Source organism: Mizuhopecten yessoensis, unplaced genomic scaffold (genome assembly GCF_002113885.1).
Source record: "Mizuhopecten yessoensis strain PY_sf001 unplaced genomic scaffold, ASM211388v2 scaffold11143, whole genome shotgun sequence".
Classification (NCBI taxonomy): Eukaryota; Metazoa; Mollusca; class Bivalvia; order Pectinida; family Pectinidae; genus Mizuhopecten; species Mizuhopecten yessoensis.
In genome coordinates this window covers 1,737,879-1,875,429 of record NW_018408901.1, presented here as the reverse complement: position 1 = coordinate 1,875,429, position 137,551 = coordinate 1,737,879, and the positions used below count along the sequence as shown (strand labels likewise).

The following is a 137,551-nucleotide window of genomic DNA, read 5'->3' as shown; positions in this document are numbered from 1 at the left end:
GTTTGAAGTTTTTGACATATTTGACCCCTGTGACCTTGAAAACAGGTCAAGGTCATTTTCGTTCTCAAACTTTGTAGGGCTCCTACCAACGAAGCTTTCAGCCAAATATCATGACTCTAGGCCTGTCCGTTCTTCAGAAGAAGTTGTTTAAAGGAAAAGTTGACGGACGGACGGACGGACGCCGCGTCACGGCATAAGCTCACTTGGCACTTCGTGCCAGGTGAGCTAAAAATAAAATAAAAACACTTTTATTACAACGAAAACAAGACCAAGGTCTGATATATCGTACAAAATGCATATTGGTTGAAATCACCAATGCTGGCAATGGAAACAATTTTAACGCTCTTGCAATTTATCAGAAATAATGTCTGTTACACTGCACTGATAACAGGGGTTCGTTACAAACGTCTGAAATACACATATTCTATATACCTACTGATACATTTCAGACATTTGTAACGAACCTGTGCTCCGTTGCAAGATCACTCACTTAAAACGCTATCAGTTTCACGCGTCTTGCATCCACGGTTCCTCAATTTCTGACGACATGTCAAATAATGAGGCTGTTATAGAATCTACCGACTGTTGTCAGGTTCCCATACAATCAACAAATAAATTCACGCCTGGATTCTTCACAAAATGAGCAAAGAGAAAAGTTTGAAATAACTTCCAAAAATAACTCCCTCGTGGAGGGCAAGGTCGGATTTACGGTGTTCACTGTATTTGTCCGTGCGAGAAATTTGTTCCGCAGGAAAATCGAAACAATTTCAATTCTAACTTTCAGCTCAGAGTTTAATTGATAAACTTAAATCACCCTATAGACATATCATACGCAATTGTATTGATACTGAATTGTGGAATAAAATTGAAGAGTTTGTTAAAATTTACTACTTTGTTTGCCAATCAGCACGTAACAATACGCTGTTCAAACTATTGAACGAAATTGTGTGGACTGTCATTAAGGCGGGCAATTTTAATTTGAAATATAAATTATAAGTTAAAAAAGAACATAAGAGGCAGAGAAAAAAATAAATATAAGTATTGAACTGTTTTTGTATGTTATTTATGATCTATTTGAATGACACTGCTTTGCAAGCAAACAAATCATAATGCGCGTTGTTTGCTTGCAAAGCTGTGTCATTCAAATAGATCATAAATACCATACAAAAACAGTTCAATGCTTGAATAAGATCGCAAATATTAATAGAATTTAGAAACACATGCACAGTTAAACACTGATATAATGCCTATCATTTCAATTGCGACCTCGCTTACCGCCAACATATCTTTCCATTAATTTATTGCCAAACCCTTTTGTAATGCCAACATATCTTTCCATCAATCTATTGCCAAACCCTTTTATAATGCCAACATATCTTTCCATCAATTTATTGCCAAACCCTTTTATAATGCCAACATATCTTTCCATCAATTTATTGCCAAACCTTTTTATAATGCCAAAATTTCTTTGCACAAATGATGGAGTGAAAGTGTTCTATATATATATATTGAAGAAGTGTCACCTTGTGCACATATTCAACAAATGACAGGTAATGCACTTTTTATACCCAGCGAGACCAATACTCGATACCAAGCAAGATAGAAAACGATAGTCGGAAGATATGGGGAAGATCTCAAAACCAGAAAAAACTAGAATCATGTCTGAGTGTGCGTAAATTTCCGCGCGTATGGTTTCGTCGATAGTGTAAGGAATGACAACTCTGATAGATAAAACAACAAGAGTACCGCAGGGCGGAACAATATACGCTCGTCAAATGCCATATAGTGTTAAATACTTACTGAAATGAACAAAGGGCAATAACTTTTGGTAAAATTGTTGAATCAAAATTCTTTTAGGGGAAACACAACTTCATATCATGATTATAATGTATACCAGGTTTCAAAGAAATCGGTCAAAAAATGTAGGAGAAGATTGCCGACAAACAAAAGTTTACGCTGTACATTCTTGTACATATGTCTGTATTAGATTTTTCATGCCCAGCAATTTAATATATGGTTATGGGATGGGGATCTCAACTGTTTCCAAGCTGTGACTCAGAAACTAGACCAGCCCAACCATTTGTACAATTTTGAATCCCTGCCTCCCATGAATGCCTCTGACACGATCAATATCCATGGCTAAATTCTATGGAAGAAGTCGTTAATAGCAATATAGCCAAATTGCCCCCTTTTAGACCCTCCCCTCAGCCCTCTTGGGAGTCAGCCCAAACTTTTGTACAATTTTGAATCTCCACTACGAGGGATGCTTCCAGTCAAATATGGTTGATATCTATCTCTTAGTTCCAGAGAAGAAGTCCCTTCAATCAATATAGCACAATTGCCCCGTTTTTCGCCCCGCCCCTCAGGTCCCATGGGGGCTGGACCCACGGTTTAAATGAAATTGGTTCCCCTTCCCCCAAGGATGCTTCAGACCAAATATGGAACAAATCCTTTCATTGCTACAGAAGAAGAAGGATTTTAAAGAATTTGCTATATTTCTCCTATTGGGCCCTGCGTCTCAGGTGACCTAGAAACTTGAATTATTTTGACCAAACATCAATGTAACGCTGATCAATCAACAGTAAACTACAGTTAACATTTCTCCCCAAAGGCAAATGTGTTATCCTCAATAATGAAGAGTATTTGATTCCAACACCTGAACCCAAAGAAAAAAAGAACAAGAGGCCAAAGGGCCTTAGCGGTCACCTGAGTTATATTATAGATACTGGTAGCTTTATTTTATTGCTAAGATGTGATGTGGAAATCAGCATGTAAACTAAGCGAAATACAATACTTGTCAAGGATAAGAATTTGAAAATATTGGTAAATGTTCCCTTTGGGGCCCCGCCCTAGCCCCTGGGGATGGGGCAGCAATCCCAATTTTACAAAGTAATACTCTCATTCACCAAAGATGATTCTGAATAAGTTTGAGTAATTTTCTGCTGAAAATGGATAAAATATATACCCAAAAGTGTTATTTCCCTATATGAACTATAGTAAACTTTACCCCCTCCCCAAGGGAGAACGGATAGCTCGGGGGTCCTGAAATTTACGATTTAATTAGAGCACATGATGATATTTTTTCCATACAGAGGAAATGAATGTATTACCTCAGGAGAAAATTTTGGAAATATTGGTTAATTTTCCCTCTGAGGGCCCGCCCTGCCCCTTAGGGCTGGGGTAGGAATTTCAATTTTACAATTTGGAACCATCTTCCTCCAAGGATAATTCTCACCAAGTAAAAAAAATATCCTACAGAAAGTTGTCGAAATATACCCAAAAGTGTTGTTTCCCTATAAAACTGTAGTAAACTTTACCCCCTCCCCAAGGGAGAAAGAATAGATCCGGGGTCCTGAAATTTACAATTTAAGTAAAGCCCCTGATGATCTTTCTTTCCATGCAGAGAAAACGATTGTAGTACCTCTGAGTCTGGAGAAGAAGATTTTTAAAATATTGTTTAATTTTCCTTTTGGGGCGTCCTGGCCCCAGGGGTTGGGGTAGGAATCCCAAAAATCCATCCACTGGTTCTTGAGAAGAAGTTGAAAATGTAAAAAGTTTACGCACGACAGACGAAGGACGGAAAGCGATTAAAATAGGTCACTTGAGCAAATCTCAGGTGACCTAAAAAATGTTGTTAAATGTAAGAATTTTACACCTACAAGGTATATTATATAAGCCACGCTCTAATTAGCCCTGGTGGAGCACCAGGGTAAAATAGCATCAAACTCTAATCTCATAGAGTTTTAATTCCAATCAAATACTCCCCAGGGGGAAAGGTATAGCTCAAACTCAGCCCATTGGGTATTAAATTTCACAATATTGATAAACCACCTTTAAAGACCCTTTTCTCTAGAAAGAGTATTTCTTTCTAGCATATCAGAGTCTTATAAGAGGACTGTAGAAAGGTAGACAGAAATGTCGGCATATATACTTTATTTTATCCCTGTTAACTAACCCTGCACCCCCTAGGGTGGGCCAGGGTCTAAATATTCGAGGTGTCAAACAGTCAATAGTGTTATAATTGCAGTTGAAAATCAACAAAATGAACCCAAAAGCATTGTTTTCCTATATAGACTATATTAATTTATTTCACCCCCTCCCATGGAGGAATAGGAAGCCATGGGATAACTAGTTCATACTTCTGATAAACCACCTGAAGACCCTTTTATCTATGAAGAGTATGTATTTCTACCCTATCTGGGAACTGAAAAGAAGACTTTTTAAAATTTAAGTCAATTTGACCAAAAAAAAAATCGCCGATCAACCGCTGGGGGTCAGCAAGGGTGAATAACTGTACATGCATACCATTAGTACCAATAATTCTAACAAAGCTTAAATTATTTCTAATGGCAATTAAACAAATGACACTCAAAAATGTGATTTCCCAATATAAACTATGAAGCTCAAACTGTAAACTTAACATACCATCTAATTATTCATATGGTGATGATGAGAAATGAAATAGCACTTTCTGTACCCCTACCCCCTTTTTTTCCAAATGTCATTTTTTTTGCTAAGGTAGGTTGTATATGACCCCACAAAAAATCACCAATGGATTTCTCAGAGGGGTGGCCAGCTGAAATATGTTCTAGAAGGTTCATACTTATGAAAAAATGAGGCCACCCTTTGACAGCAAGGGGGTGCTCACTGAACCCCTCTAGCCCTTGGGGTAATAGTAAAGTTTATCCCCTCCCAGGGGGAAACGCGAGACATCAGGGTCATGAAATTCACAATTTTGGTAAAGCACCTAAAGACCCTTCCATCTTTGAAGAGTATTTGATTCTATCATATCAGGATCTTGACAAGATTTTTGAAATTTTAGTCGATTTGACCGTTTTTTTGCCCCGCCCCTCAGGCCCATAGGGGCTGGGGACCATATAATTCACAATTTTGGTTGACCTTTGGCCATGGAAGATTTCTGCAAAATTTCATTGAAATTAATTCAGGGGTTTTGGTATAGAAGTTGAAAATGTAAATTGTTTATGGACGCACAACGGACAACGTCGGACAAAGGGCGATCGCAATAAGTCACCTGAGAAATCTCAGACAACCTAAATATAAAGCTTAAATTACGATTATGAAAATTTATTTGGTAAAGGAAAATACCAATGCTGTCTTACCTTTTAAGAAATCTACAATGTCCTTTTCAGATGATCTCCAGGGCACACCCAATAATGTCATAAACACTGACTGAAAATTGAAAAAAAAGCAAGAAAATAAGAATGTGAAGAATAGTTATTGACTTGTGTATCCAACTACATAGACTTAATGCAGAAAGCTCTCGTAAACTTATGATTCACTCAAGGTTTCATTTGGTATGCATCGCTTACACCTAGATACGGAAAACGTCTCGTCAGATAACAAAATTAAATATGTACTGTCAATCCTGTTTGAATTGCATAAGATCATAGCCACTGCAAGATTGAACAATCTGAATTTACCCCGACAAAAAGTTGGAACCACTTTAATCTAGCATAAATAATTAGACAACAGGCCCATGAGCCTTCACCGTCACTTTGTATTAGATATAAAAGCAAAGTACTTTGTTGTTGTGATGTATCAAAAAAACAGCAACAGCACCTTATAATTAGGCCCTCCCAGCCATGAAGAGGATTTGATTCTAACATTTTGGTCCTAACACTAATACCCTGGAGACGAACCATGGTATTAATTTTCAAACTATCAAATTGCAATTACATGATGATAATTCGCACCAAATTTGAATTATATCCCACCACTTTGAAATAAACAAATACCCAAAAGTGTTATTACTCTATATAAACTATATAGTAAACTTCACCCCCTCTCCAGGGAGGAATGGGTGACCCGGGGGTAGTGAAAATTACAATTTTCATAAAGCACCTTAGGACCGATCCATCTATGATGAGTATTTGATTTGTGAGCTAAAAATGTACTTTATCATTTGGTGAACCGAAACTTCATCATTTGATGAACAGAAATTCATCCATCCCATCTTTTGATGCACAGAAAGTTATAAAACTACCTACCTCTCTCTCAGTATTTGTTGTACAGAAACTTGCAGCAGGCAGGATATGTGGTTCAAAAGCCGTTTGTTGAAACCCAACTGATGTTCTAAAACATTGTAACGCATCCAAATATGTTATGGTCATTTGCTTTTTGCTTCATTAACATTTAAAAGTTCAAAATCTTTAACTAGAGACCCAGGGGCCTTAATAGCTCACAGAGTATTTGTTTATCTTTAAAACCTGCTGATTAACAAACCAGTTTATCAAAGGAATACAAGAAAACCAAGTTTTGCAAGAAGGACTTTGGGGCCAAACCTGGTAGCATGAACATTTTCTTCTTCTCTTCATGCCTAGCAATTGTATATATGGTTATAGGGTGGGGATAAAATCCCAATTCATACAGAAGGTGAAGGATTTTATTGATTTACCATTATTTCTCTAACCCTGACCCTCTGCCTCAAGGGGAAAGTGAGGGGGGAACACACTGTTTATACAAAATTCAGTCTCAGTTGCCAAATGATGCTCTAGACCAATCAGACACCTCCATTTCGTTACCATTGCAACTGAGCTGTCCGAAACTGTTACCATTGTGTTCTGTATCCCTCAAAATCCCTATGTATCCATCTTGGGCAATAAAAAAAGTCCCGAGAAAAAAATCATACCCTACTCGTAAAATATATCAATTGGTATATTTTATGAGTAAGGTGACAGCTGTACCCGAATCGGATCACCAAACCATCAGTTTGTAAATTCATTTAAAAATCTGAGGAGGAATTATATTCATTGATGGCTGTATTAAAGAAAGAATATTGATGGGTGTTCTTACAAATGAAATTAGCAACCGGGGCTCACGTGAGATATTTATAGAACGCTCTGAAGTCACCAATCAGCATATCCGTTTTTTGCGATCTCTGGACCCAAATCGGATCACGGCTTGAATTTTGCAGTATCTTGCGCTTCAAATGAATATTTCATTGCCAACATCTTAGCCTTTTATGATGACCTTTAGAATTGATATGACAAAAAGTATTTCTACAGTGTTAATTCATTCCTATTGTCCAAAACAGAATGCAGAGTCGTCGCACGGGCCATTTCTTATAAACTTAATCAAAACACTGACATTTGAGTTGGAATTACGTTTTCTTGTGCAATTTGAACTTAAAAACGAATCATCTGTAGAAATAAAATGATGCATTGCTATCTCTTCTTAGAATACATCATTGTTATAACTGATTTTTGGCACATTTATTGATTTATAAGTATTTTTAACAAAGGTGATCCGATTTGGGTACTGCCACCTGAGGTGGCGATTTTTTTTCTCATGACTATTTTAATTGACAGTAACAAATGCCTGTGCCCCAACATACACGCATCTGTCGTTTTATGACTGTATCGTCTGAATTTGAACATGACTTTTAATCGGCTTACAACTCCACACGGCTAACCACTAAACATCCATATACAAATAAAATTCAGAGAGCAGAAGATCCAATGTCAATGTTTGACTGAATGAGAGACAAACGGACATGTGATTTCTGTCACATCATGATGCACCTATTACCTTGCGATTCTCGATACATTCTGTGACTGTAACAGAAGTCGGCAACGTGGAAGAGAAACCGATAGGCCTCGTATGATCTTGCACAAACTCATCTTATGTTGTTGTGTAGGTGACGAAGAAGAACAACGTTTATAATACCAAGTACGAATTCCACGTGTTTGCCTTGACCTTGTACTAGACTGGTTCTCTCCCTTGATCCACTTCACGTCTTGGTGGGAAAGAAGCTTGATACCAATGGTACCCCTGTACGTTTGACAGTTCCCGCCGCCATCTTGGGTCAGAGGTCAAGTGGTTAAACTTGTGTAAACAATACGGCGGTCACTCGTGGCGATTGAGCGCTGTTGAATCTTGACAGTTTAAGGACGTATTTGCCTATAACAATGTTTACCATTATGGGGAACAGATGTAAACAACTAACCTACCTACTATTCCGTCCTTATCACTTGCAATATCATATTTTTACAAGCGTGACCCCTTAGCCTGGCAGTCCAGACCTACGGATGGGCTCGAGAACGAAAATTGCGGAATACAACAATGTATAAATTTTATATAATCAGACTTATTTTTCTCATTTTTCAAAAGCTTACCTATCGATAGTTGCAGCGTTGTTGAACGACTACAACAGATAAAGCCCAAGAGCGAGCAGTTCTACTGCGGATGACAAAATGAGCATTCTAACGACGAGAGATTTTTACTGGACCCGTTTTCAAAATATTTTATTGTCAATACAAACAAAGCTAATTACCAGTATTACAGAAGAAATATAACAGTACATTAACAAACGGATAAGACAACAGGCTAAGCCTTATAAGTTTTTTCCTATAGATAACCAGTATCCAATTATTTTTATTTCGTTAATAAAATATTGAAGTTATGGGTGGTAGATAGTAGGACAATAAAGGAAAAATGATTTATTAACTATAATGACTAATACTACCATTTGTAATTGTTATAGAGTTACGAGGAATATATAGTGATAAATATAATATGCCGTCGCTGTGACTCGTGTCAAACACCAACCCCGGTTTTTGACTCCCGCCTAGGGTTCTCCTACCTTGAACGGGGAGGGTCAACGGCACAATTGTTTAATAGAACGAGGAATAGTGATAAAGATAATGCCGTCGCTGGGGCTCGAACCCGCGACCCTTAGTTCTTCAGCCCGATGCTCTACCGCTGAGCTAAAGGGAAATTCACTACTGGTGACGCTTGTAAGGCAACCTAATTTAGTAATTAATCCACATCTTTTACACCCCTACTAAATATATATATCATTATATAACGACATAAATAAAAAAGACCAACCTGAACCACAGGGACCTGAGAATTTGTTACAGCTATATTTGGAAAATATTAAATGGATTACTAGTAGGCCTAACTGTAACCTAGCTGTTTCCTCGTATCCTCGATATCCAGGGGTTACGCTCAGTTTCGCTCTTTAACTGTTACACCCCTGGAATATGTTCTACAGTAAAAATGAAGGCACGCTGCTAAGCTATTTGATTGGTGTCGGGTAAAAAAAACACCTCACCAATCATGGTGACGATGGAGCCCTGCTCCTTAGTGGATTATATCATTATAGACTCAGGAAAGACTGACCTGGTCAGTGACTGTAAAACCTCAGACGACAGCTTCCTTGACGTGTCTAACCACAGAGCCATATTCTGCGATATACAGTATACCTGATCAATTTCTACAGAACGTTCACAGTTCTGCAAAGACTTTTGAAAGAACATCGTTCAAGTGTATCACCTCTGGCGACAATAGAAACGTTGACGTATATTGCAGAAATGTTGAACGTCTATTGCGACGGTGACTCTGGTTTACTTGAACGTGAAATTTCGACTTGTGGTGAAATTGAAACCTTTACATCTGATCTTGTTGAAGTGATTAAAGAAGCCTCTTTTACTTCTCTGCCTAAAAAGAAACTTCGCTTCTATCTTAAGCCGTATTGGAATGGTCATCTCAAGGATCTCCATAAACGAATGTGGAATCTTCCCTGCAGTTGGGTTAGGCTTGGCCGACCACGGGGCCCCAATGCCGAGTCTTTTCGTTTGTATAAAGAGGCAAAGCGCGACTTTCGTAGAGCTCACCGTCGACTGTCAGAGGAGCATTTACAGAAACTCAATGATGACATTGCAGAAGCAGCTGAGGTAGATCAGCGGACCTTTTGGAAGCTTGTAAAACATCGTTGTCAACGTAACAATGGAACAGCTAGTGCAGAAGTAGCTTTTGAAAACAACGACGCTTGTATGTTCTTCGCATCCTGAAAACCCGGGGATTCCTCCCTTCTGACTTGAGGTGTCGACGTTACTGTTATCCACCATGTAGGCTGTCATGCGCTTGGCAAGTATCGAGAAGAAGATCTTCCCTTCGACACTCAGCAGCGATATGGTCATAAATTGTTCTACCGTCTTGGAGTCTTTCTCTTAAGGAGCAAAGATTCCCTCTACTTTCTTCCAGCACGCCGGTATGGTCCCTTTCTTCCATACTTTACAGATTAGCTGCCACAGTCTCCTTAGCAGTCTTGGACATTTCTTGTAAACTCTGTATGTTATCCCACTTGGACCTGGGGCTGATCCTGATCTTGCCTTCTTCACCACATCTTGAATCTCTTTCCAGGTAGGAAGTTTGGTATCCAATTGTGCACTTGGAACATCTACCTCTAATATTCTTGACAATATCCTAAAGGTTCTGCTCTCCTGTTGTCTGAATTGACACCTTTGAGATGAGCATCCACTTCCTCCTTCAAGCTTTCCAGATGGCCTGATCTCTCTGCGCTTAGCAAAGTTTTACAATACTAGTATTCGAAAGGCAACGATGAAGTTTGACTATCTAAGTCCGTGGTTTGACTGACAAGGGATATTTTGTCCATGGTTAAAACTGTACTTATTAGTACTCTCACTTTACGAAGGTTATCATCAGCTAAGTTTCTCTACTTTCGTATGGAAGAAATAACAATAGTTATAACCGTTTTACTTTTCAAAAGTATGTACTGACGAAACGACCAGGCGAATATTTGTATGGTCGTTAGGCCTACCTTCTTCGTATGAAAGTGTGACAGTCAACATTTTCAATGTTTGTTGTTTTTGTTTTAATGCATCAATATAGAGCTATGTACCTGTATGGAACGCCAAATTAACATATCTTCAATTAATTGTACCTATCTTCAAAGATAAGTACAATCCAATTGAAGATAGTTACAATTAATTGAAGATACGTTCAATTCAATTGCAATGGACAATTATTTGTACCATCTCCAATTAAATTATAATTAAATTTAATCTCCAATTGAATTGAACCTATCTTCAATTAAATTGGACCTTCATAATTGAAGATATAATATATACTATAGGGGAGGCAAGAACCGTGCGACAGTTCCCTGTGGTAGATACATACTACAGTGGAGGCAAGTAACGTGCGAGAGTCCCCTGTGGTAGATACATACTACAGCGGAGGCAAGTAACTTGCGAAGGTCTCCTGTGGTAGATACATACTACAGTGGAGGCAAGTAACGTGCGACAGTCCCCTGTGATAGATACATACTACAGTGGAAGCAAGTAACTTGCAAGGGTCCCCTGTGGTAGATACATACTACAGAAGAGGCAAGTAACGTGCGACAGTCCCCTGTGGTAGATACATACTACAGTGGAAGCAAGTAACTTGCGAGGGTCCCCTGTGGTAGATACATACTACAGCCGAGACAACTAACGTGCGACAGTCCCCTGTGGTAGATACATACTACAGTGGAGGCAAGTAACGTGCGACAGTCCCCTGTGGTAGATACATACTACAGTGGAGGCAAGTAACGTGCGGCAGTCCCCTGTGGTAGCTACATACTACAGTGGAGGCAAGTAACGTGCGAGAGTCCCCTGTGGTAGATACATACTACAGTGGAGGCAAGTAACGTGCGGCAGTCCCCTGTGGTAGCTACATACTACAGTGGAGACAAGTAACGTGCGAGGGTCCCCTGTGGTAGATACATACTACAGTGGAGGCAAGAAACGTGCTACAGTCCCCTGTGGTAGATACATACTACAGTGGAGGCAAGTAACGTGCTACAGTCCCCTGTGGTAGATACATACTACAATGGAGGAAACTAACGTGCGACAGTCCCCTGTGGTAGATACATACTACACCGGAGGCAAGTAATTTCCGAGAGTCCCCTGTGGTAGATACATACTACAGTGGAGGCAACTAACGTGCTACTACACAGTCTATAAAACCATTTTTCATTAATACAAATAATGCGTTTCGGGAGATAGTCAGTAGGCCGTTGACGTGAGCAGTACTAGTACTGGTACCGGTAATTACAGGGATTAGTAGCGGTATCGGGAGGGATTTCACTGTAGTAGGTATACCTGATATAGAATAAAACAGATCAAGAGTTACCTACCACCTTACTCATCTTTGAATCAACCAAAATAAATTAAATTTAGATGTTTTACTTTACTATTTAAAACATAGTTAAAATACAATTGTTCAAAACACAATCGAATATATTCCTGTAAATGGATTAATAGCAGGAATAGTGTTGTAATATGATAATTAATGTTATAAAAACTGTTACCCTGCGTAAATCGATTTTTTTTTATATAAAAGTGTACGTTTTTCTTACAGTTAATGTTTTTTTTGTTTCAAACATAGAAGTGTATAACTATGCGCTGATGTGTAATCAAAGCTCCCCTAATCCCTGATTGGCCTAATACATAGTTTTTTGTAAGAGAGTGTGTAAAAAGTGTGCGGGAGAGAGTGTGAGGAGGGAGAGGGTGAGTGCGAGGGAGAAAGGGTGAGAGCGAGGGAGAAAGGGTGAGGGAGACCGAATCTATATAGTCTCTAAATATCTTGACCGAAAATGGCCATTGCTATGCTTGCAAACATAAACCCTTATTGAAAATACGCTTTTAGGAAAGAAATGAATAGTTAAAATGTATCGATATGGTCAGCCATTGCGATAACCCTTCGCAGGGTTGAAATAGTGGTTGCATCTGTCCCCACTTGTGAAACCAGGGTACACTAGTGGGTGGGGCTACAATAATGGATGTTACATTCCACCGTTAAAATTTGGTAATATATACAGTACGTAAAAAATCCATTACACTGCATCATACAGCTGTTTCGTCCTTAGCACTCGTAGGTAATGATAGGGGCCAACAGTTTAGACATCCAAATAGGTCTGACTATATACTGTTGATACAGAAGGGGAGGTGCGTACAATCCTTTAATTTGTAAAATTCGAATTTAGAGGTGAACTGTTTTATTTCAAATTAAATAACTTGTATAGTGTGTATATTATAACAAGTATCAAATAGTAATACAATACAAGTATTCGAAAAGCAACGATGAGGTTTGACTATCTAAGTCCGTGGTCTGACTGTAAAACCGTACTTATTAGTCGTCTCACTTTACGTAGGTTACGGCAATCTTACCCCTGAAGCGGCAAAACAATGGCGGCCAAAAGTGTGTCCGTGATCTCCGCCTGTGACGTTCAATAGATTGATAGTACGTTTTATTAGTTAGATAAATCTACTTAGTACAATTCATTGTCATACACTGATTTTAAACAGATCTACAGCAGGTTTTGCACATATGTTACTAAGTCCGATCGACGCCAGACCGATATAAAAAAAGTCGATAAAACGTCAGAATAATTCGTACTAATGTTACTGTAAACGGAAAAAGTTACCCAAATGCAGGATTATTACCTCAATGCGGGGTTGTGTCCTACTACAATGGCGTGTGAAGGGCATATATTGTCCAGCCCTTGCAGTACTTTTGTATTGAATAAAGCTACTTTGTGTGGGTGAGATGAACTGACTACTTTTACTGCCGAAGTGAAGAGGTCTCTGATAGCAAAGCAGAAATGTATGTGGATGACACTCCAGCCATATAGAAATGAATGGGTACGCCCTAGTAAAAGTACGAGCATCGTGACAGACCGCACCGGGGCAGATATCAGAGTAAACACAATGCTGTCGAAATCAGTACATCCAAATCTTCACGTTCAAGATGTATATGAAAAATCAATGAAATCAATGGACGGAATTGACCATTGCACGTTTTCTGGATTTTTGTAGGAGCTCTGGTTCTATTGTGTTTTTTTCACTAAAATTGTTTCCCAGCTATTTTACAATTACGGTTCTTGTGATCCACTGTTGATAACATGATACCGTTGTGAAAAAGTCACAACATCCCAACAGCATATACTTCAAAGGCAACCATTTCAATTTGTTGTTTCACAACGCTGCAGGCCGGAACTTAATTATTTCTTAACTCCCAATATTATCCAGTACCTTGAAACTTCGAAAGCATTGAAACAAACCCATCATAAATGCACCGAAGAACAAGCAGGGTGTATGCATCTGTCATGCACTGGGCGTCGTATCCAACGTTGTCACTGGAAATACGCTACGAACAGGGACATGTCATCCTCTATACTCCAAGGGTTACAACCACTTACGTTCACAGCAAAATTGAAGCTCAGTGTGTACCACCTTGTGGACGAGGCAAGACGACAGGTGTGATCCTTTGATGTACATTAAAATAAGTTCGTGGTAGAGTAACAGTAAAATTGACTGGCTCTGAAGTTGGGTGTCCCTCCTCTGTGATGTTCAAAGGACAGGTATCAACCTTTCTAATGGTCAGTTTTTTGTTACCCAAGACCAATCAAATAGAGCTCTAGCAGCGTGCTTTCAATTTTGCTACGACATCTTCAAGGGGTGCAGAGAGCGTAAGTGTCACCTGTGTATGTTAATGTGTGTAGAGCTGCTGTCTGCAGCATCCGAAAAGCTTGTGCAGGCTCTCGGATTCCATCAAGACCACAGGGACCTGAGAATGTGTAACCGCTACATTTGGACCTGAACTAAGGTGTTCACAGTAATTTGACATGTTTTAGGAGTTTGGATCGACTTTCGGTAAAATTGACACCCCCGATGATTATATAAAGATCATGTCCGCGGAAGAAGAATACATTTTACGTGCATATAGAAGGTTTTTAAAAGAAAGAAAAATCCATTTTTCCAACGGTACTTAGCATTTTTCAATTAACTAGAAATGTTGTTTTTTTATGGAGGAAAGTTAGGTGGGATCGACCTTCGACATCGAGAGCTTTTCACCCTTCTTCTATATATCATCATTTGGGGTGTCATTTTTACTGAAAGTCGATCTAAACCCCTAAAGCATGTATAATTACACTGAACATCTTAGTTTAGGTCTAAAGCTGTAACGAATTATTAGGCCCCTGTGATCAAGACGAAGGCAGAACGATTTCCTTGCTGGTGGACAGTTTCATGAGAGCGAAACCTTCACAGAATTGCTGTGTCTAGCCTTAACACAATCACTGTGGAAACACTGAATAGACAGCACAAGTACAACCTACAACACACACACAATCACTATGGAAACACTGAAAAGACAGCACAAGGACAACTTTCAACACACACACAATCACTATGGAAACACTGAATAGAAAGCAAAAGTACAACTTACAACACACACACACTCACTATGGAAACACTGAATAGACAGCACAAGAACAACTTACAACACACACACAATCACTATGGAAACAATAAATAGACAGCAAAAGTATAACTTACAACACACACACAATCACTGTGGAAACACTGAAGAGACAGCACAAGTACAACTTACAACACACACACAATCAATATGGAAACACTGAATAGACAGCACAAGTACCACTTACAACACACACACAATCACTATGGAAACAATAAATAGACAGCAAAAGTATAACTTACAACACACACACAATCACTACGGAAACACTGAATAGACAGCACAAGTACAACCTACAACACACACACAATCACTATGGAAACACTCAATAGACAGCAAAAGTATAACTTACAACACATACACAATCACTATGGAAACACTGAATAGACAGCCCAAGTACAACACACACACAATCACTATGGAAACACGGAATAGACAGCACAAGTACAACTTACAACGCACACACAATCACTGTGGAAACACTGAATGGACAGCACAAGTACAACACACACACAATCACTATGGAAACACGGAATAGACAGCACAAGTACAACTTACAACACAAACACAATCACTATGGAAACACTGAATAGACAGCGCAAGTACAACTTACAACACACACCACACAATCACTATGGAAACACTGAATAGACAGCCCAAGTACAACACACACACAATCACTATGGAAACACGGAATAGACAGCACAAGTACAACTTACAACGCACACACAATCACTATGGAAACACTGAATAGAGAGCACAAGTACAACACACACACAATCACTACTGAAACACTGAATAGACAGCAAAAGTACAACTTACAACACACACACAATCACTACGGAAACACTGAATAGACAGCACAAGTACAACACACACACAATCACTATGGAAACACGGAATAGACAGCACAAGTACAACTTACAACGCACACACAATCACTATGGAAACACTGAATAGAAAGCAAAAGTACAACTTACAACACACACACACTCACTATGGAAACACTGAATAGACAGCACAAGCACAATTTACAACACACACACAATCACTGCGGAAACACTGAATAGACAGCACAAGTACAACTTCCAACACACACACAATCACTATGGAAACACTGAAAAGACAGCACAAGTACAACTTACAACACACACACAATCACTATGGAAACACTAAATAGACAGCAAAAGTATAACTTACAACACACACACAATCACTATGGAAACACTGAATAGACAGCACAAGTACAACTTACAACACACACACAATCACTATGGAAACACTGAATAGACAGCACAAGTACAACTTACAACACACACACAATCACTGTGGAAACACTGAATAGACATCACAAGTACAACACACACACAATCACTGTGGAAACACTGAATAGACAGCACAAGTACAACTTACAACACACACACAATCACTATGGAAACACTGAAAAGACAGCACAAGTACAACTTTCAACACACACACAATCACTATGGAAACACTGAATAGACAGCACAAGTATAACTTACAATACACACACAATCACTATGGAAACACTGAATAGACAGCACAAGTACAACACACACACAATCACTATGGAAACACTGAAAAGACAGCACAAGTACAACTTACAACACACACACAATCACTGTGGAAACACTAAATAGACAGCACAAATACAACTTACAACACACACACAATCACTATGGAAACACTAAATAGACAGCCAAAATACAACTTACAACACACACACAATCACTACGGAAACACTGAATAGACCGCACAAGTACAACTGACAACACACACACAATCACTATGGAAACACTGAATAGACAGCACAAGTACAACTTACAACACACACACAATCACGTACTTCAACAACAACCACACAACATATTGGCTTAAGGACAACGGGGAAACTCAATCAGAAAGTAGTAGGCATACAGAGTACCAACTGAACAACACAAAACTCAGCTCAAGGACAACACTTGATCCTTATAAAGAAACGCCAAGAAATGGTAAGGAAACAGGAAGAGAACACGCAAAGAAGCCTTTGATTGCCGATTTAGAGGACATTTGGTTATTGGAGAATGAGGAAGATATTAATACAGCACAAGACTGCATTTATTAAAAGACAAACATAGACAAAATCAAGACCATCAAAATACATTTTGTTATGTGCAAATAATTATTTGCAATTCAGACTAAGGATAAAGAACTGGTAGCCTTAAGCAGCAAAGGAAAAAACATTCATGCTGGAATCATTAATACACAACCTCTGTCAAATAATCAACATGTACCACACACCTCATCACAATACCACACACACTGAACAGAACATAGTAAAACAGATCATTCACGCTGGAATCACTAATACACAACCTCTGTCAATTCAGCATGGATAGCCACTGGAGTGGGGAAGTCCTGTTATGAAGAGGGAATGTTTAAGGTAGTTCACTCTGGTTTCACACTGCAGCTGCTCATCCCCTTCCATCACATGATTTATGGTGCTAATTTGACAACTGGGTTTTAGTCCAAGTTAATATATAGCCAAAAGTCTTAATCAGAGAGCGTGGGTATTGCTAAAACTGATTACATCATATGCACAGCCCCTTCCATCAGATGATTTGAATATGATGTGGTGCTATTGGAAAGGATATAACTATATATGGATGTGATAGGTATTTTTCCCCAAACACCCAGGTTTTCTTGTTTCTGGCTAGCTGTGATAACGTAGCTTTCTGAGGACGAGAGATTTTTTATATACCAGATTGTAGAGCAGAGGAGGCCAGGTATTATTATTAGTATCTGTTTATGGCATGCTTTCCACTACAAAACATGTTTTATGTTAATCTCAATTGACCCTGAGCCCCAAAGAGACATCTAGCGGATTAAACTTGCACAAAAGAAAATTTATATTAATTTAACAGAGAATAGTGCTGCATTTCGCAGAGAGCATTGTTGTGATGTTCAATTGAAATGATGTCTAAAAGTAAATATAAATGGTCTGTTTCTAAATAAAGTAACATCAAGTTAATATCATAAAATCACTGACCCTATGTGACTATGATCGATTCAAGGAAGATGTAGGAAAAATGTGAGTCATCTAATATTATAAGACTCTTTCATGCCCAAGGGTGTAGGATAGGGAAATTCCGAGGGTGGAATTTCCCTATCATGCACCTTGGGCATAAAAGAGTATTTTTCTCTCATCCCGACTACCAGAATAAGCTCAGAAACCATGAAAATGCGTTTGGACTGGCTACCATTTTGAAAATATCATTATTTCCCCTGAGCTTTTTAGACGAAAACAAATCTCTCGGCTAGATTTAGCATATCCCATATTTGCAAACCATGCTTGCACAGAAAAAATTGATCTCGTCTTTCTAACGTGTACGGTAAATTCACGCTGGAATCACTAATACACAACCTCTGTCAATTCAGCATGGATAGCCACTGGAGTGGGGAAGTCCTGTTATGAAGAGGGAATGTTTAAGGTAGTTCACTCTGGTTTCACACTGCAGCTGCTCATCCCCTTCCATCACATGATTTATGGTGCTAATTTGACAACTGGGTTTTAGTCCAAGTTAATATATATTGCTAAAACTGATTACATCATATGCACAGCCCCTTCCATCAGATGATTTGAATATGATGTGGTGCTATTGGAAAGGATATAACTATATATGGATGTGATAGGTATTTTTCCCCAAACACCCAGGTTTTCTTGTTTCTGGCTAGCTGTGATAACGTAGCTTTCTGAGGACGAGAGATTTTTTATATACCAGATTGTAGAGCAGAGGAGGCCAGGTATTATTATTAGTATCTGTTTATGGCATGCTTTCCACTACAAAACATGTTTTATGTTAATCTCAATTGACCCTGAGCCCCAAAGAGACATCTAGCGGATTAAACTTGCACAAAAGAAAATTTATATTAATTTAACAGAGAATAGTGCTGCATTTCGCAGAGAGCATTGTTGTGATGTTCAATTGAAATGATGTCTAAAAGTAAATATAAATGGTCTGTTTCTAAATAAAGTAACATCAAGTTAATATCATAAAATCACTGACCCTATGTGACTATGATCGATTCAAGGAAGATGTAGGAAAAATGTGAGTCATCTAATATTATAAGACTCTTTCATGCCCAAGGGTGTAGGATAGGGAAATTCCGAGGGTGGAATTTCCCTATCATGCACCTTGGGCATAAAAGAGTATTTTTCTCTCATCCCGACTACCAGAATAAGCTCAGAAACCATGAAAATGCGTTTGGACTGGCTACCATTTTGAAAATATCATTATTTCCCCTGAGCTTTTTAGACGAAAACAAATCTCTCGGCTAGATTTAGCATATCCCATATTTGCAAACCATGCTTGCACAGAAAAAATTGATCTCGTCTTTCTAACGTGTACGGTAAATTCACGCTGGAATCACTAATACACAACCTCTGTCAATTCAGCATGGATAGCCACTGGAGTGGGGAAGTCCTGTTATGAAGAGGGAATGTTTAAGGTAGTTCACTCTGGTTTCACACTGCAGCTGCTCATCCCCTTCCATCACATGATTTATGGTGCTAATTTGACAACTGGGTTTTAGTCCAAGTTAATATATATTGCTAAAACTGATTACATCATATGCACAGCCCCTTCCATCAGATGATTTGAATATGATGTGGTGCTATTGGAAAGGATATAACTATATATGGATGTGATAGGTATTTTTCCCCAAACACCCAGGTTTTCTTGTTTCTGGCTAGCTGTGATAACGTAGCTTTCTGAGGACGAGAGATTTTTTATATACCAGATTGTAGAGCAGAGGAGGCCAGGTATTATTATTAGTATCTGTTTATGGCATGCTTTCCACTACAAAACATGTTTTATGTTAATCTCAATTGACCCTGAGCCCCAAAGAGACATCTAGCGGATTAAACTTGCACAAAAGAAAATTTATATTAATTTAACAGAGAATAGTGCTGCATTTCGCAGAGAGCATTGTTGTGATGTTCAATTGAAATGATGTCTAAAAGTAAATATAAATGGTCTGTTTCTAAATAAAGTAACATCAAGTTAATATCATAAAATCACTGACCCTATGTGACTATGATCGATTCAAGGAAGATGTAGGAAAAATGTGAGTCATCTAATATTATAAGACTCTTTCATGCCCAAGGGTGTAGGATAGGGAAATTCCGAGGGTGGAATTTCCCTATCATGCACCTTGGGCATAAAAGAGTATTTTTCTCTCATCCCGACTACCAGAATAAGCTCAGAAACCATGAAAATGCGTTTGGACTGGCTACCATTTTGAAAATATCATTATTTCCCCTGAGCTTTTTAGACGAAAACAAATCTCTCGGCTAGATTTAGCATATCCCATATTTGCAAACCATGCTTGCACAGAAAAAATTGATCTCGTCTTTCTAACGTGTACGGTAAATATATCGTAATAGGTTGCAATTTCATCACCACTTAATTAACGCATTGTGTCATTGGAGTTTTCTAAATTTGTGACGCCATGTCATTGTTGAGCCATTGTGACATCACGTCAAGTGAAATGGGGTGTAAGATAGAAATTTCCTTCACCCCTTTCTTACCCTGGACAGCTCCATCTTACACACTATCTACACACTTAATTTATACATTATCCTTGATAAGCAGTAATGAAGATCATTTTTGGCAGAATATAATGTTTGTATGAAGTGTGATCAGTTCAATAAGAAAAAACCCAGCCTGAAGTTTGTAAAAGCCGACGTCTACTGTGGATGATGTCACACAGTTCTGTTTCTCATTGGTGGAAAACTTGCATAGCTCTGTCCACATGTATTGTTGCACATCATGGAAACTATTGTCACTTGCTATGATCAGGCTATGAGAGGATAATTCCAGTTTGCGGTGAACAATGGATATTGAGTGAATGTCGTGTACACTGTTGTAATATCCGAATTGTTTGATCAAATTTTACTATATACAACACAAAATCAATTATCTTTTGATTTTTTGTTTTATTACAAATATATTTCACATTCTCCTCTCTCAGCAGAATATCATTGCAAGAAATATTAAGTTATTAAATTTGTTTGTGAAACAAGAAAAGAATTACACATTCAGTACACCGAACTTTTTCAAAGTTCAACATCTCCGTTGGACATTTAAGTGAGACATTTAGAAACAAGGATGACAAATATGACACATACAAAAACACATCATAAAACATTCGACTATAAATGATGGACGAGGACCAGTATATTGAATAAAAACACTATCTTCCCTTCACCTTCATTCTTGCTACAATCCTAAATGATAACTCCTAAATTTTGATTAACACTGATGAAAGGTTAACCCTGGGTCAGGGTATGATTGATTATTCCATAATGTTTTGTGTTAGAAGTTGCACATCATTTTTCCATGTAATTTTTCACATTTCTCATATAGCACTACCATGCACTAACATAAAATATTGCATTCTTAGTTAGAATGAAATTGAAAAATGTTGAAAGATAAAATGTCATTTTGAAAATAAAAGAAATCCTGCTCTACCAAAGTACATTGAAACTGATTCTAGTACTTATATTTTTTTCTTATAATAATTCCTAAATCAATAAAAGTATTTTTGAACTTGTCCTTTATATACTTCTGAACTTTTTGAAATTTCCATGGGGGAGATTCTGCATGCTCAAAATTAAAACATGAATAAAATGTGTGTTCACCCCCTAAAGACAAAATAACCCTTTTGTGAATCCAAGGACATGTTTGATTTAATCACTAATCAAATTTTACCGAAACGTCAACAATATATTTAACCATGACGTCCAATGCAACTGAGTCCAAAATGATATTTATGATCATAGCTTTGCTCTGGACAAATCATACTGATTTATGTAATATCATAATAATATCATGAGTTGATTTTAATTGTCAAAAAACAACGTTCAATCTAAAGTGCATCTTGACTGTTTTGAAATAAGTCATAAAATATGTCAAAATTATTGAAATTGAATTTAATCTCATACAGAATGTAAACCTTTTCTGGTTCTTTTTTGCTGGTATTGAATTTAAACAATGTTATTTTCATCGATCATTGATGAATTTAAAATATATAAAAACGAACTATTCCAAGGTTTCAAAAAAATAAATATAATGGAAGTGGTTCTCTAAATTCATATCAATTGTTCTGATGGCAATTTTAAATTAAGGAATGTGGTAAAATTATTAAAGCTAACTGATTATTTGTGTCTACAGGATAATATCCACGGATTTCTGTCATTACATATAAAACAATATAACTGTTTCTTTCATTCAAACTGCGACATTAAAAAATAGTCTTATTAGATCAAATATTCATCCTACAGTACAGTTTTTCTTATACCAGTCTGTCATCATTTACTACCATTATATTCATACACACTTCAACTCATTCTGAGGTACAAACAAAATACATAGGTACTACAATTGCGAATGCTTCATACCATATTTATGAAATGATGTACTGCAAATAATTTACATTCCACAAATACCTTCAAGTCCAACAACCTCTGTTGTCACAACTTCACTAAGGAAGTTGTTAATACACACATTTAAACAAGTTATCTCCCTTGCTAAAGTAAGTCATTCACAATTTATTGCATTAATAAACATCCACATTAAGAATCAAGTACTTACAGCATTTAAAAAACTCACAGTATTTTCTTAAAAAATGTAAAAAAGGAAAAGTATGAGTTTATATAACATATTTTGGTAACTATTTGGAAGATATTTTTAAATCACTTAATTATGTTAAAAACTGATCTAACTTTTTAAAGACAAAGTACCAAAAAACAGGTGCATGACATGCATGTTCATACAGAAAATAAATATTTTAAAATATTGCATCCACAAATACATGTCCCTGTGAAAAATGGCTTACAATCAAACTAAAAAATAGAAATGTAAGGCTGCTTGACAATTTTGGTATTTAACCTATTCACCCCTGAAGTGACATTTGAACCTTAACAAATCAAAGACTGGGCAAGTCCAGTTTAAAATGGCGGGGTGAAAGTATTTATTAAGAAACTAGGCTGAATAAAACTTATTGCTCCCTAGCATCATGGAAGATTATATAACTTTATAAAAATGATATGATAAAACTAATGATACGACTTTGAGAGATGGCACTACGTGTTGGAATGACATTTACAAATGATAATTTAGTTAAATATTACCTAACGACCTCTCCCAGCCTGTGAAGTGGAACACCTTCTTGGTGTATGCAGACCAGAATNTCATGGATTGACCTGCATATATACTTAGTTGTATTAAGCTAGTACAATTAAGAGAAATTAATTGATTGAGGTAACAGCATAATTAACTTCTTAAAAATTGGATTCCACTTAATTCTGTTAATATCCTGTTTTCTTAAGACTTTATATCTCTCTATACACTGTATAAAACATAATATCCATGCCATCTAGTTTTTAGCATTTGGTCGTTGTTCACCTTTAATGTCATGTGAAGCAAACTTTTTGTATATGATGTTCGGGTTTTGGATGTCCGAACATCTCACACTTTAATTGACTTGTACAGGCTTAATTGTGGGAAAACAGTGAAAAAGAAATGTGATAGTGTTAATCCATCACATTTTGTTTTTGCAGACAGAAGATGCTTTTTTTATATTTATGAATTTAAGATAACTGGGAGGTCTTGTACAAATTGCGAACATTCAACATCTGCGTCCCTTTTGATAACAATTAATGGACCTTCAGTTTTATTCAAATTTTGCAGGTGGCCCACAAAATTTGAATATGTCCAATTCTACAGATAAAACAAAAATCATAGTCTATAAAAATGCATTAAAATCATATCACAGCTGTATTTGTTTGTTGCTAATGCATTTTGAATTACAAAACTGGAGATATTTCATACCTCCATACAAAAAATGTTCTGATAAAAATATCTCCCTGAATAAATGTCTGTCAATCGTTCAGGGTTCTCTCTCCGACTGATTCTTATGGAAGACAACACCACTTGTATCATTGTTCATGTCACATGACCAACTAGAATCACTTAACCTATAAACTCCGACCTACATCAGTATTTATAAACTATTGTGAAGTCTCAATCAAAATTGGCCATCTCCCTAAATCCGTAGCTCCTGTTCACACTCGTGAGGAGGGGAGATAACCAGCTGATGTCCAGCAGGGACACCCATTTGGTGTCTGCTAGGTATATTGTGTCCATTATGACTGGATGTGCCTGGTGCTCCCGTCGCCAGTGGTAACAAAGACGGTGTGAACGATGGCGTGAGAGGAGGGTTAAAGCCCCCGTCATATGTGATGGGTGAACGTGCATTGCTAGGGAGCGAGACATTGTTTTTGATATTGTTACTGTTGGCTAATGTACGCGGAGGTTTATACGAGCTGCTTCCTCCGCTACTCTGACTAGATCTACTATTGGCAGGCTGTGACATTGCCTGCGGGGGAGCGTTCGTAATCATGGGAGGGGGAATCATTTTCACCTGAGGTTTTAATGAGCTGACACTATTAGTCTGTGGCACTGTCTGTATTGGCCTTTTTTTAGGCTGGATTGTGTCGTCCTTGAGACGAGCAATCTCTGAAAACACGTGAGCAAGGGGTTGATATTGTGGCCCCCAGTCCAGCAAATAGTCCCAGTTGTAGGAGCCACTGTATTCCTCCTCACTGTTTATCACACTTGACATAGAGCCCGGCTGAGCGTAGTGCTCCGGCTCGTGGAAGCCGAGGTCATGCGGGTGACTGTGATGGTTACCGCTGATCACACTGATGCCGGGTCCCGCGTCATTTTCCACAGGCCCCAGCCTATTATAGTCTATTTCAAGTGGATCGTCCACTGTATCTAACCCACCGTCTTCCTCAGAAAATGGCGGTAAAGACTCCTCTGAAAACGAGGTATTTTTATTTTTCGTTGGTATCTGCGAAGAGTCTATGCCAAGTCTGGCTAAATAGTCTTTAGAATTTTGAACTGAAGGTTCGGAAGTAGTGTCATCATCCTGTATCCCTGAGTCGGGCATGTTTTTACTTCTGAAGCCGCTTGACTGATTCAGATCAGACTGTAGAGCGTTTATCATACAGATCTCCTCGTCATCTTCCGCTTCAACTGACCCTCGTCCACTGGACACAGAATGATGGGAATGCTCCGAAATCTCCGAGGTGACATTATTAGAATTAGAACGACTGTAGCTTGGAGGCTCACTGTAAGTAATTCCCGTTTGAGCTGAACTTGGTGAGAAATCGAATGCGTTGAAATCTGCAGCATCGTAAACCTGTGCCACTGGTTTCTTACTTTTCTTCTTGTACCGGACAAATATCACCACAACAACAATAACGAGAATGACCAATACAACCGCGAAGACTATCACAATTATCATAGGTGTTCCTCCAAAGCCTTGTGTTTCTACAACAGGTTCAAGTATAATTCTACATCCTGGACATGATTCGTCCACATCTATAGTCACAACCGTACTTTTTGAGCGCGAGTTTGCAACAGCTGATTTTACTTCAACAATGAGCGTTTTATCGGCATCATTTAAGGATCTTTTGTGACGCGAGTGGTTAGCATCTCTGCGACGGCGATTTCCTGGGTTTGAGTTGAATCCCAGTTTAACATAAATCATTCCAGAGGTGATGTTGACATCGAAAAAATCGTTGTGACGATTCAAAAAGTAGTAGAGAATTCCAGCCGAGCCTTGGTCATTATCATTGGTTGACACTTGTCCAACTTCAGTTCCAACGCCTGCGTTACCCTTCACAGTAAAATCATAATCAGTTTTGGAAAACTGCGGAGGGAATTCATCGACATCGCCAATGACGACCCTTGCCCCTACAGAAGCATTTCTTCCATCACTGACAGTAACCATAAAGGAAAAGCTACCACGAACATCATTTAAATTTGAAGGCAGGTTTTCCATGTTGAAGACAATTTTTGGGTACACCCATCCAGTTAGGGGATCAATCCTGAAGAATCTGTCGTCACTGATGGAGTAAGAAAGCTCTCCATATTTACCTGCGTCTCCATCGGTTGCTACGGCTTGGAAGACTTGTGTCTTGACCGCCTGCTCCTCATTAAACACTGTGTAGTAAAATGGAACAGGAAACTCGGGAAAGTGATCGTTGACATCTAAAACATCAACAATCACTACTGTCATTCCAGACAACCTAGGAACATCTACGCTACAGTCCATGCAGTCTGTTGCTTGAACAACTAGTCGGTGACTAGTGTGACGTTCGTAATCCAAACTTTTAGATGCGGCAATTTTCAACTCTCCTGTGGAGCTATTTATTTCAAATATATCGGCGTCATTTCCTGAGATAATGTTGTATTGTAAGCGAGCATGGTTTCCAAGGTCACCATCACTAGCCAGCATCTGTAAGAAGCTGGTGCCTGGCGGGTAGGTCTCAAGCAATGACGACACAGTGTAATTGGTCTGTCCAAATTGAGGCTCCATGTCATTTACATCCTCTATCGTCACATGCAGCAGGATTGATCCTCTCATAACTGGTGTTACGTTGTCCTCCGCCACAATGTCAAGGTCATACTCTGCTTTAACCTCTCTGTCAATCTTTCCATTAACAAAGATCTCACCAGATAAATGGCTTATGTAGAACGCATTGTTGTCGTTGCCCGAGCGTATGGAGTAGCTGATGGTCTGGTAGGCGTCGGTGTCTGTGGCAATGAGTTGGGCAATAGATGTACCAATCTGGGAGTTCTCCATCACATTGATACTGAAACAAAAGAATCAAATGAAATCTTTAAAACCTTGATAAAAGTTTACTGTTAGCAAAATTCTCTAACAAAAGAGTTCTAAAAGTTCTTTAATTTGATTACTGAAAACGTTTTAAGATATGCACATAACTAGAAAAAAAAATATCTGCATCAAAATAAGTTGCACAACCTACTAGTGATATAATTTCAATTATATGAAGATTATCAACCAAAAAAGCTCAAAGATAAACAGATTTTTATTAAGTTTTTAAATGGTGCTCATTCAAATATACTAAGGAGGAAGGTAATTCTCATGTAAATGTACAAAGGGAGATAATTCTCCCACAAATCTCGTGTATCTTTGTGTAAGGTAGATTAAGCAACAAAAGAGTGAATTTGTACTTACGAGCTACTAGAGGAAGAGAATCGAGGAGCGTTGTTGTTTACAGGCTCTATAAGGAGATGGACAAATGTGGCTGTTGAATGAACTGGTTGACCTCTGTCTTTTGCCATCACGGTGAGCTGCATTGTCTGCTGGTCAGGGTCGAACTGGACTTCCCTGGTGGTTGTTATGGCACCTGTCCAAGAAGATAAAATATGTTGAAGACAGGCAGACTTAACAATGTCCCAATATCCAATCTCTTAACGAATTGCAAATTGCACAAACCAAAGGATAAACATGGAGAATGATAGATTTTAATCATTTTTTACTTTTAAAACATATTTCAAAGTGCACGTTTCCCTATAATGATATGTATATTTAAACTTCTTTTGTCAAGGTCTATTACATTTTCTCTCTTTACACCAGTGTTTTGTGTATGTGAGGTATCAATTCTGAGGCCTTAAACACTTGATAATATTTATGTGGCTGAAAAACAAGGGAGATCACTCCGAGATGACTTGATTGGTTAGCTTACCAGTGGATGGGTTAATAGTGAAGCCATTGTCCGTGTCTGTCTCAATGCTGTAGACGATCTCGCCATTCAATCCACTGTCATAATCACTGGCCGTTACACTCAGCACCAGTGTGTTTGCCACGGTTCTCTCCTTTACAGAAGCCTGAAAAAGACATTGATTTAAATATTTGGTAATTAAACAAAACATAACACTAACAAGGCTTGCTTGATAACAAACATGGGGAAGCTGCGGCTCTGTTAAGATGTACAATAATCATGTACTTAAGTGAAAGAAAAAGATAATGTCTTTCTGAGGCTAATTGCTCATAATACAGAGCTCATACCCTTTTTCTGGGGTGTTAACTGACCATGAGTACACAACTCTATTCATAGAATGCCGGTCCATCCCAGGTTTGCTTCCCAGCATATATGATACCAATTTACACAAGTGGGTAAACTGGAGCAATTAAAATAAAGTAACACATCACAGGTTTTAACACAGAGCCACAAAATGTTGACAATTACATCAGATGCCATAGGAAATAGTTCGGATATTTTGTTCATGTTATTCTAATGGGATGATGCCTTACCTGGTAACTTGATTGAACAAACATGGGGGAATTGTCGTTGACATCCATGATGTACAGATCTCGAACAGTTGTAGCTGTTTTATTTCCATCAGTAACCTAAAAAAGGAAGAATACAATGAAACCAAGATTTATAATTGTTTCCATGAGAATATGAATGAAGAAAAAGTAAATTCAGTTTTGTTGGTATCATAAAAATGTCTCAAAAAGGACCATAAAACTACACAGAGTGCTCTGGTAAAAACTTGTGCTAAATTCAAAATTTCACATCTAGAAGAAGAGCTTTATACCAGGAATTAAACAAAGTTACTACAGGAACAAGAGGTGGGCTTTAATCTAATGAAGATCTTCCCCCAGGTTAAAAAGACACTAATCAATACCTACCTTCAGTGCTACTCTGTAATGATTTGTTCCTTCGTGGTCCACCGGTTTGGCGAGGATGATCTCGCCAGTGAATTTGTTTATAGCGAAGCGGCCATCTTGGTTACCATTGTTGTCGAAGTCATAGAGAAGTGGTGGGAAAGTGTCCTGGTCATTGGCAGTCACCTTCATGATCTGAGATCCAACCGGGGTTGCTGAGGATAAAACAGAAATCATTTTTACTTATTTTCATCAAAATGATTGAATTTGTTATCAATATATGCCAAGAATGTATTTTGTGTGCAACAGATAAACCTTCACGGCCAATCATTCAAAGTTTTATGTCTGTAAGTAAATACATTAACGTCCAGTTAATAGACCAAAATTAAAACTTCATAGCAAGTCCTGCGAAATTTTATTTCTCTTGAAAAATTCTGCTGCATTACATTAATATCATTAAGAGCTGCAAATTGGTATTGTTGTTCACACAACGTCTCCAAATTATTTTTGAGCTCTGACAATGAGGATTCCGCCCATTCAAATATGAAATGGTAATTGGTATATTACTAAAGCAGAAAAAAGAATAAGTTTTATGTAATGTTGTAATGTTATGTTTAGAATATTTCTAATTATACAGGACCCATGCAGTGTCTGAAATCTTCAGTCTACTTACTTTCAGTGACATTTTCCTGGCGTGGAGGTGGAAACTTCGGGTATTGGTCGTTAATGTCCACCACATTAATTGTCACAATACATGTTCCTGTCAGTGTGGACTGGCCTTTGTCAACAGCCTCAATTTGCAGGCGATACTGTTGGACGATCTCAAAGTCGAGTGGGAGATGGGTCGTGATGTGTCCACTGTCGTCAATGACAAACACTAGGTCCTGGTCATTTGGCTGTAGGATACTGTAGGATATCATTCCGTTCACCGTGCTGTCCAGATCCGTAGCTATAACCTGTTAACGGAAACATCATAACATGAATTGGTCAAATCCTTCGCAGAAATATTGTATTGTATGAATATATGAAAAAAGTGGAATATTTCTTTGTTAAATCTGTACTTTAACTTATAATCTTGAAAATGAAAATTTCATCACCAGTTATTAAAATAACAAACACTCAAACCGGTTTTTCAGTCATATAGATAAAAATAAATATTCAAGCATCAAGCTAAATTTTGATGGATTAAATATAATTTAAGACATAGAAATTTCAATATCCAATTTTGTATAAGAAAACAACATAATCTCAAAAACTGGGTTTTAATCAGTAATGTTTTTACAAGGGGAGGTAACTTGATGTTAGTACCTGAGACACTGTGGTTCCTATAAGAACATCTTCCCTGATGAAGGTGTAGTAGGGGTCTTGTGCAAACAAAGGAGCGTTGTCGTTGGTGTCCTGGATATTGACCTCCACCAAGGTGTATGCAGGAAGACCGCCATTCTTTGCGGACACAAGCAGCTGGACTTTGTCGTAAGTCTCGTAATCCAATTTCTCATTATTGATGACAGTGATGTCACCTGCTCGACAAATGCAATATTGAGGTTAGTCTCACCTAGTACAAATTGTCCCCTACTGGCCGAAAATCTGATCCATCATTTCATCAAAATAAAGAACTCCTCATACAATTAACACTGTGCAATTGAGACATAAAACAAAAATATCTCAGTGGACGCAATCTGTCGCAATGTAAAACTGAAACAACTGAGCATAATTTTTTTTAAAAAAAAAATCCCGGTTTAAAGAGGATCTGGGCCAAATTGTTGAACAGGTGATTACTCGTAGCTCAATCGCTATTTAACGACAATTTTCAACCTCTAATAATTTGGTCAATATACAATGTAAACACTTGTGACTTTGTATGTGATTTTACTGTACGCAAATATTGCAATACAGGAAGTTTAAACCCAATGAATGGTTGTGTATAAAGATACACAAACTGTAAAATTTGCACTTATCACTGACTAAACTAATCACTTTTTGAATATTTTTTTTGTATTATCTACATGTGAATTAATATACTTTGAAATATAGCACTGACAAAATAACAGAATTTACTCGATTTCAAAATTGAATAATTTAAAAAATAATAAACAAGGAAAGTCAAATTATGACGGTTTCAAGAATAAAGACAGGATTCATACTGGACAGGTTGAAGTAATGTAAGATAAGGAATGCTGTGAGCAAATATTAAAGTTGACAAAGACAGAGATCTAGATTAGACAGGTGTTGGTATATACCTTACTGGTATATGCTTACTTCATTATCATTATCACCGTAACAGCTTACCTGAGCCAGATATGGAGAATATGTTGTCACTGTTTCCTTCCAGAAAGGTATATTGTGTGTTCCCCTGTGCTGTACCCTCCATGACCTGTGCGGTTACCTTGGCTACCTGGGTTCCGGGGTCAGAGTTTTCGGCTACCTGTGCGTAGTAAGTTCGTTCTGTAAACTGGAGATGTTCGTGTATGTCTGTGCCCACCTTGATCTGTACAACAGCTGAAACAGAAAAGCAAAACCTGTTACAAACACACTTACACACAATCATCAGACATCTATAATATTTACATCTTTTAAAGACAAAAAAACAGACTTTCAGTACCTTCTATAGATTCCTAAGAGATTTGAACATTTTTCTTCAGCCTTTCAACAGGTTTTTGCTGATATATTCGAAGTACATAATACAGACAACTTCAATGAGTGAAAAATTTACCCATCACTAATAAAATTCATGTCAGCCCAGCATTAATTTTGCCAGTCACTGCAGAAATACTATGCCTAGTAAAGTGTGTACTAGAGTATGCCAGAGGAAAGTATTATGGTAATAGATTTATATACCATAGATCATTTGACCTATATATACAAGAAAATTATGCTAATGATTGATTTTTGATCCAAAAATGGTATTGACAGGTTCAAATATCATTTCACTAACTTGTTGTCGTTCTAGACGGCGATCCCAAGTCTTTGGCAATCACATGCAGATAGTGATAGCCCTTTGCCTCGGATGTAAATTGACGAGTGTAAATATCACCGTTGTTGTCTTCTATCCTGAAATATCGTAAGGAACGATCTCCGGATGTGTTACTGAGGCTGTAGTTTATCTGATCAAGGTCAAGGTCAACAGCTGTCACTCTGACGATAAATGTGTTTGATGACGCACTATCGTTTACAGTCTCGATGTATGGGACGTTCTGGAAGATTGGCGAGTTGTCGTTGACATTGTCGATGGTGACTTCTACTGTAGCAGTTGTGCTCTTCCTGTTGTACTGGCTGTTGTCCTCGGCCACCAACTTGAAGATGTACTTTGACTTTTTCTCACGATCAAAATGCCTTTTAAGAAAATCATGATATTCTTGTTAAAAGTCTGAAAAGCATATCATACCTGAAACTATCTTTTCAAAAAACAAAATTCCATAGATCAAAATACACTAAAATCTTGATAACACATTTCATTTGCCCACCTTGTTTAAAGCAGACATATTTCAAAGTCCCTTTTTCTTGTTTTCAAAATAATTCCTTAATACATTTCCCTAAATTTATTGCATTGACAAACCCTTAATAATGCGAACATTTTTCTGGACAAATGGTGGCAGTATAACAAGGTTTTACTGTACTACTACAACGCCCGTCAGTACATTATTTGTTTGAAGTATTCAACACAATTCATCAGCATCATGCTGTATATCACATATTTTTTTGCATAAAGTTAATTTTGCAATTTTGAATCAAATTTGTGAGGATATGCATTTGTGAAATAATTTTTTTAAGATGTACATATAAGGAAATGCACTTGAATAAATATTTTCAAGATATTGGAAAGCAATGTCGTAACTGATTTTGACGTTACGCAAAAATATGTACCTTGTGCAATATAGGCGATATACAGCACATTTGGCATCAAATGACACCTGTTTTAATCTAGTACATTGTTATCAAGATTACAAACCAACGTACCTGGTGGTTGTGATGTTTCCTGTCACGCTGTCAACCTTGAACATGCCGTCTGTGTCATTTCCCAATGAGTATGTGATTCGGCCGTTTCCATTCTCATCTCTATCAGTAGCTGACACCAACCTGACCATCGTTCCGATTTGGACATCTTCGCTCATTCGTTTTGTGTACTTGTCCTGGATAAATGTTGGTGCGTTGTCATTCTCGTCCAGTACGATTATGTGGATGACCATGGTCGTGGTTTGGAATCCACCATCCTGAGCCTGGATGGTTAGGTTGTAACTGGGCCTGTCCTCTCTGTCAAGGTAGGTACAGGACAACTGACCAGTGACACGGTCAATGCTGAAGTGATTACCAATGTTACCATCTGAAATACAAGCAAGAAAACGATGATTAGTATGCTGCGATACCTGATAACGGTCGCTGAACAGCGGGACAACCGGATAAATGGAAGTTTGTTTAACCAAGTAACATCTTATAAAAGGCTTAAAAGGATTGAATAGCAGCTGATTGATTCATGGTAAATATGAATGTAACAGACTTGCATTCAAAACGGCATGAACTTGAAAAAATGCCGTTCATTCCTTATATTTACATTCTAAATTTCAAGTAATTATTTACTTAAATACAAATATTCCCTTATATTTTCGATATTGAAGTGTTAATGGCGCCACTGCAAACAAGATTCCAGGCAGGAGGAGAAGCTTCCAAAGGATGCTGACCCCATCACATGCATAGCCCTATGAATGCAATTTCTTATGGTAATGTTTATAGAGGAACTTGCAGTGGAAATGTAAATATATGGTAGTAAATGTAATCAGGGATATAAAGTGGTTCTATAGAAGATACCCACCTGTGATAGAGTAGGAAACCTCTCCGTTGTTGCCCTGGTCCAGATCCTGTGCCCTGACTGTATAAAATGCCATAAGGTCAATGTTCTCTGGTATCCTCAGCTCTATAATGCTCTGTTGGAACACTGGTGCATGATCATTGACGTCCGTCACCTTCACGATCACTTTGGCAGTGTCATACAGCATAGGGTTGCCATTGTCAAAAACAAAAGCTGCAATAGAAAATATAATTGCAATGCAATATGTACAGTTAAGTCATTTTTCTACACTGATCTGATTTTTTTTCCATAATAGCAAAATATTTTTAAAAAGTAATTTCCATTGCATTGCGATGTTCCAACTATACATCTTTTTTTAATATATTTACTTCGGTGTTCGTCAATCCATGAACAAAAACTTTTGTGAGTTATAAATATTTAAAGCAGTGCATAACATTCTTTCATGGTACCTAAAAGTATTCCTAGAGCTTTCACCTTGAGTGCATAAGATTGTGAATCAAGCAAAACTGTACACAGTTTTTGAAGTTGGTATTTAGAGGTTTTTCAATCTGTACCTGTGAATTCATAGGAGCTCTGTTCCTCCCTGTCCAGAACAGCTGTCACAGTGAGGGCACCTGTATTTGAGTCGATAGCAAACTTTCCCCCGGCTGTTCCTGGCGGCAGCATGTATGTTATCTGCTGGTTATCGCCTGAAAAATTAATCCAATTTTTACAATCAGAAGAATAAATGTGATTTAACCTATGACAAGACATACGTGGGTTTCTGAGATTGATGGCTTCCAAATTTAAATTCAAAATTTAATGAATATGAAATTGTCATGATATTTTCTATTTGAAATTGTCCAAAACTTTTGAAATCCTAAAAAGCTAATTGCATTGATTTAGAAATTTTATGTATATAGTACAACAATGTTTCCCCACACATGGACAGAATCTTATCCCTTTATATATTTATCAAAGTACATATATTTTGTCACCATCCCTGGGCCTGTGCAACTTATCCTGATAGACATAGCAAATTTATATAAAACTTCATTACCTATCTGCCAATGTTTTGTTCCCTGTTCCATATAAGTAAGAACTACTTAAGCCAAATAAAAACACAAAAATTCTGCTTCGCTACATACCCTGTTTTTTTCTGCTTAATTTAGTAAATATTTATAGCAAATTTTAGTCAAGCACTTTGGTAAAATTCTTTTGCAAAATACAAAGAATTGCATTCCTATCTATGTATCCTACTTCTTATGTTTGGCCTTTTATGTCTCCCATCCCCCAACTTCACCTTCCCATTACCACATACACACCTTGATCAGAATCGGTGGCGGTCAAGGCCATGAGGAAGTCGCCTTGACTGTTGTTCTCGCTGATCTCGACTGTGTACACACTCTTGGAGAAGAAAGTGGGCGGGTTGTCGTTTACGTTGCCCACCACGATGTTGAGTGTTAGGTAGGTCACATGTTGAGGCATACCCCGGTCTGTTGCACTTACGTTCAGTGTGTAACTCTCCTTAGACTCTCTATCCAGCTCATGACTGACCGACAACATCCCTGAAGAAATGTTTAAAAAAGAATGCATATAAAACCATCTCCTGCAATGAGTTATCTCCCTTCATCCTTTTCTAGTTCTAGTATGACCACTTGAGATAAATTAAATAATTTTGATTGGGAAATAGTTTTGATCAGACAGCTATATTTACACATTACAGTCCAATTGTTTCCCGGGTTTTATCTACTTTTCCATAGATGCAGTTTCCACCCAGACCAAACCACTAATTAAAGAGGAGGTGAGAGGATCAAACTTAACACTACATGGACAATTTTGTTACCATTAGAAATCAGTATTTATGACAGTCATAGGGTATAATTTCTTTGTAATTCAGATATTGATATACTGTTATATAAAAGCACACACTTTCCCTACCTCCCCCCTGGCTGGATCATAAGCATGAGGAGATTGGTATTTTGTGATATTGACTAGGTCTTACTATTTTGAGAAACAGCAGGTGAATATTTACTTAATGAAGACATTGTATGTAATGTCACAATGTTTTCTGCCAAAAGAAGAACTTTCCTCTGAACAATGATTTAACTTTATTAAATAACTTAAATAACGATTAAGGATTTTAATTTCAGTGAAAATGTTGTTATATGGACCTAAAAAATGTGATATTGACCTCAACTTCGTCTCAATCAATATCGCTTTCTGAGGTCCATATAACCACCTATTAACCTCAACAAAAGGCCCTAATTGATGATTATTTTTCGTTACTGATCACTATTTAAAGACCCCTTATCCCCACCAGATATTGAGCAAAACAATCAATTTCTTGCTGGTTCAATATTGACTGAAAAAAAACCCTTCACATATAATTATTTAGGTACTAACCTGTGTGCGAGTCCAGAGCGAATTTGGAGCCATCATTTCCATCTACGATCTTGTATGATACAACACCATTACCGCTGTTATCAACATTGTCATCTAAATCCACAGCGAAAAGCTTAACAATGGCATAACCTATGGGCACATTCTCCAACACATGCAAGGGGGAGTAACTCTTGAACACAGGCCTATTGTCGTTTTCGTCTTCAATGGAGACGAGGACTACAACAGTCGAGTGAAGGCGGTCAGTGGCAAAAGGGGAGTTGTCCTCCGCACGTACTAACAGTGCTATGTTCTTTGTCTGTTCGTAATCAATCACAGATTTAATTCTCAAAGCTCCAGATACAGCATCTAAACTGAAAAAGTCAAATTCTGGTTCTTGCTTCTGTATGGAGTAGGTGATAGAGCCGTTTACACCAGAATCACGATCTGTTGCCGAGAAAATATACACAATCTGTCCGATTTGCTGGTTTTCAGGTTTTTTCAACATGACTGGGTCTTTCTCAAACAATGGCGGATTGTCATTCTCATCTAGAACATTGATATTAACTTTGATTGTGCTTGTTTGTGGGAAAACAAGACTTGCGTCAATGGCATGGACTCCGATTGTGTGCCATGACGATACTTCGTAATCAATATCCCTAATACAATATATATCTCCGTTGGTTTTATTTACTGAAAATAAATCGAAATCATTTCCGGCAAATATAAAGTAGGAAACTTTAGAGTTATCCGTCTGGTGCAGCCTGATTCTGCCGACAATGGAACCAACTGGGGTGTTTTCTACCAGGTCTATGGTCAAGTTTTTGTCCTCGTTGATGTCACCTTCGTTGATATCATCAAGGACACTGACTGTGATGGTGGCTGACGAGGACATTTGCGGTGTTCCGTAGTCCATTGCCACCACAACCAGGTGGTATTCTGTGCTTTTTTCATAGTCCAACACTTCTGCAGTTGTTATCCATCCTGATTTTGGATCCAGTTCAAAATGTGTCAAAGATACAGCATTGGAACCTATAAAGACATAAAAGGACAAATTTTAAGAATTTTCTCTATATTTGTAGAATTGTTTTTTCCTTTGAGTTAGGAAAAAACTGACAGACTATCAAAGCTTTCAGACCATTTTCCACATACATCTCTCAATTTGTTTTAAATTTATTAAACTAACAAGCTTTTGTTCAAAGTAAAGTTACATTTTCAGATTTTAGATTTTTGCATCAATTTAGATAAAAAATGTTTAAATCTCAATGCAAAAGGAAGCTGAATAAGAGCCAAAAATATACAGGATTTTATATAACTAAAGCCAAATAGATCTTCTCTCTTACTTCAAATTGATGAAACTATCAATATGGATATCCAACTTAACTTCACCAACAAATTTAGAATGTATAAAATGTGCAAACATTTACCTTGTTCATTGAAAAAGTAGGAAACCGTGCCATTCTCCTCATTGTCTGGATCAACTGCGTGGACTTGAAGAACGTTGGTGCCCTTGGCCTTGTTCTCCATCACTGTACCCATGTGACCGGACGCAAACTGAGGAGTGTTGTCATTGATGTCTAGTAACACAATCTTAACCATGGTAGTATCACTGAGGGACGGAACTCCGAAATCTCGTACTGTCACGGTTATTGTGTATGTGCTCTTCGCCTCTCGGTCCAGAGCCACGGATGTGCTTATTTCACCATTGTACGTATTGATGATGAAATGGTCTTGGTGATCAACAAAGGCATACTCTAACTTTGCGTTGTCTCCAATGTCCTGATCCGTCGCTGTTACTGATCCAACAACAGTCCTGGCCGCAATATCCTCAGACACGGGGAAAATATATATGTTGTCGGAAAACTCTGGGTTGTTGTCATTAGCATCCGTGACAAGAATTCGCACAGTAGCTGTTGCAGACAGCTGTGTTGGCTTTCCATTGTCTTTGGCAATTACAAACAGCTGGTACAGATGCTGCACCTCCCGATCCAACGGCATTTTCAAATACATGTGTCCATTGTTTGGCCAAATCCCGAAAATGTTGCTCACTTCCTGAAGAGAGTACGAAATCTGATCCATGTCTCGATCACTTGCCTGTACTTCTAAGAAGGTTGCACTCAGTGACAGATTTTCTACGACATTCACCTCGTAGAATGTCTTCAAAAAGGTTGGAGGGTTGTCATTTTTATTTGTTACGTGCACATTCAGAGTCATATTTGTGCTTAGGGGTGGAACACCCATGTCATGTGCCCCGACGACCAAAGTGTAGGATTTGATATCTTCGTAATCCAGTGACTTCTGTAGCCGAATTTCCCCACCGACTTGGTCAATGACAAATGTTGAGTCACGGTTCTCGACAAGACTGTAGCGCACCGTGCCGTTCTGTCCGCTATCCCTGTCTGTGGCGATGACCTTGTAGAGGACCTCAGCCATGTCCTCATCCTCCCAGACGTGGATGTCTACATCTTGGGTGTAGAACTGCGGAGCATTATCGTTAATGTCCTCCACCGATATATTCACCTGTACAAGGCAAACATCAGAGTGAGTAAGACTCCCAACTTGAAATATTTATTCAAAACCAAAGTTATCAGAGAAATATTTTTGTAGGATGATGATGACAATGATGACACTAATGTTTTGTTTGATTTTGCTGCTTTTTATTAAATATATACAAATTCATATAGCAAGCAAAGGGAGAAATCACTTCACAAAATTAACATAGTCAAAGTTAATTCCCTTACTCAATGTTAAAGAAATAGGACAATACTCGGATAAATTGGCATTTAATTGTTAATCATGAAACAACATGGACTGGTACATCTTAGATGATACTACTGTTGTACGAAGAAAATAAACATTAACATTTCTTAAATAAACTTACGCTACAATATGTTTGCAAAATACTAACCTGTGTTTTACCAAATACAGGCGGGCTATCAGTCTCTGCCATTACTATGATGAGGAAGTTTGGAGTTTGTTCGTGGTCCAGTCGGTCGTTGTTGGTGAAGATTTTGCCCGACAGCCGATCGATGTAGAAGTGGTTGTCCACATCACCAGAGGTGATGGAGTAATGGATGGCTACAAAGAGTATCAAGGTTATTCTCAAGGTCAGGGAAATACCGTAGCATCCTTTGTCATAGAACACAAATATTCTCTATTAAAATACCAGACCGTGCATATCAGAAATACAGGTTACCTCCAATTTACTTTGATCTCTCATGTCAAAACTTAAAACTGTATTAATTATTTAGAAATAAATATATTTAATAAACAACAGGTTGATTTCCATAAGGAAAAGTGATTAACGCTAAAATCATTGTCATTTAGTCCAAAATTTTCGGCTTCCTGGACGTCTTCAAGGGTTAAAGTCAGCAATAGACTCAAGTAACACCCATCTTGCTTCTCCTCCTGGCCAGTCGAAGAAGCAAGATAGACATAACTTGAATCAATCGTAACTTTTAAATAAAAACTGTGAACAATTTAAGTAATTGAACCAATCTTTTGAACATTACCAGGAACTTTAACTTTTTGGCCCTATTAATAACCTGTGCGTTTACCTTGTCCACTGTTGGGGGTGACTGTCGCCAACACTTGTCCTACCAATTTTGATTGGGCAGCTTTCTCAGGTACGGAGAAGCTGTAGGTTGCACGTTCAAATGAGGGGCGTGGAGAGCCACTACCCATGACACTGATATGGACTGTAGCAGCGTGGAGCGAGGTGAGACCGCCACCATCGTATGCTTGCACCTCCACCACGTAAACCTTCTCCTCTTGCGGTAGACTGGCCGACAGCGAGATAAGACCTGACACACAAACATAATCTTGTTAATATCCCACGCCAAACAGTATTGAATCACCAGTGTTACATTATGGACTGCAAATTCCTTGGGATATTAATGCAGATTATATATGTATCTAAACATTTCTTAACATTTTTCAATCAATTTTTATTTGTTAAAGCCATCAATCTGTTTATGACAGATATTTACAACCAATTTTTATTTGTAAGAAAACTTGTGATCCACAAAAAGATTTTCAAGTGGTTATTTATACAGTAGCGTGTACGAGATTCTGTCCCGACTTAAAATCTCAACCACAACCATGCATCACATTCAATTACTGTCAAAGCTCTTAATCCTAGTAATGCTAATCTGCATTAATTACACAACATTGCACTTCACCCAAGCTGATGAAACATTACACTGTCATATTTTACATGACAGATACCTTTTTCTCAGTCAGGAGCTAAAATATACTCTGTGAGGACAATTATGTTAGCATGAAGGTAACACCATTCAGAATATCTATATATATTTACCTATTCTCCCCTAATCTTCCATGTTACAGTGACCTTTCTATAACCTTGGGAACATAACTTTCCCTTTTCTATTTATAACTAACTGTGACCTTGACATGAATGACCTTGATGTGACCTTGAAACATTAGCTGTGTTTTCACCATGACAGTACAACTAAGCATGTCAGCCACAACAAAATGTGTGCAACTTAAGTTGACCTGTACTAGACAGCTGTCGAGCATGCATCTACTGTACTCTGCTATGTTTGATATTAATATGCATTCTCATCCCTGCTTCTATGTAACCTTGACCTTTCCATCTACGACCTTGAAAGATAAAAATCTACATGGGAAGCTCGACAGCTTACACGACGGTGTAACGCCAGTTTTTTCCCCATGAAATGTACAACATGCTTGCATAATGGACAGAAAAGATTAACAGTCGTGGCCAGCATCCAAACTTTGTAATCTAGTACAAGAAGATGGACAGATTGGGGGGGAAACTTGGCGGATGATTGACATAATCAAAGATGAAACATGACAGAGAGTTACATGTTAGTTGTATTTCAGCTCCACCCTATAATCAACATATAACATGTCTACCATTGTTTCTGAGAATATTAAGACATTATTCCTGACCAAATCAATAACTGAATTCAAACAACCGGAGTTATTTCCCCTTGTTCATCACCAAACACTTCTTGAATTAATATTGATAACCACTAAGATTAAGAAATCTAAACATGCATGTTCATGGGCTTTCAACTTTTATTGTGGTTTCAAACTACTGTATAAACACATGGAAGCAGACCAACTAATTTGTCTGCAGATTTCACGTACACCTCGACAAACTGGCTGTACATTATAGAAAATGACTTAACATCGCGTACTATGGATCCCCACGTCAAAAACTTTATATATATATAGTCCCTATAGCCTCCTTATCAGTCATCTTCATCTATAAATGGTTTAAATATTAATCTAGAAATCATTCCTTATCTAAAATGGCTGTAACCTTGTACCACGGTAAGCCATACCTTAATCCCTACTTACAAGATTATAAAACACCTGGAGAAGTATATGATATTTAATATGGAGTGCCTGACAACTTCACCTAGGGTATCAGTCAGATGTTTGGAACCTTTCCATCCCTGATCCATTTGAATGGGTCTAATCCTCTGAATGGCGGTTAATCTCATTATGATTATAAGGGGGGAGTGTCCAGTTTTCATGTGTTGGTCAATTTCACATAACCACAGCTGGGTGACAGGTGAATGGCTGTGTTCAACGTTACGCACTAACTGACCGACTCAAGTGGTCCGAGTCTTACATAAATCCAAGTGACACCTCAATACACTACACTTCTCAGTTTACATCAGACAAATCCAAAAGTCAAGGGTGTTTTGCAATTTTGTAATTTCTGTTGCTCAACAGACATGACTTATATATAAAAAAGGTTATTCTGGAGTGGAACAAATAATTTCGGAATCATTTCATTGAGAAAAAACCAACCAACTGTTTATTCAAATAAGAATTTTTGAAAAGTTTCTTTAATATGGTAGGGTTCAAAGAAGACATTATGCTAAATACTGACCACTCTGAGCATTGATGGTGAAAGCTCCGCCCTGAGAGCCGGCAATGATGCGGTAGAACACGCGGCCATAGTTGCCACTGTCGATGTCATGAGCCACCACTGTCACAATGTCCTTGCTTGGATTGGTGGCCTCAATGAAGTCAAGATTCTGACTGTAGTTACGTGGGTAAAACTCGGGACGATTGTCGTTGATGTCAGTAACTGTAATCTGAACCCTTGTGTCTCCCGTCAAACCACCTATGATTAAAAAATCACAAAGTACATCAGAATTGCAAAGCACACATCTCTGATCCACAAACTAAACAACCAGTAGGTTTTCAAAACATAGTACAGGTTTTTTCGATGAATACAATTTTCCTTAATTAAAACTTTTGCAAATTAAATGTTTTACATATATACATTTATATTTCACTCTTTTTAAATGGAAAGAGTTTTTATTGATATCAATTCAAAAACTTTAAATCATAGTACATTGTTGCATATTTTAGGACTGAATGATCTGAATAAACATTTAATTTTCAAGAAAAGTATTTCAACTTGCCTTACATCATCAAAATTAATGAATATTACTAATAACTGCAAATGCATCATCAAAGTTAATCTAAATTTTGATCCCGTTATAAAAACACTGACTACTGTCACGGTTTCCGCACAGGATATCAAATTACAAAATCTTATTCTTTTTCCATTGTATGGCTTCCTGATCTAATTGATTTAATCTATTTAGAGAAAAAAAATCAATCTTTCTGTCAGAGAATTGTCTGAGAAACAAAAGATGGTAATATAATTGAGATAAATATGTACCATTATCAATAGCAAAAACTTGGAAGGTGTAACTGTGTTGGGTTTCGTAGTCCAGGGACCGCTTAACACAGAGTTCACCGGAGGAAACCCCGAGGCTGAATTTGTCATCTGTCTGGACGGAGGAGTTGGAGAGCTGATACGTCAACTGGGTGTTCCCATTACAGTCCGGATCATCTGCTGACACCTGTAACATAGCAACAAAGACGGAACATTAGTTACCATAGCGATGGAAACTTAATTATAGTTAAAGCAATTACAGTTAGAAATACATTTGGACATATTTCATCAAAAAGAACACATAAACTTAATTGGTAACATTAAAATGACATTAGTGATTGCGAACAGATGTTTCTTTTTAGAGACATCAATATTTTGGAGAAAGTTGAAACTGAAAAAAAGTCAGAGTAAAAATATTCAGCAGCACTTCAAGAGGCACAATTGTAAAAACTAGTATCGTTCTCAGTTGAGGTAGTGGTGGGGTATTGATAAATATGGCCAGACATTTAGTTCTCCATCTAAACAGCTGTATATCACTGTTAATATACATAATAATATAAGTCACAGAGATATTTGTGTCACAGTAAGTGATTCAGATAGCACTAATTAGTATGGCCAGGTGAATGCTTTGGGTCCTGGTTTGTGATTAATTACACCCCATTCCTATAGCTAAGTTACACCAGTCAGTGATGTAACCCCCACACACACATACACTAATCCCCACCAACCACTTACACTACAATTCATAACCCACACCACCACATGTGGGTGTCACTAATCATTGGTTCCGTTCCCTAACACACTTAGAGATGTCAGGTATGTATCAATGCAAGGAAGGACCTCAGCAGCTGTACAAGATATAGTTAGCTCTCAGATAATCTCAAGACACATACATCCTATCCAAGTACTTCTGTTTATGAGGTGTGTACAATACTGATCACCTCTAATAATTCATTGTTAACTCATTCACCCCTGAAATTTCAATATGACCTATTCCAACATTTGATTTGGAAGAGTTCAAATGTGTCTTCAGGGGTGAATGAGTTAACATCAATGAATCATGTGTGCATGATTTGTGATCGTTTTCCTTGATTTCCTTTTTCTTCAACATTTGATTAAAGTCATATTAAAAACTAGAAAGATGAAAAACTTGTATGGAAATTATTCTCAGGCATAATATCAGTACCCTAAAATGAGCTTAACAATATTGTAATTATTTTTCTTCTAAAATACCAGTGATTCTCATTTCAACTGCACTTAAAAACAAACAAAAAATAAAGTTGAGGTAATTATCAAAAAAAACGTATCATCATTAGTTTTCAACCCTAAAGTCATCATTATATCCTCATCTTCATCTGTATCTGCAGCGGAAACTGACAAAATTTCCATTAGCTCTTTCATTGGTTATCACTATTAACATCCAGAAAGTGTTGTTCCGGCACCAAGACTCATCACAGATAACGGAAACAATGATCAGCCAACTGATGGTATCTTAAAAGGAACACCTTCAAGAAAGCATATGAGTACCTCAGGTTCCAACATCAACACTAGTGCCCAAAGGGTGTGAACCTTATTGATTTTCAGATATAATCCAATCACTGATCAGTGATTGTGGATTGCAGTAATTTGATTGGCTAATGGTTAAATGGATATTTCTATCACTTATCTTCATCACATATCAAAACAACAGCCTTTTTACAGAGAGTAAATACAATATCATTACAAAGGCAGATCAATTATTTAATAAACTTTCTCGGTGAACAAAAGCATACCTAATTACATTCATGAGCATTTCCCTTTGTATAAAAACATTAAATTTACATATGTAATGAAATAAATCACCAGGTAGAGGTTATGTAATGTATGACAGATCGTAAATGTCTTAAAGATATGTTAGGAATGCAAAATGAATATCTGTCTTCCACATTAAGTTTGATTTATATAGATTTTTGATACATCATTTTGTGGAAATAACCATTTATCATGAAGATGATAATATTTATGTTTATGGAATTTAGATAAATCGCTCAATACAAATTTCTTTGGTGGGGCTTATTATTGGGATAATTACAATTAATGGGAATTTTTTTTCAATTCTGAGGTTGTATCTATAGCAATTATAGTATAATGATTTTTTGGAAATCATTATACTAAGATATAATCAGTAGTTTCTATAATTTGGTTTTAATTTATTTAAAAAATAAACTTTTCAAGTCTTGTTTGAACAACACCTGACTTGTTATTAGATCATGACTGACCAGGATCAAACAAAATGATCCCTTGTTACAATGACTCCAGTGATAGTAGTAATGGCAGGGTAGCGAACCAGGGGGGCCCTTTTAAAAAAGTTAACCTTGTTAATTTCTTAATACATGTAAAATTAAGATCTTCTAATACAGAGGACCTCACAGAAGACACTGGGGGAGGAACTCCTGACATTGAACCCAAGTCGATTATAACAGGGTTTTCTTGACAAATAAGAATTCACTTGGTCCTATATCAAGTGTCATCAACCACATACTCATGAAATATTCCCGTTAGTGATTCAACTTGTAGGGCTAAGGAGAGACAAACACGAGCAAAAACGTTCATTGTCTCCCCTTGAGGAATTCTTTTTAACCAAGTATCCCATAATTGGGCAGACATTTTCGTCACTCTCAGATATATATTACATGCAAAAATGTCATTTGCTATTCATTAGTTTAGAATAGCATGCTAATTAGGTGCTCTCTGAATTGACAAATTGTGCGATAAGATCACGGCTATTCGTCTTTGAGAAGGGCTCACATTTTAAAATGTTACCGTTTATTGTCTCGTTGTCATATAGTCATGCCACATAATTATTTTGCTGTTAACCTCAACAATGTTTAAGTTTACGTGTTGAGCTGGGCTATGTACTTCGGTACCACAGAGTACTGGGATTGTTTCCATTTGGTGACTCAACACTTAATATAAATTACAGGCACGCTCCACAAACCTTCTCCAGGCCTAAAATAGTCTACTAAAACATTGATTATCAGTAACCGGAAAATAATCGAACGTTGAGTGTTTTAAAATAAAATGTAGGGTACATGGTAGGTTGACATTTTATCAGTAAGACCAACGTTTTGCTCTATAGCTTTTAAATTACAAGTACATGTGTATGAGCGCAAGGTGCTTGGCAACAAACAGTTGATACACATGTCGAACTTACAATACATTTTTTTTTTAATTTCCAATTGTTGAGTTTGATATATATATGTACCATACCTGGGCAATAAGAATTTGAATGAAGTGTTGAATCTTTTAATTCCTTTACAATGTTTAACAGGTGTTTGTAGTGCTCCGATACAACCGGAGAGTTTACTACACAATCATATATTTTGTTTGTCCAGACCCACAAACTTTATTTGAAGTGTTTCTTATATATTTTATTTTTTTCTGTGTGTGCAAGCATGCTCTATCATGGAGCTGGTATAAATAGAACAGAGGAAAGTCAATATCTGACATGTTCAACTGAAGTAATTGGAAACTCGGACAACTAGATCCTTTTACTAAAGATAAAAAACAATAAAATTTCTATCCCACACAGGAATGACTTGACATCCAGAGCATATGGCTTTACTTTAATTCTAAAGCAATTTAATTTCCCTGTCTACATGCCATAAATATTGTTAAAGTAATTCCATCCCTGTTACATAGAACTGTCCTGTTTTGTGATATAACAACTTCTGTCATAGAAAATACATTACATAATGTGAAAGGTATCTGTCAAAATCTTGACATGTACCCAGCAAGTCTATGATGATAACAGTTTTAGCTGCCATATATAAAATACAAACATGTCTTATCTCTGTATAATACAATTGAGATTTTTTTTTCATTACAAATGTTCAAATAAACAAATAAAATCAACTCTACTCAAAACACAGCTGTCTTTAATGATAATATTCCTTCCCACCAAGATCCCAGATGTTTTAAAGCAAAACGTATTTGATAATGATCCTGTAATATAATTTATGTCATAAGTAATTCTATCAAACATCAGAACCTTTCTCCCAACATTGTTATACTATTAAGGGTTTAACACAATGATGAGAAACATTAATACCAACTCCTTGGGAATTTTCGTTGGCGTAATAACAAGATAACGCCCGTAGCTTATCTTTCTTAAGGTTTCTTATCTCCCTTTCATGGAACTCTCCTGAGAAAAGTTTGCTCCATGTGCAAAATAATGAACTCTGGAAATGATATTATAATGGATAACACAGTTACATCATAACTTTGATGCCATCAATTCACATTCAACTTATCAATATCAACAATCAGTCTTAGCGGAATATCAAATTGAAATCCGTCATGGCCATTTGTCTCGCACTTACAAACATCATGTGAATTTTTCATTAATGCATAATAAGTGTACTTTGCGGGCATAAGGAACGAACAGCAGGAAAACAGTGCCAAATGCACTTTCTGTAAGTCTGATCTTTCGGAACTAATCATCGTTGTTAATGACCATACATTCAGATCTGTAGCTACTAAAATCCACTTATCTCCAAATACTTCTAAAATGTTTCTGTACTACAAGCAACAGTGACTGTGAAATTTGGCAGAACAACTTAAATGACTTTAACTGTGTAAATTGTTAGATGTTATGTACCAGGATAGTATCAGCATTAAATAATATACCACAGACTCAGGAAGAAACGCTTGTTTGTTAGGGTTCATAATTCTGCTAGCCTCATTTCCTTAATTTGCTGCATGTAGATTTCAAAACAAGACCCTCTCCCTCATTTTGCAGGTTTCCGAATTAAAGAGCGACTGAAATGTGCTTCCTGTAGCCTGGATAATTTGTGTGAAAATGTGCAAACTGGCGTTTAATTTGGTTGATCTGTTGCCCATTCGACAGTAAGAACTCCGATAATCAGTCTACCATTGAAGTTCTATCTGGTGTTAGGTCCCACCCAACGAGGCAGAAAATGTGCTTGTGTTTTTCAAATTTATACATCAATACATAATTAGGCCCAGCTAGGAATAGTATTTGAACCACTTAATGCTAAATCACGAGCCTAAGTCTGGCACCGCCATTCAGATTAGGAGTTCACTCATTGGATTTACATGTCCTAGGCATGAACATTTAGACAGTTCAAGTCAGACCAGGAAACTGCCATACCAGATAAGCAGATTACATCACTCTCCAACTTTGTACCTTGCTGTAAATTTTGACTTGGGTTAACACACCTTGAACAGATAAGTCTAAAGTTCTATGAACTAAGGTAACAGTGGAAAAGGACAAGGGATATATAAAAAAAAAAAAAAAATAAATGTTCAAAGGTTACCTAAAGAGATAAAACATCAGAACTTTTGAACAATTATAGATTGTTAAAAAAATACATTATGGAAATTTGAGTAAATTTCCTGTTGAAAGTTGGCACTTAAAACAATTGGGCCTAGAATAATATTTTCACTGGATAAACAAAATATCGGAAAACAGTTACTGAAGTAAACAAAAAAGGCAAATCTCAATTTTTTTACTCAAACCAAAATTTGAATTTATGCAAGGATATAGTCTTTTCATAAGAGCTATACTCCATCGTTAAACCTCTCTTTGTCTTAAGTATTTTAGTGGCAAAAAACACATTCACTACCAGATATTTAATGGCAGTGTAAAACAGAAACAACGTATAATACATGATCTTGAAAAAAACACAGCAATCTGAACCAATTACATCTCCCTTTTCTTCACTCATCTGAAACTATTTAAGTTTTATCATGGTATTAAATTGACTGGTTAGCTGGAATTAATTTACATCAAGACAAACACCAGAAGTAAATTTGGAAGGCATACTCCACATGTGTTTGGTTGGCATCAGACAATTAAAGATTGGAGGGAGCCTGTTTCAAGAGCACGAAATGTCCACAGTGCTAAAGCCGTTTGCGATGATGGAGGCAGTAGAAACTAGCTCTATAAATTTCCCGTTTCCTAGTATCACATGACATTACAGCGAGTGGGACGGCATTTCTGGTATTTTTCCACCATATTGGCGAGGTGCGAGAAATTGTTTGTGTCGGCCATGACAGTGTGTATGAACGTTTTGTGGAATAGCAGTGGGTTTACTATGTCATGAATGTAACCCTAGAATTTTTGACAAATTGACGCAGAAGTGTGTGAAATTCCAGCCAATAAAACAATACCTAAGTGTAAAGTTGGAATTCGTCCCATTGTAAAAAACATGAATATCTTGCAATATATATACAAGGCACCAACCATCAACTTCCACTCAGTCAGAAAGCTTGAGATTATACTTTAAACCGTGTGATAATAAACATGAATGTTTGTTAATTTTGATACAGAGTTGTTTATTTCCATGATCTTAAAGCTAAAAAGAATTTAAAACATGAGCTTGGAACCCTTTTTAATCTATGTTTTTATCAGATATCATGATTTTAAAACATACACAGCCTGGCCATGCTTATTTATTTAACTTACATTCAAGCTCATGATGTGATTATTCTAGATATAAAAAAAAAAATGTGTTTGTTTTCCTCAAGGACATTTTGACAAACTGTAAGATCATTTTTAATTCAGATATGGATGATAAAGTAATTTTAAAAATTTGCAGCTACACCTTGACTCAGATTGAGATAATCTTACTCATATCCAATGTCATACTATGTGCAGAAACGTGATCGCCATCTCCTCGGTAACAATAATAAACCAATGTCATCGGTCACAATTGTTAGCACCATTTATTACACTGAAGCTTATTTTGTCAAGTCACATATTATGAAATACATACTGTCTTCCTGTCAAGTATCATTTCATTGTAACGTAACTCCGAATCATAAAACAAAAACTGTTCCAAAAGAAAATTGGTACAGGATTCCCTTCTACTTACTCTGAAGCTTCCTTAACCAAAACGTTCCACAAAATGCTTGTCATATCCTAGTAATTTTTATGCATATTTTTCTTTGTTACATCTTTTTTTTGTTTAAAATGAAATCTTAATGACCTGCACATGCAATAAACTACTGGAGAACCTGACCAGCAATAATAAAATAACCTCATTCGCATGGTAAACCCTGTCATGATTGTGCACAAACTGAATCAGATAATACTTGGGACACATGTTGATGTCATTATTTTTTGTCCATGTTGCTTCTGGATTATTACGGATTTATTACTTTTGAAAAGTCAGCGTTACGATGCATTTTTCCAAAACCTTATTTATTGTCTTACGATTTCTTTTCCATACATAAATACGCACTCGCTCTACATCCAACAAATATTTCTGCTGATTTCAGGGTCTGCTGTATAATGCTATCAGATCACAAGAAATTTAAACTTATAAATAGCACAAGTTACGAGCCTAATACAAAGTAGTGACGGAAACTACATCATTAACATTTCAGAAACTTATAATACTGCTTTGTAAGTCGGGGAACATCACAGTTATTAAATCCACATCCATTAATTGACAGGCTGTAAAATTGTACATTTTATCGATTCTTTTTTGCAATGTTTAAATACGATAACGACCTAGTTATTTATTTCATAAACAATATGACCTTGTGAAGGTTTCGTTATTCTTTAAATAATTCCGTTGGTACTTTTATCAAAAGGATCTTGTCATATAATACGCCATAACCTAATTTTTCCGATAAAGCATAAAATCAACATTGCCATTCACATACCACTCGTCAAAACTAGACTATACGCCACAAAGGATACAATTGATCGTGGGTTCGTTTTACTTAAGCACTGTAGTATCAAATCAAGACAGCTTGTTGATGACCCGATACATCAATATTGTAAATAGTTACTGGTCAAGTTTGCAATATTACCAATAGAAGTAAAATCCAGGACATTTTACCTATCTTCTCTTCATATTCCACATCATACTCTTTTCATTTTGTGTTAGAAAACAATCTTCTCTGGAAAATTTTAAATACCCTTTCATAAGGTCTTTATAACCAGAGAGGTACGATTGTCATCAAAATCCTTGACATGACATATTCTTTTTATTCTATATTTAGGGATTAATTTCACAAAGTTCTCAGTAAAATAAAACTATATTCAGGATTTTTTAGTTAGAATTTTAGAGTACCATAGAGACAACAAATTCTAAATCAACCATCCATTCTCTCTGTCAACTAGAATAGAAATTAAAACTCTTTCTGTTTAAATTTTCCCACATAAGTTGAGCATTTTAATTACAGCTGACACAAATAACTGCACAACCCTGTCTTCCCGATTACATTCCCATATAAATTCAACATGATTCTACTCCGAAATAATCAATTTCTGTCACAATTACAGCAACAGATAATTAAGATGCAATGATCGCACTTCCTGATTGACAGGTGAAGCCCTGCCCCTTGTCACATTCAAGACTTTAATTGGCCGATACATTCCAGTGCTCTCTGCAATCATCATATGGATTTATTTCGTTTGTCAACCGATCTCTCCATCCTTGATGAGAGCTTCTCCAGAAAATTAACCTCTTGAGAGATATAACAACCTGTTCTCAAAGTACACCTGTCAACACTAGACTAATTAACTCTGTTTTACAGGTAGGCCGACATACTTGCTCAACACCTTTAATTTTGTTTATCAGACAGTAGACCTAATTGCCTTTTTCAAGTAATTAAATTCTACAAAATTAATGATTGTGTCAGAATATAACTTAGAAAACAAGGACAAGATTGTTTTTCTTCCTTCAGTTCATCCGGGATCCTAAAGGAGAAATAATTGGAACAGAATCTTTTATTCCGGAAAACAAATTTTCATAATGGGACTATTTTTTCCCCCAATGACTTCGCCTACATAACCCCTCTTTAGGGGATCACATGCGGTACAGCTTTTCAGTCGACTATAAATTAAAATTGTACCTGTAGAAAACTACCTGTATTTTCGGGCTTCCACCTGTATAAACCTTACCTGTATTGATCTCTAATCAATACACAGCCCTACAAGTCCAATATACCTATTAATGCATTAACATGCACGTGTTGTTTACAGCGAGAAATGAAAACATTCTCACACAGACAATATGCTATACCCTGAAACTTTAAATCAATATTTGACCACCGGACTACTTCAAGAACCCATTATAACCCAAATTCTTCTAAACAAAAACATTCTTGTTCAAATTTAGAGTATAAATGAACTCAAATTTTTCTGAAGAACAAGTAAATATTATTTAAGGCATTTGGTGGATGTACCATATCTTTGTATACCATAAGAACTGTAAGCTGTCTCACTGTGGGGTAGTTTAGTCACAGCTTGTGTCCACTTTGCCGTATCCCCACCTTTATTTTTCTATCATACAATTAACGAGTACTCAGCGTTCTTTACTCAACAGCCTTCATTATAAGTCAGTGTTGAGTGTACAGCAAGCCTAAGTGTTTTATTATCTTATTTAAAATGTTTAAAACTTTTGCTCTCTTGCCTATGTATTCTCTTATTCTGTATTATCTCCCTTTGTTGAAATCTTAAAAATCTTAAGTATAATATGTTCCAAGATTCCTCAAAAAATACAATTTTCCTTTTTATAAATTTCTATTCAAATATACTTTCTTCATAGGTCTCAATATTTGTGCTTTTGCTACCAGGTATCATGTATTTAATCTATTTCACATACAATATATTTTCCAGATTTTTATGTACAACTTCTTTAAATCAGAAATACCTCATGCTGTCCCTGATATACTGCTGAAAGCAACATTTCACTTTAAAAGTTAATCTGACATACATAATTCATTTTTTGAACTGAAGAGGTCAACCATTTACCATCCATTATCCAACATTTTATTATTTTGTCATTCATAAAACCTTTTTCACAATGAACATCCATCTTCTGCCTACCTTATCCCTGACACACATCTCCATTCACGATACAGTGGGTCAAAAGGAAAACCTGAACCACGTTTTCCCGCTTATGTCGTAAATTGAACAAATTAAAAATGTTAGCAGGACTCCTACATGGTGTATACCTTTGTCATTCATTTTTTTATTGGCACTTTTTCTTTTAGCATCCTAAATATACTAAAATGTGGGTCTCTTAAACGGGACATTTTCTCCAGGGGTCTGGCTTATCCAATCTAAATCATTAGACTGCTCGCCACACGAGATGGATGGCACCAAGTATCTTTTAAACATTACCCTGACCAAAAAACAAAATTCATATTTATTTTTTACCTCTAAAAAAAGGATTGATGGCCACCTACTGGGACCGTCTAAAAAGAGTATAGCAGATTATGTGTGTTCTTGATAATGAAGATAAAATGTTCATTTGTCATCAGCCCACTGAGCTGTCAGATAAACAGTCTACTACATGTGGCACCAACTCACTCAGTCTAATATCATTAAGGACCCCTGTCCCACTGCAAGCAAAACACTAGTGAATTCAAATTCCACTGTAGATTTTTCATCCACACAGTAACCTCCCCTTAATTTCGTTTTGGATAAAACTGTAGGGACACTTGTTTAAGGATCTACCACTGATCAGGTACCTCATTTGGTTCTGGGTCTGGAACAATATATTATAAAGCATCGAGTTCTTACTGGTCATAGTGACTGTATTGTGATCAGAGGTCCTAGGTTTGAAACCCAGTCTGGCCTTGTTGCACTTTTATTCCAAGAACACTAGCATTGATTTCTTTAATGTTTATTTCATTTATTTATTTTTTATGAAAGTTTCACAAGGTATGGGTTCTCTTTTAAGTAAGAACTTTAAAGCTCTTGTCATGAGAGTAAAAACAAGTCTTCAATTTACAGTAAAAGTGGTCGTGGAATCCTCCAAGTCAAAAGATGGTGATGCAATGAAATAATCTTTTAAAATATATCATCCCTCTTAACCCTTTCACCCCTATGTAACTTTAGTAGACTCTACCATGCATCGATATGGATGAGTCCATTATGGTCTACAGTGGTGAAAGGATTAAGTGTAGAACATGTATGACACTAAAGTTATGTAACATACCCGGTAGCTGTTTTGGAGTATTTCAGTAATAAATTAATAAAACTTCATTCTCCTAAAACATAAAGAATGGAAAGCAGTGACGGCCTTCACAGAGAATTTATAGCTACCAATGTTGTTTAATGTTAGGAAACGAATGAAGTTATACAATTTTTGACATGCAAGTGTACATAAAGTAAAGTGGATATGTCTTCATTAGTACAGAGCTCATAGTAGAGTAAATTCTTACATATTACACCTCTGAAATCCTTGACCTTCCACCATACAAATCTACTCCAATACCATAACCAAAACACAGCAAATTAAGCCAATTAATCAAACTCATTTTAATTGAAGTTCTGGAGTACTTGTATATCAAATTTATAATTTTCAATTAGTTCTCATTAACATTATCAAAAAATCTTCAGCATGAAAAATTTCAATTAAATCATTTTGACTCAAAAGTTTGGATTTTAAATTTTTGATCATAGAATTTCAGGGACCATAAACTAATGTTAGTTTTGTTATTACACAGTATGTTTGTATGTGAAAAGACCATTGATATTTCGATAAAATGTTGAAGATACAAAATAAATTAGTAACGCTGAATCTTAATAATAGACACTAATACTAGCAAGTTATACACGTCAAGCCAAAAAGGTTTCTTAGCAAAAGGCAATTACTTGTTGCTAAAGTACACATTTTCTCACAATCTTGTCAAATGATAGATCATGATTTTTCAAAAAGAGAAATATTTGTTTCTTTTACACAACCATATAATGAGGTAAAATAGCTATATTAAGTACCTTGCATACAAACAGATAGTTTCATTTTTTACAAATCAGAATAGCAGCATGACATATTTCGGTAAATTCATACAAGATAGCCATGGGGATGCCGTTTGTAACCGCCCGAATATTGCAACATATTACACCATTAGTACTGATGATGTCAGAATCCCTGTTACCATGGTAACCAAAACAAGATCAAAAAGTCTTGAGAAAGACTAGCTTCCAAGTCTAGGAATCTCTGCCAGAATGCCTAAAGCTTTATGAATCAGATTTCTCAAATGGAAATGTACGTATTAAGTGCCTAATTAAGTGTATATATGTTCATTTAATGAATAATTAGATAATAAGAATTTTGTCATCAATGGAAGCATAAGTGATAATTTCGTCTTTATTCTTATGCCAAAGTGAATTATAAGTCGTTTTATGAATATATTGTACTTGAATAGGTATATTTATGAAATGAAGTACAAATGTGTATTAGGAAAATCGCGTCTGAGAAAACCCATCTGATCATATAGAAAATAGCATTAAATAAGCTATAGAAAACCATAATTAAATATAATACTTTTTCTATATTCTGCTAAATGAACAGCTTTTGCTGCATTTGTCAAACGAAAGTTCACCCGGTCATCCATCCCTAATCCTCACTGCCGGTGATCCCAGTTGCACTTATTGACCAATTAATAATGCCCTCACTGACCCCTGTCACTCCAGCCAATCGATTGACCATAAGGTATATACACACCTCTATTGATTAGCCGTTACTTCTACCCGACTGATTCAGGTTTTTTAACTCGCAAGATTCTGAAGCACTGAGGACCGACAACAGAATCAACCCGCAAGATTCTTAAGCACTGAGGACCGACAACAGAATGTTTAATGTTCAACAGAATCGTCAATTTTTCAATTTTTCCAATTTTACGCAATTTCATCATGTTTCCAATTAAGTTAAGTTGACTTAAGAAAATAAAGTTTAGGAAAAGATATTTCTGATGATGTACATTTCATGAAACCAAGCAAAGTTGGATAAACATATTACAGTCCCTAATTTTCTTTTAAACACAACAGATTAAAACTGATGTGGAAAAGTGTGAAAAGTGTCATCTACAAATGGGTATTTTTTTGTGTTAAATATTAAATCAGACCTATTTGGAATCTAGCTGCAAGTACATACTACCATACTCAAATTATAAGCCAGTACATGCACTTATTATAACATATAATGTTTGTCTGATTAGGGCCTCACACTTGAAAATATGATTAGTTTGATTGTCATTATATAATACCTTTCATAAGATATCTTGTTTTGAACAAAAGATTTTCAAACACAATAACGGATGCCAAAAACACTTTCGCTGAGTGAGGCAAGAAATGTCTCCCAAGCTCCAATATACAAGGATTTTCAATACAGTTCAGTCAATACAAGTGTTGAAGTATACATGTATGTATATGCAGGAAGAATTAAATCATATATATGTCACATATATTCTTTATGTTAAACTTATTTATCATACACTGTGTCTAGTTTTATTTACATTGTATATTGTTCTCAACACCAAAATCTGTCTACAAATTATGGGGGAGAGATACTTACAATATACTATCTGAAAGTGAAATGAACAAACAGGGAATTTTACTCAAAGTAGGTAATTAATTCAATGAAAAACCTGCTTGTTGGGGTACATAAAAACTAAACAAGTCCGGACAATTTCTGAAGCTTCTTGGTTAAACGATATGTCCTGAAGAATTGCTAAAAACTATAAAGCTACTTTAAAAAGATTTTCAGTATATGTGTATACAAAACCTTATTGAAGTTCAGCTAAAGAATTTGTGACATAATTTTCCCAGTTTCCTTGAGAAAAAAAGCCTAAAAGGGGATGAATGCCGACTATAGTCGTTTCAGTACTGATAACATCAAAAATGTGGCGAAAAAACCTGATGATGATGTAACCCTGTTCCCAGCGCTTCTTTTCATGGGAAAACGATAAGTGTATGACAGTAACTAGGGAAGTATTATCTAGGTATACCTGTACAGGTAAGACTTGTTACAGGTAAGTAAAAAGACCAGGTACTGTACAGGTAGTCAGACAAGAGAAAAATCTGGGGAAAAAACTGGCATGTTGACATAAGATCTAAAGGCAATAGGTGCAAAACAGTTCCAAAATCCTTTTTGTATATTCTCCGTACTTCGCTTTGACAACTGTGAAGTGTAGACCATTAATGTCTAAATCCAGTTGTATGTATCTTAAAGAGAAACTCACACCTACCAAAGAAAGAGGTTTACATTTTACTGCAATTACACCCAATAAACACTGACGCATTAAACACCAGTGGTAACATATATCCAGTTCTGCGAAGCAGGTAAAACACAGGTAACTCAGGTGCACAATGCATAATTGATGGCAAGTGTTATCGACAGAAGTGGGGCTTTAAATATGTCAAAATTGATCTGCATGTTCCTAAACACGACACCCACAGGAAAATTCCTTAAAACATTTCTGTACCAAGTTAGTGGTTTCTATGATAAAGCTGTTAACGACCACTCAGGTAAAGTCAATTTACACCTGAAGCTTTCAAATTATGGTCTGATCACTGGAACATGGTGTTAGCCTCCTCATGACAACACCTTATTATGACTTTGAACTAAGAAGCTTATATCTAGTAATTTTAAAAACTTTTCAGCTTTAATGAGTAACTCCAAATTTTAAAGTGACAAACTTAACACTTGGTCCTTTTTGATTTTTTTGTACGGTGGTCCTTTTCCATGTGAATATGATTCAGTTCTCACAATATTTTGTGGATTGTTGAAGTTCTGATTGTGTACAATAAATCTCCTGGTATTTGCGATTAAACGTTTATGATATAGAATCGGACACAAGAACATTTTTTTTTAAAATTTTAACACTCCATTTCACCCATTCAACCCTAATGTCACATTTGAACCTTACCATATCGAAGACTGGGCAAGTTTAGTTTAAATATGTAGGGATGAATGAGTTAATAAAGATACATAGTGTAAAACCAATATCTTGTCTAAATGTTTTTGATTACATGTGTATTGTACATGTGCAGATGACTTCCACAACTAACTAATCACATAAGCTGACATAAATCCTTTCAAACAAAAATTGCACATTTTTCTGGCTTACATCTTCAAATCCACTTACACACAAAATCCTTAGCCTTTCAGACATACAAAACCACAAAATGGCTCTGTGCAGTGACAAATTGAAAATCAACTGCCACCTATTTCATCCCCATGGTCATAACTACGAAGATATCGAACCAATTTATAAAGGTATATGATCGTTCAATATTCCCCGACGACTTTACTAGCATGACGAGGGATTACGACTTTAAATGGACAAAATCTTTGCACAAAGTCTCTGTTCAATAAGGTGGGTATTCTGTGTATGCACCGTGATCCCCTTATCGGCCCAGATAGGGCCGGACTACCTGGATTTGTGAGGGGAAGGCAAATGTTTTAAAGACAAATTCAATAGGTTCACACCTTCTAGTGAATCATATAGTGCCACTGTGGTCAGTCATTCAGTGTTAGGTGTGGGGGTGTGGTCAGCAACATTGTATGTCCTCTGGTCACTACACCTGTGCAGGTGTCAGGCCGACAGTGACCCATGGTGAAAATGATTTTATATCATACAGCTTATAATTATAATTTCTGTAAAAAATAAATTTAACACAGTTTAATTCTTATATTCTTAGTTAACCTTGTTGATTTTGAAATCATACTGGCTCCAGTAATATTAAACACAGCTGCTATAAAAAAAACTTATTTCCAGAACTGCACAAACCTTTTTGAGATATCTTTAGTTGCTCCCAGACTGAACATCAATATTTGTCATGCCTAACAGATATTATTCTTAAGATAAATTTTATTCTGACAATCTTACAGACATCTTTTGGGATCTGTCTTTTGTCTAATATCATATTAATCTTTATACTTCATATATTTTTTATTTTTTTTTAACATTTTTTATAAATTATTGATATGATTTTATGAACAGATTTTATATGGATGAGACATATTTAACAAGAATAAAAAACATTAAAACATTTTCAAAATCACTTTATAAGGGCCAACTACACATTAAAATGATATTAATAACTTGGATATGAAAATGATTCACAAGTTTCATTTTTTCCGGGCAGATTTTAACTTAAAAAGAGGCAAAGGTCCAAGTATATAAATATATTCTTCAATCAAATTTTGCATTCCATTGTAAAGCCCACTAGAATTTTTGCACATGAAGATCGGAAAGTGAGATAATCTTCGAATGCATTGTGACGAGATTTTATCTCGTTTGTAAATGATATATTCGTTCCTCTCATGTAAATTAATTTCACACGAGCCACAGATAAAAGATGGCCATAGAGATTTGTTATCCAAACAATTTACCCATACCTTAAAAACCCTAAAATGTTTCGGCATCTTGAATTTTTTATGCAGATTTTTCAAGTACCTGTGTAGAATTTATTTGAAAGCATAATCCTTCATATTAGCCTTTCTATTAACGGTCTTTCAGAAAACAAGTGATTGGTATTGGATTTTACAGGCCAGCTTTCCCAGACATTGAAAATACCTGCATAAATTTTGCAAAACAGCATTAAATTCAAATAAATACGAGTGCACCTTGAGCCTGACTTTTTAAGTATTCCGAAGATCAAACCAAACGTCTAGAGGATATAGAATTATCAATGAGGACGGGTCTTCATTCAGTTTGCAATTTCTGGTAAACATCTGCAATGTATTTGAATATTCTTAGGTCCTCATGTAAAATCGGTGATGTATTTAAACTCAAATAAATATTTTTCTTTCTACAAGTATAACCTGCCTGCAAAAATCTTATGCATACTCCTGTGAAAATCCTTTTCTGGAAGGTTTTGTTTCTGTCAAATGTAAACAGTCAATTCTCCTGCCGTTGTCTGTGTTTATGGATACAGGATCAGACTGCTTGTCGTAATTGTGAGTTTTGCATTATATGAAAAAAATTGTTTCACCTCGGCAAACAAAGAATTTACTGGGACAGCTCTTACGAATATGTACTTAAAGCAATGAGGCACCAAGAGGGGAATCAACCCAAATGTTTGTCTCCAAATATTTTTATATATGAAAATTTAATAATAAACTTTTTTTTTATCTGGCTATCTTCAAACATAGATGAAAATGTCAGTCTAAATTTACAATATTTTATTGAGCTTTCAAAACAGATTCCATTTAAAACAGACATTTCATACATCGTCTATCCGTATTGATCTATTAAGGTAAAGATCTATTGTGTTTCTAAAGCCTGTAACCTCCACTCTGTAAATATTTCAATACAGTTCAATATAAGCTATCTTAAACACAATCTCAAAATTATTTAATATTGGTCATTTAAAATATTTGTCACGTCAAACAGAGGTAATGTTTATACCTGTTTTGAGAATTCTGTGAAGTGATTTGGGAAGATTTGAATTGTACAAAGCGTTTCCTGTCATTATTTTTCTCCTTAAATTAGCTTAATTTGGTAAAGAGTCAGCCTAATTTCTCTGCTAAGTACTGGTGTCATATTCAACAATTTTCACTGATTGGGAGCCGAGTTAGCCTAATAATGGCTCCTAAGGGGTTGTGACAGGCCTGCGTGGTCTATTTACCCAGTATAGATACCTGTGCAAGGTGTCTCAAGCTTATAACTCCCCAGGTATACACCTATATCGGAATTCAATAAGGTTGACCTTAAATTAACCTTCAAAGAGAAAATTCTATGGTATCCATGTCGGTGAATTTTCTAGTGAGTGAGTGTGGGGGCCGAGAACACACAACAAAGACAAACTCAACCCAACCAACAGTGTTTTATCTTCTAAACATGAAGTTGCTTCGCTATTGACATTAAAATCTGACAAAAGCATGTGAGGAAGAAAGTCAATATCTTTTGAATATTAGATCACTTCTATGTAAAAGATATCCTTCATTGCCGTTTTATTTTCACCAAATAATTGTGCATTAAGTTTAACAAGTGTTCCTGTTACCAGTATGTCGCCGGTTTACGATACTTCACAGAGCATGGGAACTCCAGGCCTTCTGCTGTATAAAACCCTCACAAGATGATTCCATGTCAACTTGTCATTCAAAACATTATAATTGGCTCTTAAAAAGAGTTGCGAAACGCTAGTTATCATATAATTGGCAAGCCTTACTTTTTGAAGCTCACTGCACACACCTGATCTGCATTTGTACTACAAAGTTTGTTATCGATTCTCGACTCACGATCCTTGTTCCCCTTGGAGAAAGAATGTAGACATCGGTCCAGAATTGTCAACACTACAGTCTTTTTCCAGACTTAATTTACATGTACAAATATGGTCGAATATTTAATGGATAACTCATGTATATCCAAGAACCTGACAAACTGCGCTTGAACTAAAGCTCCGATAATTTTGGGATTTTCAACAAACTTAATGAAAATACAAATCAGGACCACTTTCGCCTGTCCAAACATAGCTCTCACCGTTTATCTCTCGTATCAATCACTGTTTCTACTGATCCACAATACAAACAGGTGGGGACAGGACATTTAAATTCAGCCCCCCAATGGCCCTTCAACGCAGACACAAGGGATAAAAGCATTACAAATTAAACTGGAGATAAAATTGTCCTTGTTTGGGAAATTCACTTTTAAAACTTGACTGTATCAGTGTATATCTGTGGTATTGTCTATGTATACAGCTGGCTGTATTGAATACCTCCCTCCTGTCTACTTATATCTTAATGTTTGTGTTTCTTTATTCTGCCTATCTAGTGTTTATGACTTCATTCCTCCCTCACCATTATGCACCACCCTCACCACCCTCTCCGTCTCCTCTACTGTATTGTCTACCTGACCAGAATCTGTCAATCTGTACTCTCACCATTTCCTGCCTTAGCTTGCACACTTTCAAGTCTTTAGTTTTTTTTTAACTCTAACAAATGTTTTGACAAACATTTAATGTACAGCAAAATTTATAATTTATAAGTTGTTGGGACTACAAATTCAAGAGTAATATTAATTTATCAACATATCCGAATCGAAATCAATAGCACTACCATGTTGATTTTGACTGTACATGTATATATATATATTAATCAAGGTTCAGAAAGAATTCTCCACTTGCCGTTAAGGGCCTGTTTTGACTTTTCATAATCTGCAGCTTTTTTTTTATTGTTTCATTTGATATTGACAAATATATACATATTTACTTTAAACAAATTTAACTTGTCACGTTTTTATGGGCCTTTTTTAACAAAAAGATATTACGTCACATGGGATATCTTCACTAGTAATTGAGTACATTTGTTCAACTTTAATATCAGCTAAATTTATTAGCCATCCTGACATGTAATTATGAGTTAGTGAAAAGTTTCAATCCTTTTAAGGATTCTAAGTGGATACCATACATCCTGTGTATTTAAGAACAAATATTTACTGAACAAAACATAATTAACAATGTCACATTTCTCATAGCCAACAAGCATGACATACACTTGTAAAAGTACAGTCTTTCACTAAATGAATAGAATTTCCTGCTGCCTTTCTCAAAATCTCCGATAGAAAAATTCTGGAATTGAAATGTCATGCTCATAACAAAAGCCAGAACATTTTCAACACAATTATTCTGTTTATTTCCGGATGACGTGATACACGACAATTCTGTTGTTGTGTTGTAGGCACAAGTACAATTTTTCTGAATAGTGTGAAGTTACGTGCGAACAACTCGAGAATATACTCGTATCATATCTAAGATGATTGATTACAAAATATAAAGCTGTATTGTCTTGCTTTATAACCTGTTGAATTGTCAAAACACCTTCAGAGTTACCTCCCTTTATTAGTCATTAGTTACAGAGGTACCTTAGGGGTTCTAAATATATTTTCAATTAGTTTTAGATTTTTCAAAATGTGCATTTTTCTATTTAATTGTTTTATTTGATATTGACAAATATATTATTATTTGCTTTTAAATAAATTAACTTCCCACAATTGTTTTTAAAATATCTGCACATTTACAGTTCCCCATATGGGACCCCAGTGATAAGGTGTCAGGTAGACCTTACTGTCATAGTACATAGGTAACCAGCTATACATATGATGGAATATATGTAGGAGAGACATATGATTAAGACCAAGAAATTTAATTAAGACATAAATAGCTAGTCGTACACCAATCTGACAGATACAGCCTTTCACCTAGATAGAAGATCCCAGCAATGACCACTAGCAACCCTGAGGGAATTTATAGAAGGTCAGTCACCTTTCTCACTTGGCTGAGCAGAATCCAGGTGTGTAAAAAATAACCCTAAAAGTCAAAACTAAGCAAACATTTTTTTCCCCAACATAACTGCTAGCGCTCGTTCTGTTGTACTTATGAGACGGCTTTAGAAATTGTCACATCAGATTTTATACGTAAACCTTACATAGATCATACTTGTGTCAGAATGTAGCAATTTCTGTCAGTACTGAGGCGTGACAAGTGACATTTATGTCAATATGGGGCTTTGGTAAAATAGGTCATTGATTAATTAGTGAAAATCAGCGACATTTCGCCAGGACCATTGTTATTCTGTTTGCTACATGAAGCATCCAGAATTAGACATAGAATGTTCTACAACATCAAACCTAACCACATTTGAAGACATTGGAAATGTAGATCCCGGGAGTCGAAGATCAGGCCTCAAATGCGAAATGATTTATTAGAATCTGCGAACCTTTTTAAGCATTTTCATAAAATATAATGGAATAATAAACTTCTATATAGAAAATAACAACTTCACACAAAGTGTACACACGAGGAATTTTCTTATTGATCATTCGAAGCATAATGATCACAGGAACGACTTGATATGTCTCCTTTACCAAGAGAGTAATATGTTTTAGAGATGTTTTTGGTGGACTGGGACAACATCGTCAAATCTTTATATCTACCTACGACAATTACCGTGTCCAAATATTTGCCTTATATCGCTTGCAAATTAGCCTGTTAGTACTGGCTGAAAGGGGGCAAGAAGGACACACCTGTATAGTCAGTGAAAGTTGTCAAATGTTGCCATTTAAACCAAATTGAGTCTATCAAAATAGTTTACACATCATTAACAATGAATACTGGCCGGATTTTGGTTTTTCTGAAGCTCTCTGACTTACTCAAAGTTTGTATATTAAAAAGCTCTCAACTTTGTTATTAATGTAAAACCCATTTACCGAGCCTCCGATTTAGTTTGATACAATCGCTCAGATGTGTGTGACGGAAGGCAGATTGAAATCGCAACTGCCTCCGGGAAAATCACAACCTTAAGAAACTTGGTGGTTTTTTTAAAGTTTGAAAGAACTTTAGATTTGATGAATGAAATATGTTGAAATTGTACATATCACACATTAATGTATCTGATTATTTGCCCTGACACTTTATATTGTTAGGCTGTTCGTTACTTACTCAACCAAACCTTAGAAATACATATAACAATCACAAGCTAAATAGGGAAAAAAAATGAATGATTTTTACGATTATTGTTTAAAAAACATCATACACTTGCCAACACTTCAAAAAAAATTATCTAAAAACAATTAACTATAAAGACCTCGTTTTAGCAAAACAAAGGTAAAATGTCATAGTTGAATTACGCTGCCCTTCGAAATAATTACTTGAGTTTTCGCAATAAGCAAGATGTGCAGAATTCTGTGGTTTCAAATGCCAATATACCTGTGTAGGAATCGAAGATTTTTAGCCGTATATAGGTCAGAGCTGATGAGGATTTCATCATGTCTGTTTCAGTAATCGGCAGAATATACCCTCAATCATCCACGCCTGCATGCAAGGACAATATTAATATATAGGGCTGATGTGTCATACTAAGTTAACCCATCGCTCATTTGTGGCCTACACAGTACACCTAGGACCAGAGGGCACTCTCCAAGGGCCATAACTCATACTGTAGCATTGTGGTAGGTGTGGACCAGAAAAGTCAGGCACTTGTCATGACCACTGTTTGTTTGTGTAATCATCATATTCTGTTGTCGTCAATAATAGTCCTCTGTGACTGAATATTATTTCTAAAGGTCTTAATATTTACCCCAACCATTTTTTTTTAATTTCAAATTTGTTTTCTATTAAAAAAAACATCCAATGAATTCAATTAATTTTTCAATAGCCCTTTTTTTTTTTTTTTTTTTGCTTCAAATAACCAAAGCAAATTTAGAATTTTTAGATAATTTTGTTTGATTTGTTTATTAAGTTGACTTTAGGGCCTAATAATTGATAAAGACTTTTAAATTTTTCCTTTAGCACTCAAAGACTCTCCTTATGCATTCCTGATTTATGACAGTACATAATAATGGTGGTGTAGGAGGTGCAGTCACTACAGAATCATGGGTAATACAAAGCCAGATACAGAATAATAAAAACTTCCTAAATTCTGAATGGCCCTTATTTTTTTATTTTTTTTAAAATAACAGGATTATGACAGAGAAGCAAGAAATTTTCCTTGCTTTCATTCACCCCTGAAGACACATTTGAACTATTCCAATTCAAAGGTTGGAATAGTTCATTATAAAATATCAGAGGGGACTGAGTTAAATTTACTAAATTATACACTAAAAATATTACACACGAAAGATCTACAGATAAATTCAAATGCACTAAGATACCGCTCAAGTCATTCTTGGACCTACATTTTACAAGAAAACGGCATATCGACAAACCCATTATATATTATACCTTAAGTCATTAAGACAAAATTCGGAAAGTCACGCTTTTTTGTTTGGTGAAATTTTATACTTTCCTGCATAGATAATTATGTTTAATACCGGCAGATAGAGCACTGCGGATAATACCATCGAGCAATAAACAGGAACACTTGAAAGGAGAGCCACTTTTTCTACACATCAATTGTACAAACTAAGATTTAAACAATACTTCAGATCTTTTCCCAAAAGCATTTATATACATGGAGATTTTATCTCAAAGAAACACTATGTTCCATTATAGAAGAGATAATACTGTTTAAAACTTGTACGATTTAATACTCTTAATTTCTAATACATTGCAGAAATTGAGGCGTCATTCCTGAAAAATGCAAGTGCATTGATGATCAAGACACATACTGGACAAATAAACTGATGTTGGTGGAGGTAGTTATATTTTTGGATATAACGATACAAAATTAGCTTATGTTTAGAAAATATGTCCGGCTTGTCTATACTGTTGCTACAGGAAATTGACTACAGAGCTGCCACATTTATACTATAATGAGGTATATATTTTACAGAAATTTAGCACTGGACGACATTCCGAGACACATATGCCAAAAACTCGGAAATAAAAGAGAATTTGTAATAATATACAGAACATCAAACAGATTCCTTTTTTCAGTCTTCTCTGAGAACTCAATTCATACCCTGTGTAGTTTTTTTCATATGAATATAATTTACATGAAACATACATAACTTTTATGACTTAAGCACGTAATACTACGAGCATACAATTTGAATTTGATGAGTAGCGCTGCATATGTACAATAGAAATATGAGGAATTTTATCATTTTATGTGTGCACACCATAATTATTGACTTAAACTGTCAGAAAATATCCTTTTTCCAAACTCAATTAAAACCACACGAAGCAAACACTAATGTATCGCATTCATGCACCAGCAGACAAAGACTCTGAACCGTATAAAACTTTCGCACCCTTTCAAAGATAATATCCTCTTTTGATATCTCATGAAAATACATCATTTGGATTCTTTGCCAACTGTCGACCATATATGATGGCAATTATTCTGAACAGCAAAAGGTTAAATTGTGTTAGTCAGCCTCTATTTCTGATATCAAATTGTGTCATCTAGACTTGCAGCATATCTAATAGGCATACAAACCTACGTAGTGCATAGGTCGATGTCCAAATACACTTTCACACTACAGAAATGTATATATGACTTAATAATAGTAACCTTTATACCATGCAAGCCAAAAACGTGTAGCACTCACATATACGTAAACCTCGGCATTAAAATGTGCAAATATGAGCACAATTTTCTTCCTGAATATTTATAGAATTATCGCAAAAATATTTTCCTTTTTAAAATGTCATGAACCATTCAAACTCAATTGTAATTTGACCTAGTCTGTTTATAAATTGCAATTGTCTGTGACGATATGCACCCGACAATTCATCAACACTTTCACCCCGACAGCCATCTTTATTAATTCTAAAAATAAACTCCAGCACAAAACTACATTTTCAAAAATGATGTGGATAAGTTCAACACCCTGGCTATTTTCCAAATTCAAAACTTAAGAAAAACAAATTCCTACATAAATCTTGGTTGATGAAAGCTTAAATAATCAGTGCTATCAGATGCTTGTGCCCTATGGAGATGTTGAGTTGTATCAATGAAATGATGTAAGAGGTGTTCTCAACACATGATCAATCACAATTTCCAACTCTACTTTAGATTGATCCCAGGAGAAAATAACAGATCACGACTATCTTTAACAATCCGACTTTCTATCAAAGCTGACATAATAATTATAATTCAGCACTGAAGATGGACGAGGTTTCTGATTGGTTGAAAAGTAATATTTGTGAATCGTGTATAGTGCAGTTCGAGTTTCATGGTGAGAGGATCCAGTGAATGTTTGTGCTGCCACCATTGTCTCCTTTCCTGTTAGACAGATTTGGTTACAGCGACCATGAATAGAATGCTGCTTGAAGGAATCTCACGTCTAGGTGTTGCTTTCTATTTTATTGTGGTTGGATGGGGAGGATGTGACATTTAGCATTCAAGTCAGACTACAATATATATAGAACATTTCTACTACCGAAACTTGTGGAATGCACATTCAACTTAAAAGTTCATAAAACCTGTCAAACATCCAAAACATATTCACACATAAAACTTAATTTATTAGTTTAAATTTTGACATAACAAAATGTTTCCTTTGGTTTTTGAGACCAAAAGTATTAACTTAACATGCCATGTTAAACTAACTATTAACGTTAACTGTGAAAACAAGCAAAACTATATCTTCTGTATTCCATAATGTGAAACAAGTACATAGGATGACTGAATTTCATGGCCGTTATCAAAATCCCCCGCTTGGCTATAAACCCTAGAGCACGTGTTTGTCTCCTTAAGTGGATTAACTTTAAAAACTTATTTTTTACTTTGTACAATGTATCTTTGTACCAAAATGTGTTAAATTACCTGAAACAATGTCATGCTACACAAATTTAAAGGGAATATGCTTAAACACACATCGCAAGCCAATAAATTGAATTTATTGCCGAACGAAGGGTCATTGTGGAGAAACTTGTACATGTAACCTTCATTTCAGGCATGACTTATATATCTTTTCTGAATTTAAAATGAGATTTCTCGCCGTGCTGAAGTAGGGACATTCAAACGCACCTGTGTTGATCAGGGTATTTTCTCAATGTTTACCTTACCTGAGAAAATGAATTTTTTCTTCAGACCGATACCTGATGTATTTGCAGTAAGTTCCAACTAAAGGATATATAATGTCTGCAAGGTATTTCTTAACACCCTCGGTCACAAAAGGTGACACTAAATCTACATGTCGAGGTACAGAACCACCCCACAGGACAATAAGGCAGACTTTATTCTAAAACAAGTCTTTGGTGACGGTATCCAGAACTATAGGCCGCTGTACTACAAATTACCTTATTTCCGTATCATCTCTAGTGATAATCATATGTTTTGCAAGTCCAAATGCAGATGAGTAATTCATATGCATGTATATTTGATATATTCTTAGCTGTAGTGGTGTACTGGACATAGGGATGGCTGAAACAAAACAATTGGTGCGCTTGTATTTCTTTTATTATGTATGCTGACATATACATTTATGTATGGGTATGCACACACTGATAAAGACAGAAGTTTTGTTACAGATTTGGTTTCATCAGCGGGTAGATTTAGTGTCTTCTACCTAAGATACCTTGCTGTAAGAGGAGCAAAGTCGAACCATATCCGCATTCAAAAGTATAATCTCCAGCCCAGCCCAAACCTCATGATTTGTACGTGTGATACACTCCAGTTGCCTATATATGTCAACTAACTGGTATACGATGAAAGAAGTTTCATAGTGTTAAGAATCTAAAATATAACTCCAGCCTTTTCTTTAAGTAGTAGTAATTTCATTTAATGAAATGTTTTTCATAGAGTTCAGAATCTAAAATCCAACTCAAGTTTTCTTTAAGTTAAAATAATTTCATGTAATGAAATGTTTTTTATCAGACAATGACAGGTTTCTTGTTCATTTTTGTTTTCATTACTCTCGATTACATCCGAAAATAAGAACGATTCACATCAATCAAATGAGTTTTAAATCTACATTAAAATAACATCAAAAGTCTCTCAAGAGTGGGGAATCATAAGGTCTAACACCACTGTCCCTATTGCCTCAAATAGTTGTTCAATTTTCATGTCAATTGTGGGAAAATGTCTGCCTCTCAGTCTTCGCCTGGTAACAAGGTTTTTACCACTTAGAATATCATACCTGTGATATTTACACCTATGAACCCTATATACCTGGCTGTATAATCAGGGAACTGACAGGTAAAAATATAGCCCATAAAACTGTCTAACTTAAGGTACGACGAGCAAAACAGAGTTCCTCCTTACATATTCTAACTACTACTTGTGGACACTTGTGCTATTTGCCTTCTGCTTTCCAGCGGGACGGTCCTTACCGCACGAGAGTGTTTGAGTGATCCTTCGCGATAACAGTACTAGTGCATACATGCACAATGTGAGATCGACATGGCTAAAGTGTTTTTTGAAGACCGGCCCTGGTACGCCTGCTGATGTGCATACAAAATTGTACATGTTCCCTGCTTATGCACATGACAAGAGAATTAGGCAGCATTAGTGTCGTAGATTCTGTGAAGCATGTGTGAGTTTCGTAGAAATGCATATTCGTGGTACAATGACACCTGACGGGGCTCGAGTCAAGATCAAACACTCTAGTTAATATGTCTTGTAAACTTTCTTTAAATTGCATGTACTGCTGCAACAAGACTCTCCCTGGTGATTAGACAGACACCTGCGGAGCCCCCCTTGTTGGGCCCCAACTGTCACTTGTCCACATATCAGACTCTGCAGCAAATACCCTATTTAATCCCTTCTCGTATTCCTGTATCAACTCAATTTAAAATTTATATTTACCTTTGAAAACCCAATTTACATAATTTTATTTCTATTTTTGGGAAAAAATGACATTATACCATATCAAAGTTTAAGATCGTATTTAGTTCTTTTAGTTCAACCTTTGGAGCCCCATGAATATTTCATTTATTTGCAATATATCACGCCAGTATTTAAGCTTAAATTCATGTATGTATCTAGTTATCAGCATATCAGACGCCTCAGATGCACAAATTCAATTTGTAAGCGTTTTTATTTGTGAGATGCATACAAGTATATGCATATCTGTCAGTCATATCAGCCATATCATTGGTGTTACAGTTTCAGTCAACAGAAAGTCGACAAAAAAACACAGTAGGAAATCTTACAATTGAAATTTATTTAAATTTCATTTGATTTTATAAACAGAGAAAAATGATATAGATGTTTAGGAATAAACTGTTTGGCAAATTCTTTCCTTCGTCCTACTTCTGACCTCCTACATGTAGCCTTAGTTAGCCTTTTATAGCATAAATAACTACTCTGTCATCCTTACCTATACAACCCCCCCCCCCCCCCTTGACCAAATCTGCACCAAAATGCTATCCCATGTCATAATGTCATACCCTTGACAAAACCCTTCCCTCCCTTCCACCCCTTGTGTCCCTTCCCAACCATATTTTACAAACTTCCCTTTCTCCTTAATCCTCCACACACTTATATGGAACAGACCTGTTACACTTGTATTTACTTGTGCATTGGATACATTTGTCTCTGCACACGAACCATAAGCTGTTTATAGCCAGCGATAAAGTATATATTTATACAAATACGATTACCCCACATCCTATACAGTAAAGATGTTCCTACATACTGCCGACATAAAACCACACAATGTAAATATCTATTAACTAAACACAGAGCCTGAAGGTTTACGGCAGAAATTCTCACAAACCATCAAGTCTGATCAATATCCAAAGGGGTAAAGCCATTTCCTCATTATTCTTTCATGATCTGATGTTCATAACCTCCGTCTAGTTGTGAGAATCGGGTCCTGATCAAAGTGAAAGTCTGAACACCCAATACCCTTTGATACAGCGGTCCCTATGACAGACATAAAACGACCCACAACAGCATCTGTACGAAGCGTTGCATAACCCCCCAACACATATTTAAATCATTAATACTACTCTACATCTAATGTTTCCTATCTACATTCCTATCTATTAAGTCATTGCTTATTAATGTCTTATCACAAATATCTCAGTCTTTAAATTGCTATTCTCCTGTCAAATGAACATGTGGTTTGTGAATATTGACGGGGCTTCATCCATGAGTTGACACGACTGGTGCAGTATCATCCCAGCCGTGAATGTGTTCAATGACTGTTGTACACTATAACAATAAGCCTTCTTTATTACTAGTTTATAAAAGACACTGATCGATAAAATTGAAAGTAATTAAGGAAAGATAACTCACTATACAAGAAAAGATACATTTTGTTCTAATGGTATTGTTTTAATGATTAAGAAAATCTCTGTAAACTTAAAATACTAATAAATTTCTTATAAATATTCATAGCTTTAATATGATGCATAACTTCGCTGCGATTTTAGCCTATAAATTCTCAGGACACCAAATACAGCAACTGTTAGCGACTCAATGCAATTAGATTAAAAACATTATTCATTCCATCCCACAGCTAGCTAACTGCTTTTCAATAATGCTAAACAGGTTTTGATAGACACAGGTCTTACTATATATACACAAGCAGTGATGCAATGTAGATAGGGAAAAAACGTAGCCAGGCTGGATGTGTTTCAGAAGTAGTGGAGCCATTACGATACAACACTAGTTCTGATGGGCAGCAGACAGGTATCTGAGACTACCTAGACTCTGGGTAACAAGTTTCTCGCTCGGTCATTACCTATTTTGCGCGGATACATGTAGTACCTAATCTCCGTCAGTTGTCACCCCCTTACCCTTCCTTTTCTTACTTTTCTTTAAATTGCACACATTAGCGTAGCTCTAAATGCAAAGGGGGGAAACGAGCCTAGCAAACCAAGAATTAACTCCAACTTTTTTCTACATAATTCAGGATCCAGGGATGTAACAGGATAGCTTGTTCCTTTAACAAATATTGTTATTTGTACACCCCTCATTATCCGCTACCCGCGGACGTGCATGATGTTACATCACCCATGATGGCAGAAATATAATCCTGCCATTTCCTCGGGAGATATTCACATAAAAGTGTCCGGAGAAGCATGAAATGTAGACCTATATTTAGAGTGCAGATTTGCCGTCTTCCTCGACAACCGTTTTGTCGCATTGTCTCGCCGAAGCCTCAGCCGTGACAACATGATCTGGGTTTTAAAAAATACATAAACGAGACCCTAATTCACAATGAACGGAGAGTTGGGGCGATCTCCAGGGTGTTCCTGCAGGATCTGTGCTAAGTACGTATACAGGACTCCAAATAGACGATCAGCACAATAAAACATAAGGCCTGTACAGTTTGAGTCATAGATATGTACAAAAATATTTGTATGTCTCCCTGAAGTGCATCTGTAGATAGTCCCCCTACGTTGTATGCAGACAACAGATCTTGAAAAAGACAGATAGCTTGCCAGATGATTTGACAGATAAATCAACGAACACTTTTTCGGAAGATAAATCAAATGACTCTCCCCACAATAGAACAACTAATGCATTTGCAGTGCCCATGAAATGAATTGATCACCAAAATAACATGGCATGCATACTAATTAATTCGTACATTCATACAAATTTCAGGTTTCTGCATTGCACTTGTTTACAACAAATATTTAACTCCACGAGAGGCTTGTAATCGTAGCTCATTATCATCGAGACACTTGAACTTAACTACATTTGTGAAACAAATTCTATTGTTCTGTCTGAATTCTCGGTAGTGTCTTAGAGATCGTTTTACAGTCGTACAAATGCATGTGCCAGTTATAAATGGGAAACAGAAATTCTCCAAAAGTACATTTATCGTTTGAATGTCATCCGTTTCACTTATGTATTATAAATCATCACCATTGAACAGAATATGCGATGAGATATACAAATCTTCTCCTTTATGTACCATCATTATGGTCTTAATTTAAAAAGTAATATCATAAACTTAAACTGAAAACCTTAAGTCATACTTCAAATTCTCATTTCCTCCACTGACATGAAAATTACCATTAATGTTTTTTTGACGATTGATGTAAAAAGTTTAATAAAAATAAATGATATAAATGAGACGAACACACATGAACCATATTTTTGCTGTCACCCAGTTGAAGAAACTTAAAACCAGAACGGAGTAATTTAATATTCTATTCAGAATCAGGTCAGTAAACGGTACCGACTACAGAACTCTACACTTGAGGTATATAAAGGACTTGTAATTTTTTAAGAAACACGTCTGTCAACTTTGATACACATGACCATGGGCGAGTCACGGTATCGGAGCGACAATGTTGAGGGACAATGAAAACGTTTGACCCTATCCGTTACCACGTCGTCGCGGCGACACTGACTCGCCCCCTCGCTTGACCTACATGGCTAACCTCTATTGACCATTATAACAGTCTCTATGAATGCTATTACGGATCAGTTTCTACCTGTCTGCACATGAAGGTACCACAGGATGAGATATGACACTTAGTAAACTGATTTTAAAACACTGACTATTGGGAAGTTGCAGGCACCATATAGTGTTAATGGTTCATAACAGGGTACTATCACCACGTACATATATAAGGCACTATATGTATTATGGTGACATTTACATTCACACTTACTGATCAATTTCCAAAAGAACATCTTCAGTCTATGAGTTAGTTTTGAGTAAAACTTAATACCCATTACATGTGTGCAGATGATGAGGTTTTATTTCGGCATAGTTCCTATACTGCAAGCTAAACAGGTATCGGCATGGCGACTCTCTCTACCTGTGATCCTCGCCACATCCTCAATCAAGAGATCAAGAGGTCAAGTGATTTGACTGCACAAGAACTGACCACATGACACTTGACAAATGGATGTCCAGTCCTGACCATTCAGGTTGTGTCCAGCTGATCCAGACACTGGTCATTGGTCTGGTTCAACTGGACAATACTTGGCCTTTTTCTGACTGGACATTAGGATTTTCTAATGGCCATTATCGTGAGGTTTCATACCTCCACGAGCCATTTTTCACAGATAATCCTTTTTTTGTTGTGCGTTTGTTTTTTTGTTCTCCAATGCTTTTCTACCGTTCTAACAATTGCATTAAAGTGATTCCATTTAACATTCCTGTCCTCCCCGTCCCATTTAATCCCTTTCCTGTCTCATGTTCATCCTCCGTGATATATTGGCCACAGGAGTTAAGCCTCATTTATGTCTTAATTTAATGGATATTTCAAACCTCCAGGAGTAATCAGATCAGTTTCAATTAAACCCCATCTCCAATTTTAAAACTCAATTAATCTTGCCTTGAAATTTACTTTCTTTGTGAAAAAAACAATTGATAGATATATTTTAAAGCTTACATGTTAATTTAATTGAAATATAAGATCTTAAAAGGTATCATATTCGTTTCAACACTATAACTATGGTCTGCTTCAATTAATTTACACAGATGTAGTGTATTTCTTGTTTAATTTTTTTCGTCACTTTTATTAATAAAAATATATTTAAACTTTACTTAAATTTCACAGGTCTTTATCTGTAAATGTTCCAAGTAAACTTGAGACACTTAAATTTATAGATAGAATAACATTTCATTACAGGAACAGAATTTATCATGTATCAATTTTAATTTTCCAAGGTCTAAGGAGGTGTTACCTAGTTCATGTTAGCCACACTTTTATACTAGTGCACCGAGCCTGACAATTCTATCATTATCTCAGATTGAAATCAGCAGTCCCACTTTTACTCGATTTCACCTGTGACAATAAACATAAGTAGAGCTTGGTGGTAATGATTCCAAGCTCCTACAGGTTTCTTCTGTGTCCGGCTTCGATAAATCATCCAAAATGGTGATATTACGCTGCGACACCTGTCCCGATAGTGCCAGTATGTAATACAAGTTTCGTCGAGGGTCCATTTAAAATATGTCCGTCTTCGCCATAAATAATCTACAGCATATAGACCATAATGGGGATGCTGTTCCCTTTGGACACAGTGGGATTCCAGCCGAGGACCCATTAACACAGCAATGCAGTGTTAATGAAGTAATTATGCAGGTATTTACCTGACTTCTAGGTAACTGACAAATCACACCGAGTTATATAATGTATTGATTCACTTGACAGATTGCTAAGCCACGCCCATTTCCAACACCGGTACATTGAACCAAGTCAGGTGACGTGTCCTAAATGATGTTTTGATGTGGAGACATGCACATGAATTATACTTTTTAAATCTTTACGAAAAAAATAAAAAGAGTGATACAGAACCAATGCTGTTTTAATAAAAAATATCCATAAACTGATAGAAAATGCACAACAAAAAATAACTCTTGGTTTCAATTTGTACTCAAAATCGTGCTTAACATGTGTACTGAAAAAATATAAATCATCATTAAAATTTACATTCACCTTATTTGTTTCAACATGTTGTGTATGATTACTCTGTGCACTTTACTTTTTGTGTACGTTGATGATATTTTTTTTCTTATTCGTAATGTCAAGTTTCCTAAAGGAAGCTTTTGAATGTGTTGGAGTTGAGCTATGAACTAATGAGATGATTATCCTCAGGAAATGTCAATTACAAGACAGGTGTACTTTTACACACTACTACAAGCTAAATCTGGAAAAGTACATATGCTACATGTGTTGACTTATAAGCCTAAAGACATCTGATGACTTGTCCGATAAGATATGCAAAGTCAATAGATTTTTGTTGTGTAAAATACATTGTCTGCCATTTCCTTCGTATCAGGAGTTTTTCGTAAAGAATGTGAGGTTGAAACAATTTGAACCGATTATTATAATTACCTAGAACTGAAACTGATAATTGACATATATATAAACTGCCAAACTTCAATCCAAAATGTTTTCCTGGGTATTTAATAGAAAAAACATATAACGGAATTTCACAGCTGCATGAATTCACATCTACCAACTCTTTTCCCAAAGATTTTCATTCCTATCAATACAAATGTTGGAAAAGAGCGAAAAAAGATCCCCAAAATGTCCACACTAAGGTTAAAAAGGTCAGACTGACCAGTTGTGTGTCCCACATCTAGGAAGTTCCCTAGAGAACTTATCTACCCTGCAGCCCTGTCAGCTGCGGTCCTATCTCTACATCCCAGTGTCATTCCTCAACCCCCGAAAACATTCTTGTCAACACCATTAGCTGATTTATCACCCAATCTATCAGCAAAACAACAGTCAGGGATCAGCATTATCTCCCCTAGATATGCCTGGTTGCCATGGTGATATGAATGCACCTGTTTGGCCATAAGAAATCCTGATGCCAGACATGTTCCTCATTGTTTTTACTGGCCTCACTTTGACCTCCATATCCCCATAATCTATCATCATTGGAAGAATGGTTGACGGTGAAAACAAACTTTTTTCTCTTAAATCAAACAACATTCATTCCCTGTTCATCAGTCTGTCTACATATACCATATGCCAATATAAAATTGCACACCACTCACTAAAATAAAGCAAGTTTTTGAGTAGAACTTCAAATCACTTTCCAATAGATTTTGGCAAGTGCCAAACTTTTTTAAAAACAACTAAAAAGAAAATGAAAGCGATTTGTTTTTTAACAACTTCAAAATTGGACATGTATTAGGTGATTTTATGCATCCAAATTGTTGCAAGTATCCCAGGCAGGCTTGTAAAATGCACTGAAACCTTGTATCATGTTTAAATTCAGTTTTGTAACTTCAGATAAACTGCCACGTTTAATTTGTCATGTTTTTGACTTTTATTTACCCTTGCAATCTGTTAAACATAGTATATACAGTATCATTTTCAAAGAAAACTCTGAACTTCCGTTCCAAGATGAAAATATGACTGGGCTGGGAGGTATTCATTTCAATGACTAACGAGAATATCATATGCTACTAATTAAACTGCCAAGCATTTAAACCATTTTAACTGCTTCAATTGCAGTCAATATAAACAAATATACATTCGTGTGTAAAACATATGTTTGGTTTATTCTAAAGCCTGCTGGGCAGAGGCTTATCAGAAAACAAAACCTTTGGCGCTGATCCCTACTGATTCCACTATCAGTCCTCAGGTCTCTCTCGGAGAAGAAAAAAGGCGAAAGCTGGGAGGCTTGTATGCGGCTCAGACATAGCAGAAAACAACCCCCATCAGCTGCAAAATTATGTTTATTTTCTAAAGGATCTCAAGCAGTTCGCTCCTCATTCTACTAAAGCTCATAATGATGTCTGGTGTAAACTTTGGGGGCCTTAATGTTTTAATGTATTTCAGATCTACGGTAAATGTCTTGAAGTTTGTACCAATGTAATAGCTTTTTCACACCTTAATATTCATCTTATAAGCAGAAGTTTCATTACATTTTTGGAGAAGCATATTCAGCACAATTAACTTCTAGAAAAATAAATCTTTGAAGTTCTGTTTGGAATGAATACTGTGAAACAGTTTCTGATTCCTGTTTATTTAAGACGAGGATATTCCAATCAACACTTAACAGAATTTTCCCCATCAAAACTTCTGTGAATTTACTAGGTCAGAGAGGAGGAACCATATGTTTCTAACTTGGACCTGGTATGTTTAGCAGACAAACAGGACAGGCACTGATCTAAAGGAATCCATCGACAGAAGGTGTTCAGCGTGGTAAACAGGTCTGGGTAGACATATAGAACCTGTAAAAAAAATCCACAGGAGTTTATTTTTCTCTATCATCCACCTTAATGACCCCCAGACCAATACTCTGATCCTTACTCAACACTGAAGAGTTTCAACCAAAGGGTGATCACTCCCGGTGCAAACAATAATTAGCCTTCTGGCATATGTTTGTCTGTGCATCATTAGCAATTGTTTATATTTTTTGGAATCACAGCTGACAAAGATTTATTTTTTAAATAAATAAGGAGTAAACTGGTATAATTTTTTCAATTAATTTTAAGTATAGGTCTAGAGGTTTGCATTAAAAATGTGTGAAACGTAACAGCTGTACCTCAGGTAGGCCATATATATATGTAATTAGCAGGTAGGTAAATACATGTAGAGAAAGCCTAAGATAACACTGGCCATGATCAAGTTGATAGATGTGTACAGAAACATGTAAATTCAATCTTAATTCAATTAGAAATCAAAGGGCTGGATCATTGGATCAGCCGGGATATTCACCTCCATAGATAGCACCCCTTGTTAGATCCCTATGCATTGGCCAAGTGTCAGTCTATCCATCAGAAGGGTGCATTACAGACAAGCTCAAAACAGGACTGTCGTATTGTTAGCTTACCCAGGCTAATACTTAGCCTTTATTTCTGGTCTTTCTATAATAATAATTTTCTTTAATTCATTCTTTAGCTCTTGTAATAATTACAAAATCCAACTCATTACTGTGCATCTCTTTATCTCGTGAAAGAGTCCAAAAGAAAAAAATGAAAAATTCGCAGAAAACTAAGAAGGAATTAAATAACCTGACTTGCTGCCCCAGATTTTACTGCAGTGCATCATGACCTTATATCGATCTTGTCAGTTTGACAAATAGATCGGAAATATCTTTAAAACAGCAACTTAAACTTTCTTTCAAACAAAAACTGAAAACCTTTTCTATATACATCTTATTATCACAACAAGTTTTGAATTCAACAATTTAAATGCTAAGGAGCCGATTCGGACATATCATAACGGTCAAGCTGACAAGGAGTTGCCTACTGTGCTAATTATGGCTGTACTGACCTGTCTGTCCGAGTCCAGGTATGACAGGTTCCTGTCCAGTCCCAGATAATATTAGATACCGATCATAAATCATTTCTATCTAATTGATAAGCAAATGCCTGAGGCTTCTGGTTTAAAGGTCAGTCCAAGCAATGATATACATGTAACAGGAATGGCAGTGTCTACATCAGTCATTAGTGGACGGAGATCTGGCGGGATTCAAGAAAAAGTCTGCAGACTGTTTATCAGGGCATAACAAACTGCAGTGTGATATCAATGGCCGACAAAAAATTAGAAGCGATAATACTGAATTTCTGGAATACCATCAAAAACATTTCATAAGTATTACCGAAGAATTTCAGGAATCAATTAGAAAGAATTTCAAATACAGTATCATTGAAAAGCTAAAATCATTTAATTTTACTCAAATATATGTGCCCTGCCATGACATAAAGTAAAATATTTCTCACATTTTCATAAGTGATAGTTAAAGCCGTCACACTCAGTATTTAAATTTTTATACAAAAGAAATATCCTTACAAAACACAACAATATCAGGCACAATACATGACAAAGATGAAAAACGACAACAGTTACCGAACACTTGAATACACGGTCACTTTTGAACTCTACAGAATAGACCAGATTGAACAATTTCACAAAGTTGATTTTAATAAGCTTGTGTTACCCCAGTAAGGTAACCATTCAGCCTTAAAGAAGAAACATTTAATTTGAATGCTATACACCTTCCCTGCCCTCCTCCAATAGATTGAAAAGTTTTCATATGTTGTGGAATAATTTGAATGGTGTACACCCCGGTACTCCTGCCCCCTTTATACAATGGCTGGCTAGTTTTGATTGCTTATGGGTTAGCCGGCTAGCAGACAGATGAGAATGTGTCGAAATATAATACAAATCAATACAAGCGTTTCAAACACTTTCTATTCAAGGGTGCCACCCATGCGCTATTAATTCTCACTGACGACGAAGACGCAACGGTTTAGTGTGCACGCTTAAATTTTCATCTACTCAAATGCAAACACGTTACCTAATGCTTTAAGCCCAATTTTTCCTGCTTTTAAGCTCCGTTTTCAAAACGAGAACCCTTATTTAGTCAAGCATCTAATTCTGTACCATCCCACAAACAGCTGACTTCCCGCTGAGAAAACTGTATATGTTTCTATAAAAGGCCATTTCCTGATGTTCTGCCAGAATTCTATTTTACATATATATGTATATTTAAAGTCAGTCACAATGCAGACGGATAAGTGCTGGCACTATGAAGTTCATGGTTCAATAAAGTCACATGTTCATCTCCCAAGTGAGCGTCAAACCAGACAGTTACGTTTTAGCACTATGCAGTTCATGGCTCAATGAAGTTATGTTACTGATCATCATTGAGTTTAATATCTTCTATTTCCTTTGGGTGAAGGAAATTCTAAGCAGTGAATAGATTTGTGATGTGGTTTTTGGGAGACTGAATACACAAACCTGAGATTTTAGTACTTGACAACTGATTTAAATGTTTTTCTGTTTTATATCACCATGAAGTTTAACAATTTATTATATCAATAAAGCACATATGTATAAAGAAATAAACTTTATGCACATTCCAAGACCTGGTTAGCTGTGTTGCCAAGTTACAGAAACTGATAAACCAGAGAATATTAGTACATACTTATCGCACAAGAATCTTTCTCACTTAAATTCATTTGAAATTGTAAGATAAAGCTATCTTTCAAAAAGATTTACATAAATTACCATAAAAAACTTGTAATATGGGATAAAAAAAATAATGGTTGAAAATTTTATAATGATACAATAACTACAATTTTCTGAAAAGTTTATTGACTTTCACTAAAGCTTAATAGCTATTACACAAACTTGACATATAGTATATTACATTTACCATTAAAATCAAATAGAGCAAGTCCACAATTTCAAACCAAGCAGGCAAATTGTAACCCATAATTAAATTTTGTATTAAATTTTTCAAAGACAACTAATTTGGCATGAGTGGTGTGCATATATAGGAGCACATGTATGCGCCTAACAGATTTCAATATTGAAAAAAAGAGATCTTGAGTTTGCAATATTATTTTCAATTGATATTTAGAATGGTATTTAATCATTAAAGCGGGTCCTATAGCTTTCACCTGGTGATAAGGAATTCAATAAAAATATCATGTTTTCCTCCAATTTAGTTTTTTATTCACACTCTGTTCAAATTCCATGACATTCACCCATACTTGAAAGTAGTTTCCCCATAATGGGTACAGGTTACGAGTTGGTTCCATCAATTTAATGAAACTACGTTAAAACGTAACATTTGTATACACTTACGATCCTCGCACACCCCACCGTATCCTGTACATAACTGACCTTAGAGCAGCCACATAAAACTTCCATCCACAATGATTTCATTATTGGCTACAGCTTTTTAATTGTCAACAAGTATTTTTTACCTTATTACACAGTAAATAAATCTACTATGACAATATAATATTCGAGATTCCTGCTCCGCGAACTCAAAGGACCAATTCTGACCTCATTGTATAGCCAGCTTTCAGGAGTAAAAACCCAACCCATTATTATAATAAAATTACCAGTCTTGACGTTCTGCTTGGCTTCAGGTTATGATGCGAGGGATTCATCGGAGTGCGAAAACCACCATGTGTGGAATATTTTTCTAAAGATATCCACACCTGATGGTCACACAGGCGGTGCGGTCAGTCAGATTTTATGTGACTTTTTACGCACACACCTGTCGAGGATTTCTGTGTTTTGTTTGCCTGATATTAGAGCCCGACCCATATTTTTACCTGTGTAGTTCATGATTTATCTCTGTATGGACTGATCCTATATGAGGATCTGAGTAACTCTGGTTTATAAGATAGGGGCATGTCATATATATTGTATTCCGAAAAAAACCCACCTTCACAAATTCTCAAAACCATTAAAGGTGCATTTGAACGATTCAAAGCTGGTACTCTGCAATTTGTTTAACAAACGAATAGTTTTCAAATACTGTCACAAAGCCATTAACAAAGGAGTTATTGGAATCAATAATTTCTTTTCACTGTTACCTGAAAAATTCTTTATAAAGAAATATATCACCTTTTTAAAACCAGAAATTTCTACAGTATCCCTGATCCAGAAAGTTTTGAGTCGAGAGAATATGTCACCTAGCCATAAGTCATGAATTGCGTAGAATCGCAAGTCATTCCAGGAACCCTGAATGAAAAATATGAAACAATTAAAAAAAGTCATTGTTGAATAATTTTTGGGTAATCTTTATTTCTGCACTGTTGACAAATATTTCTGTTGATAAATTATAAAGAAATCTATCTGCTTGAGACCTGCCTGGATTTCCTATTGTCCTTTAAATACAGAATGCAGTACAATGAGTGTGTAAGCAGGTGGCCAAATCAGTCATCTGACAAACAGATCCAATTAGGTTCTGTTGGTTTTGATTTTTGGTAGAAACAAAAGCAGACGAACTGACTGTCCCTGGCTTAGTGTTGTATTGTTACACAGAAAAACACAATATTGGCTGAAACAGGTGGGTGTACCGACATAATTCCAACTGGCAAGGCGATGATGTCACAGGTTCAGGTTTAAACCTCAGGTATTTCAGTCCAGAGGGCACATTTAGGGCCATTCCTGTACTCCGCCAAACTTGAACATACAATGGCACACACACTGGCAGATGAAAAGACAGAGGAAATGTGTTGACAAACATTACCTAATACTTAATTTCCGGAATTACTTTTTCTATCAAGTCCATTTTGGAGAGACTACCACACATGTGTTAAGACTTACGCCAACATGGTGATGATGGCATCTGATGGTTTCCCCACTGAGCAAATAAAACCCAGCTAGCTGAATGTTTTCTGAGTAAACATGAATGAAGACTCTTGAAATGCCAAACAAAATGACCATCCAGTTAATCAGAGGCTTGTATTATCACAGTAGGTGACCGATGACTGTAATTGACCACTGCTATTGGATCCCAACACACATACTGACCAGATCCTGTGATGACCAATTACATTTTACTGGAAAGCTTATTGTATAGGGAAATAATCAACCTGCTGGTGTTTAATGCTGAAAGCTCGCTGTACTTACACATTCCATTTTTGTGTATAGTATAGCACATGTACAGTGGCATGTTTATTTGCTTTTCTTGCCCTGAACTTTCTATCTGTAAACCCTGAATTGTAGAAATTTTCAGGACAAAGATATGCAAATTGCTGTTCAGCTAACAAGATCATATACAGGATGGGTCTTGAATGCAGTGATAACTGGTCTCTCCCGAAATATTAATATAAAATTCTTTGCCGTAATTATCCAAATGGTTCCTGTCATTATCTATAATTGGTACAAAAATATCTCAATCTGCTGCTGGCACAAAAGCAATTATTGCACCCATACCACCCGCGAAAAAAATTACAAAATTGTCCCCATATTTTCTATAAGATTAACTTTTAGGTACATATATACAATATATAAATCATAGAAACGGCGGCGTTGTCAATAGGTTGGCAAAGATGACATAAACTAGACAGAATGTTAGTTTTTATTAACCCTTTCACCCCCATGTAACTTTCATAGACTCTACCGTGCATTGATATGGATGAGTCCATTGTAGTCTACAGTGGTGAAAGGGTTAATAACTTACATCTCTTCCCCGCAAAAGTCATTCAGGAAAAGTGTCCCAAGGAAGGTTGATATAATGTAATTTTAGTAATCTTCATGCTTTGAACAACGAAATATCAATATTTCATACCAAACAATATTGTATTTTTTTATGCCATTTTCTTACAGAATGCACTCAAAATGCCAATTATAAAAAGGAAATAGGCAATCAGGTGTCGGCTGATGAGTCATTTAAATACTATGCTGGTTGAACATCTTTAATTTTTTTTGTCAACAAAGATACCCATAAATAATTTGATTGTATCATCTGTAAGTTTTTTCAAAGGCATTTTTCAGTGTGTTGAAAGCTTAAGAGTACAATTTTATTTCTTATAAAATTAAACACCATAATTTCAGATGTGATCAAACACAGGAGCTGTCAATGAGAACTAGTTTCATATCTAAATTTTCATTCTCAAGAGGTCTTTTTCACTCTTCTTGAAATCAGATCTGAAGATTACAATACAATTTATTTATGAATTAAAACACACCATTTCAAACAAGATTTTTTAAAGCAGACCAAAACGTGGCTATAATCGCCCATGAAGTGGTGTTTAAACCGTCAATCTGGTAGAAAGTGGATTAGAAAAATTGGCCTATGGAAGAGTAAGCTTGTAATTATGGCCTCGAAACTTGGAAATATCCTTAAAAGATCAGCCAGCTTCAAACATATTGATTCCAGCTCGCAAACAATTCAACTGAAATATGCGGACATGTTATGTGAAAATCAAGATGTTTTCACCCTCACAAAGGAGCCCCTACAATCTAAATAGGGATCAAATGTACGCTTGTTAGCAAACTCAGACATATTGTGGCCACTCAACTCTCACCTTAATCTCTGAACTTTGACCCTGAATGAGAGGTCTCATCGACTTGTGCGCTATAATATTCCCCCCTGAGGAAGTTTACTTGGGACAATACATTAATGACATTTACGGTAATAGTGTAACAAAAACTCATGTACCATGTCAAATTAAAATAACATCTATTTTCCTCTAAATCGCATGATCTTTTTAAGTTTAAAGTTTGTGCAGAAAAGAAGTGTCGCTGATCCGCGATCAAGATCCACCTGATGTGTTGCATGTGATCGCATGTGAATGGCCGGCTTTTGACTCGACACAAACTCTGGAATCATGTACGTTAATTGAGATGCGTCCGTCCTTGAAGTCCTTTGTTTGTCAGCCTTGTCAGCGACAAAGCGAACACATGACTAATACTGCAGAACTATGGTATATAGCATATGTACACCGTAACACAGAAGTCGTACAACTAATCGTTAGCCTGGCTATCACAGAACTAATTTTTAAGTAGTCTATCATGAACAACACATTCAATAGACCACATTATATGCATACATAAATATTAACATGCAGCAATACATGGGTCTATTGCTGAACAAATTTTCAAAATTCACTGCAAGTATTGAAGTTATAAAAACCAGCACCGAGAGATTTCATTTCAATCCATTTAAGGTGACAGTATAAGAGGATATCAATACATACAAACTGTTAAATACACCAAGGACAAAACAATTTCTCTAATATACTTCAGACATTTATCAGGTCTCCGGAAATTGACAAAAGCATCCGATCAAAATAAAAATTCCTTCAATACATTAAAAGGGTGTGAGTGATTTATATATAAATTGCTAATTCAAGTCTACTCCTTCAAGTTCTTCCTCAAATAATTTCAATGTTCACAGAGATCTCTAAATGACAATAAGAAGGATTTGTCCACAAAGGGACTTGGTCATGTGATATTTTATTTCATTTCCCCGTCCCTGGAACCATTGTACCGGTCCCCTTCTGCACACGTTAAGTATGCCTTCACCGGCCCTTAACAGGACCTTCCAATGGTTTTCCACAAAGATACCTCTATAGAGAAAATGAAAGGGCAGTTTTCATGCATTTAACAGTGTTTAACCTCATAGAATGGCTCGCCACTTCTAACAAATGAGGATAAAATTAGACCTTTATTCACCAATTCAATTTTTTTTCCGTCACTGTAGGATCTGTTAAAAAGTGAAGATAAAATGGAAGCCGAAAAATAATTTGAAAAGAACTGAGGGTGCCTTAAGGATGCAATGACCCTTAAATTGCCCTTATTAGTAAAATAAAAGTGTAAGATAATGGGGAAATGTTTGTGGCCCAAGTACCAGAAAGAATTCAACACAATTAAAAATTCCTTTGAAAACCTGGTATTTTTCCTGCCTGACACGAAACTCAAAATAGGTTTCAACCTTTCGGATTCACAAAAAATCTAATTTCATCTAAAAGGAAGTATAATTTCTACAAATTCTCCAGGGGGCAAAACTCTTAATATAGAAATAGAAAGTGTTTGTGGTGTTTTAGGAGCCCTGTAACCTAAGCCAACAAAGAACCGTTACCTGTGACCATTATAATGTCGATAACTGGACCCAACAAACTTTATCTACAAATTTCTTTCAACAAAAAAAATAACTTGAGATTAAATCTGTAGACATTTCCTCATTGATCCGTTTTCAGCCCCACATAATTATTTCATACACACAATCCACCCGAACCTTAATGCCCGTTGTCCTATCTTGTCCGCGTGGCATTGAATATTTCAGAAAAGCGAGAGTCATAGATCACTTGCCCGAGAGCCATAACGACATTTTTCAGAGTGCAAGTTAAATCAAAGAATAAAAGGGTCCCTGTTTATGACATATAGTAAGCAGACACCTACAATTTTCCATAGTGTTTTTTGCAGACTTTCAGGGGGGAAACACGAGAGTAACATTTCTTACGTGTGACTTATATTCAAAATAATGCATAATATCCTCACTCTATCAACACAGCAACTAATAAATCTAAATTTGTAGAAAAGAGTGAAAAAGATAAATGGGCCCATTAGTTTGAAAATTGACACCCTATATGCCCATTCGTGCACAAATCTTGCTGCAATATTTAAATTTTCGCTTTAAATATCAACGGCTAAAAGTGTGCACCAAATATTCCAGCATAAGTAATATGTAATCAACTAACCAAACAAGTACATCATGGTATGCTGATATTTTGAGATAATTTTAAAGCTTATATTTAAGTAGTATACACTCACTTTCAGCCGAAGCAGCTTCTATTCATTAATGTAAAGGAATGTATTTTATAACTACAAAGACTGGTATAAGTTGGAAAACTTGTTTCCGGACCGTCTTTATCATTACAACATGTATCAGTTTACCGTGCAGATACAAGAGATCGAGAGACACATCTTTTGCATACAGGTTCAGCCTAAGAAATCTACATATTCCATTACATAATTAATATTTTTCTACATTTTTATAGCACAGCAGTTTAAAGTCTATGTTTGTAGTTTGCTACACATTGATCTTATCATCTATGGTATGTAACTTTGATACGGTAATATCTAGAGGTATACATTTCCAAAAGAAAATCTACACATTTCTATCAACTCCAGTGTTAAAACCAACGGCTGCCATCTCTGAGAATGTGTCAGATTGACATTACCAGAAAATATCATCCGTTTCTAGTGATATGATCTGAAAATTACAATGACGTGCAATAAAGTGATTTCGTACAAGTTTGCATCAGTGTGAAATTTGACAAGTGATAAGATTTCTTGTGTGGTCCTACGAATGATCTGTGGAAAATGTAGTTTTTTTTACTGAAGCTGTATAGAAAACTTAGGTGTACCATACAGCTAGATTCCAATGATAAAATGGAAATTCAACAGAACGTAGCAATTTGAGCATACCATTTTACTCAAAGGACTCCCATTACGGAGTGATGAAACGCTGAACCACACAAAGAGATAAACATCCATCTGAAATGTATACATTTTTATTCTTTATCAAGATGTTTTTTCCTCAACTTTCAACAATGTGGTTTTCTCAAGTTGTCGTTAACAAGTACTTTTCTCTATGTTTGTACTCCATAACATACCATTAGTCATGTTTCCCTTGGTTTATATATTTTCAATCAAGCCATACAAATGATTGACAGTAAAAACATATTTACCTGTTTATTGGTCATAAAAACATAATTTTTCCCTTAAGCTTGTAAAGAAATGCATACAAATAAAAGATGAATTTTCTTGTAATTTTTTTCCGTTTTATTATTTTCCATTTAAAAAAATAAACATACAGTGTCGGTTTTTTTTAACTCTATGTTCTTAAGAGTACAAAGTTTGGCCCTAAATGATTCAAATTGTCCATGGGCAGTAAAACAATACAAAAGCAAGAAGCACAGAATAAAACTCTCATCTGTTTGTTTTATCCCTTTATTATGAAACAATAGTGTCTCCAGATATCCCTGAGTGGGATGGGTTTCCATACACCCAGTATTACCTGTATCGATGCCTATGTCAATACATTACCCGAGGCTTACCTGACGAGCATGCCCCCACGTTGTTTAACTAATGATTAACGAGAGTAACTATTGGCCACCACCACAGTGAGGCTGTCTACTTTGTCAGGTAACACGCTCGTCCACACATCCACAGATACTCTAGTCAACGCAGAAAGGTCAACTCTCATACTCGATGAAACAAATTCTCATATCTGAAGGGTCAAGTACAGGAGCCCTTAAAGGGTCACACACAATTTCTGGACCCTTTGATTGGAGAATCGTGGGACCAATGTTGAAACAATGTTCCTATATGGAAATCATTGTCACTGACAGGCGGTACTCTAATTTGAGTGATAAAGTGTGGTGTTTTCACTTCTGTATATGGTGCAGTCCAATCTGGTTTATAAACAGTTTTCAAACCAGAAATGTTAATGATTACAAATTGTTTCATTACAGCGCTTGTTCTAGTTTTTGTAATCCGTTTGTTTATTGCTGTCGAGATAAAATCAGAGAACAACTTAATGTTTCAAACATCCTATTTGATGGGAGCTTCACACTGTTTTCAACTTAAAATGCCTCACTAACAGATTCAAACACACCCTGTACGAAATTCAAAGGTTTTTTCAAAACATTTGGAAAAAGGCCAATAAAGGACCATACAATTTATTATAACAAAGACCAAAATGTTCAGGTGTGAACAAGTATCATATTTTTGAATTTTGTTTGAGATAATTTGACATAAATGAGTGGACGTACCTGACAAGCGTCTCTGATTGTACTCGCTCACGTGATTGTACCTAAATTGTTATGTAAGTAACCTTATATTGCTGTATTAACAAGTAAACACAAAATTTTCTCAACAAATATTTCCTAAACCACACCTATATCTGAAGAAGCAATTTCAGAAATATCAATAAGACCTTTATCCCTTCCATTTAAAGCAAACATGTTTACGAAGCAATAAAGAACTGTCTGTTCATTTAAGTTAATTAAGTTACAAAATAAAATAATTTTTTGAGTTCAACCATGACATTACCCCTCCGAGAACGTAATGATAGCTATACAAACTATCACCAGGTTAGGTATTGAACAAAATAATTCTGTCCTACGTTTAAAGCATTAATCTGTTCAGTTCAGTAACCAGTAATATTTACTTGAAATGTTTTATAGTCACTGGCACCACATTTCTGAACTAGCCGATCCAAGCAAAAACTTTTCTTTTCAACAAATTTCATAATCAAAACCCGCATATTTCTCATTGAGAACTTAAATCAAAGTGAAATAAATAAACACATCTAATGTCAAATGAATTCTGTCAGCAGTGCCTTTTTACATTGGTCTTCCCCTTCACTACCCAAACACACTGCATGCTAAATCTCAGGCGGCAGACTAGCATGACGCCGAGAATGATCAGAATGCCAAGGATGAAACACAGGTAAGCTATCCCTGATGGTAAGTGGACAGGTAAAAATGGTATTTATGGATAGGTAACTGGCCAGGTAAAAATGGTAAGTCATCGTCAATGGTGTGTGGATAGGTAACTGGACAGGTAAAAATGGTAAGTCATCGGCAATGGTTTATGGATAGGTAACTGGACAGGCAAAAATGGTAAGTCATCATCAATGGTGTGTGGATAGGTTACTGGACAGGTAAAAATGGTAAGTCATCGTCAATGGTGTGTGGATAGGTAACTGGGCAGGTAAAAATGGTAAGACATCGTCAATGGTGTGTAGATAGGTAACTGGGCAGGTAAAAATGGTAAGTCATTGGCAATGGTGTGTGGATAGGTAACTGGGCAGGTAAAAATGGTAAGTCATCGTCAATGGTGTGTAGATAGGTAACTGGACAGGTAAAAATGGTAAGTCATCGTCAATGGTTTATGGATAGGTAACTGGGCAGGTATAAATGGTAAGTCATTGGCAATGGTGTGAAGATAGGTAACTGGACAGGTAAAAATGGTAAGTCATCGGCAATGGGTTATGGATAGGTAACTGGGCAGTTAATAATAGTGTACTAATACACTATCAGAGTTTACTAGAAAGCCTGACATCAAAATCAACCCTTTACTGAATACATTTACCGGTACTTTAATATATTACTTATTGTACATGTAACAAGATATTAAATGCTGATCTTCAATCTCTATTTGAATTCTACATATAAATATGAAGAAAGTGTCCCAAGTATTTCTTTCACTGTGATGCCCTAAAATGGCAAACAAATCTTACTTAAATATTTTTTTTCACACAAATCTGATAGATGATTTTTTTTTCAAACAATTTCTTTTTACAAATAAGTACAAGTAGCAACCTTTGACATATAATTGCTGTCTGACGTCCATGTCAAACCTTTATGTACTTTTACCAACAATGAAGCCAATATCTTTATTCTTGACAGTTTACCACCGAGCTACCCTGCTGGGAATCAAATGAGATACACAACACTTCATTTGAAAGCCAGTTCATTAGACTGCGTGAATTTGTAAGGTATATAAAGCTGACATAACGATTCCTCAAATGCCTCCATATGGTCCTGCATTTTATTGTAAATATTTCATTTCAATTACAGTGCTGTAAGAGTATATTGGAGTTGACAAAAGTAATTATCAAACAACTTTAGCTTACTGTGATCCTACAATATTCTGTGCACAAAAAAAACACCTGCCCAAGATGTGTCTAATGTAATTATGGAAATATGTTGTGGTCTGGGACTTCGAAACAGCAGGAAAGTTTATTTGAGATATTTCGCAAAGAAAAATAAACAGGATTGACAGCCATATGATGACCATAATTGGCGATTGCCCTAACATACCAAAGTTCATGCGTCACCATGCAGTCATGTCATTTCACAAATTAATTATTTTATGGGCGTGGATGTTCTTACAAAAGTCCATGAGATAGATTGCATAACAAAAAAAAATTTGACAAGTAATTTTTTAACATTTTCAAAATTTCCATCTCTTTAATTGTGACTTCTTTCCATTACAATTAAAATCAAATCAATTCCTCACCAGGAACTATTACTCAGATTAAAATGGCCGAAAGTTATATTTAGAAATTCCTTCTGAAGTTTTATGACGGGTTAAGATGGCTTATTTGGTGTGGAACGACCCGCGGACAATTTGTGTGCCTCCGCAGTTCAAACTGAACTAAATTGATACAATGCGTTCTATAAGGGCCAGCCATTACAAGGTCTCTTTTGAAAAATATGTTTTTGACATATTCATCAACACAAAACACTGTCGTGTTATGTATCACAGGAAAACAGTCTATATAGAAAGGCCACGTTAGAAATCCGATACCCTCAGTCTGAGACAAGTCTAGATCTACACACTTTTGACAAAACTTGATCAGAATTTGAGATAGTGATTTCAAAAGAGGGACAATTATGCCTGGGATTGCGAGTGCCTCTGTATTTAGAAGCCATTGAGGGTTAATATTCCCCGGGTATATAACTACCTTGGCTATAATGTAAGCCCATCTCATATCATTGAAACTCACACAAAGTAAACTAAAGGTAGTTTGCATTGAAGTATTTGTTCGAGACGAAAGTACTTATGTATAGAGATAGAGCTATCACTGTTCTAGATGAACAATTTGCATGCAAACCGCCCATATAATGACAAGTTGTGGATAGCCGGCTTGTGGAACTAATATTCCAGCGAAAATTCATTCCGGTAACTTTTACCCAAAGTAGAATTACTTCTCTGCTCTTGATCAAACATACACATTGTCAACTCAGCGGCTCCATTTCTCACTATTTTAACTGTTTAGATTTTTTTTACTGGGGTCTATTTCCGAGCTACGTTCATCAAATCAAACATGAGCCACTCAAGTTTTAGAAATTCAAATACAGTCTGGTGTGTATCGCGACTTCCTACTCCTCCTCGCCATGTAGAATATTTAGCCGTTGTGGCTTGACCCAGCTTTGCCTCTATATATCCCGCATGTGTACAGAGAATTTCACATTCTGGGACAAAGTCCCTATACTACAATGAGCCACTATTTAATAACTATCACCCGTTTTTAATATCAAATACACACAACTTTCTCCTGATCGAAATAGGGGGATAATGAACACAATTTATTTGCTGCAGAGTTCTTTAGAAAGCGAGCCTATAACACTGTTAACTATTACTGAACCGAAGGCCACATTACATTGGCCCAGTTCTGTAAGCAGACAAGATCCATTTGCATTATTTACAGGTGAACGATAAGTATCACAAGAAGATGTACATATGACATGCAGGCTTTGTCAGATGAGCTTAAATAGTTCTATGGACGGGCATAAAATGGTTTTAAAAACAACAGGTAAACACACCCTCCTTTTATTTTATTTTGCATCATTTCATATTCAACACATTCTAACAAGATGTCTGCGAACACCCACAAAGCTTTATATCAATATGTATATTTACATATAACTTGTACAGAAAAATCTTGAAAACACAGATTTTTTTAATCTTTTTATGTTTCGTATTTATCAAAATTCCACCAAAAAAAACATCTTATACAATATAATACATCAACTTTCCAAATGATACATCATCATCTAACCCATCTATTGACACCTACAAGAAATTAAAGCACCAAAATATTGCTTTCCCAGTAAGATTATTAAACATAGATCTTTCTTTCTCCAGGTTGTTAAATAACCAAGTTTGTTCTGTATTAAAAAATTGCGTACCTGATTGTGTACATTGAGAGCTTGCATGTTAAGTTGGTACCAGGAAAGGCTATATTGTTGATCGGCGAACTTGGGAGGTAAGTAGGTTTAAAATGTGCCATTGTTTGTACTGAAACACGACATACAAAGGAAAACGAAACTTGCTTAACGTTATTTACTACGTTGTAGGAAATTTAAGTCTTCAGAGTATGAACGAATACCTGTTTACTGATCAGGGACGGCGACCTATGATCTTAACGAAACAGCTGTCAGAAAATAATCATACACATATCGTATTTTGTGATAGATGATATTTCACAAATTATTACTTATTTAAACAGTGCAGCAACCTAGAAACTCTATTTCTGACATGGATAACATACAAAATTCCAGGTAACCATTTCAAGGTAATTTCTTTCTTTCGAATTAAACTTTTATACCAATATAAAAACTCTGCCGTAACTGTACAGGTGTTGAAACATTTACCTTGCCAGATTTGTTATTAGGACTTCAACTGTTACAAGATCTTTTGCATGTGTTGTACCAATTAAGGTATTAATTTTGTACGATCTATTTGATATCAAAAGGGACATTATGTGGAGCAACTTGGGGGTCAAAATGATACATTTGTAACATTCTAGTTTGGGTTCTTTGTTCCTTTCGTCCTTGTGAATGATGCATTTATAATTTGCCCCTCATGAAACTGCGAACAATTTCACATTCGTTTGTTTAATTAACTCATTCACCCCAAAAGACACATTTGAACTCTTCCAATTCAAAGGTTGGAATAGTTCATTATGAAATTTCAGAGGTGATTGAGATAATAATATGTCCACTATAAATTGTAACTTTCAATTAAATCATTTTCAATTAATTATCACAGGTTTTAATTTACATTGAAAATTCTAAGATGACAGGTTTAAACAATATTTATGTTCAACAATAAAACATTAAAAATTAAAACAGACTATTAATTTGTATTTATACACCCACATGTTGGTAAATATGGATAAAACATTGTGTATCTACAACTGTATCTACTGGTAACAAAATCACCATACAGTAGACTATATTAGCTGGCCATGACATGTTAAGCATCCTCTGACGCTCATAATAAATAGTCCTTTCAAGAATGTCTAGATAAATTGACTTATTACATTTTTAATATACATTTTTAATGTGTCCTGGTCATTAGCTATGAAATGACAAGCAATAAAAATGCTGCCACTATATACCTGTTAATTAATTTTTGTCCTCAATATTCAAAGTCTTCAAAATTCTAAAACAGAGACCTACTATTAAAATAATGTATATGTCAATTTTAAAATCCCAGCATTTTATCATCACGTTTCAGCAACAAGTTTTAAAATCATACACAGGTAAAAATGAAGTTCCACCATATGACATTAGAAGTGTAGATTGCTTTAAATGTTATGAAGCTGAAAATGATCAATTGAAACAGATAACTGTGTATAATAAATAGGAAAAGTCAATAAACATAAAAACTTCCTTTCCATTAAAAATGATACTATAATAATTGACAGGTGAGGCGGTGTGAAGGTACAAGATGACACATGCATTAGGAAACCAGCCCACCGTGTGGTATGTCACTCATTACTATAACCCTACAAACAACCCCATCAAAGCCGCAGTCGTCATCATGTTTATTCACAGAGATACATATCTCTATACCTAACTATAACCTACTCATCCCCTAACACAGCGCAACATCAAAGGCTGGAACACCCGTAACCGTATACAAACCATGCATGCATGACCGTTGACCTCTACACTACAGCATATATAATATGTGTGCATGGTCCTAATAAAGGTTGGACAATCTGCTGCAGTTTCTTGGTGCAGCATCAGCAACTTAAGCTTTTGTTTACATCTGATCTGAGCATCAAAGCTAATTAATATACAGAGGCCAGTGGCTTCCTGATCCGAGCAATGTCGGATCTACATCCCTATAGGGCAGACATGTTGTAACCCACAGTAACAGGGCAGACATGTTGTAACCCACAGTAACAGGGCAGACATTAAAGCCACCTGGTGTCTTAAAAGATTCCATTTCATGGATCTGAAAACAATCTATAACTGGCTGTATCAGTGTAGGTAATGATTTGTTCAAGATCACTTATATCTTGTAGTTTTATTATTTATAGATCAGTGTTGTATCAACATACACATCGAGGGAGTGGTCTTTACATGCAAGCTATTCAAAAGGTACAACTTTATATAAAAACTTGTATATGCAAGATTTTGTAAAGATATACAGTGATATCTGTCTATAATTTGACATCCTGTGGCAGTACAGAACAGATAGGTCAGATTAAACAGGACGTCTGAATATACAGGTCTCATTTGGCAGTTTTCTTGCCATGAGATTACAACGTTAACAGTTACACTATATTGGATGAAAAGGGATGTCAGAATACTCAAAAGTTGGATCATATATTTTTCATTTTACTTGCAATCGATCATGTGACGATATGTTTAAAAGTTGACCGACGGTTCCAATGTAACCATTATTCCAGTTTGTCTCCGTTAAAATCTACACAATCTTGAAGAGACTGCAGTCTAAGAAAACATAATCAATGCCATACTACCCCACTCTGTATTCTACACGTACCCTCTGTATAAAAGAGTTCATTCAGCATCTTTTCCGCAACCAGACGAGCAAGCCACCATCAAGAAGCAGTATCAATTAGACATAAAACCTGTCTTTTTCATTCGTGACATGGAAAACAAGGTCCATTAATCGAAAAGCTCACGAGAAGCCCAAGTAATTTGGTGAATCATTTTCTCCATGTATGGGTTTGCCATAAAAATGACAATTTAAACCCAGAATCTGATGCTAAAACTCTTTAACAATGCCAAGACTACACAAAACCCAATCTAAGCAGGGTCTTCTAGGATATTGTCCAAACATAATTGTGGTCAGCTCGAATGGAACCTCGGTTCTGGCCTGACCGATCATCACATCAGTCACGGTAAGGCATATATAAATCAAAATGGTGGGGCTAAAAAAGGGTACAGCAATCATCACTGGGTTTGAAAGAACCAGACTTCAGTCTGTAAAGTTCTACATAAACATGAGGAATATATAAATCAGAGCAGTTTTGGAGATGGTCAAGGTCTGCACCAGTGGTCGCTGCCATTCTATCTGTCACAGAGGTCCAGTAAGTGGACAGTCTAAATGGTCAATGGTTATCCTGACTGGTCAATAGCTATCCTGTCAATCATGTCCATGCACCTGATGGTGGTCAAACATTGTGTCCCCCCTGACTAATGCTGGACACATAATGCTTCCTGTCATGTTCGGCTGCATGTTACTTTCCAGGAAACATGACCAACAGTTGAGCAGGCACTTGTCCTGATGGCTGCTTAACCCCCAAGGGCCATCGGTCACCACTGGTCATCCAAGCGGTCACTTGTCTTGAGATAATTGTGTAAAGTGGACAACAGGCACCGACTGTTGTATGGGTATGATTACATTAAACCTGATGAAAACTATCAGAATTCACCTCAGCTGTGAAATTGACCAAACGCCAGAAAATCTGCTGTAAATATAATCAGATTAGACTCAGGACTGAATTATATGGAATCCAAAAAATTCATCCTGCCAATTTCTCTAGACATTTTTTGCTTTTGGTTCTTTTTTTTTAAAGATGTCTTGAATTCTAAATATTTTGGTAATGATGGGTTTTTTTTACCATTGTTTATAAATATAGACCTAAAGCCTGATGTAAGTATGGAAATATTTACTAAACACTCCAAAGTTAACAGCTAATTTACCATACAGTCTGTCAGTAAAATGCTATCTCTAAAAGACACAGAGATGTTTGTATGGAGAATGACCCTGTGCTTACAAATATACACTACTTATAAACAAAACCGTTAAATGAAAATGTTTAAGAAATATTGATTGATATTTCGTGCATAACATTTTTGACATGAAAAACATTTTGAGTGTCACACAGCTTCTTTATCATTCATTGACATATTGTTACTTGACAATTAAACTGAATAAACTGAAAAATTGTGCCATTAAAGTAGTTTGTCTATGACATCAAAAGGGAGCACTAAAAAATTCTTTGAAATTTTACATTCATGTGTCACAGATGATAAATTCTATTTAACAAATTTCTACAGACCAGAAAGATATTACGATCATCGTGCATGATCAGATTCTGCAGAGACTGGGGCATAAATTTGCTTACCAAACCGCTTTTTTATTACGCATACATCTCAAAGCATTTCAATTTTCTTTCAACAGAATACCAAAACTGAGTTAAGATAGCAATGCTTTTCAGATAAAAAAATTAATAAAAAAGTCATGCTGACATACAACCCTGTTGCCATGGTACCCCTCACTGATGATATTGGGAAAGGATTCTCGAGGTCTTCCACTTTGCGAGATACACAAGCCATGAACGGTAATAAAATGCAATGGATGGGAAACTTCTGAAATTCGTCTAATTCAAACTGAAATAATTGATACTAAACGTCATGCAACATCAGCTTGGCACCACCGAACCTCGTCTGATTTGTTGCACACTTCAAAAAAGGAGGTACAAATCTGAGGAGGGGTTCAGGACGCTTTGTGTAGTGGGAAGTCGTAATGATAGGAACCTTGTCTGACATATAACGTGTGATTTCTCAAGACATAATTTGGCTCCCTTTCTTGCCTCCGCCGTCTTCTGAAACTCTTACAAAGCTACGCTGGTAATTCCAGAAGCATCATTCTCAGACCCCCAAACTATAAAGACAACATGAAAGGAAATTCTATCTCTGTCGTTTTTTTCCTCTATGTTCCCCAACGTTTCTTCCTCTGCCCTTGGGTGACAAAGGATCACAAGGGACCAGCCTTTTTATGTCCGCCTACCCTCATGTTTTTCGACAAATTTCCAGCATCAATGCCGGTAGTAAATTAGTGACCAAGGATTCTATACATCAATAAGCTTCCCCAGGCAACACTTCGGGCCAACACTACAAACACCAATCTGACTCGGATGGTTTATTGCAAAAGCCAAGGACTCTGATGGGCACATATTCAAGCGGATATAAAACCTCTCGGTTCCGACATTAAACCAGTAGTTTTAGGGCCATTATGAGATTTTTCAAAATGATATAAACATAACAAATTACATCAGACTTATAACCCCACAAACTCTAATAACTTGGCAAGCTTAAAAATACATCCAGATCATAGAGTTAGGTATGGAGACTATTCATTTATACAACATTTTACTCAAGTCTTCAAGACATGAATCCAATTTTCTCAAGGTTTATGGACGAAATTTGAATCACCTTTGAACGATATGAATGATCTACACATAAACATTTTACACTGTATGTACTTGTGTTCTAGTCATCGTAATTTTGTAATTTTATTCTACATTTGAATATTGACATCAAGAACAGATATTTTCATATGATTATGATTCTCTCAAATACCACATGTCTATTGTACTATCCTACAAATTCAAATACTCTCCTGAAGTTGATTGAATTGAAACACCTTATCTTTTACAGAAATATATCCTAAACCAATTTACCTGCCACAAACTTTTAAACATTTAATACAAATATCTCATTTTTGTGGTAATTTTACATTTATGTGATTGTGGGCTATAAATAAATGAGATTAGAAATGAAATCTCATTATTAGGTACCAGACATCATCCCTATATAAATTCCCACATATACCCAGGTGTGATAGAGGAGATCGTTAGGACCAGCATACAGTATGTTTGTGTAGTGGTATAACTTCACCATTTGGATAAAACCGTCCAATCAGGAGTTCATTACCCTCCACTTTTATCTCCTAAAGTGCATCATATGTTTCAGCAGTGGCCATTAGTCAATTAGCAAGTAGACCGACCAATGACAGGATAGAGACAGCTCATAGCACTGATGGACTTATTAACCTAATCAATTAAAGGTGGTAAGCTTCTGTGGATATTAACACCAGGTCAAAGGTCACCTGCTGGTACAGGGGGATAAAATCAGGATTTAGATGCTGAGAAAAGTCCCTTAATGGGATGAATTTCACACATACATTGGACAGACATTGTATTAAAATCTCAGTACAGTAATATATACCTAATGGTGCCTTACAAGTCTGGACAGGAATAATTGACTGAGCTGACACAGTGGTGGGGTTGACTACACACCGAGTGTTATTTAAATGACTATACTGCGAGGAGTATAACCAGGAGTATTGTGTGTACAGATGTACACATTGTGTTTTCATAGTCAGAAAATATGTCTGAAATAATGGCTGTTACACTAATCAGCGTTACATCTGTCACACATAGCTAAGTTTGGGTACATAGACTCCTGTACAGTAATTACTCTGGTAAAAATGTATGTTTATGTGTATTATACCTCACACTCACACACTGTACAGACAGTCCAATTAGTATGCAAACAGTTTAGTTTTCTAGTAAATAAATAAAAATAAAATATTTCTCATGAAAATGCCAAAATACTAAATATCACTGTATTATACTAAACATACAGTACACAAAGTCCAATTATAATTCACATTGATTTGTTTTAAATTTGAACATTATTTTCTCATTTATAATCTGAATAAATAACTAAATGAATTAAACTTCATTTACTTGAAAATTACAAATTTAAATCTTCATTTAGATAAGAGCTCAATCTATTTTTGAATTTGAACATTCAGATAGGATGCTGATTGGCAATATGGTATGGAGATTACTTGAACATTACTAGCTTTTCCCTGCCACCCAGGGGACCTACAAGAAGATTATAATGGTCAGCTGAGGCACTGCATGCTTTAGTGGTCAGCTGCTGAGAATAATTACATTCAGCTGGTCAAGGGAATTTGGCCGTAATGATAATGTGCTTGGTCAGATAATTTGTCTTACCAAACACCTCACATGTGAAAACATATGATGTATGGCTAAAAACTGACCATGGGTCATCAATCCTGCCACTGAAGCACTTATAGGAAATATGTACCTTGGCAATGCCTGTCACCTGTACCAGTCTATTCTCTCTAATTGTATTGGACTTTAGTGGTAACACCCACAAAGATGATAGGGTATATTTCTAATATCTGAATATTTCATTTCTTTTGTAAAATCAGAATCTGAAAGACTGAGTTTTAAGAAAAATTGAAGGATTTGAAGTGATTCCTCCTGAGAAACATCTTTTTTTTATTTTTTATTTCCAGCATCAAAAGCTCCTATGGCAGCAAAAAGGATGTTGCTGGTGTTTTTGCTGCCCCCGCNCTCCTGATATTAGAGAAGTAATTAATGATAATGATACTTACATACACTTTCTACCTAAATATATTCTGTACATTTCATTTGAACATACAGAAATGTTCAGGAAGCTCTCATTCACCCATGAAGACACATTTGCACTCTTCCAATTCAAAGGTTGGAAAAGTTCATTATAAAATTTCAGGGGTAAGTGAGTTAGTCAATACATACTTTTTAAAGAAAATATTTAGGCATCTTATTTCATAAGAGCAAGGAGATATTAATGTACATAAGAAAAAAGGAAGTTCTGGAAGATTTATTAATACATCTCAAATTGTTGCAAAATATATATAATCAGCAACCCAACTTTCACAACTTTCTTTTTTAGGTCAAGCTATGTATAAAACAGAACATCACAGCTAACCATTAGATAGGGTAGTCGAGCCACACAAACTGCCGTATCATGCCACAGTGGCGAAGTGTGCATCTGGGAATTGCAAAAAGCCACATAAAGTCACATATCTTGGACGCAAACCATCACGAGAGATCGTAAATGTTCGCCGTACGCCTGTGCCTAACAAACAACTGTGCATGAGATCCTCCGTACCAGAAATACCTGCTAAATAGTCGTGATCGGTGATTTGACAGCAGAGATGCAGAACGCGTAATATTAGAAAGTGCAAAGAATCCCACCCTTATAACAATGTAAACAATCTGACTTTCTCTTTACCAAGTCTGACAGGTGTTCTCGGCTACGAAGCCCTACCTGTCTATAATCGTCTTAGTATGATTGCTACCTAGCGGCTGTGTATGCATAACTAGTGTCATCGCCGCAAACAAAGGGCTTATTTCATTTCCCAGTAATACAAAGCAAACAAAAACAACCTGTTACCAGCTGATGTGTCTTGTATCTTATCACTAGAGATAATGCTTAGACAGGTAGCTTTACCTTGCATGTAAATTATTTCAAAATCATTGTGCATGCACTGCTAGCAGTATATTCCGTAAAATTAAACAAATAGTTTAATGTTTCACTAAAAGTACACAGACTACAGCAATAAACGTATCCAAACATCAAGGCTTTTGTTGTTTCCCTGATCTGCATAACTGTTTTATTACATGTGGCGACTGGAAAACTTGTTTTGACGAATGTAAAAAAATATATTTGAAAAAGCCATTCATCATTTTTTTGTTTTCACACGGCTCATTTACCTGATGTATAGAAACTAGACACCGATCTGTCCTAACATATTCATATATATGGAATTAGGATTTTTTTGTTTGTGCAGAAACATACTTTCCATTTACACTCGCGGAGGATGATGTAGAGTTTCACCACATGACAAACTATCATTAGGTAACTACTGATGTTCTGCTCCAAGTCTAATAGCTTATAACGAAATTTCCGCACAATTTCCACAGAAAAGTTAAAATCTGCATACAACCCCCATCCATCATTATAGATGGATGGAACACATCTGCCTTTTTTCTACTCTTTCCATACCCCTGCAGGGAAAATCAATCCCAATTTGAGCGAAAGAATTTCCCTGGAGACTAAAAGAGAGGTCAGAGAAAAGAGGTTGGGTCAACATTGCCACTTAGGGATTATAGAATGTTATGATATTTGCCAAGTTAGGCCTATGGATAAGGGGTTTAAGTGTAAAGAATCGTTTATCCAGCAGCCAGAGGCTTCTCTGGAACTCTACACATATAGGGTTTCTCAATCATAAGATCAAAACACAAAGAAAATGTGACGTCCAGCAGTGAAATGGACCGAGTCTATTGTTTTGGATTCACTGTTCATTTTACCATGGATACAATCAATAATTCTCAAAAATCTGGTTTCTGATCATGAAAATTCAGTTGATTTTAACATAAAACAATTTTAAACAAATTCATGAGGACTAAGAATTTGTATTTTAAACATAATTTGATTTTAATAAACATTTAAAAAATATTTTGTACCATGAAAAATGGCACTGTTAAAACATTTAAAAAATATTTTGTAAAATAAAACTTTTTGAAATCTGAAAGTTGAGACACAGCATTTACTTTGTTTGGCCTAAGATAGAAAATTTCCAGCAAAGAAGAAATTCAAATGTGTGAATAATGGAGAATGAACAACACTTTAAGTCTAATATCATTGGGACCATATAGAAACAGATTTCTCATCCGCCTCCTACAGTAGTAATGAATGTAAGGCGGCAGATTTTACAGAATGGATGTCTTTCTTCAACAATACACTTTTGCAAATTCTTGGACATAAAACCGTTTCAAAGCTATGTTTATAATCTTAGAATTGATTCTTTCCTGCTGAGCTGGACAAAATGCAAAAAGGGGGTTGTAAAAACCAAAGATTTTATTGGATATATGTCGGTCCATGGAATTTCTTGGCCTCCAATTCATCAATGGTCACGTTTTATGTCCAGTAAATTGATTGTTTCCTGCTGGGCTGACCATAAACACAGGTTGTCCAAGCAAAGCAAACTGACCATTAATAACTAAATGCCTGACTGATCAAATACTGCACACACCGGAATTCAATATATACCATATATGACTTTCCTTTTTTACACTTTTGAGTGTCAAATAGTCATAAAGGGAAAAGTCATAACTATGGGGATTATAATTAAGACCTTGCAAAACCTGCCACATGCTTGTCTATTTCTAGCCAGGCTACAATGCCCAATGCCCACATCTTTTATTTTCGTGGTTTTCATCTGCAATTTTTATGTCGTCATAAAACGACCATTAAATCCCTCTTCGTCCAGTGGCCACAATCAGTGGCGGTCAGGTATTCATCAGTGCTTCAGAGGCCATTCATCGACCTTCAAACCACCACAAAAGAGAGTCACCTGGACCGTCCTTACAACTCATTGGTTACCACGACAACTGGTTTCAAAATACAAAAAAATCTCAAGATGTTACAAGTCTATTTGTCAAATGTGGACATAAATTTGTGACTTGGATGTCAAACCCTTCAGAACTACCAGGACCCATAGTAAAATGAATGTTGCATGTTAAAAATATGGAATTTTCTACACTGGTAATGTATATGAATTTTCTTTAGCTGCAACCAGGCAAATAAAACATAATTTTAAACCAAAGCCAGAGGAATTGATAAATTAGGGAAAAGACCCTACATTGAAAGTTTTGATCAAATTTCAGAAAACCTTAATAAACATATATTCAATTGCATTTTCACATTGTTGGGAGCTACAACGGTGACGATTTAGTTGGATTTCGTAATTTCGTAAGGACATAATCAAACCCATACCCAGACTGGTACATGTATCTACATAACCATTGTTCAAAATTTTCATAGTTCGTAAATCTTCTTGAAATTTACATAATTTTCTCATCTTCATGCGGTTTTGGTCACCCTATTACATACAGACGCTATATATCTGAATGCGAATTCATGAGATGATTTTGAGAAAAATGTGATGATGTACATAAGCCTGGATTCCACTGTGACTCCATTAACAGTGATAATTGTAGGTATGGACCATATATTTTACCTTATAAACTGGACTATCAATAACTACCGGTATACAGATTTTTTCAATGTAAATTTTGAAATAAAGAAAACACTAATTACATACTGTGATATACCTTGGTACAGTGCAAATACTATATTCTTAAACCAGCATTGGAAAAGCAAACATGTTATCTGCCCCTAAAATTTCACATACCGTAATATTCTAAAGATACAAACAAGAAAATTTTATAATGAACATATTCCGTCAAGCAATTACTTTCATTTTAAAACAACTGCTTTGCATGCCGGAACGAATTACAGTTGTTTCTTCTGGGAACCATCAATAAAATTGTGAACATAATCATTGGTTCTGAAAATAGCTTTGTCTGAAGCCCGATCTCCTGTGGCTTCGAGATCCCTACAATATTTATCTCCATTGTTGTTTAAGTCTGATCTAATGAGGCAACAACATGCAAGGTGCTTCTCTAATTTCTGGTTCATCTCGTAACTATGTCATCGCTGCCAGCGAGTTGGCAAGTCTGCTCAAAATGACCCATTTGTTTAAATAAATAAATCACTCTAAATTAGTATAAAATGAACAGGAAGAATTTAGGTTCAAGTGGCATTCCAGTTAAGGTGACCTCAGGGAAGATTTTTAAAGCCAATGAATTGTAAACAAATTGATACAGATTTTTTTTTAAAGTTAGCTTTTCTTTTGTTTTCAATTCATTATATATATAAAAAAATAAGAACAATGATGAAAAAGATTTTGATGTCCTGAGAATTTCTTTGTCTCCTTTATCTATAATCTATCAAATTCTGTTAAGTTTCAAAAACACAGATAATGGAGAAATATACAAATAAAATAAAACTTTTGACTTGATAACCTAAGGATATACAGGTGTAAAAACATCTGACCCTTTCACCTTACAACGAGATAGTACATGGTGTATACCTGTATACACTAGAAATCACAACATATTCATAGGCCAGGCATCTGGTTTAGGTACAGTGCCTTGTGGGCAAACGATAAAATCTTTATGATTGTCCTGCTCGGAATATAACAAAAATTACCTGACACAATATACATATGGCCGAAACCTAACCCTGAATTCGCATGACAAGTCGGGTGATTCATATTCAAAGCATTGACATCAATGGCCGTTTGGAAACACAGAATAATTTATAATATATTTGGACAAATTCATTATTAATACATTACTCCAAAACCCTTTCCAGTTCAAAAAGCCATTAAAATTTGTCCTCCGGGAAATTTCACTGACAAGTTATTTCAAGCTCTGATGATCGATGCAGGGTGTTTATTTTGATCTACAGAATATATTTTATGTAGTTATTTTATAGTATGTGTACACATCATGTAATTTTCTTAATAAACCCTACATTTGATTAAGGAATTTTATGTGTTTTGTTTTTGTACAAATTGAAGCTGATATACTTCAGTTTATTTCCCATTGAGTGCTCCACTATTTTCGGTAGTCTATTGTGAATCCGATACATTTCTGATGACATGTAAAATAATTTATTACGAAAGGTATTTTTTCCGGGACAAATTCCTGGACTACTTGAAACCCTTATTTGATTACTACAGCTGGGGTATACCAAAACAATTTACAATTAGCTCTGTTATCGAAACTGATATCTCATATTTTTACATCAATGTCGCCTTCCGTATATTCAACATGGCTTCCCAAGGAAACGGTATCACAAAGGTTATATGGTTGATGTTCAGTCAGTGATACAACTCAACCTGCGTGACATTGTAAGTGTAGGCTTGGCCATCCACGTTCCTCCTGTCTGTACTCAAGAATGTCCACATCAAACAATGCGTCATAAAAGTACATGATTATTTAGTAAATTTAGCGTAAGGCTGCCATTGTTGCTCATTCCTGTGTACTTATTTACCCTGGAAAGTTTGACATAATCCCCGCTCAAACATGTTACCTCTCATTATGTAACAAGCAATTACGCCAAAGCAAACTTCTTATAGGAGAACAACACATGGGATTTAGTTGCCAAACAACACGATTTAGTCTTTCTAAATATTTTCTTTATTTTACAAATTAATCCCCCCACATTCACTCATACACGAATTAAGCTCTAAGGGAATATGTCTTTGATTCAGTCTTCCTTTACCTTCTGTAGGAAATAAAACCTGATAATATCATTGTTTCCCTTGAAAAATAAACCAACAGGAATCTTTGACAGAAGAAGTCAAGAAAAAAAGTTCGCCCTGACAAACTTGATCAACTGCCAAGAAGATGTTTGGGGAGATAATGACCATACTGGCCCATGTCCAGTACAGAAACCATTGTCCAGTGCCTCAGACCTCCTGGTCAATCTTAACATTGTAATCTTTCATAAAAACATCAATTGAGGATGTCTTTTAACACAAAAGTTAAGAAACTGCCTGTGGGTAAGTGTTATGCACTTTGAATGAAACATAAAGAGCTGCTTATGTAGATGTTTGTCTCTCTTGTCAGGCCCAGAATAGGCATACAAACTTGTGTCAACAGGGCCATTGAAGTAGGGTTTTGGTTGGTGAGCAAACATCCCAGAAAAATGCCAAACTGGACCTGCAGGTCATTTAAACGGAGCAAACATTTCCACAAGAACCAGTTATGAACCAAGTTTAGGACTGCTTTTAAAACCAGGCAACCCTTTCAGTATTAGAATTATTCAGCTTCAATTATTAGAAGTGAAATTTACGTCCATTTTCTTAAAAATCTGTCAATCCTTGAAGTGTTATTAAATACACCACGTTTTGTACATGTACAGTTCTAGACATGGAAGAACAAAAATATCCCTTGATTCAACAAAACCTTTTGAGACCGATTCGAGTTGTACAAATCCATACAAAACTTAGCTCTAAATGGAGTTCCCCCATTGTCGCCAATCCTACCGCACGGTACATTACACAGTCCCACTTGGGTATAGTCTTTCACCCTTCAGGTACGACCAGGAGTTGACACCAGTGCAAAATTGTCTCGTCAATGTAAAACAATATACCGGATTATATAAATCTAACAAAGTCTAGAAATTCTCTTTAATGTAATTCACTCATGCAACGGTCGCATTAAGATACCCGGGTAGGTGGATTTCCTATCTAAACGATCGAGTCATTCAACATTTTTTTTTGTTCACAAAACATCACCACTTCTATACCTATGTTATGTATATTTATTATGAAGAGTAACACATGTACAAGTGTGTATATATATTGTTTTTCCATAATTATATAGATATAAGTTACCGTAACTATGTAATTTTGATATGCTTGAAGTTTTAAAATTTACTAATTTCTTTAACAACTTTGCTATCATATAATTATAATATCAATTCAAAAGTGCATTTGACCGCGATGTAATCATATTTATGCGCCAATACCCAGAAGAGATACTTATGATTTTAGATAATTCGTAGCCCTATATATATATAAGCAATATGTACTCTACATGGCCAGGCAGTGTATATATATATCTCAAAAAGAAATTGTGATTACGTTTGACTATGTACATGCATAAGGATAATATTATCAACTTATATGATATGTTAAACTGTCGAGATTTTTTTATTACTTTATGATACGTAAATTTGTGTATCTCGGTGTAAAGATATGACTTTATCAGTAGTACGAGGTGAAATAAAATTTTACCTGTCCCACTTACGAGGTGAAATAAAATTTTACCTGTCCCACTTACGAGGTGAATTAATGCGGTGCAGTGTGTCTCAATAAATAGTTCATAAGGACTGTCCGAACTCTTTATACAGGTATCATAAATGACCACCTATGACCTAAAGTCTACTAAGTTTCTGTCACCTTCGTTGAATTATCAGCAATTTTATTTGTCCAAATAAGGCACCCCTAGGTCATAAACTAATCCACAAGGGTTCCAGTGATCAATAATTTGTTGATCGGCCTTATCACCTGTTCAATGGATACCTGGATAGGCCAGCTATGTACCTGGGCAGATCGACCCCAGGGGCTTTCACAGCTGAACACAGAAATTATTTATCATTTTATCCCAGGGTATAAACAAAAGAATTCAAATAATGATCTGGTTTTGTCCAACGGAAGCTCCAAAGAGTAGACAGGTATACATATATATATTTACATGTATAGGACGCGGATGTAACAAACATATCTGTATATTAATCTTGATATATAGTAATACATAGACATGTATCCTGGTGTTTTATCACGAATTATTTGTTTGTCCTTGGTTGACAATTCTGACCCTTGCACGCAGAACCAACTCGACATCAACATTTCCTTTGTGTAATTTTTATTGAAAATCAAAAAAAAATTGAAATATGCAGTATGACCATGTCATTGCATATAATACATATGTAATTTTCTATTTGATGTGAATTTATTATGACAAAATATCAAAGTTAAAGTCTGCATGAGCAACCAGTGATAAATCGCTTCGACAAGCAAGACTTGATGAGCTGCCAGCCATGGTATTAAATTAAAGTTAAAAATTACAATTGTCACTTTTTCAGGGCAATTTTGCAAAATAGTCTACATATTTCAAAATCTTACATCTTGCGATTAAATATGATAAAGGAATGATCATGCCTTAAAGTCATGTTTTCTTCTGCGTAGCACTTATTTTTATAAACAATTAAGTTTTCTTGGGTTTTGAAAATATTAAGAAGTTCAGAGATAGATGTGACTACACTTTGTATTGTAGAAAGCTGTTACTTTTCTGTTGATAACGTACTACGATATAGAAATCACTTTATGCAAACTTAAATTACTCATTATTTTAAAAATATCCTTTTGACTGATACACTATATTTGCTTACAATTGCAATAATTACAACTTAAGGAATTCCAATCTGAAAGTCTGTTTTGAAATAATTTAACTCCAATTTTTATATTACCGCTAATACCATAACTTTTAAAGTATTCCCTGGGGAAATTTATGACAAATTTTTTAACTTGACATTGTTTAATCCTCTTTAGCCGTGTCCATTGTTATGATAGGGTTTATTGGCATGTGTCGATGTGTACCTGCAGGTTCAGGTGAGACGCCTGCTGATCCCAGCCTACCCCTATCACTGAATAACCAACTGTGAAATGTATATCCCCTGTAGATCATTTTCAAAACATTGATTTTACCTCGATTTAAATCCAGGTGAATTTAGGCAACACACATTTTTCATTTTCTTATCAAAGTTTTGTGGCAGATCAGATCTGCCAGATTGGTCATATTTGCCTCTTTAGGAAAACATCTAAATATTTTGTATTCGTGGCGGAAGTTTTAAAATATATGACACATACATTTGTACACAATATTTTTTCACATCAATAGCCTGGTAGTCTATAAGCTAATGAATACCAAAGATGTAAGAAAATATACATTATTTTTTTGATATGTTCGCTTTGACCTCATTTGAAGTATTTCCAACGCTTTAGTTATTAAAATGGTGACATGCATAATGCCAATTGGGAAAGATTATAAGAAACATTTCAGAATTTAAAATCAGATTAAAAGACATTCACTTTTAAACTCCTGTAAAGTAGCTTGGGATCTAATCACCTATTTTCCCTGTTCACAGTCCAACATTCAGAACTTTGTGTACAATATGTATTACAATATGGAACAAAATAATTGTGGCTTAAATCCAACTTTATTTCGTGTTGAATGGCCAAACATTAGGAAAACCTCTTGTTACTGTAATTTTTAAAAAATAATTTCAGCTTTTGAATATTGCATCCTGCAGACAATCCTTGCGTTATTTATAAAGACAGTTCATATGAAGTCAATACATGTATAACATGCTTGTCCTAAAATTACAAAATATGAACAATGAATTTTGTCCAAACAATTCAAATTCCTTTTAAAAAGCTCTCTTCCGGCTTCTTTAGAAACTTAAGAAACAAAACTGTGATGACTTATTTTTTGTCAAACAGAAATTTTTGAATCATTTGCTTTGTTGTCATTTAAGTGTTCTTCGACGCTTGAATGATTTCAAATTGGATTGGGGCCATTGGTGAATTCTTGGGAAAAAGTTGTCAAATAAACACTCCCTACATGTGATTCTTTGTCCGGTAATCAATCAAAACCTCTTAGAAGTTGGAAAACTGTATAACAACTCAATTTATACCCAAAATCTTTTGAAAATGATATTATTCCGACTAGAAAATAATATTATTCCGACTAGAAAATAATATTATTCCGATTAGTAAGTAATGCAGTCAGGTTTTGTTGGCACACAATGTGTGATGTTTTAGGTCGAGACAATTTACTTCATAATGAAGACAAGATTTGTAAAGAGGCTTTTGAAAGTATAGCCAAGAAGACTAAATTAGGCATAAACCTTTTCCACTCCGATCTTGTGCGGAGACATTTTATGTGGCAATGTTTCTACTTGTTGGTTGCCACACAAAGGCAGCCATTTGTGGAGGGTGTAATTTATGAACGACATTTAATGTCGCAATACAATTTATATACACTACAAACAGCTTTTCAGCCATCTTGTATTGAATCGGGCCAACATTTTATAAAGTTTGGAACAGCAGGATATTAACTGTACAGGCAATGTAACTCCCTATTTTACGTTCACTGAATGAATTTAAAGAAACATTACGCGTTTTCTTTTGATGTTGCATTACATTCAAATTGTAACCATTCTTGAAGTGCTGCTGAAATGATACATACTTTTTAGGTAATAAATTCTACGAACAATATTTTCTGAATTCTTGAAGCTGAAATAGAAATTGGTGCCATTTACTTACCGTGAGAATACAGCTTCCAACTTGAACGTTTTCTGGTACTATTTGTTGATAGTAGGTGTGCGCGAACTGTGGCTGCATGTCATTTACGTCGAGGACAGTAATTTTGACAGTTGCACTTCCTGTTCGTGGCGGTGATCCTGAATCTGTTGCAGTAATAATAATCCACGGATTTGGGTTCTCTTCGCAGTCGATAGTATCCCGAGCTCGAACAATCACAATTCCTAACGAGGGGTCGATTTCGAACCAGTTTGAATTGTTGAGATGAGACTTAATTCCGTATGTAAGTTGACTGTTAACACCGATATCTTGGTCAGAGGCTTGAACCTGTATGACTGAAGAGCCCTCTTGGGCCTGTTCCAGCACTGAAGCTTCATAAATACTTTGCGTAAATTGTGGGGCATGGTCATTTATATCGTCAATCCAAAGTGTAAAGAATTTTGTAGCTTGAAGTGGTGGCGATCCACCATCTACTGCAAGAATGGTTATATTGAAATTCGGATAACTTTCTCTGTCAAGTCCGGCTTTGACATAAAGGATGAAGGTTACATTGTTGCTGGTTTCCAATCCAAAATAAGGATCTGCACCTTGTAGGGTAACAGTGATATTAGAGTAATATACGTTGGGGTTGTCCGGATCACTGACAGAAATTCTTGCGACAGGTGTACCTACATTGGTGTTTTCGGGAATATGCCCTGCTGTGGTTTCATTTGAGAGAAACAACAGATTGACATTTGCAGGTTGTTCATTAATATCAATTACAATAATTTCGACCGATGTTGTATCTCTCAAAGGTTCCGAAGCATTATCAGAGGCTATAACAGAAAGTTGGAAGGCTGGGGTTTTCTCGTAGTCCAAAGGTTTGTTAACACGAATAACACCGGTTGTTGGTTCAACATTAAAATGCCTTTCAGGATCTTTCTGATAGTCCATAGTATATGTTATCCTTGCGTTTTCCATGGAATCCTGGTCAGTTGCTGAAACCTTCAGGACACTTTTGCCAACAGGTTGATCTTCTCTTACCTGCGCACTATAACGACTCAAATCAAATTTTGGTGGGTTGTCGTTTGCGTCTAAAATTGGAATTTGTATCATAACACTTCCTGTTTTCTGACCTCCGTCAACGACACTAATAACTAGTGCATAATTTGAAATGTTCTCAAAATCCAGGAGCTTTTTTATAACAAGATCCAGGTATAAAAACGGTTTTGATAATTTTCCTTTTAATTCAAAATTTCCATTTTCATTGCCAGAAGTTATTGCGTATGAAACAATGCCGTTATCACCTGTGTCGTCGTCAATAGCGCTTCCTATGTGGATTGAAGAACCAGTATTTGCGCTTTCGGAAAGTTCGATTCTACTGCTGACATTGAATCTGGGTTTGTTGTCATTTATATCCCGTACCTGTACATCAGCTTGGATTAGTTTATCGTTCAGCACGGACATGACAATGAAGTTGTATTCAGATTTAGTTTCTCTATCCAAAACTGAGGCTGTTGTTATAATTCCATTCGTAAGATCAATTTTCAAACCAGAACTATCTCCATTAGGCATTAATGTATAGGGCGGCCCAAAGGTGGCATCAAGCCCCTCGCCTAAAGTCCCGACATAAGAATTATTAGGTTTCTCTTCATCAATCATAAAGCTTTGTGTTGTTTCACTATCCTGAGCACCACAAAATAAGGGTAGTAGCAGAATGGAGAAAACTTTAAACAACCCCATCTTCTTCGATACTGCCATTCTTGTTGAAATAGTTATAGATATTTACTATAATTGAACATCAATTAATTTAGAAGTCATAATTAAGAACATGTACATACCAATACTTTTTTAAATACACAATATTGGCAACTTTCTTAATGTTGAAATTATTTGGCAGGAGCAATTTTAAAGCTTTATGGATAAAAATTACTTTTGATTGCTGAAAATTAAATATTTTCTCTCCTTATAATCCAATTTGTGGTAGTTCAATTCTTGTCTAATTGTATGTCAGGTGCCCGTTTTCAGACGGTTCACGTGCCTCAATGTTGTTATTATTCAATATACAACTCATTTCAAACACAACACGAAGTTATTGTAAGTAACTTCATTCTAGTTCTCACCATTTATGACGAGGTAACACCAAACACAACGCTAAGTTCACCCATGTCTCACAACTGCTAACAGCTCCTTTGGCCTGACTCGTATACAAACACACCTGAGCAGTTTGTGTATCGTACACAACCGCACGAGAGATTATCAAGCGGTGTACATTTTTTCACCGTTCTTGTTTGTAAAAAGTCATTTTCACAACGGAAATTGTACAAATCCTCTTCTACACTTTGAAAGTAATCCACACACTACATTTTCCTTGGTGTTTCAAGTCATGTCTTCATAGTAAACACAAGAAGCCGTCCGACTTCATACAAGCCTACCGTTCTACACACAGGCAGTCGCCAAGTTAGCTCAATCAACTATGATGGGAACCGACAGTGCGCATGTCTCGTTTCCGACATAAAATAGCTACCTGGATGGTATTTTCTTAAACATCAATTCCGGTTGTAATATTAAAACATAACATATCACTAATTTATCGTATAATTAACGGTTGAGAAAGTGAAAAATCAGTTTTGTGCTTAACTGTATTAAAAAGAAAAGGAACGGAAACGAGACAAAAAGGGTAGTGTGTAGTAGTCACGTGACATGTGTATACAGGTGAAAAATTAACATGTGTCAAAATGATTTTCGTTTACAAAAGCACTACCGTCCATAACGCTATTCCACCTGAAATTCGTTTTCGATAACTTGACAACAAGCTACACTTAAACTATACATTTTCACGATAACGTGCGTTTTTTGTTGACTGTTTTTTTTTACGATAGATCACAATAACCCATATTCTTAGCACATATAGTGGAATAGTACAATGATCTAAATGTCTAATATTGTAAATAAAAGGTATTTTAACTTCTAAAATTATAGCTCAATCTATTGAATTATACATGCATGGAGTAGACTATATGAGGTGTTGTCATGATGTGATCAGACATTTATAATCAATAAGGCGTGATTTATTGCCTTTAAGTTTAAAGCGCACGATTTAAATAATTTTAACATTCATTAAATAATATTTTTCATTTAAAATCCAATTGATTGTTTATATATGAGAAGCTACGAGAGATATCTATCTTTCTTTGCCTAAAGAGATAAAATGACGTCATATGACTATAATGACATATAAGTAAATATATAGAAGTAATTTGTAACTTTTATGAATTAGAGATGTGTATTTTATATAATGAGTGTGTGTTAATTACCGACAAGAGGAAACCGAGAACAATTAAGGTACGAGATCCTTTATTTATTTTTATGACATTGAGACTTATCCTGATGGGTAGGGAGTATTCGTATGACATTGAGACTTATCCTGATGGGTAGGGCGTATTTTTATGACATTGAGACTTATCCTGATGGGTAGGGCGTATTTTTATGACATTGAGACTTATCCTGATGGGTAGGGAATATTTGTATGACATTGAGACTTATCCTCACGGGTAGGGAGTATTTGTATGACATTGAGACTTCTCCTGACGGGTAGGGAGTATTTGTATGACATTCAGACTTATCCTGATGGGTAGGGAGTATTTGTATGACATCGAGACTTATCCTGATAGGTAGGGAGTATTTGTATGACATTGAGACTTATCCTGGTGGGTAGGGAGTATTTGTATGACATTGAGACTTCTCCTGACGGGTAGGGAGTATTTGTATGACATTGAGACTTCTCCTGACGGGTAGGGAGTATTTGTATGACATTGAGAATTATCCTGATGGTTAGGGAGTATTTTTATGACATTGAGACTTATCCTGATGGGTAGGGCGTATTTTTATGACATTGAGACTTATCCTGATGGGTAGGGCGTATTTTTATGACATTGAGACTTATCCTGATGGGTAGGGAGGATTTGTATGACATTGAGACTTATCCTGATGGTTAGGGAGTATTTTTATGACATTGAGACTTATCCTGATGGGTAGGGAATATTTGTATGACATTGAGACTTATCCTCACGGGTAGGGAGTATTTGTATGACATTGAGACTTATACTGATGGGGAGGGAGTATTTGTATGACATTGAGACTTATCCTAATGGGTAGGGAGTATTTGTATGACATTGAGAATTATCCTGATGGTTAGGGAGTATTTTTATGACATTGAGACTTATCCTGATGGGTAGGGCGTATTTTTATGACATTGAGACTTATCCTGATGGGTAGGGAATATTTGTATGACATTGAGACTTATCCTCACGGGTAGGGAGTATTTGTATGACATTGAGAATTATCCTGATGGTTAGGGAGTATTTTTATGACATTGAGACTTATCCTGATGGGTAGGGAATATTTGTATGACATTGAGACTTATCCTGCCGGGTAGGGAGTATTTGTATGACATTGAGACTTATACTGATGGGTAGGGAGAATTTTTATGACATTGAGACTTAGACTGATGGGTAGGGAGTATTTGTATGACATTGAGACTTATACTGATGGGGAGGGAGTATTTGTATGACATTGAGACTTATCCTAATGGGTAGGGAGTATTTTAATGACATTGAGACTTATCCTGACGGGTAGGGAGCATTTGTATGACATTGAGACTTATCCTGATGGGGAGGGAGTATTTTTATGACATTGAGACTTATACTGATGGGTAGGGAGAATTTTTATGACATTGAGACTTATACTGATGGGTAGGGAATATTTGTATGACATTGAGACTTATCCTCACGGGTAGGGAGTATTTGTATGACATTGAGAATTATCCTGATGGTTAGGGAGTATTTTTATGACATTGAGACTTATACTGATGGGTAGGGAGAATTTTTATGACATTGAGACTTATACTGATGGGTAGGGAATATTTGTATGACATTGAGACTTATCCTGACGGGTAGGGAGGATTTGTATGACATTGAGACTTATCCTGACGGGTAGGGAGGATTTGTATGACATTGAGACTTATCCTGACGGGTAGGGAGCATTTGTATGACATTGAGACTTATCCTGATGGGGAGGGAGTATTTTTATGACATTGAGACTTATCCTGATGGGTAGGGAGCATTTTTATGCGTTTTATGGTATTTTGTTTAACACACGTATGCCTGATAGGTAGGGAGTATTTTTATGACATTGAGACTTATCCTGATGGGTAGGGCGTATTTTTATGACATTGAGACTTATCCTGATGGGTAGGGCGTATTTTTATGACATTGAGACTTATCCTGATGGGTAGGGCGTATTTTTATGACATTGAGACTTATCCTGATGGGTAGGGAGGATTTGTATGACATTGAGACTTATCCTGATGGTTAGGGAGAATTTTTATGACATTGAGACTTATACTGATGGGTAGGGAGTATTTTTATGACATTGAGACTTATCCTGATGGGTAGGGAGTATTTTTATGCGTTTTATGGTATTTTGTTTAACACACGTATGTAATGTTCAGTAAATATTACATTCGTGTAAAAATATCAAACTGCTGTCGGTAATTTGCGTACAAACAGAGGTACATGAATATTACCACCCTATTCAGTTAGCCCCCCCCATCCATAGAATAATTAAACAACAAAACATATTGTGTCAACGTGTATATAAGTTATGTATATCGTTTTCTGATATATATAACATTGGCCATCGTTACAAAATTACAGAACTAGATTGGGCATATCTTGACCAGCCCGGTCAAGAAATGCCAAATCTAATTTTGTAATTTTGTTTTCATATCTCTGTTTTACCGAGGGATAAGGTATACGTCCTTGATAACAATGGTTAAATGTATACCACAAAGCCTAAAACAGGTATCTAGTTAAGTGGATACCTGGCTACAGGTCGATAAGGGCGTGAGTTTAACTGTTTATTACATCTCTACACAAAGGAGAGTATCTGGTACATGTGTGACATTCCCAGGTATCTCTTTTAACACTGAATACCTGTGTGACAGGTAAGGTGTGAGGCCGACCCGACGGTACTAACCAGACAAGCCCCAGGAATCATTCAGGAATTTTATCGATAAGCTCAAATGGTTTGTCACTGCATAAAACTCACAAAACCGTGTCAATATCAACGGCGGATGTCCTATATTGATATCTCAACCTTGACAGGAGTAACTTATATCTGAAATTGACATCTATAACGATCATGTGTGTGTTTTCAATGTGTCGTTATTTATGTCAATAAAGCGATGGTATAGCTGACACAATAGAAAGTTATCTTGATTGTAATACGTATATAATATGCATGGTTAGAAAATGGGTTTTTTATGAAATATTTACCAGGGTAAATTTAAATGAATTTGTGGTTCAATATGGAAAAAATATTAGGCCATTGCCACCTGTTATACAATAAGAAGTATATTCTTATGAGAGAGAAAAAAAGAAATTAATTACAGTTTGGATAGGATTTCATCTTTTTGTTTAATATTTAATTTGTCAATTTATGGTCGATATTACTACTTCTCTAACTATTCTCATAACATTTTATCTTTGTAAACTTTTTTGTCGAACAAAATTATTGCAAAAATAACGTAAGCTCCCAAGTCCTTCATTGTAATTTAATAACAGCATTTTATTTTCAACCAGACTGGTTTTTTTCTTATTCAATGTAATATTTTTTTAACAAAATGTCATCGTCTTCATTATATCATTTGTTGAGCCAAAAGACACACATATATAAGTATATATTGATTAAGATCTCATAACCGTGAATAAATGTGTTTAGAATTCGATGGTTAAAATTGATAGCTATGTATTCACGCCAATTTTAAAGTTGTTACATCTTTGTTGTTATAGATTGCAAAAGAAATGTTGTTTTCTTCCGCGCCAATGTGTCTGGTTGGTAAGAACAACCCCTAGACAGCCAATTTTACAAATACCGTGTGCTTTTCCGTTAATGATTTTGACAAACCACATCAATTATATGAGGAGTTTGTAAACTCTTTGATTTTAATTCCAGAAGGGTAAGTGATTTGTTGCCGGCGTGTTTTAATTTAATTCATCATGGGGTATCGAATCAAATATAGTTTAATGTGTTATCAGCCTTTTATATAAACGTGCTTGTTCATCACGCCTGCATTTCATAATTTAGGTATATTCTGCAAACGGCACACACTAAAAAACACAGAAAACATATAGTCTACAACACAACGGACCAACAAGGACAGACAGTAAGATACATGTATGTTCAAGGCCTGCTATTTTCGCTCCAATACAGACTCTTCAGTACTGCAAATATAATGATATACCACGGGCTCTGGTAATATTATTCCTTGGATAAACATATATTTTGAAAACTAAAAGAGATAAGTCTGGGATGTTAATATACGTGCTGAAAGGTATTTTTCAGTGTTCATGGCGCCATGCATGGACGCAAAGAGGTAATCACGTCATACGTTCACGAAAAGTTTTCATGCGATTACGATTCAAACGATTCCTTTTCTTATATAATATTTCATTTCACTACAAAAAGTTATTAATTTTAATGTATCTTCTGATTATACTCGATAGTTAGTTAAGCATTTGATAATTTAAGTTTGTTCATGAATCAATTCTTCATTAAAAAAAAACAACCAATCAAACAAAAACAAGAAATGAGTTATTTTTGCAATAAATCCTTTACAAGTCATCAAATTATTTATTTCATTGCAGTATTATATAGACCAGCTTTTGTAATGTTGATTGATGTCGAGCAAAAACCATGATCACATGAATTTCTTGATTAGTTCAAAATTGTTAATATGACATTATTGAAGAATTTTTTAAAGTGGAAATTATTGTACAATATACTTGTCAAAATTATTTAAGAAAGAGGAAAGTAAACTGCTTGCGTGAATCAAACCCGACTTGATATTCATATATCACTTGCTAAATTCAGAGACGTATATATTACATATGTCTATGATAATTTCTGGTATCGTTGTAGCTAGGAAAACTCACTGTACACCTCATTTAGGAAAACTAAAAGAAATCGTGTAAAGCGATTGAGCCATGCCTAATATTGTTGTGTGAAGTTTCGTAAGACAGCGATGATACTATTACTAAACCTGTCGAGTCCAGCTGACTCCCACGGGTGTAATATATAATTCCATTGTTGACCATTTCTAACGGTGACTCATGGCAAAACGGATAAACGAAAATTCTGGCGACTTCTTGCATGAATGACCATACATTAGGTCGGTGAAATTACAAAGAACTAACACACAACAGATAGGTAATACCTTAATTAGTACAGGTATTGAAAGATTGCCTCATCACCTGTATGACCCCGGGTCAGGTGTCGCGACCCGTCTTACTGAATAGAGCGGTAATTAACAGATTTCCAAGAAGCTCATATCTGTTTGTACGCGAGTTACCGACAGCAGTTTGATGTTTTTATACGTATATAATAGTATTAGGTAAAGTGTGGGATACCATGTGAGCTATCATAGATTATTTAAACCATGCAATTGTGATGTAATGCTCACAGTAAGCCTTGTCAGTAAAATGAAAGTTTTAAAAACAATTTGATCAATTTTTAGGGAATAGGTTTGACAGAAAACTTAAGCGTTTAAAATAATAATTTAAAAATATCAACTTGTCTTGCACGAATATTTTATCGGATTTAATATGAGTTACCAACATTTTATGGCTAAGTTTTCATTTCTGATAAAATTATACACAACCACCATAGAGTAAAAAACCGTAAGACTGTACGAGTTGTGCCCCTTGGGCATGTTATATTATCACGGGTTTTCAAGCAAGTTTTCGTTCTTGATAGAAAGGCCCGAGTAGTTCTGATTGTGTGCTGGTGACTGTCCAATGACTTCACCTCGACCAAAAAGTCCAGTTTTCTTACGTATTTTGACGGAGTTGGCCAAAATGTTGCTGCGGAGTGAATGGCTTCTTTTAGTCAAAGGGCAATAACTCTCATCCAAATGCACCAGAGCTGACTATACCTCGGCTACCTCATAAGAAACATGACGTGACATCTATGAAAAAGAGTTCCAGCAACAGAAAACCGTATTAAGCAAATGTTTTAATGATAAACTGAATTTATTTAAATTAACATTCCTTTCGTATGGACAAAGTAGCAAGCAATTGGCCTTCAACCCAAAAAACCGACATCGGCTTGACATTCTCAGACATCTATAGCCCGAGTTTCCTCTGGCCCTAACACCAGACTTAGACATTTTGACATACCAGATATCTATATGTCAAAATGTCTAAGTCTGGTGTTAGGGCCAGAGGGAACTCGGGCTAAAGACATATACTGTTCGCATAGAGTTTTTTGAGCACAAGACTCAGACTGTAACTGCAAAATGAAGAGTCTGGCAAGGCTGAATTAAAGCACAAAAAGCCTTAAGGTGGCTCCACACATCGTCATCAGCGTCCATTTTCGTGACGTACTTCCGGAAAAAGTACAGCTTGGACTCAATTATCTTGATCGAAATGTGCATGTACACCGTGTCGTCATTTCCGTATTGCGTATCGGGCATTCAATATCGTAAAAACGTTTAAACGGTCAACCGATCGGACCACTGTTGTTCGTTTATTAAATAAGGTCGGACCTAGTAATCTGATGCTGCTTTCAGGCGAGCCCTGAGAAAGCCTTGCAAGGCCTGCATACACATTTGCAGGTCCGCCAGGATTTATACCCGGAATTGTTACATTTATAAACGGTCAAACCGGTTGCTCAGCCTAAACGAACAGGCCCCTGATAAACAATAGTACACGTGCGTGCCGATGACATGTCAACACCCGATATCGAGATTTTACCGGGAAATGTATAATCAGACGTACTTCAGGAATAAAGCTTTCCAATTCATAGACATAAATAGACTCACGGGAAGACAGTGACATGAGACCAAACGACCTCAAGAAGGTCATATAGGAAACGCATGGAATGCGGACGTACCAACCTCACATGTGCAACACGAGTTCATAAGCTCGNACGGATTGTGGAATGTGTCCAAAGTGTACATGACTGAGGGTAATTTGGTTCCATTAAAGAACAATAAATTGATAATTTTGATATCATATTTTTTATTTATTTCCATCATTTTTGTTATATGTAAACACAGAAAACTGCCATTGTGTAAATGTCACCCCTTTGCAAAAAGTTCCGATTTTTTTTCAAGGAAGATAACTCTCACCCGGATCGAAGTGATTGTAGAATGTAAAATAAATTAATTATAAAGCCATTGTGTATATTTTGTTCAATTTCCCATTCTATATGTATAGATCTTTGTGTCCTGTTTGCTTTTAGCTTGTAGATAATTACTTTTATCCGTACAAATTCAATAAAAAACACTTTGTGTAACATGTATTACATATTTTGCGATAAATAAAATATTTGTAGAGTTAATTAGAAATGCTTCTTTTCATTTTATTATTGTTGTTATTGTTCCAAACAATGTCACACACAAAAAAACCCCGAAAAACATTAAAATTGACGAAAATTCAATTTTTTGGTATTTTTTCCAAAAAAGTCCCCAAACTATCGGAATGTTTAGATTTTCAAAAAATCAACTCTACATAGTTGCATAACCATTATATGAAAGTTTCAACGAATTCTGCTGGTTAATTGCGAAAGTGTGGAGCCACCTTAAACAAATGTTGAGATTTGAAGAGACACCTTATTGCACTATTACAGTAGAAATCAAGGAGAATTCAAAAGAACTACGTCGTCATGACGCGATCACATTATTGTAGGATGTGCGCTTCACCGTAGAGTAAGAAGCAGGGGCAATTAGGGGCAGCGCCTCTAAAACATCGGGATGGATTTATTAACGGTGATAGTCCCACAAATGAAACAATCCTTAACACACAGTTTTAGTCACTTTTCACAAAAGTAAACACAGGCAGAGTTTCTGATCTTGTCAAATCGCCAATCCCGATATGGAGACAAACAACATTTCACCAAGAGGCGTTCATAAACTTTTGATAGGATTGACCGAAGTTCCATAAAGGTGTCAGGCCCGGACTTTGTTCTCTCAGAAACGGCGAATGAGTACGCAGCCAAACTATCCCAAAGCATCACCACCATCTTTTAAGTTTCATTAGACGATGACAGGATCACAGAAGACTGACGGAAAGCTACCATATCACCCATCTCCAAGAGAGGTGACAAGACACAGCAAATAACAACCATATCCGTCACTTCCGCCTCATACAGTCTCTTCTGAAGAACATATTATACACACCAAGACAATGTGTCCTTGTGAGAGAAGGAACGTACTAGCTGAAGAACAACCCGGAAAACAAGTCGTAAGATCGTTTGGGATCATGACGTTACAGAGCATTGCGGACAGCCTATGGAATGGAGAACGCATGGACGTCATCTTTCTTGACCTCTCAAGGTTATTGGTAAGGTGCCGCACAAGTGGTCTATACACAAGTTGAAGCACAATGAATACCAACGGAACACAGAGCTCCAGGATTTAGTCTTTGCTAGAACATATCATGTGTTATTAGAGGTGACCTCATTCACCACAGCTGACCTGATATCCGGAATGCTTCAGGAGACGGTCTTTGGGCTACTGTTTCCTGTTTCTGACTTTCACAACTAAAAATGGTTGCTAGACCGGATGTACACTTGTTTCCCCAAAAATATTGTGTGTTTTTTTTTTTTATAGGAATCAGGACATCTACGCTCTGAGGAAAAGGGAGAGTAATTTGCATAAGGGAATTGAACCCCCGACAAATGTACAACAATTCACATCAACACTGGTAAAAAAAACTTTACTGAACATTAACTCCATGACAAGACACTTGAAATTGGAACCAGAAATTACCCAGGATTCATAATGGAACACATATATACCTACATCGCTAACATCACCACCGAGGCAAATAGATATTCGGGATTCATCAAAATGAATGTGACTGAACACCAGAGGAGGCAGCATATGAGACTATTGTAAGACCTTCCATTGAGTATACTTCTGTGGTCTAGGACCCTTCACACAGAGTCAAATATGGCATTGGCGAATTGAATTTACATCAACGGAGCGCCTCTCGTTTAACTTCTAGCAACCGTCAGGACCACGAAGAGGGAGCAATCACCCAGACGCTTAAGGATTTCCATCGGGACACATCGGACTCTATATACCATGTAAGCCATGTTCTACGAGGTTCAGCATTATCTACCATTGCCTAGTACATATATCGGTATAGTATCCTCCCTATCTCTACCTAGAGTTTTCGTTCTTTGTGAGTGTAAGGAACGAAGAGGTTGATCTCCTCCCTCTCCTCTAGTGGAATCATTTGCCCAAAATTATAACAGACGCTCCAACAACGAAATACTTCAAAGGCAGACTGGTCAGACTTCAAACAGGACTGAAGCATTCACTAAAATGTGGACGATATCTCTTTTTAATTGCATGTACTAGTATACATCTCTAACTGCTTCTGTGGACATTCTCGATACTCCAGGGGTTACGCCCACTTACGCTTTCTGCACCCTTAAATATGTCGTGCTCAGTGTGCGCCAATCTCGCGGTCACGTAACGGTAAAGATGACTGAATTTGAAGTCGGTGTCGCTCCGCTGTAATCTTCAAAGAACAGGTATCAGCCTAGCGATTGGTCAGCTTTCTTTTTATACCCAAGACGAATCAAATAGCTAGCCGTTTGCCTTCAATTTTGCCATGACGTATTCCAGGGGTTCGGAGAGCGAAATTAAGTGAGTGAAACCCATGTAGTATCGATGTTGCGGCTACAAAGAACCATGTATTTGATAGGAAACCAGAAGTAAGCTTGGCCCGTTAAGCTTAGACTTGTTTTTGAAGTAAATACATGGATAGATGGGAAATCTGGTGCAGTAAAATGTTAACTTTGTTTAGCTTTTTGCATCGTCAAACGAATTTTATAATGAGCAGTTCGTTATTTTGTATTTCTTGCTTCAAAATTTAGAGTTGCTTAGGGTCGATATAATGCTTACTTCCGAAGCAAGAGTAATACACGGTTGCTATTTAGGGAGAGTAAGTGTAGGTATACATACGATATTTGATATTGATTTCAGTATGAATAGAATGAATATATTGCATTGTGTAATTAATTTGTTATGTTACAACTGTTTGTAATTGTGTTGAATGTTACTGCACATACTCAAGTTACCTTTGTAAAGGTTGCATATACAGGACCTATAGATAATTACACATGTATGTATGGTTTATTACAAAGGTAGTTGACTAACATGCGTGACCTAACAAATGCATATCTGTCTTGGAGCATCTAGAAATGTCAAAATAAATCTTACAAAAAATGAACAAAACCCCATGAATTGACTGATGCCACCGGCACGTTCAAGAAAACTGAAAAAAAGTACACGTGTATTTTTACAAAACCACAAAGGCCCTATATGACAATCGCCATGAGCATTTAATAAGAAGGAAATATGTAAATATAAAATTATTAATGCAAACACGTTTGTTTTAAGATCAAACTTTTACAGTTGTAGATTTTAGACAATTGCGCGTGTCCAAACAATGTGTGTTAATTCTGAAGAAGTGCTCGCGTGTTTTGATCTCGCAGCGAATAATTATGGACTTTTATTGTTCGTAAATCAGAGGGCTTGTGACATACCTAGTTCAGTGACTGTTTCAGTAACCCCTGGGGCACGGAATCCTAAACACATCACTTTACCTACGCTAGATTTAGTCGTAAACTCGCAGCCATTAACTCATCACAAAGTATATATACAACACAGTCTTTGATAACTTTTGGGGGAACATACCTTTAGGCAGGTGAAGAAAACACAGGGACCAGTTAATATTTGTAACAAGGCTGACAATCGTGATAACTTCAGGTTTTTTTATGTTTATTTGACACATTATACGAACTCCTGAGTATATACAAGAATTAATATGATATGCGTCGCTGGTATTGGGATTTTTTTACAAGAATTACGATGCCTAATCTTTTGTGAATTTTATAGTAACAGACCCCTGTGTGTGAGCAAAAAGTCCGTTTTACTTGTCAGTGTGTATCATGTGCCCAGATGTCAGAAAGATTGGTGATTCGGTGTGTTCCCCTCCGGTCAGCGTGTAAGATCTTTTGCTCGTCTGACTTAACAAGTATAGTGATGAATCTAATTTACATATTTTAAACACTGCAACTCGACGAGAAAAGGAGCGCACACACATATTATACACAGTTAAACAACACACGTGTGTAGGAAGCTGCAGATGGAAACGAAAACGGACATCTAGGCTTTCCCCAGACACTCTGTGCACTATGAGAACTACATGGAGGGAGGCTGGTGACGTATGGGTGTGTGACCCCTATAGCGACCCCGGGGGTCAGGGGGACGTACTGGCCCCACCCACAGACAACCATCAACAAGGAATAATGGCTACTACCAACATCAGGAGGGACAACTTGCACCCTCCTGTAAGATATCACCACGCCCCTACTGTACTTTACTCGGACACCCCCTGTCTTTATCCAGTTATCCCCAGCCAGGAGTGGATCAAATTCGACCTCGCCTACGTGGATCACAAGCGTCACAAGGCCCCGAGGGACGGGACATGGAAGGGGAGACAGAGGAGGGCTGCTGTAATGTTTTATCTGCTAGGAGTGCTTCTCATCTTCTTCTCTGTAGCCGTGGTCGTCACTTTCGTTGTCTTCTTAAGTGAGTAAAGTGAAAAAGACAGGGAAAGTTGATGCACTATGCAAACACTGTGATTAATTAAGGAATACTTAATGAGCGAAAGATAAACGGGAAAAAGTTTTCTTCTCATCTTTTTGAATGTCTTTGCAAATGCCATACGAAAAATATGCCATATCGAGGTACAGTAGAGATTAAATCAGAAAATGGATATATCTAGGCCTATACAATGGCACGAACTCAAAATGATTTACTTTTATTGTATGTTGAATTTGTTATTTAACAATATGGCTATGGGATTTAAAATTCAAAGAGGTGGAACCTTGACTAAAGTTAAACGTTTGATGGTTTTGTCATTCAATATAAACAGGTTATTATACATGCCGTATAACAAAAGATGGAATCATGCAATTTGAAATTGTCAGTTTTATTCATTAATTGTATTTTATTTCTCGTAAGATGCATTATAGTGACATGGTCGTTTTTGTGTTTGTTTTTTAGGTGGAAGGGATAATGAGAAGAAGAAAGGCCCTACGTGTAAGTAGATCGTGTACCAATCAGGAATCGTCGGCACTTTCCATAAACGAGAAAAGTATAACGTACACCTTTCATGCTGTCAAGTAAAAAAAAAAAGTTGTTGATGTAGATAGGTTCTGTACACCAGGTAAAATCTTAGAAAGACCTATTTTATAAAACGAAAACCCGATATGTCGCACTGGTTAGTTTATGTATAGAATTTCGAAATGTATCAAAACGCTTTGAGATTATTTCATTATATTTCTATGAATGCATAACAACAAGAAAGTGTTTTTAGTAGGGCTTAAAAATACCAGAATCAATGAAAACATTTTAAAATTTAAAAAAATGTTCGGTGACAACTTGATAACAGCGAAGTGATTTTTGAGAAGATAGTGTTGTTAGATTAAAAAAATTCGTTGTCGTATTGTGTTTGTGACTTCTTAATTATTTGAAAACCGTGAAAATATCAATACCACAAGCATTACTGTTCATGCTATATTCGTTACATATATCTTGTTCTCTTTTTATGTTCTTAGTTTATGAACCAAATATGGAGTTTTCTATAGCAACCACCTGGGATGCTCGTGCACTGAACCACACCCCTGTCGTGGTAACACTGACTCGTCATTCGTCCGGAAATGACGTCAAAATACACATTGATGCGCCGTTTTTTAACAGCCCTCCAAATCCCGGGGGTGCGGCCGGACAACCATTTACTCAGCTTTATAACTATGAAGGTATTTACGATTCATTATGTAGGGAGTGGACGATTTTATTTCATTTGTTATACATAACGTCCCAAACATGTTCGGGTTTCCAGGGCTTACGCTCACTTTTGTTCTTTGTATAGAACGTAAGTGATAGTAACCTCTTGAATTTCGAGGATGCGTCACTGAAAGAACGGAGGGCTGACATCATTTCTAGTTCAATATCCTTCATTTAAGCATCAAACAACTTTCAGCTGACATTTGATTGAAGCGCATTAAGCGGCTCAAAAGTTATGTTTAACACTTGAGCAATATATCAATCGCGTAGAAAAATTAATTCACTCTTTCAAATTCAGCAAAATCAAGCCCAAATTGTTGTTTGAAACAGCCTCCTGTCCAGAGAGGTCATTGCTATCCAACGTTTCAAATATGACGTCATAATAATGATGACGTCAAAAATCGGGTCATGGCATTCATATGTATATAAATGCAATGGGTTATAGAAAGACGATACGATGGTAAATATATGCTAATAACCAAAATTTACTAATCTATATTTCTAAATTTTTCCATTTGAAGATTAAGGTTGTAAGTACAGCGTTAGAAGTACATGTACGTTTTATTGGCATTTGGATATTAAATCAAACAAACGTTCGAAGGTAAAAAGTACGGATTAAATTTGCAGTTATTTAATTATGACGTCATAACCTGACATAATTTGTAAACCGGAAGCAATTTTATCTTATTAATTTACCGTGTTATATGACACAGACAATTATCATTCTTAACGGCCCATCAACACATAAGAGGTCATAGAGCCAACACAAAGTAAAGGCAAAAACATCAAACGAACGAAAAGGTAAAAGACAAACGTCAACTTTAAAAATTGTAAAAGTGGCTATGATTAAGTGGTATCTTTTTGAACAGACAAACAATTTTTTAGTTAGGTTAGAATTATAGAGATAATGACACGGACAAATGAATTGTACTAAGTATTATGAAACTGTTGTTCATCTCAATAGTTTTGGTTCATCGAGACATAAAAAACGATTTTAAAGTTGCAAACAATAATGTTATTATAGGATGTTATGGAATCCATTATCCTTGTACATTACAGTTGTAGAAGTGCTGTTCCTGAACGACAAGGGAGACTACCTAGAGGTTGGACTCGGCCCGTAAGTCAGACACTCGTGTTACTCCCATGAAACAATTGGGCATAAGAACTTGGTCACATTTTTAACGTTTGTCCTGAAGTGTAGTAAATGTTATGCAACGGTCGCTTTCAGCAGTGATTTTTTTCTCTCTAATGACTGTGTATAATGTGTCTAGTCTTATAATGATAGTCTACCAATACAATAATGCCAAACGGTAGGAATTGCGCAAACGATTTGGTTTCAATTTGTTTAGCGTCCTACTAGTATTAACAGCTAAAGTCATTCAAGGACATGCCTCCATGTGTGTTGTGTAAGTGTGCATTTGTGTATGTGTGCCGGAGACAGGATATGTTGGTGTACTTGCCTCCCTGTGATAGTGCGAATCTGATGCCGACTTGATAGTGCTTACTCGCTGAAATACCATGCCGAAGGCACCCAGCACAGCATTCCGCCCGGTCACATTATACGGTATATTGCAAACAGAAAAGAAGTATTAAGTAATAAACACAGGGAAAGGGAAGTTCAAACAAAGAGTAACATGAAGTAACCAACAGAAAAAAGGAAGAAACAAACAAAGACAAAAATGTATGAAAGGAAAATGTATCAAGTATTGTCAGTGTTTAATAGTGGGATGATTGACTGGGCCTGTAAGTGAGATGATTTTGTCGGAGACATAAGTTCTATCGAATGGGATAATTATACAGTTATCCAGATGCAAGCATTTCATCAATGTCTCCTATTTTTTGTTATATTACGGATTAAGTAACACCAAACCCCACCCTGTTCATTTGGGTTTCACATTAGTCGCCTGCTGGAAACAACAGGCCCGTTCGTTCCCCTGTATCTGTACGGGATAAACACATCCATTTAATTAAGCACGTGCGTACATTCTTTTTCTGTATACTCTGTAGACACGGACAACATTTGGTACGGATGCTGAGAGGCGAGAAGAACGCAGTGAAGGTAAGTATAGCACCATTCCTCCACCAATGAGTGTACGCACACGTCTCTATATCTGAATAATTACAATAAGCAATACATCTAAGTAGTTATAGAAATATAGCTACTCGTGTATATTCTAATCATAACTTTTCCAAAGTCAGCATTAATTATGTCAAATTGGTGTTTGTATCGTATATGCTGGTGCAGGACGGGTCATTGATATCCAACGTTTCAATTATGACGTCATAAAATGATGACGTCAACAATCGGGTCATGGCATTTATAGCTTATATACACGCCATCTGAATGTGATAGCGTTACAATCGTGGCATTGAGATACGATGTTAAATTGAATGTAAATAAAGCGTTTTGAGGTACCTTTTTTTTTTTTTTTCAAAATTCGGAACGTGACCTATTATTTTTATATTTATACGAAACACACTTATTTGAACTCTTGTTAGCCTTGACTTTTTATTACAATGACAGAGTAATATGAGTTAAAGGCCAATACAGGAACACCTTACGTGGTTTTGTAACTAGCTGAGCCTGGAATACCGTCACGTTTAAAACATTGGTCAATGTCGCCGTAGATTCTTTATCATTAAATAGCGAAGGTGAGATCCAACGATTACATTATATACTTCATCTATTTAACAACACTTGGGAAACAAGATTTTCCAACTTACATTAAATATCCTTGTTGGCCCGGATGGAAGCACCCGGTGAGTCTCCATTTGAAAGGAGACCGTAGTACCCGCACAAAAGCCACGTGGTCAGGCAGCTGACCCGAAAGGGGAATCGAACCCTGGTCGTCATTATAGTGAAAGACGAGTGTGCTATCCACTGCGCCAACCGACCATCCATAAGATTATAGAAGCTTTAATTACAGTGAATGTAAAGAACACCATTTAAAAAGTTAGCAGCCCATAAGCACATACATTAGAAAAAAAAAGAGAAATGGTGTCATGTTAAAAAACTAAGTGACAAAAAGGTTAGAAAGCGGGGAAAATCATGAAGTCCGCCGAATTCAACATCTACATGTTCGTGGTGTTTTTTTCTGTATTTTTCCGTGTGTGTTATTCCGTATCTTTCCGTGTGTGTTATTCCGTATCTTTCCGTGTGTGTTATTTTGTATATTTCCATGATACAGGAACAACTAGCACTTTCCTACACGGCGACGATTACCGGAGGAAACATTTGGAGAGGAGATGCTGTAATTCCTGGAGAGTATTTCCCGGAAAAGGTCACAAAGTTCAACGCACATGCCATATACGGATCAGCTTCCAGCAGAGTGTACGAATCCCTATACCCTGTCCCCCGGGGGCAGTACCAGGATGCAGATATGTAAGTAGGATGTAGTGAGTCATGATCATAGTGGTTGTCTCCCTTCGAGTATTTTGTCATGGTATTGTTTTATCTGCAAAATGGTTCCAGAGTTAAATTCGTTTAATTATTAATGTAGTTTATTAAGATACTTTCATAAATCTTAGTTTTCGTTATTTATTTTTAGACATAGACTGGCGCACTTCAGGTCCCTCGAGTTCCAGCGTCTTCTCCCACAGAACCACGAGTCCGGCTACAAGTCCTCCAAGTGGAATTCCATACAGTGACTTTGAGACAGCGAAATATCAGTTTCCTACACAAAACACAGTGTATATCAGACCTTGAGATAGTGGACGTGTGACTCCTGTCTCGACTTCGAGACAGCAGAATATTAGCGTACACGCAATCTAAAGCCTTTATCACGACTTCGAGACAGCGGACAAGCACACCCTCTCTTGACCTCGAATAGCTGCAAAGCGTCAATTATATCGCGAAACTGTTGTCAGTACTAATAAGGAAATCTAGCTGTCATAACATCTATTCATTGGCTGGTTGGAAGAAAACTTGATTCGGGGAAGAAAGATTGAGAAATGTGATTCGGACGTTTCCGATTAAGAACAGTTTTGAAAACATCGTAGATCAAATAACACTTTTTCCCTAACGATTCTAGTCATACATTTCTTGAAAGTTTTGTTGTGTTGACAATTAAATATCCCGGATAATGACTGGACAGTGGACCCCGAAGTAATTATCCAGTTTCATATTGCCACACTGAAATGGATATCGAAATAGACTTTGTAAAACCTTTCGCATCCCTGAAACTCCAGGGGTTACGCCCACTTAGGTTCTCTGTACCCGTGGAATATGTCATGTCGAAGGCACGCGGTAAGGTATTTGATTGGTTCCCAACGAAAAGGACAAATCGTTCGGTTGTCAGATGTCCCTTCAGAGCAGGTCAATTTTACCGTTATGCTGCCATGCGATTCTTTTGATGTACATCTGTGGTTCAAATATATCAACTTGTATCATCCACAAGGTGGTGCGTACATAGCCTTCAGTTTCGATATGACATATTTCAGGGGTCCAGTGAACTTCTGCTTTTGCTTAGAAATATACGCGGCAAGCCCGTGAACATATTTACTCATTGCACACTTTACTACATGTATGTTGAAATATTAAAAATTAAAATGGTATCATTGTTTTTGCTAAGCAATAACGGTTAAATTGGGATAACACTAAATTTGTACGTAGTTTAAACAAATCGTGATTGACAAATTGAGAAAATATCATCAAGGCTGCTCATCATTGCAACTCTCAAGCTTCCTTTTTTGAGGGGAAGTGGCGGTATTATTGGTTCAAGCCAATTCGATTCAAATTATTAAGTTTTACAACTTATCGGAAAAACATATAAACAATAAATATCATCAACAGGATTTAAATCACCACCACCGCCATCATCATTGTAGTCGTCGTCATCGTCAAGGGCGGGTCCTGGTGAGGGCGTAATGGGCGTACGCCCCCCTTTTTACCCCCCCCCCCCCANTTGAACACATAAACACCCTGACACTTTAACTATAAAATATACAGGCTCCAAGTCAGGAACCGTTACATTAGTGCATTTCACAATTATTTTATGTTTTTTAGCAAAAAAAAGGTCCAAAAAATGATTTTAAGGAAAGTGACTCTATACTCCAAGATGGTCGCTTGATGTCGATAGGGCTATTGGCACCATGGCCTGGTAATTATAGAAAATAACATAACGATTGTAAGTTTTAATTGACGAATCTAAAATATCTAATCCCTGATTCATATTGATGATTTTTGGTGCTGTGACCAAGATTTCTTAAGAATACCGGATTTCCATCTTGTGAATATAATTGTCAGACAACGACAATGCTTTTTTTGATGTGATATTCATATGTTGTAAATTACTTATCTTTTCAGAGAAATATATTTTCGCTTTAGTTCGCAGCGCATTAGAGTTCACAGACTGGGAATGCAAATAGTTGATGACACATTTATTATTTAAACAATTCAGTTTTACCCCGCATCATAGTTTCACCATATGCATATGTCGCTTTTTAATTGTCTAAAATCAATTCCTTTCAAAATATAAGTATGTGATTTACAAGACATATTGTTATAAAAGAATCAGAACAATTGTTATTGTAGTTGTAGTTGTATTGTTTAACGGCCCATCGACAATTTGAGTCATTAAGGGCCAAACAACATTGTAAAAAATAGACATTCACAAAAAAATGAATACATGAAAACCAGAAACAAAGGGTTAAAATTTGTAAAAGATGTCAAAATATATATTAATAACGAATAAAATATATGATTAACTGTTTTTGGTCTCTGTTTCATCTCAATCTGATTAACATCAAATGTTACATGGCTTCGTTAACATCGTACTACGCCTGCACATCGTTCAGGCGGAGCCATGTAACGGATTATTTTAATCAGATTGTGTTTTATCTGTGATTACATAATACATTAAGTTACGTTAACCACATGAGCGGCCGTAACGAAGCGAAATGTACAAAAACATGTTCACCCGTTCATACATTAATGTAAACTTTATGTTATTTCTTTCAGTATACACACAATATAAACAAATTTACATAAGGAAATACAGAAACAGGATATGGAAACAAGCTTAAAACTTATGTTACTCCACTTCCTTCATATAGAAATTACAGTGTAAAGACGGGCAGCATGTTGTAATTACGATTTAGATCTAATTTTGTAGTAATAATTGATGACAGTGAGAGAGGGAGGTGCTGGGTGCTTGCCAGAGATATTTACTTAAAAAACAAGTAAAAAAATATTCAAATTCAAGATCATCTTACGAAACAGCTTCAATGATTCGTGGTACGTTATATAAGCAAGTAAAACATATATGTTAAAATATATGTGTAATAATGATCATGATCAAAAACGCTTTGTAGCTATGATAAATTTTTGAACGCAAATACAAAGTAATTGATTTTCTGCAAGAGAGATTTTCGTTTCCAAATAGTAGTAACTTTTCAGTTAAGTTATAGTATAATATAGGAGTGAAGTTGGTTACATGGATGTGTTATCATAGAGGGGGCATCGCAATTAATAGTGAAAGTTTGTTTCATTAGATAAACCACATGTGAAAATAGGACTTTCGATCAAACCTTTTGAATATAGGTAACTATGTAAAGAGTTATATTCTATTCCGAGCCTAGCGTGATGGATCTGTCCGTGTCTAGTTCCACAAAGGAAATATGATGGAACATGTTTAGGTTGCCCATATAAGTAATTTGTAAGTTTGTGCAACGATGATTCTGCTTTGAGGTCCGGAGGAAGATAATTCCAACATTTTAGGAGGGACGGAATAAACAAATGTTTAAACTGAATAGTGCGACAAAAGATTGGACGAAAAGTATCAACATCTCCAGTAGCATGAGTATGTACATCAGCATTTCTATTTTGGAGGACATATGGGACGTCGACTAGTCCATGGGTGATCTTAAACGTCATGGACAGTCGGCTCTTCGCCCGTCTGGTTGCCAAGCTCTCCCAGCCGAGTTGTTGTGTCATGCTGGTAACCGCTCCAGGAGTGTAATCACTGTAGTTGTTTTTTTATTTTGTAATTTTCTTTTTATTTCAGATTTTTTTGCAATGTATGGTATAGTTACAATCAAACAATTCATATTATATATTCATACCTCACACGACTCATATATACTCTTACTTACATCAGTTGATATATTTGACACCAAGTACATGTGATGGTACACATGTACACATACATTGCCTTTATGAGAACAGAGAGAGAGAGAGAATAGAAAAGAAGAAGAAAAAAATAGCAAAGAAAAAGGAGAAAGTCAACAGAAAAAGAAAGAAAAGGAGAATCTGTTTTTGCACTGCAGCTCAAGAAAGATTATAAGACAATCTTCTGTATTAGTTGTAAGTAAGGTGCTTTCGGCTTTAAACTGCAAGTAAATACAGCCATATAAATTTACCCTTGGGTTAATTATACCAAGTTTCCTAAAAAAAAGTGGCCAAGAAATGAGGGTAATACTCAGGACAAAATATATTTATATCATAATAGAGATAAACTATAATAAGTTCAGACTGAAACTTCAACTTAAATTCACAAAAAGGGACAAAAAAGTTGGAATTCAGGCAAGATTCAATACAGGTATGGTAAAAGGGGCATAACAGACAGGTGGCGCTCCGGACATACAGCTGAACATTTTCTCTCACAATTTTTACAGTTTTCCGGACTTCTACAATGTATATTTACTACATCTACATCTCATATTGTTGGTAACACCCCCATATGTCATCAGAGATTATATCCAGTCCCATTTTGAGGATCCAAGCACAAATACCATCAAAATACTAGCTGACCCTTTCCATAGGCGGCCATTTTTGTTTTTGTTTACGTTGTCAACACAACATCATGAGCTATGTGCTATACTTACATGTCATCATATGCATCATAGTAAGACTCAATGAACTAGACCATGACTCAAGATGCATACCAAAACTAGTTCACATCCATATTAGTGACTTTCATACCATGTACTATCACGTCACACAAAAGAAGGTTGCGACTCGAGTCCAGACTACACAGGTCACCCAACTACTCCTCCTTCTCAGCGGTCAAGTAAAATATAACCCAGGCCCATATACACCTAAATACCCATGTATGTTATGCTCAAAAGCAGTGAAATATGGTCAACGTGCACTCGCTTGCGACAACTGTGACAAGTGGTGCCATGTATCCTGTATGTCTTTGACAACAGCAGACTATGACCTCCTTGCCAACTCTTCAGCTACATGGATATGTGGTTCATGGAATGCACCAAACCATACAACTTTATATGACTCCATCTAAGTACACAGCAACAGTTTTGAAAGTTTACACTCACTTTCAGCAGATTTATCATCACTGAAAAGCCCAGTATCTACATATGTTATATACCTGGTAGCCCAACAGCCACGTCTTCTCCAAAAACTATTCAAGCATCGAACCAAGAGAAGAACTACCATAAATTGCGACCATGAAAGTTCTACCATAAAAGTTCTACCACCGAACTATAATGTATTTGGGAGAGACCGAGCAGATGGATATGGAGGTATTCTTATTGCCGTAATGAACGACATCATATGCACTCCAGTTTTCACCTGTCAAGGCAATGAAATGATTGCCATCACACTTCACATCAACAGGAACAAGTCCATCATAGTTGTTGCCTTCTATAGACCACCAAGTTAAACTTCAGATGAATACGCACAACAGGTAATTGATGAAATATCTTCATTAAGGCAGTCCCATCCAAAGAGTGACTTTTGGATTGGTGGAGATTTCAACTTACCAGATATTGACTGGCCATCTCTAACCAGTAATCACAAGCACTATCCAACAGCTTCATAAATCTAACCCACCATTGCGGTATAGAAAAAATAGTCAACTTCCCTACTAGAAAGGACAAGATTCTTGACCTTTTCTTGACCAGCAGTCCATCATTAGTAGACAAGATTAAGCCAATACCAGGAGTGGGAGACTATGACACAGTATTGATTGACTTATCTATTCGGCCAAGAAGAGTCAAGCCATCTCCAAGAAAGATCTTCCTATGAAATAAAGCTGATATGAACAATTTGAGGGCTGATACAACAGCATTTGTTAACAAATTTACATCAGGGACCCATCAATGTGTTAATACCATGTGTACCACTTTCAGGGATTCGATCCTGACGATCATGGACAAGCATATCCCAAGCAAACAAACACACTCCAAGTACACCAACCCTTGGATGAACACCACAACTAGGCGATTAACACGCCAGAAACAAAGGGCATACCACAAAGCCAAAGGAAGTGGAAAAAAGAAGGATGTCAAACTCTACCATCTTCTGAAATCCAAATGCCAGACGAGCATCCGACAAGCGCATGACATATATGTTCGTGACGTCATCATCCCAGAAGCAAGAAATAAGCCGAAGTTCTGGTCCTTTATCAAAGGCAGGAAACAGGAATCATCAGGAGTAGGCCCATTACGCAATACTGAAGGCCTCGTACATAGCGATCCAACCACCAAAGCTAACATCCTGAACGACCAATTTAAATCGGTGTTCATCAAAGAGGACATAAGAAGCATACCGGACAAGGACCAAGCCGATTTCCATCTATGGATCCTATAACTACCTCAACTGCAGGTGTATTCAAACTCCTTAAAAAACTTGAAGCCGCACAAAGCTACAGGACCAGACTCAGTACCAGCAAGATTTAAAAAAAAAACTGTCCAACAAACTGGCACCAGCCCTTCGTCTCATTTACATGTACCAGACCTCGATTAATCTCGGAACTGTTCCAGATGACCGGAAAATGTCACATGTATAGTGCCAGTCTTCAAGAAAGGAGACAAGAGTAAAGCTGCTAATTACATGCCAGTCTCGTTGACTTCCATCTGCAGTAAGGTCAGTGAGCACATTCTCCACCCTACCATCTTGGACCACTTTGAGATCCACAACATACTTACAGACGCCCAGCACGGATTTCGGAGTAAACGTTCCTGTGAAACACAGCTTATCGCAACTATCCAAGACCTTGCAAAAGGACTTTCCAATGGACAACAGATGGATGTCATACTACTTGACTTTGCCAAAGCCTTTGACAAGGTACCTCATCAACGTCTACTTCACAAACTCCACTACTATGAAATCCGAGGTTCAACCCTAAGCTGGATTGGAAACTTCGTTAGCAGTAGAAAGCAGCACGTATTGGTAGAAGGAGCTAAGTCAACCGAGGGAGACGTGGAATCAGGAGTTCCACAGGGAAAGGTCATAGGACCCCAACTTTTCCTGACTTTCATCAACGACCTGCCTGAACTTGTGAGCTCCTCTGTCAAACTGTTTGCGGATGACTGCTTGATATACAGAAACATAGAAACATCTAACGATAGTAAGTTCCTACAAGAAGACTTGAATGCTTTGGAAAAGTGGGAAAAAGACTGGCAAATGGCATTCCATCCAGAAAAATGTACCGCCATCCACATTACGAGGGAAGTAGAAAATAGTTAACACCAAGTACCAATTTCATGATCACATCCTTGTGACAGTTCCATGTGGAAAGTACCTTGGAGTGTACATAAGCCAAGACCTATCGTGGCAGGATCACATTGATCAGACAACAGCCAAGGCCTCAAGAACAGTGGGATTCTTGAGACGTAACCTCAGGAACTGTCCACAAGCAGTAAAATACCAGGTATATACCACCTTAGTCAGGCCAGTTTTGGAATACGCATCTGTAGTCTGGGCACCATACCATTACCATCAAATGCAACAAATCGAAAACGTACAAAGACAGCAGCACGATTTGCTACATGGAATTACTACTCCCGAAACCCTGGTTGCGTTACTACCATGCTTCAGCAACTAATCTGGAAACCACTAGAAGAGTGAGAAATAGGGTCATCATGTTCTAAAAAATCATCAACAACCTAGTAGAAGTCCCCGTCCATCATCTCCTACAACAGACCAGCAGTTGGACTAGGATTTCCCAAGCCAACAACATCAGGCAAATAAGCACCAGAGTCGACGCATACAAACATCAGAGGATTACCAACAGTAGACAATTTTCGTCACCACATACAGATAATTGATGTGGCCGGACTCGTCCCCAGGCACTAGACAGGACTCCGGTTTTAACTGTAAATACCAGATTTTAGATATACTTACAGACAGATGTAAATAGCATTTTTTTTTTGCTGTATGGCCAATAAGCGTCGGAGAGCCTGGAGTAGTGACACTCATCTGATGAGTCAACTCCATAACGGAAAGAAAAAGAAAAACTGTCAAAAAAGCATATAGAACAAGAGAAAAGCCCTTGTGAAAACTTAGTGTGTGCTTTTTCAAAATATAAAATGAGAACTGTGGGAGGAGTTGTATTGTATCTACTGACTTGATGATATTAAATGATTTAATTTTTAGCTTATAATTCCAGGATGTTGTTCCACTTTTTCCATTCTCTTTCCAGTTTTCTTACAAAACTATTCCCCTTGCAGTGATTTTTTTTATATAAAAACTATCCGGATTTTCCGTACTTGGTTTAGAGATTATCAATGTAATGTTTACTTCCGTTACAAAATAAACGAGGATGGCTGACTCGTATGCATTCGTAAAAGCTGGAAAATTGAAGCTTAAAGGACACAAAGACAAAAAGTAGGTCAACCATAACAAGACAGAATTGAATGATTAACTATTTCTCAATATCTTTCATACAATACAAATAATTTGATAATCACTGGCAGTGATACGCGATGAACATAACATAACGCATGCATGTTCGGGTACATTGGTGCCAGGGCATTACATATTCTCTCTATGACACAGTTCATTATAGTCACTGCCTCTTTTGAAAATACATAATTCCATGGTTCAATCAGACAATCTTATTAATTTTCAGTTATATCTTGTATATTTTGCAGTGTCTGAAAATTGCACCGCTGGTTATGCAATTGATGTATGATGTGACTGACATTTTAAACAGATAACGTCAGTATAAGGCCAAATACTAATATATGTGTTTTTCCTGTTTCGGGTCTCAGACTCCTCATTTCAACTCTTTCTTAATCAGCTTCTTAAATACCTTACTATCTGACTGTCCCTTAGCAAAATCCTGCTACATAAAAAAATGTTAATACATTAGAATTGTTGATGTTGGTGAAATCCTGCTAAAATTCGACCCCTAAACAACTGGGTTAAACTGGCCATAAATCCTGCTAGATTTGACTCCAACGGTCAGCAACAGCTGGAGACACAAACACTGACACCACAGACTTGATCCCCCCCCCCCCCCCCCA

General features: G+C 36.3%; 4 protein-coding genes across 4 annotated transcripts in view; 2 read left to right on the top strand and 2 right to left on the bottom strand.

Annotated features, from left to right (window-relative positions):
• Positions 1–7,761, bottom strand: part of LOC110466714 — a 33,091-nt gene extending 25,330 nt beyond the window's left edge. Inside the window, exons 1-3 of the mRNA XM_021523423.1 lie at positions 7,549–7,761; positions 6,009–6,093; positions 5,121–5,190 (exon numbers count right to left, since the gene is read on the bottom strand). Coding sequence (XP_021379098.1) covers positions 5,121–5,190; positions 6,009–6,093; positions 7,549–7,640 — 247 coding nt within the window. The 5' untranslated portion in view covers positions 7,641–7,761. The remainder of the gene's footprint in view (positions 1–5,120; positions 5,191–6,008; positions 6,094–7,548) is intronic.
• Positions 7,762–23,326: 15,565 nt separating this feature from the next.
• Positions 23,327–111,870, bottom strand: LOC110466738 (protein dachsous-like). Its single transcript, XM_021523458.1, has 20 exons — positions 109,435–111,870; positions 42,477–42,660; positions 41,673–41,909; positions 39,340–39,585; positions 38,691–38,860; positions 37,210–38,302; positions 35,807–36,814; positions 34,726–34,968; positions 33,976–34,110; positions 33,425–33,634; positions 32,575–32,938; positions 31,553–31,950; positions 30,907–31,116; positions 29,926–30,137; positions 29,291–29,573; positions 28,642–28,832; positions 28,261–28,356; positions 27,692–27,833; positions 27,181–27,352; positions 23,327–26,794 (listed from the first exon to the last, which is right to left on the bottom strand). The coding sequence occupies exons 1-20, from the start codon at positions 111,169–111,171 to the stop codon at positions 24,175–24,177; spliced, it is 9,951 nt and encodes a 3,316-aa protein (XP_021379133.1). The 5' UTR covers positions 111,172–111,870; the 3' UTR covers positions 23,327–24,174.
• An 11,602-nt stretch (positions 111,871–123,472) lies between these two features.
• LOC110466717 (UPF0462 protein C4orf33 homolog) lies at positions 123,473–129,893 on the top strand. The gene is made up of 7 exons (XM_021523426.1): positions 123,473–124,081; positions 124,559–124,594; positions 125,113–125,313; positions 126,401–126,458; positions 127,349–127,400; positions 128,530–128,723; positions 128,890–129,893. The coding sequence occupies exons 1-7, from the start codon at positions 123,685–123,687 to the stop codon at positions 128,987–128,989; spliced, it is 1,038 nt and encodes a 345-aa protein (XP_021379101.1). The 5' UTR covers positions 123,473–123,684; the 3' UTR covers positions 128,990–129,893.
• Positions 129,894–136,815: 6,922 nt separating this feature from the next.
• LOC110466731 (protein FRG1-like) overlaps positions 136,816–137,551 on the top strand; it is an 8,584-nt gene continuing 7,848 nt past the window's right edge. Inside the window, exon 1 of the mRNA XM_021523451.1 lies at positions 136,816–136,910. Within this exon, the coding sequence (XP_021379126.1) occupies positions 136,846–136,910 (65 nt within the window). The 5' untranslated portion in view covers positions 136,816–136,845. The remainder of the gene's footprint in view (positions 136,911–137,551) is intronic.

Coding starts and splice junctions, on each gene's coding strand:
- LOC110466738 (XM_021523458.1), bottom strand. CDS start 111,171: ATGGCAGTATCGAAGAAGATGGGGTTGTTTAAAGTTTTCTCCATTCTG. Junction 38,861..39,339: donor CACCCCCAACAGTGGACAAG/GTAAACGCACAG, acceptor TACTCTTTGTAG/CCATCCATTACTCCATCACC. Junction 32,939..33,424: donor GGTTTCCTACTCTATCACAG/GTGGGTATCTTC, acceptor CTTGTATTTCAG/ATGGTAACATTGGTAATCAC.
- LOC110466717 (XM_021523426.1), top strand. CDS start 123,685: ATGAGAACTACATGGAGGGAGGCTGGTGACGTATGGGTGTGTGACCCC. Junction 125,314..126,400: donor TCAGCTTTATAACTATGAAG/GTATTTACGATT, acceptor TGTACATTACAG/TTGTAGAAGTGCTGTTCCTG. Junction 127,401..128,529: donor GCGAGAAGAACGCAGTGAAG/GTAAGTATAGCA, acceptor TCCATGATACAG/GAACAACTAGCACTTTCCTA.